Genomic DNA, 144,179 nt, shown 5'->3' with positions numbered 1-144,179 from the left:
GAATTATACACTTAATGGTAAGGTCCTAGGGAGTGTTGCTGAACAAAGAGACCTCGGAGTGCAGGTCCTTGCACCTTGGACGTAGAGTTGCAGGTAGGATATGATAGTGAAGAAGGCGTTTGGTATGCGTTCCTTTATTAGTCACAGTATTGAACACAGGAGTTAGTTGCAGCTGTACAGGACATTGGTTAGGCCACTTTTGGAATATTGTGTGCAGTTCTGCTCTCCTTCCTTTTAAAAGGATGTTGTGAGACTTGAAAGGGTTCAGAAAAGATTCACAAGAATGTTGCCAGGGTTGGAGGATTTGAGCTGCAGGAGAGGTTGAACAGGCTGCGGCTATTTTCCCTGGAGCGTCGGAGGCTGAGGGGTGACTGTATAGAGGTTTATAAAGTCATGAGGGGCATGGATAGGATAAACAGACAAATGGGGTGGGGGAGTCCAGAATTAGACGCCATAGGTTTAGGGTAAGAGGGGAAAGATATAAAAGAGACCTAAGGGGCAATGTTTTCACACAGAGGGTGGTACGTATATGCAATGAGCTGCCAGAGGATGTGGTGGAGGCTGGTACAATTGCAACATTTGAAAAGGCATCTGAATGGGTATATGAATAGGAATGGTTTGGAGGAAGATGGGCCAAGTGCTGGCAGGTGGGGCTAGATTGGGTTGGGATATCTGGATGAGTTGGACCGAAGGGTCTGTTTCTGTGCTGTACATCTCTATGACCCGATGACTCTAAATGGGCGGAGTGGACAAGCTCGATCTCAGGTGTCCTGTTTCACCTCCATCTTGGAATTGTCGCTATTTTAAAATCACTATTTTAACTGCAGTGTAAGAATAAAGTGCGTGTTGCTTCAAGCCTATCAATTTGTCCAATTGAATTGCCTCTGGAACACAATGACTGACACTTGCCTTTAGAAAATAAGAAATAACTATTCTTTCGCGAGTTATTCTTACTCCTTTTTACTTAAAGAACCTCTTTGGACGCATCCTAACCTTCTCAGCCAAGGCCATCCCATGCCCCCTTTTTGCTTTCCCGATTTCTTCTTCAGTAAAACCCTGCATCCCCTGTATACATCCAGGGATTCCCTTGGTCCCAGCTGCCGGTACCTCAGCCATACCTCATTCATTTTCTGGTCAAAGCCTCAATATCTCTTGTCATTCAGGGTTCCCTATTCCTGTCAACCTTGCCTTTCACCTTCATAGGAACATATAGACCTTGAACTCCAGCGATTTCACTTTTAAAGGCCTCCCACTTGCTGGAGGTCCCTTTGCCTGCAAACAAATTACTCCAATTAACCCCTGCAAGCTCCTGTCTAATTCCATCAAAATTCACCTTTCTCCAATTTAGAACTTGAACCTGTGGACCAGTTCCTCTCCATAACTACTTTAAAATTAATAGGACTGGTCCCAAAGTGCTCCCCCACTATCACCTCCATCACCTGTCCTGCCCTATTTCCCATGAGTAGGTCGAGTTTTGTCCCTTCCTGAGTAGGATCCTCGATATACTGCTTGAGGGAACTTTCATGAATGCATTTAACAAATTCATTTGCTCGCTTGAACCTATTCCACTCTTTCATAAGTTTATGGCTGATAAGTCTATGTTTTGAGTTCCCATCTACGCAGTGTAATCTTAGATTCTTGTTATGCAAGGGAATAAATCTACCTGTGACTTTAAAATATCCACTGTCCTCACCTCTCCCACTTTCTGGGACAGACAATTCCAAAGTTACACACCCGAACAAAGAATTCTCTTCATCTCTGTCCAAAACGTGTAACCCCTACTAATTTTATAAACATGGTCCCCAATTCTGAACTCACTCACAAGAAGAAACATCCATTCCAAGATCATTAAGAGCCTTTATACAGTTTGATCAGATCACTCTTAACTCGTCTAAACTCCAGCAGAAACAAACCCAGTCTGAGCACTTAACCCGATTGCACAAGCCACTCATTCAAAGTATTCATCGAGTAAACCTCCTCTGAACTGTCTTTAATGCATTTACATCCTCTTTCAAAATAAGGGACTGTTGAAGTGAATTATACGGTCAGGGTTAAATAGACATTATTATACTGTAGTAATAGAAAAACAGCAGGTTTCAATTAATGAACCTTGTACCAAGTGAACCTTATGCATCCTCGAGGTTAGTGTCAGCAAGAGTCTCCAAACAGCAGTTAGTGCCATCAAGTCATTCCAGACAGGCCTTGGGGCCAGAAGAGGTTTAGAGGCCGGGAGGTGATGGTCACTGACAAGGGATGGGGCAAAACATTGACAGACTAAATGATCTCTGACTGAGTTAAGTCTAATGAATCTTGGGAAATTCAAAGAATTTGCATTAATGCATCTACAACCAAATTAACAACCTCTTTTAAGACTCTGGGATGAAGACAGAAGGTGATGAGACCTATTATCAGTTTGACTGAGTCCAGCCTCCTTAGTGACTGTAATTACATTGTGGTCATCCCTCCCTCCTACTTCCTGACTTACAGTTGGGTTGACACTGAGGAGTACATGCAGTATTCTCCAGGGAGATGCTTGCTCATGCATGGGTGAATGCGATTGGTTGAAGTGTTTCAATCATGCATCTTCTTTCCATGTCTGCTCAGTTTCACTGGATGTTGAGATTTGGAGGGATAGAGTGGGGGTGGGAGAGAAAGTCTGAGGGTGAAAGAGAGAGATTGATGTCCAGTCTGATGGTGGTTGGGGCTGGTGGAGATGGTGCGGAGAATGGTGGTGATGTTCAGATTCAGAGAGGAGGGGAGAGGGTGAGGGAGATTGGGATGATGATGCAGACAATCTGGAACTGTGCATGTGCTCAGTTCTGAGTCAGCATGCAGACACAGTTGGCCTGAAGTTTCAATGTCAGCAAAACAGTGTCTTCCCACTGTTACTGAAATGCTTTTTGTATCTTCTATAGTGAAGATAGAAGCAAAGTACTTATTCATTTAATTTGCCATTTCCTTAACATCTATGGATGAAGGGTTTATGCCAGAAACATCGATTCTCCTGCTCCTTGGATGCTGTCTGACCTGATGTGCTTTTCCAGCTCTGCACTTTTTGCCCCCAAACATCTACCAATAACTCCCATATTCTCACTCCCTAGAGGATTAGATTAGATTAGATTACTTAGAGTGGAAGCAGGCCCTACGGCCCAACAAGTCCACACCGACCCGCCGAAGCGCACCCACCCAGACCCATTCCCCTACATTTACCCCTGCACCTAACACTACGGGCAATTTTAGCGTGGCCAATTCACCTAACTTGCACATTTTTGGACTGTGGGAGGAAACCGGAGCACCCGGAGGAACCCACGTAGACACGGGGAGAATGTGCAAACTCCACACAGTCAGTCTGAGGTGGGAAATGAACCTGGGTCTCTGGCACTGTGAGGCAGCAGTGCTAACCACTGTGCCACCGAGCCGCCCAAACATGGCACTCACATTGCATACATGTTTTGTTTTTAAATACCCATGGAAACTCTTGCTTTGTTGTTTTTAACATTTTGAGTTGGGTTCTGAGATTCCAATTTCCTCCTAATTAACCTTTTTCTCTGCCATACTTTATTTTCTAATCAATCATCTGACCTGCCACCCATGTTTGCAATATCCTCAAGTTGGACGGTTTCTTCAACTTTTCAGTCAACCACAGAAAGCAAGTCCTCCCTTTAAAGTCTCTTGTTTCAGTCAGAATATACTTCTTCTGAGGTATTCTCTTAAATCTCTGCCATCACTGTCTCTACTGATCTCTCTCCGAGCCAGTTACGCCATTCACTTCAGCTGGTTTAATTTACATGCCTGCAGAGTGGATCTTGTTTAAGTTTGAAATACTTACCTCAGAGTCAATCTTCTTTTCCATTCAAATTGGATGTAAAATTGAATTATATTGTGATGGCTGCTACGTAGGAGAGCCTTTACACTGAGATTGCTTCATAAATCCTGTCACATTACACAGTATCAATAAGATGATAATAACATAACCTTCTGTCTGGTTGCTTCAGAACACGCAGCTCTAAGATACTTTCTCGAAGGTCATCAATAACCTCTTATCCACGTTACTGCTGCCAACCTGATTTACACAGTCTTTGTGTAGATTCAAGTCAGCAATGCTGATTGCCATCTCACTATCACAAGGAGCCAATATCTCTTCATGTCTAACATCAGGGGGCCTATCAATCAGCCCCCTGAGTGGCTGCTTTCCCCGAACTTTCCCCTCATGCTGTACTTATTTACATCAATGTGTGCTATGGATTTATTTAAGTTGACACAAAAGCTGCCCACGTTCAGATACAGAGCTATTATTTTGATTTGTTTAAATACAAACATATTGGACAGGCTCATATGAACAGAAACCATTTATATTTGTATCTTGGGAAAACGGTCTGTCTTTATGTTGCCCATCAAAAGAAGCCAAAGCCTTTTTAACAGGGCAAATGAGAGGGATTTAAATTGCATGCACATTTCCAAAACACAAACTTTCATGTCTGGAAACTGAGCTGTCTGAGTTGATGTTACTCAGCAAATGAAGATTAAAATATCTGCTCCAAAATGGGGGTGGCAGAGCTGCTTATTGAAGCCAGTGGAGGGAAAGTAGAGTTAACATTTCAAGTCCAATTCTGCAAAAGGGTCAAAATGTTAACTCCATGGGTCTGGCAGCATCGGTAGAGAGAATGCAGAGAGAAATATCCAGCAATTTCTATTTGTGTTTCAGATTTCCAACATCCACAGTTCTTTCTTTATATTATTGAAAATAGTGACTGTCCATTTGATTATCTCCTGTTTGCAATATCTAATTTATCCAGACTGCATCATAATCCAAACTTTTAGCACCAAATGCCAATGAGCATTCAATGGGTATTCAATACTGTCTCACATGCCACCTGACTTACTGTCTGTCTGGCCTGTTGCATTAGCCCTTGAGTAAGTCAGTTACGCAGCACAGCAACAAAGAGAGTCAGTATTTCACAAGTTTACAGGTGGGCAACAGACTTATTAACTGTTAGTCTCTGTCTCGTAGTGATTGGCTATTTGAACATTTTATATTGGACAAATGCTGAGCATTCAGGCCCTTGATAATCAAATAAAATGGAAGGAACTGCAGATACTGTAAATCAGAAACAAAAACAGAAATTGCTGGAAAAGCTCAGCAGGTCTGGCAGCATCTGTGAAGAGAAATCAGAGTTAACGTTTTGAATCCAGTGACCAGAAACCAAACTTTGGTCTTAAGAATTCTGTTTGGAAATCCATCGAATGTGACAATTTTGTCCCCAACCCGGAGTTCTGATCTCTGAAACTCTCCAGAGCAACTTGATGGAATGTGACTGTGACAGATTCATCGCACATAATCATGGAATTCTGTCGCTCAGCTGATACAGAGCTGCAATCTTCACAGAAGATTGTTGTCAAATCTATGTGTTTCCTGAGTCTCATCCTTCCTTCACATTTCAGACGATGACTTTGAAATGGTTAAATAAACAAAGATTGGATAATGCAGATTGCTGAGCTGGTACAAGGATGAGCTGGTCATTCTGCCTTGAGTGTATCCAGATCGTTGGGAAAAGGGGCTGTATATTCAGGCCTGACTCTATTGTGTCAATGCATTTCAATGGGGGTAATTGTGTCTGTTTGGGGGCAAAAGCTGGATGGTTGAGGTTGAATTGCAGAGTCCAGTTGGTGGGAGTAATTAGAATCTGTGGGTAGTGGTGTTTTCTGGTCAGTTCTGGTTTGGAGGATGGTTCTAACAGTCAAGGTGTTTGACAGGTCAGATAAGGGGAGGGTAAGGGGTGGGGCTGAAATCGGATGATCCATGATGTATGTTTGTAGTTTCAGCTGACAGGGTTCAGAGGGTCTGGAGGTTTGTGGGACTGGATCTGGAGGTTAGCTTACTCACTCGGTCACTGAGTATTCAGAAGGTAATGTGTGGGTTTGGATAGTAATCAGATGGACAAAGGAACAGATTGATAGATGGGAAAGGGGACTCTGTGTGTGATGATGCTATCAGGAGTTTAGTTACCCAAGAGGTGGTTGAAGCCTAGATTTAGCAACAGCTACCAGGAAACGAACAAGGACTTTGCAATATCTGTGACTGAAACTCACTGCAGAAGGCAGAGGATTTCTTTGAAATGTCTAAATAAACCAAGGTAAGATATCACAGGCTGGGGAGCTGGTACACAGGGGAGCTGGGAGTTAAGCCTTGGATGTCCTTGATGGTCAGGGAGAGGGGTCAACAGAGGGTCATGGCAATTTGAAACGTGCAAGTCATATCATCAGGATTTCCATATGTATCTTACTCACATATCTAATGTTTAGTGATCCAGGGACCATGATAGTTCCAAAATATCCCATATCACTTCCATCTGTGTTTCAAATGTCAGCACAGAGAAAATATTCACTGTCCTGTGTCCTCAGCAAGATTTTATTGCTCACTGTACAAAGTATTTATTGTTGAAATAAAACAAACTCTAGAAACAGGTGCATTGTTCATTGCAGTTTTATTATGTTCAGAGGGAAGGGCAGACTAAACTCAATGATCAAACATTCTTGCAATTAATTTATTTTGTTTGTTTGCCTTGTTCTGAGCCAAAGGAAATGCATTATTTTCAATTGTAGCTTGATTTGGCTTGGTATCTGGGCTTTAACCCTTGACCTTGTCCAACAGGTATGGGATTCTTGCACCCTGTACGGATGAGGAAAAGGGCTCTGGACAGGATGAGCCAGCTGACCACAGCACCATGGTGTAGAAGGCCATTCAAGAGGGGGGAGCAAAAAGACAAGTAGTTGTTATAGGGGATTCTATAATTAGGGGGACAGATAGTATCCTATGCAAGCTGGATCAGGAGTCTCGCATGGTGTGTTGCCTACCCGGTGCCAGGGCTCGGGACATCTCTGACAGGCTTGAAAGGATATTGGAGCGGGAGGGGGAGGATCCAGTTGTTGTGGTCCACGTTGGGACCAACAACATAGGCAAAGCTAGGGTGGAGGACCTGTTTGGGGATTATCGAGCACTAGGAAGGAAATTGAAATACAGGTCTTCAAGGGTCATGATCTCCGGATTACTGCCCGAGCCACGTGCCAATTGGCATAGGGATAAGAAAATTAGGGAAGTAAACACGTGGCTGAGGGATTGGTGTGGGAAAGAGGGATTCCACTTCATGGGGCCTTGGCATCAGTTTTAGAACAGGGGGGATCTGTACCGTTGGGACGGTCTCCACCTGAACCGATCAGGTACCAATGTTCTAGTGAGGAGGATAAATAGGGTGGTCAGTAGGACTTTAAACTTCTGAGTTAGGGGGGGAGGGAAAGTGAAAGCGACAGGGAGTATGAAGTTAAATGGAAAGATAAGCAGCAGGATAGCATATGTGCAGGCAGATTTAAACTTGAGACAAACTGCGAATGCAGCAAAAAGGAAGGATAACTTAGGACATCTTATGACTTCCAATATCTCTGATGATAAGAAAGTTAACACTAAGGCACTTTACCTGAATGCTCGTAGCATTCATAACAAAGCAGACGAACTAATGGCACAGATCATCGTGAATGATTATGATGTGATAGGCATCACAGAGACGTGGTTACAGGGGGGTCAGGACTGGCAGTTAAACATCCAAGGGTTTTCAACTTATCGAAAAGACAGGGAGGTGGGCAGAGGGGGCGGGGTTGCCTTGTTAGTTAAGAACAAAATTAAATCTATGGTGCTGAATGACATAGTGTCGGATGATGTGGAGTCTGTGTGAGTGGAATTGAGGAACCACAAAGGCAAAAAAACCATAATGGGAGTTATGTACAGACCTCCTAACAGTGGTCAGGACCAGGGGCGCAACATGTACCGGGAAATAGAGAAGCCATGTCAGAAAGGCAAGGTCACAGTGATCATGGGAGACTTCAATATGCAGGTGGACTGGGTAAATAATGTTGCAAGTGGATCCAAAGAAAGGGAATTCATGGAATGCTTACAGGATGGCTTTTTGGAACAGCTTGTCATGGAGCCCATAAGGGAGCAGGCTATTCTGGACCTAGTGCTATGTAATGAACCAGACTTTATAAAAAATGTTAAAGTAAGGGAACACTTAGGAAGCAGCGATCATAATATGGTAGAGTTCAGTCTGCAGTTTGAAAGAGAGAAGGCAAAATTGGATGTAATGGTGTTACAGTTAAATAAAGGTAATTATGAGGGCATGAGAGAGGAACTGACTAAAATAGACTGGAAGCAGAGCCTAGCAGTGAAGACAGTAGAGCAAAAATGGCAGGAGTTTGTGGGTAAAATTGAGGACACTGTACAGAGGTTCATCCCCAAGAAGAGAAAGATTATTCGGGGAGGGATTAGACAGCCATGGCTGACAAAGGAAGTCAGGAAATCTATCAAAGAAAAAGAGAGAGCCTATAAAGTGGCCAAAAGCACTGGGAAATCAGAAGATTGGGAAGGCTACAAAAACAAACAGAGGAATGAACTTCCTGAGAAAAGGGAGGATGTGGGTACAATTATAAGGTTTAAAAGACATTTGGATAAGTACATGAGTGGGAAAGGGTTGGAGGGCTATAGGCCAGGAGCAGGCAGGTGGAACTAGTTTAGTTTGGGATAATGTTCGGCAAGGCTTTGTTGGAACGGACGGTCTGTTTCCATGTTGTATGACTCTATGTGGTCTCACCAGTACCTTTGTCAGTTGCAGTAAGTCTTCCCTACTCTTACACTCCAATCTCCTTGAAATAAGGGTCTATGAATGTTATCAAGGTGCTAGTGCTGAGGCAACGGGAAAATGAAGATACAACACTGCCCATGCTTCCACCAGGGCCATAGTTGAACAATCATAACTCAACCACTTCAAGATGAGTTGGAAGCTCCAGTGGGGCATTGCAGTATAGATCAGAAATGGTGCACTATGCCTTTCTCAAGTGCAGTTGACAAACAGGGTGTGGACTGTCGGCAGAGGAAATAGGGGATCAGCAGTAATCTTCTGAGAGTGAAGATGAAGATAAATATAAGGACATTGAACAGGGTCAACATACATGAGAGCAGACATACCTACATTATAGGGTAATGCACTGTCAAAGACAAGAAAACAGAAAGCACTGAATTGCAACACAGGTCTAGGATGAATAAACTGGGTTTAGACTTCCTCATGTATAATTGTTTTTGGTTATATGGTAGCAACCATGGTTCAGGCAAAATATATGTGGACCAAGTTATTTTTGTAATCATCCAACATTCCTGTTGCTGAGTAAATGTTTTCTTAATCATATTAATGTATGTTTGGTGAAGGTAAAGGTAAAGTCCACATAGTCTGAGTAGACCATGGTTGTTCTCATTTCAGAGAGATGTGTATGCTCATTTTGTACTGTCTAGTATCTACACATCATAGACCCTTCAAACTGTTGAGGAGATAGCAGCAGTCAGTGAGAAAGGGGCACTAACATAGCTTGCTGCTAAAGTTCGGTGGTTTTATAGCCTGCAGTCAAAATATGTAATTCAGTGTAATGTCATCTCTCACAATAGTAAGTTAAGAGCATTCCTGAGGCATTTTAGAAGAATGATCCCAGGAATGAAAGATTTGTCACATGAGGAATGGCTGAGGATCTGGGTCTGGACTCAATGGAGTTCAGAAGAGTGAGGGAGATCTGATTGAAACTTACAGAATACTGAGGCCCCGTGGTAGGCTGGATATGGAAAGGTGTTTCCACGAGTAGGAGAGACTAGAACCAGAGGACATAGCCTCAGAATGAAAAGGTGATGCTTTAAAGCTGAGAGAAGCTATAGACCAGTAAGCCTGACATTGGTGGCGGGTAAAGTGTTAGGGGGAATCCTGACGGACAGGATTTATATGTATTTGGAAAGGCAAGGTCTGATTAGGAATAGTCAACATGGCTTTGTGTGTGGGAAATCATGTCTCACTAACTTGACTGAGTTTGTTCAGAGAAGTAACAGAGGATTGATGAGGGCAGAGCGGTAGACGCAATCTATGTGGACTTCAGTAAGGCGCTCGACAAGGATTCCCATGGTAGACTGGTTAGCAAGGTTAGATCTCATGGAGTACAAGCAGAACTAGCCATTTGGATACAGAACTGACTTTGAGGTAAAAGACAGGGCGGTGGCGGAGAGTTGCTTTTCAGACTCAAGGCCTGTGACAGTGGTGTGCCACAAGGATCGGTGCTGGGTCCACTGCTTTTCATCATTTATATAATGATTTGGATGTGAACATAGGGGATACAGTTAGTAAGTTTGCAGATGACACCAAAACTAGAGGTGTAGTGGATGGCAAAGAAGGTTACCTCAGAGTACAACAGGATCTTGATGAGATGGGCCAATGGGCTGAGGAGTGGTGCATGTATGGAATGAGCTGCCAGAGGAAGTGGTGGAGGCTGGTACAATTACAGCATTTAAAGGGCATCTGGATTGGTATATGACGAGGAAAGGTGCAGAGGGATATGGGCCAAGTGCGGGCAATTGAGTCAAGATTAGGTTAGGAGAACTGGTAGGCATGGACAAGTTGGATTGATGGGACTGTTTCTGCATTGTACATCTCTATAACCCCCTCCACCCAGTACACTCCTCCCTATCTCTGTAACCTCATTCAGCCCTGACACCTTCTCTATCTCTAGAACCTCCTCCACCCCCTACACCCCACCCTATCTCTGAAACCTCCTCCAGTCCCAATAACCCTCTCTTAGCTGTAACATCAATGCTCATTATCACTCCATGATGTCAGCCCTCCTGCGATTCCAGCCTCTTGACCATTCCCTAATTCCATCACTCCACGGGCTTCAGCTGCTTGGGCCCTCCATGTTATCATCTCATAAGACTTTGAGCAATTTGCATTTCCTTTCTCTGATGAAGCCTGTCCATTTTTTCCTGGAAACAATGTTATACCTGTTGTGGATTTACTAGAGTAATTCAGGAAGGGTCCCTCAACCACACCTTGTAATCCCAACATCAATATCACCTTGAAGACAAGGCCAGCAATATGACGCAACACTACTCCTTCTGCAGTTACTCTCCACTTCACCCTTAATCCCAACTTTGAAATTAACCATCCTTCCTTCAGTTTTTCTGGGACAGAATCCTGGAACTCTCTCCCATGTGACTTTACATTTGTGGTCAGGGTTCTTAAAACACAAGGACAGTGGAGTTAAAGAGGAGAGTTCCTTATCATTTATGCCGTAGAGATTAGGGGGATGGGTAACAAGGCTGTCCCAGTCAGTGATGCCCACTTCATGTGAATCCACAAACAAGTATGTCATCGTGATGTTGCCATGGGAATGCATATTACATTCCTGTTCTGAGGGATACACAGGAACAGTAGGAAATGAGACTTGGTCGAATCAGTCAAAGAGCCAAGTTGTTTCACATCAGTGTCCCAGCGAGATGTGGACAGTTCCAAGGGGAGTCAGGGTGAAACAATGCCTGCTGGAGAGTGATGACCTTCATTGTTCAGCTCTCTGAATATTGGAGTTGGGATGGTGTGCTGAGGTTGGACAGGAAGTTGGTAAGACCAGTTCTGGAAGACTGTGTCCTGTTCTGCTCACGCTGCTGTAGGAAGGATATTATTAAACTGGAGACGGTTCAGAAAAGATTTACCAGGATGTTGCCAGGAGTGCAGGGTTTGAGATATAAAAATAGACTGGAGAGGCTGGGGACATTTTACAAAGAACATTACAGCACAGGAACAGGCCCTTCAACCATCCAAGCCTGCACTGACACATTTTGCCTTCCATATTAAAATTGTCTTCACTTACAGGATCCGTATTCCCTTGTTCCCTTCCTATTCATGCCTGCTGCTGGATGCTTCTTGAAAGCTACAATTGTGTCTGCTTCCATTGTTTGTTCTGGCAGTGTGTTCCATGAACTCACCACCCTTTCCATGATAAACATGCCTCACATATCTCTTTTAAACACCCCCCTGACCCCTCCACCTTGAACCTGTGTCCCCGAGTAACTGACTCTTCCACCCTGAGAAAAGGCCTCATACTTTCCACGGTATCCATGCCATTCACAATCTTATAAACTTCTATAAGGTCGCCCCCTCAACCTCCTGCATTCTAGTGGAAACAAACCCAATCTATCCAATCTTTCTTCACAGGTAAAATCCCCCATTCCAGGCAACGTCCTGGTAAACATTTTCTGTCCCCTCTCTAAAGGATCCACATCCTTCTGGTTGGGTGGTGATCAGAACTGTACGTGTTTTTCACTGCAGCATAGGAAATTGAGGGGTGACCTTGTTGAGGTTTATAAAATCATGACAGTGATTGATAAGGTGAATGACAAGGGTCTTTTCCCTAGTGTGGGGGAGTTCAGACTCAGGGCCATGTTTGTAAGGTCAGAGGAAAAAGATTTAAAGATTGAGGAGCAACTCTTTTTTCCCCAGAGTGGTTTGTGATGGAATAAACTTCCAGACGAAGTAATGTATGTGGGCACAGTTACAGTGTTTAAAAGATGCCAGCTCTTGAGCCAGTCATTTGTTTGTTTTTCTCCATTCTGTGCTACTGAATGCCCAAATTTCTGTGACATGCATTTCCGGAGGACTAACATGGCAAGGGAATACATGTTAAATAGGAGGACCCTGGCAAGCACAGAAGATTAGACAGATCCTGGTTTGTGTGTCCAGCCAACCATGAAGGCAGTAGGATAGGCAGGTAAGGGAATTAAGAAGGGTCAAAGCCACTGAATACATGAGCAGGGAGGTGTCATGTTGGAGCTTTACAGGATTTTGGTGAGACCACAGCTGGAATACTGTGTGCAGTTCTGGGCACCGCATTATAGGAAGGATGTGATTGTACTGGAGGGGGGGCAAAGGAGATCTACCAGGATGTTGCATTAGATTGAGGTGTGCGTGTGTGCGTGTGTGCGTGTGCGTGCGTGTGCTAACCCACACTGCCCGCACATCCCTGGACATTATGGGCAATTCAGCATGGCCAATCCACCTTACTAGAACATCTTTGACATCAGAGCACCCGAAGGGTACCCAAGCAGACAACATGCAAAACTCCACACAGCCACCCAAGGCTGGAATCAAACTCTGGTCCCCTGGCACTGTGCTCCAGCAATGCTAACCTCTGAGCCACTCTCGGCCGGGGATTTTTTTTTTTGATTCATATCAACTTGCTGTGCTCAGATTCACAGCTTTATTATGAACGGTCAAATCACCATAATTCCAATTTCGCATCAGAGAGAGAGAGAGATGACGAGTGGTGAAGTTTGATTTAATTTGACTTACTATTGTCACTTTTTTTTCAAATAAATTCATGGGATGGGGGCACTGTTGGCCAGGCCAGTGTTTATTGGCCATCCCTAATAGCCCAGAGGGCAGTTAAGAGTCACAATACAAACAGGTAACCACCTTCCCGTCTCCTGGTCCTCTCTTCATCCAAGGGTTACCCCACCCACATTGTTGAAAGAGCATCTCACCTCAGGCTGGGGCGTGGGTTATTGGGCTTGGCTGGCTCTGTGTTCTCTCTGGTAATAGGTTCTCTGATCCAGACTGCACACCATCGCGATCCTCTCATTTACTTCACCCGGCAACATCGGTCCAGGAACGGCCGGAGAGAAGCAGAGACCGGTGAAGGAAACGGCTGTAACCAGGCAGGCAGACAGGAGCGAGAGGAGCCCGGACTCCGAGAGAGAAACAACGGAACATTGGCTGGGTTTCATCCAGAGGAGGGCGGGAGGAGTTACTGTGAGAGACAGAGAGAGGGAGAGGAGTTACCGAGAGAGAGAATTACCGAGAGAGGGAGGAGAGGAGTTACTGAGGGACAGAGAAAGAGAGAGAGACGTCAGTGTGTGTGAGTGTGAGTGTGAGTGAGAGAGAGAGAGAGAGAGAGAAGAGAGGAGTTACTGAGGGACAGAGAAAGAGAGAGAGGAGTTAATGTGTGTGTGTGTGTGTGTGTGAGTGTGAGAGAGAGAAGTTACAGAGAGAGGAACGAGAGAGTGAAGTTACAGAGGGAGAGAGGAGTTACTGAGGGAGAGGGATGAGTTAGTGGAGGAGAGGGATTACAAAGGGATAGGGGTTATTAGAGGGAGAGGGGTTACAAAGGGGTCACAGAGAGAGGGAGAGGTGTTAAAGTGGGAGAGGAATTCCAGAGGGAGAGCAGTTCCGGGGGGAGAGGGAGTGAAAGTCGAGTCATTCGTTGAATCTTGGGGGAAAAGGAAGACAAGAGTCTAACAAGGAGGGGACTGACTGCTGCGACCTCTCCAGCAAATTGCAGTCACCCCTTCCCCACAGCCTGGTGGAGGCAGTGCTGCCCAGCACAGAGAGCATCCATTCTGCATTTGCCTATCGCCTATAGGCTGGGGACACTGCCCCCTGGAAAGTGCTATGCCCAAGCTGAGCCAGCGTTGGACCCGCTGGTCGTGCCTCAGATCAGCGCTGTGTGCGCTCAGTGTGGTCTTGTTGTGCCAATGGCTGCTGGTCCAGAGAGGAGGGAGCCGGCTGACCCTCAGGCTGGTGAAACCAGGCGCCAGTCCAATGCAGGAACACCTTCTGCTGGTCGAGGAGAACTCCATCTGCTGGCAGATCATCCAGGGGGACAGGCAGGAGGTGGAAAGGACCCTCCTCAACTCCATTACTGTCTCCCTCAAGCACCAAGCCGTCACTGAGGGAGATTATCTGAACATGACCCGAAATTGCAGATCGTTTGTGAGGGCCCGCAAGTATATCACTGTCCCCCTGAGCCCTGAGGAGGAACACTTCCCCTTGGCTTACTCCATGGTCATCCACCAGAGCATTGAGATGTTCGAGAGGCTTCTGCGGAGCATTTTCGCCCCACAGAATGTCTACTGTATCCACGTGGACCGCAAATCCCCGAGTCAATTTCATGCGGCCGTTCGGGCCATCGCTTCGTGTTTCCACAATGTGTTTGTCGCAGCCAAGCTGGAGTGGGTCACCTATGCTGGCTGGAGCAGAGTTCAGACGGATCTCAACTGCATGAAGGAGCTGCTGGAGAGCCCTGTCCCCTGGAGGTACTTCATCAATGTGTGTGGCCAAGACTTCCCCCTGAAGACCAACCGGGAGATAGTCCGCAGCCTCAGAGCTCTGAACGGCTCCAACGTGATTGAGTCGGATCCTGCACCAGGGTTCAAAAAGGTAACCGCCTTCCTGTCTGCTGGGCCTCTCTTCATCCAAGTGTTTTCCATCCTCCCTCCCTCCATCATCTCTCTCTCTCTCTCTCCCCTCCAGTCCTTCACTCCTGCCTGTACAAAGAGAGACAGGGTTGTTAAAACAGTTCAATTGCATGGAGGGAGGTTCAGAATGTACAAAGGAAAAAAGAGGAGTTGGAGAGCTGAGCTGCAAACAGAATAGAAGAGCAATTGACATTTCAGGTCGGAAACATTCATCAGAACCCGGGGAGAGGAAGGGGCTGCAGAATAAATGGGGGTGTGGGGCTGGGGAAAGGTGGGTGGGATGGCGATTGGTGGATGCAGGGAGGAGGTGGCTGTGATTGGTCAGTGGGTGGGGTGGAGCAGATGGGCGAAAGGGAAGATGGTCAGGTGAAAGGGATGGGGTAGAAAGAGAGGGCTGGACCTGGGATAAGGAGGGATATAAACTGATTACGAGAGTATACAGGAATGTCGGTAGGTTAAGAGTGTAGGAGAAAGTGAGGACTACAGATGCTGGAGATCAGAGACAAGAGTGTGGCACTGGAAAAGCACAGCGGGTCAGGCAGCATCTGAAGAATCAATGTTTCGGACATAAGCCCTTCATCAGGAATGAGGCTTGTGGACCAGGGGGCTGAGAGATAAGTGGGATGGGTGTGGGGCTGGGGGTGGAAGGGAGCTGGGAATGTGATAGATGAAGGTATTTGGGGGTGGGGGGTGTGGAAGGTCGAGTGGACAGGTGGAAAGGAAGATGGACCAGTCAGGAGGGTGATGATGAGTTGGAGGCTGGGCACTGCGATAAGTTGGGGTGGGGAAATGATGAAACTAGTGAAATTGACATTGATCCGCCTGGTTGCAGGGTTCCAAGGTGGAATATCCAGGCATCAGCTGGTAAGGGTTTGGTGATGGAGGAGGCCCTGGACCTGCATTCCCTTGGTGGGAGGGGGAGTTAAAGTGTTCAGCCACGGGGTGGTGAGGTTGGTTGGTGTTCTCTGAAACAATCTGCAAGTAAGAGTTCTGTCTCCCCGATGTAGAGGACACCACCTTGGGTGCAATGGATGCAGTAGATGACATTGGTGGAGGTACAAGTATATTTGTCAGATGTGGAAGGATCCTTTGGAGCCTTGGACGGAGGTGTGGGTGCAAGTTTTGCACTTTTCAGAGGCCAGGGAAGGTGCCAGGAGGGGAGGGTGGGTTGGTGGGGTGTGTGGATCTGACAAGGGAGTTGCAGAGGGAATGGTCTCTGAAATGCAGATGGAGTGCAGAGGGAAATATGTCCCTCATGGTGCGGTCTGTTTGTAAGTGGCAGAGGATAATGCAATGTATCCGGATGTTGGTGGGGTAGAAGGTGAGGACCAAGGGGTTCTGTCCCTGTTGCATTGGGAGGGGTGTGGTTCAAGGGTGAAGGTCCAGGAAATGGAGCAGATGCACTGGAGGGCATTGTCAACCATGTGGGAGAAGAAATTGTAGTTTTTATGCTAGGACACCATCTGGGATGTTCTGTGGTGGAATTGGTCCTCCTGGGAACAGTTGCAGCAGAGGCAGAGAAATTGGGAATAAGGGATAGTGTTTTGACAGGGGCAGGGTGGGAGGAGGTGTATTCCAGGTAGCTGTGGGAGTTGGTGGGTTTGTAGTAGATGTCCACGATTAGTCGGTTTGGATGCGAGCAAAAGAGGTACAGGTAGTAAGTTGACAGCTGACACCAAAATTAAAGTGGACAGCGAAGAGGGTTACCTCAGATTACAACAAGATCTGGACCAGATGGGCCAATGGGCTGCAAAGTGGCAGATGGAGTTTAATTCAGATAAATGCGAGGTGCTGCATTTTGGGAAAGCAAATCGTAGCAGGACTTATACACTTAATGGTAAGGTCCTCGGGAGTGTTGCTGAACAAAGAGACCTTGGAGTGCAGGTTCATACATCCTTGAAAGCGGAGTCGCAGGTAAATAGGATAGTGAAGGCAGTGTTTGGTATATGCTCCTTTATTGATCAGACTATGGAGTACAGGAGTTGGGAGGTCATGTTGCGACTGTACAGGACATTGGTTAGGCCACTGTTGTAATATTGCGTGCAATTCTGGTCTCCTTCCTATTGGAAAGATGTTGTGAAACTTGAAAGGATTCCAAAATGATTTACAAGGATGTTGCCAGGGTTGGAGGATTTGAGCTATAGGGAGAGGCTGAACAGGCTGAGGCTGTTTTCCCTGGAGTGTCGGAGGCTGAGGGGTGACCTTATACTGGTTTACAAAATTATGAGGGGTATGGATAGGATAAATTGACAAAGTCTTTTCCCTGGGGTCAGGGAGTCCAGAACTAGAGGGCATAGGTTTCGGATGAGAGGGAAAAGATATAAAAGAGACCTGAGGAGCAACATTTTCATGGAGAGTATGGTACGTGTATGGAATAAGCTGCCAGAGGATGTGGTGGAGGCTGGTACAATTGCAACATTTAAGAGGCATTTGGATGGGTATATGAATAGGAAGGGTTTGGAGGGATATGGGCCGGGTATTGGCAGGTGGAACTGGATTGGGTCGGGATATCTGGTCAGACCGAAGGATCTGTTTCCATGCTGAACATCTCTATGACTATAAGTGGGTACTGCAGATGCTGGAGATTACAGTCAAAATTAGAACAGTGTTGGAAGAGCATAGCAGGACAGGCAGCATTCGAGGAGCAGGAAACCCCAACATCAGGAATAACTTCACAGAGGCCATTATCCAGTCACCAACTCACCCTTTTGTTTACACATGGAGTCCTTGACACAGATCCAGCTTCCTCAGAGCCAGCTCAGAGTGAACAGAACATCTGATCGTCCTGTTTATTTTTTTTTCAGAAGCAGCCTCAGGAGTAGCAATCGAAGTCGTCCCCAGGTGTAGGTAGGCCCAGGCAGCAGCAGCAGGTGTGCAGGCGAGGCCTAGGCTTCAGTAGCAGGAGCAGGCCCAGACTGTAGCAGCAGTGGTGGTAGTAGCTGCCTGTGCAGCTGAGCACACCTTCAAATTAACAGAAATAAGCAGAAAGAAACCCCAGAAAGCAAATCACAACAAACTATGAAAAAAAAATTAAAAATAAACTCCTCAGTAGGAAGACACCAACAGCAGCACATAAGACACACTGAGGCTGTTTTGAAGTCAGTCTCCTCTCCTCAAGAGGATTGAAGAGTCCTTCATATGCTGATCCAGCTTCCCCAGAGCCAGCTCTCAGTGAGCAGATCCCTTGACATGCCTGTTTATTTTTCTTCCACTACCACCCGACAGCAGTCATGCTTATTTTTCCCCGAGTACCCATGTCATGTGTGTAGGTGTCAGATGCAGTGAAAAACAAGTGTGTAAATCTTAATTTAATAACAAGTGTGGGAAATAGAACCTACTCACTTCAATAATTTCAGTCCAAGACAAGATCTGCAGCAGCAGTATCATCTGATGTCCTCTTGCAAGAGTGGTGTCTACAAGGTAGGTGCACAGTACAAAACCTTGATACAATTACATTTCTCTTTCCCTCCTCCCACTACTCTAAACCCAGTGCCCATTCCTCTTGTTTATCTCTTGCCTTATCTGGCCTTGTGCGTAACAGTACAGGTTTTGCTTGGCCATTTCACCATATCCCTCTGTGGTCTATTGTTAGCATATATCCTCCTTCACTGCCATCTGCTTCCTTGCTTGCTAAAGCAACATTTCCTCTCATTCTTCGTCCACACTGAGCCTTATGACCTCTTGATTGTGGTTTTTCTTTTTGCAGAAGCGGGAAACAGATGTTTATAACTGTTTGTACAAGCATATCTAGCTTAACCTACACTCCCCTTCCTCTTTCATGATTCAGCTTTGTGATTTTCGCAGACAACATTTATAATTGCTCCTCACAATTTATATTCCATCACCAGGAAGAAAGGAAACAGACAGTCCTGTTTATTTATATTTTATTAAACAATTCACAGTTTATACAAACGATTACATTTATAGCTGTATACAGAGAAACAGCAATTTTACAAGGGAGGGGAATGACAAAGCCAAGCCCCAAACCCTGACATTCAACCGGGGTTTTCAGGGAAATGAGGACAAAGCTCAAATCCCAGTTTCAATCATTACAAACAGTAACAATGACATTCATACATATGAGACAGTCCACTTATGTAAGAAACAGCGCATACAATACAGACCCTCAAAAAGCCAGCAAGTCTCCCCCCCCACCCCCACCCCAATCCCTCCCGCCTTCCAGCCGCTCTAAGGCAGCCCGCCCCTGCGTACCTTCTGGCTCTCGGTCCGCCCCTACTTACCACTGGGCTCTCATCACCCCAATGCACCGTCCGGCCAGTGGACTATCCCGACACACCTTCCGGCACCTCTAGGACAGCCCGTCCCCTTCCCAGGGACAACAGCGTGCAGGGTAGCCCACAAGCCTTCCGGATCTCAGCCCGCCCCTATGCGCCTTCTGGCTCTTGGCTGCTCTGAGACACCTTCCGACCACCTCTAGGACAGCCCATCCAGATTACCCCTTCTCAGGACGACAGCGCTCAGAATGTCCTACCCACTTACTGGCTCTAGGGGCAACTGGCATCAGGGTGGCGTACCCTCCCTCTGGTTCTCGGGGTGACAGCTTTCAGGACGACCCATGAATGTCCCAGCTCACAGTAAGGCCTGCCAGACCCAGGAACACACAAGACAGTGCAGGTGATAAGCTCAACACGAAACACAATAGAGTTAATTGTGAACAAACAGAGTCCACTGTTTGTCAGAAATAGAGTCCACTGCTAAAAACAGGGTCTACAACCAAGGGCAGAGTCCACTCCCAAAGACAGCAAATGCACACCCCACAGCACACAGGTGTTCAGTCCCCAAGGAGTCCTGGCACATCCTTGGAGAGCCAGGCCCACTCACAGGAACACAGTACATTGTAAAGGTGGTTAACTCACAGGGGTTTTGGTCCACTCCTGAAGGGAAGGTCTTCTCCCAAACTCCAGGATACAGCAAGTGCTCACCTCCCAGCACACACACAGATGGTCAATCTTCAGAGGCCCAGTCTCAGGGCTAGGCCTCCCCACAGTAACAGCTCCTCTGGTAAAATGTATGTCTTCCACAAGGGCTCAGTCCAAACACCAAAAACAGTGAGGGCACATACAAAAAACAAAGAAAACTAGAGTCCAAGGGCTAAGCCCTACCACAATATTAACATTGTCCTTTTCTCAAAAGTGAAGAAAAGAATAACACACAGACTGTAACCAGTCAGTGAAACAACAATCACCTAATGAGAACTGAGTTACACCTGAAACACATTATGTACATCAGGAGTTTAACAATCAGTCCTCCCTAAAGGAATGCCAGTTAACAAACTGGCTAAATAATTCAGCCAGTTCATGAATCAGGTTTCCCCCACACAAAAAACAAGCAGAAACCAACAGTAACACACTGACTGTGACCCAGCCAGCACAGAGTCAGTCCCCAAAATTGAGAAGACCGCTGAATCTCCTGTTTATAAATTTTATTAAACAGTTACAAAATAGTTTACAAAAACAGTTAACATTTACAACTGTATACAAGAGATAGCAATTTTACAAGGGAGAGGAGCATTCCCCTGTTTTTTTTAATTTTATTAAACAAGTACAAAAAAGAGGTTACAGCACAACAGTTAACATTTACAGCTGTATACAACAGCAATTTTACAAGGGAGAGGAGCAGCAAAGCTAGGCCTCAAGCCCTACTGTTCAACCAGTTTACAGGGAATTGAGGACAAACCACAAATCCCAGTTTCAAATATGAAAAGACAGCAACAATGATATTTATGCTTAAGACAATCCAGTTACATTAAAAAGTGCAGACAATACAGACCCAGCAAGCCCCCGTCCCTCCCACCTTCCGACCACTCTAAGGCAGCCCGCCCCTACGCGCCTTCCGGCTCTCGGTCCGCCCTGACACACCTTTCAACCACCTCTATGACTGTCCGCCCCAGTACCCACCTGGGGTGACAGCGCTGAGGATGGCTGCACACCTTCTAGCTCTCGGTCTGCCCCTACGTACCATTGGGCTCTCACCCACCCCGATCTGGCCAGTGGCCTATCCTGGCACACCTTTCGACCACCTCTAGGACAGCCTGTCCCCTTCCCTGGGATGACAGCGTGCAGGGCAGCCCACAAGCCTTCTGGATCTTAGCCCGCCCCTACGCGCTTTCTGGCTCTCGGCTGCTCTGACACAGCTTTCGACCACCTCTAGGACAGCCCGTCCCGATTACCCCTTTTCAGGATGACAGTGCTCAGAACGGTCTACCCACCATCTAGCTCTCGGGGAAACTGTCATCAGGGTGGCCTACCCACTATCCGGCTTTCGGGACAGCCTACCAACCTTCAGGTTCACAGGATGGCCTACCCACTCGCCGGCTCTCGGGGTGACAGCTTTCAGGAGGACCCATGAGCCTCCCAGCTCACAGTAAGACCTGCCGGACCCAGGGACATGCAAGACAGTGCAGGTGATAAGCCCAACAAACTATATGACAGTTAATTACCAACAAACAGAGTCCTTTCTAGTCCAGAGTCCATTAGTACAGACATTTTTCTTCAAAATGTAGAGCCCATTTCCAGGCCTGAGGGGTGGAGAGAGTGCCATACAAGGCCTTGATGAGACCACATCAGAATCAGTCTGTACATTTTTCTCTCATTTAAAACATAAAATAATTACATTGACAGGAAGTTTCAACTGCCTTTTTCCTGGGATGAAGGGTTTATCTTATGAAGGAAGGTTGATCAAATTGGCTTTTACACATTTAAGTTTGCAAATCTGAGAGATCTTTTTGAAATGTATAAATTTCTCTGAGGGGACATGATAAGGTGGTTGATGGGACATTGCTTTCTCTTGTAGGTTTGACAAGATGTTCTGTAGAATAACATATCGTCAGAGTCCTACAGCACCGAAACATACCCTTTCGTCCAATTCATCCATGCCAACCAGGTATCCTAATTGGAACTAGTCTCATTATCCTGTATTTGTTCCATATCCCTCTAAACTTGTCCTATTTATGTCATCTGTTAAATCTTGTAATTGTACCCACTACAACAATTGTTTTTGGCAACTTGCTCCGTATTTGCACCACCCTCAGGTCTCACCTTAAACCTATGCCCTCTGGGTTTGGCCTCCCCCATCCTGGGGCTATTCACTTTTATTGATTTCCCCCACAATTTTATAAACCTCTATATGGTCACCCTTCACCCTCCAATACTCCGGTGAGAAAAGTCTTACCTATCTAGCCTCTCCTTATAACTAAAACCCTGCAGTCCTGGCAACATCTTTGTAAATCTATTCTGCATCCTTTGCAGTTTAACAACACCCTTCCAACAGCAGGGCGATCACTCCAAAAGTGACCTCACCAATGCCTTGCAGAATTATTTTCCCCTGAGAGGGTTGTTGCACTGTGTAAATCTCTTCTGTACGAAGTTGTGAAGGCTGAGTTGATGAAGTTATGAAAGGGTGAGCAAGGTGACCTTTTTTTAAAAAAAGATAAGGACCCCGGGGCAACCGATAGAAATGTGGAATTGAAATTGCAACCAGAAGAGCAGTGACCTTGAATGGTGGAGCAGACTTGAAGGGACGAATGGCTGACTTTTGCTATGATATTGGTGGAGACAGGTTATGCCTTAGTTCATGTAAAGAGTAGAGAGTTTTCTGACCTCTCAGCTAAGGAAAGGGCTTTGGTGTCCCTCCTGATAACATGAACCTTGAAGTTAATCTCCCTCTGCGCCAGTCACAGAATTAAAGAATTCTTGCGGAAGGATGCCCTTAAGCCCATCATGTCTGTAATTATTCCACATCGAGTACCAATTTCCTGCATTTCCACACTCAACTCTGGCAACATCCTTGTAAATCTTTTCTGAACCTTTTCAAGTTTCACAACATCCTTCCTATAGCAGGATGACCAGAATTGCATGCTGTATTCCAGAAATTGCCAAACCAATGTCCTGTTCAGCCACAGCATGACCTCCCAACTCCTACACACAATGCACTGACCAATAATGACAAGCGTGGCAAACACCTTCTTCACTACTCTGTCTATCTGCGACTCCATTTTCAAGAAACTATGAATCTGCATTCCAAGATCTCTTGTTTCATCATCACTCCCCAGACTTTACCATGAAGTGTATTATTCCTGCCCTGATTTGCCAAACCAAAATGGAGCACCTCACATTTATCGACATTAAACTCCATCTGACACTTCTCGGCCTATTAGCCCATCTGATCAAGATCCCGTTGTACTCTGAGGTTGAGTTGAAATATTACTCTGGATGGAGGTTTGCTCGTTGAGCTGGAAGGTTCATTTTCAGATGTTTTGTCACCATACCAGGCAACATCTTCAGTGAACCTTCCGGCTCAGCGAGCAAAGCTACATCTAGAACCCCAACCTGAGCTACAAACCTTCTCAAACCTTGCTGATATATTACTGTCATGTATAATCGAGTTACAGTAAAAAATGTTGTCTTATGTGCTTTACAGACAGATATTGATAGGTTAAGTTGGCAAAAATGTTGGCAAATGGAGTGCAATGTGGGAAAATGTGAAGTTGTTCATTTGGAAGGGAAATCAAAAGAATAGAATATTCTTTAAATGGAGAAAGCTTCAGAAAGCTGCAACACAAAGGGACTTGGGGCAACTAGTGAATGAAACATGGAAAGATTGCACACAGGGGCAGCAGGTAATTGGGAAGACTAATGGAATATTCGATGAAAACAGAAATTTCTGGAGAGACTCAGCAGGTCGGGTAGCATTCATGGAGAGAAAACAGAGTCAATGTTTTGAGTCTGGTGACCTTTCTTCAGAACTGAAGTGGAATGTTTGCCCTTATTTGAAGGGGGGTTGGAGTATAAAAGTCAGGAGGTCTTACTGCAACTGTGCAAGGTGCTTGTGAGAGCACATCCGGAGTACTGTGAGCACTTCTGGTCACCTTATTTAAGAATACATGTTGTTTCATTGGAGGAAGTTAAGAGAAAATGTTCAGTGGGATTGCCCCCATTATGGAGGGATTGTCTTAAAAACAAAGGGCTAAACAGGATTCTACTCACTGGAGTTTAGAAGAATGAGAGGTAACCTCATTGAAATGGACAGGATTAAGGGGCTTGACTGGATAAATGCTGAAAGGATGTTTCTCCTCATGGGAGAGTCCAGGACCAGGGGGGTATTGTCTCAGAATAAAGGGGCACCAGTTTAGGACTGAGATGAGGTGGAATTTCTTCTCTCAGAAGGTTGTGAATCTTTGGAATTCCTTGCCACAGAGAGCTGTCCTTGTATATATTTAAGGCTCAGATGGATAGATTCTTGTTCAGTTGGGGAATTAAGCGTTACAGGGATAGGGCAAGAACATGGACTTGAGGAATGTTGAATCAGCCACGATCCTAGTGAAGCTGGCTTGAGGGACCAAATGGCCGACTCCTGTCCCGACTTGTTAATGGTCTTACATTTACTGATGAACCTGTTCAAAGACATTATCGCACAACTCTGGAGCAGAAGCGACTTGAACCTGTGTCTCCAAGGCTCACACCGCATAGATCCTAGTTTACTTTATATCATGCACTTGTCATTCATGCTGGTATTATGGCTGCAATTCGCACCAACCTGCCTTAGATCAAAGTAATGAAGCGAAGCCAGTGCAGGTTTTCAAAAAGTAAGTCTCCAACCTCGTATCATGCATTGATGTGAGAATTTGAATGCAGAGAATGTTGTCTGAACTGGATTCAATGAAGTGTTTCACTAGGCACTAGATAAAAACGGCTGGACAACAAAATTGACAATACAAGCCCTGATTCATGGATCTTGTTTTGAACGAGAGGTTGGTAGGTTGGTAGATGGGAATGATCCACACAGCTGGGACATATAAACATCAAGACCCGGAGCAGGAGAAGATTATTTGGCCCTCCATGAGGCCCACCATACTATATGATCCTGTCTAACCCTCTATCTCAATGCCATACTACCACTTTCTCCCTATGCCTTTGATGCTTTTGAAACCTAAATATTTGTTAATCGCATTCTTGGATATATTCAATGACTCAAATTCCACAGCTTTCTGTGGTACAGAATTCCATAACTTCACTATCCTGTAAGTTAAATGTTTCCGCATCTCAGCCCTAAATAGACGACTGCTTTTATTCAATATGTCAGTGATATCAATCTTGGAGTATGTGGCAAAATGCCCATATTCGGGGCAATGATAAACCTGGAGGATTGGCAAATGGTGAGGATGATGTGAATTGTCCAGAGTCACCACAATGAACAGACAGCATCCAGTCAGAGGGGAATACAGAAGAGTGTAAGGTGATATGTTTTGGGAGAAGGATGTGGAGAGGTAATAGAAATGTAATGGCACAATCGTAAAGAGTGCGAAGGATTAGAGGGATCTGGCGATAAACATTCATCAACATTAGAAGATGGGGGAGGCCATAAGAGGGTAGAAAAGCAGAAGGCTTCATAAATAGAGGCATTGATGCCAATAAATGGTTGAGTTATGCTGCATGTCGAATTGTTTAGCCACAGTTGGATTGTTGTGGTCATTTCCGGTGACTAAAACGATGTGAGGGCCCTCAGGACAGGGAGGAGATTTCGCAGAATGGTGCCAGGGTTTAAGTTGGATGGCTCAGTTGGAAAGGTCAACGATGCTCCCATTGGAACAAAGGAGATTGGGGTAAGGTTTATTCAATGGGTACAGGGTGAGCACTCGCTAATAAAGACAAGGAAATATACTTCACTGTTCACCGATTGTACAAGTGCAATGGAATGCAGATGAAAGATTTTGGGTTAAAGGCCTGGTAGGGAGATCTGAGGAATTGAAACGCAAATGAAGCCTAAACTACATTTGTATGAGATGATGGCAAGTTCCGATGTAAGTTGAATGAAAAAAAAAGATCTGCTCCCATACATACAAGGAACAAGAGTAGACCATTGGCCCGTTTGATCCTGTTCCACCATCCACATTCCTGCATACCATCGATAATCTATCCTTTCCTTGGTAACCAAGGATCCATATCTGAAAATGTGTTGCTGGAAAAGCGCAGCAGGTCAGGCAGCATCCAAGAACAGGAGAATCGATGTTTCGATGTTCCTGAAGAAGGGCTCATGCCCGAAACGTCGATTCTCCTGTTCCTTGGATGCTGCCTGACCTGCTGCGCTTTTCCAGCAACACATTTTCAGCTCTGATCTCCAGCATCTGCAGTCCTCACTTTCTCCTCAAGGAACCATATCTCCCATGCATGATACCACAAGGACCGAGGATAAAAGATATCTTTTGACACAATGTAAATAAAGTGTCTTGTGTCTTGTGGAAGGGGTGGCACAGTGGCTCAGTGGTTAGCACTGTTGCCTCACAGCACCAAAGACCTGGGTTCGATTCCAGACTTGGGCGACTGTCTGTGTGGAGTTTGCACATTCTCCCCATGTCTGCGTGGGTTTCCTCCGGGTGCTCTGTTTTCCTGCCACAATCCACAAAGATGTGCAGGCCAGGTAGATTTGTCGTACTAAATTGCCCATAGTGTTCGGGTGCATTAGTCAGGGGTAAATATCGGGTAGGGTAATGGGTGTGGATGGGTTGCTCTTCAGAGGATTGGTGTGGACTTGTTGGGCCAAATGGCCTGTTTCCATACTGTAGAGAATCTAATGTGTGGTGTCCTTCACTCTGAGGGAGGAGCTTTGGATTCAAGTCCTACTCCAGGAGCTGATGACCATAGGAAGGTGTCTTCATTGCTATTGTGAGACACTCAAGAGTATGGGCCAAGTGCTGCAAAATAGGATGAGAATAGCTCGGAGCTTGTCTTTTTGACCAGTGCAGACACGATGGGCTGAAGGGCAACTTATTATTTTGGTGCTCTAAACCTCAATAACCAGAGAGCATGGAGTCATAACATCATACAGTATGGAACAGACCCTTCAGTTCAACCTGTCTGCACTGACCAGTCATCCCAATCTGACCAAGTCCCATTTGCCAGCCTTTGGCACATATCTCTCTCACCTATTCCTATTAATGTTCACATCTAGACGCCCTTTAAATATTGTCATTGTACCAGCCGCCTCCACCACCTCTTGGTAGCTCATTCCAGGCACACATCACCCACTGCGTGAAAACGTAACCCCTCAGGTCTTTCCCCTCTCACCTTAAACCTATGCTTCTAGTTTTGGACTCCCCTATCCTTGGGAAAAGACCTTTGGCTATACAGCCGACGTGGAAGGAATCAAAATGGGGCAAGAACAGAAAAGGAGGTCAGCTAAACAATTCTGAGCAGCAACAGAAAAGTGCAGCCAAGCATGTATGCAAGCGAGCTAGCTTACTGAAACTGGCTCCAGTTAAGTGAGAAGGCAGGAAGACCGAAACAACACTCAACAGGTGTTGTAGAAGTCTAAGGTCAATGATCTAATGCTGAACGTCATATACCTAGATCAGGATCTGATTGATCAGTTGTGTTGCTAAGGCTTGGGAATCAAAATGTAATTCGTGAAAGGGGAACGCCGATTTGTGTGTAAAAGTATGATTGCAACTGCCTGTTTCAGACTCTCCAGGCAAGGGTGGGCTTTGACCCGGCTGGTTGAGTCTTCTTGCATGTATGTGATAAAGGAAGCTGTGTGAAGTGTACTATCATCCGGCTGATCATTTCAACATCTATCCATGCTCCTCCAGATTTTATGAACTTCTGTAAGGATACCCCTCAGCATCCGACACTCCAGGGAAAATAGCCCCAGCCTATTCAACCTCTTACTGTAGCTCAAACCCTCCAATCTCGGCAACATCCTGGTAAATCTTTTCTGCACCCTCTCAAGTTTAACAACATCCTTTCTTTCGAAGGGTGACCAGAAGTGTATGCAGTATTTTAAAAGTGGCCTCACCAATGTCCTCGACAGACAATAGATCACACTTGGTAATGGCAAAGGCATATCAGAGATAGTCAAAGATACTCCTACTTATAGACAATAGGTGCAGGAGTAGGCCATTCGGCCCTTCGAGCCAGCACCACCATTCATTATGATCATGGCTAATCATCCACAATCAGTATCCTGTTCCTGCCTTATCCCCATAACCCTTGATTCCACTATCTTTCAGAGCTCTATCCATCTCTGTTACAGCTGCAACATTACATCCCAACTCCTATACTCAATGCACTGACCAATGAAGGTAAAGGTATCAAATACCTACTTCACCATCCTGTCTATCTGCAATGCAACTTTCAAAGAACTATATCCCTGCACACCATGTTCTTCTCTCTAAGGCAAAAGCTCTGTGTTCAAGTCCCATTCCAGGAGTTGATGACCACAGGAAAGTGTCTCCATTGCACTGGTGAGGCATGAAAGACAATGTTCCCAGTGCTGGAAAATGAGACTAGAGTAGCAAGGAGCCTGTTTTGCCAGTGCAGACATGATGGGCTGAAGGATTTATTTTTCTGGTGCTCTCAACCTTTATGACCAGAGGGCACAGCTTGAAGTATATTTTTGGAGCCAGATGCACTGGGAGTGTTTGAGGATGAGTTTTATGTTTGCTCAGCGAATGAGCATTGGGAGATGGTTTAGGAGGCAGGGATATGGGGAAATAGGCAGGTGACTGGCAATAGGCAATAGGAGTGAGAAAGGCCTGAGGGGCTGAATGGCCTTGTTCTCCACTGTAAGGTGAGTAACTGAGAGAAGGAGTGTGCATGGATCTTGCTGGAGCTGGGGGCGAGGAGAGTGCAGAGGAGTTGGGGAGGGAAAAAGCCATAGGCGAAGTTGAAAAGCTATCATTTCTACTTTCTCGTCTCTCTCACTCTCTCTTGTGCTTGCCTTTTAGAAACGTTGGCAATACCACCATGATACCCTCGACCAAGTCGTCTTGACGGCGCAACTGAAAGATCAGCCGAACATCAGCACCTCCATCTTCATGGGCAGCGCCTACTTCATGGCCTCCAGAGAGTTTGTCGGCCATGTGTTTGACAGTGCCGAGATCCAGGCCTTCCTCAAGTGGTCAGAGGACACCTACAGCCCGGACGAGCATGTGTGGGCTACCCTGCACAGAATACCCAATGTACCCGGCTCCATCCCATACACCCAAGGAGCCACCAGGACACTTGGCCGGGCAGAAAGTGGTCCTTTGAGGCTGGTGATGTTGAGAGGGGTGCCCTATACCCTCCCTGCACGGGAAGGTATCGCCACTTGGTTTGTGTGTATGGGGCAGGAGATCTACAGTGGGTGGTCCGTCAGAGATATTTTTTTGCAAATAAGTTTGACCCCAACATGGACAACACTGCAGTACAGTGCATGGAGGAATATCTCCGAAACAGGACACTTGGTAAAACTGGGGCTGGGTTGGAGGTTGGGACAGATTAAACCTCAGTGATGGTGGTAGGGGTGGTGGGTGAGACATCGGAAACACTGAGAGACTGGGCACTGTCAAACTGGGCACTGTGAGACTGTATACTATAACACTGGCTGCTGTGGAGGCCAGGCACAGTGAGACTGCATGCTGTAACATGGCCACTGTAACACTAGACAGTGTGAGGCTGGGCACTATCGTGTTGGGCACTGTGGAGATTGGATACCTTAATACTATCCACTGTAACACTGGGCACTGTGAGACTTAGCACTGTAACATTAGTTACTGTGAGAGTCAAATGTGTGGTGCTGGAAAATCACGGCAGGTCAGGCAGCATCCGAGGAGCAGGAGAACCGATGTTTCAGGTATAAGCCCTTCATCAGGAACGTGGAGGACGAAGGGGGTTGAGAGATAAATAGAGTGAGGGTGGGGCTTTTGGGGAAGGTAGCTGAAAAGGTGCTCGTTAAATCCAGCTGGGGGGGTGATTGTGATTGGTCGGTGGGGAAGGTCGAACATATAGTTAGGCAGGAAGATGGTCAGGTCAAGAGGGGAGAGCCGACTTGGAGGGTTGGATCTGGGATGAGGTGGGGGGAAGAGGAGAGATTTGGAAACTAGTAATGTCAATGTTGATGCCATGTGGTTGAGGGTCCCAAGGCAGAAGATGAGGTGTTCTTCCTCCAGTCATCAGATAGCTTGGATTTGGTGGTGCAGGAAGTGTCATTGTGGAGTGGGAGGGGGAGTTGAAGTGGTTGGCCACAGGTCGATGGGGTTATTTGTGCCCAGTCTCACAGGGACACATCCACCAATAATACTCAACACTGCACAAGTGGACACTGCATTACTGGAACACTGCACGAGTGGGCACTGCATTCCTGGAACACTGCACTAGTGGGCACTGCATTTCTGGAACACTGCACGAGTGAGCACTGCATGACTGGAACACTGCACGAGTGGACACTGCATTACTGGAACACTGCACGAGTGGGCACTGTACAGCTGGACACTGTAAGATCAGTGTTGTGACCATCACTATTTTTTTATTTTTCTCATTTTGGTTAGGAACTGTGAGTCCAAATTGAGAATTGAAGTTTGAACAGTGGCTAGTTCTTCTTTAAAAAAAAAACTAGAGAGACAAAAGACTGATGTTTGCTGTTAGGATCTGGCCAGGAAAGATAATGCAGGTGAATTACTGCTCTCTGAACACAGCAGACTTTTCAGCACCGAGATGTAGTTCTGCTCAGGTACTGACAGCTGGATGGATATTGAATGGGTCAGTCAGTAAGAGGAATGCTGCCGGGCAGGTAACCACAGAGAATGGTGAGAAAGAAAGCAAAAACCATGAGTGACCTCGCTCTGACTGGATTTTGGGCTTGGAGGAAGTGCTTCTTTGGAAGTTGCTGGACTGGTCTGGTCTTCTTTTTGGTTTGACTTTGTCTAGTTATTTCCCCAGTTGTTAACTTGTTAAAAGGTCTGAGATAAGAATGTGAGTCTTTGGGAATGAGTATTAGTCTCCACAGGTCTGCAGAATTTGTTCGCATTGACTGGTGACTTTAAGTTCAAACATGCCTGTAATACAACCCAGCATCAAAGGATTTCATGATGGCCTACTATTTATCATTGAAACTGTTATCAACTGGCAAATTAAAATTTTAAACAAGTTTATCTCTTAATTGTCTGCTGGTGTGCGAATTGGAGGGGTGCGTGGGTTCATGATCATCTGTGTTCTGCTAAAGTGACATAATCAGAAATTAACAATTTATTAAGTTATAAACTTGATATCCAAGATCTGTTATTTGTAAATTCTGGTAAGGAACAATTGAACGATTTTGAGGGTCATTGAATGGTTGAATGTCACTGTGTTGCAAATCCAGTGATCGGGAGGTTGGTTTTGGTTCAGCTTCATTTTCCTGTGTCACTCCGGACACTGTACCTCCAGGCACAATAACTCTGGACATTATCACTCCCTGTATGACACTGTCACTCCGGACACCATACCTCCGAGCACAATAACACTGGACATTGTCATACAGGGAGTGGCAGTCAGTCCGGACACTCCAACGCTTGACACGGTCACCCTGGTTACAACACTGTCACTCTGGACACTGTCACCAGATACTGTGAGATCAGACTGTGACACTGGACAGTGTAATGCTGGACATTGCGATGTCAGATGTTTTAACTATAGACACTAACACCTGAAATAGTGACATTGGATATCATTTGGATGCAGATAGAAATGAAAACAGTCAAAAAGAAAACAAATGAGATAGTTCCCATTTCTACAAGTAGATTCTAAATGGGACTGAGTGAGAATGATTATGGCTGTTTAATGAACAGAAATCAGAACACTGCAATAATGTCCACATCTAAGTGATGGTCTCGGGGTGGTTTGTATAAAGAATACCAGATATGCTGGAGTGAGTTTCAGACTGGAATCTAATCGAGGGGTTCAGGGTGGTTTCTGTACAAATGACGGAAGCTGACCTATGTGTGTGAATGTCCCGTGTTAGTCTAACATCCAGGGATTGTTTAATGGAGCTTGCTTCATACTTCAAGGACTCAGACATCTCCATTTTATCCATCTCCCACCAAAATTGACAGGGCAATGACAGCAGAAGCTATACAAAGAGAAATGTTGCCTCTGTAATGCCACATGTAATGCCAACTGTATACATCCAGGGCAGGAACAATCCTGGGATTGATAAGAGTAAATCTCCCTCCACTCCATCCTCATCAAACACTCCCAGGACAGGGACAGAATGGTGTTAGGTACAGAGGAAGTACTCACCTTGACATTGTTCCCATCATTGTTCCTTTGGCCATGGGTTTGAAATGCCATCCCCACACTGTCATTGACCAGAGATCTGTCTCTGAATTTTGTTTCATCATTTAGGGATGTATTCAGCCCAGTGAGCCCTCACAGCTCTCTCTCCCTCATAGGCATAGACAGTGTGTCTGTCTCTCCTCTTCTGTCTCCCTATTTCTCTCCCTGTGTGTGTCTCTCTCTCTCTCTCTTTGCCCCTCACTTCTCTGCCTTCATCCCTCATCTCTGCTTTCTGTGGGTTTTCTGTGGGTTCGTGACACCATTGCGATGTTAAGAGAGACTGTACCATGAATCTCACAGTGTTTGCTGTGCCATGGAGGGTGGAGGACTAGCTGGTGGGCAGTAAACAAGGTCATTTCCAGCTTGATGAGCTAGTACCACCCCAGCCTCAAATTTACCTGGACCGTCTCAGACTCCTCCCTCCCCTTCCTAGACCTCTCCATTTCTATCTCGGGCGACCGACTCAACACAGACATTTACTACAAACCGACCGACTCCCACAGCTACCTAGATTACACCTCCTCCCACCATGCCCCCTGTAAAAACGCCTCCCATATTCCCAATTCCTTCGCCTCCGCCGCATCTGCTCCCAGGAGGACCAATTCCACTACCGAACAGCCCAAATGGCCTCCTTCTTCAAAGACCGCAATTTCCCCTCCGACGTGGTCGATGATGCTCTCCACCGCATCTCCTCCACTTCCTGCACCTCCGCCCTTGAACCCTGCCCCTCCAATCACCACCAGGACAGAACCCCACTGGTCCTCACCTTCCACCCCACCAACCTCCAGATACATGTACCATCCTCCGTCATTTCCGCTACCTCCAAACAGACCCCACCACCAGGGATATATTTCCCTCTCCACCCCTATCAGCGTTCCGGAGAGACCACTCTCTCCGCAACTCCCTCGTCAGGTCCACACCCTCCACGAGCCCAATCGCCACTCCTGGCACCTTCCCCTGCAACCACAAAAAGTGCAAAACTTGTGCCCACACCTCCCCCCTCACCTCCCTCCAAGGCCCCAATGGATCCTTCCATATCCATTGCAAATTCACCTGCACCTCCACACACATCATTTACTGTATCCGCTGCATCCGATGTGGTCTCCTCTACATTGGGGAGACAGGCCGCCTACTGGCGGAAGGTTTCAGGGAACACCTCTGGGACACCCGCACCGAACAACCCAACCACCCCGTGACTGAATACTTTAACTCCCCCTCCTACTCCACGAAGGACATGCAGGTCCTTGGCCTCCTCCATTGCCAGACCTTGGCCACATGACGCCTGGAGGAAGAGCGCCTCATCTTCCGCCTAGGAACCCTCCAACCACACGGGATGAATGTAGATTTCTCCAGCTTCCTCATTTCCCTCCCTGCACCTTATCTCAGTCCCAACCCCAGATTCAGCACCGCCCTCTTGACCTGCAATCTTCTTCCCGACCTCTCCGCCCCCACCCCTTCTCCGGCCTATCATCCTCAACCTCACCTCCTTCCACCTATCGTATTCCCAGCGCCCCTCCCCCAAACTCCCCCCCCACCTTTTATCTCAGCCCACTTGGCAAATTAGCCTCATTCCTGAAGAAGGGCTTATGCCCGAAACGTCGATTCTTCTGCTCCACAGATGCTGCCTGGCCTGCTGCGCTTTATCAGCACCACACTTTTCAATTCTGGTCTCCAGCATCTGCAGTCCTCACTTTCTTCGAGTTAGTACCCAGTGGGGCTGCCTGAAGGGTCACTGCTAAAGACACAGGCACTTACAATTGATAGCAATGAGTAGCTGAAGGGAACAAATGAAATGTTTCAAGGTTCACTGAAAAGATCTACAGTGAGTGGGAGAGAAGGCTGTGGACCAAAGATATGGGCAACTTCATTGAGTGAGGAAGGAATTAGTAGATGGAATATAATGTGCAGCAGATATTTCCAAGCTAACTTAGTGACTGATTAAAATTCCCATTCCTTGCCCAGTCCATCCTTCTACACCCAAAGGTGATTTGTCGCTGTGGGACAGCTGTGCAGGTCAAACTGTGGGATATGAAGATGGGAACTGTGAAGTGTTCCCAGTCTGAGCCACAACATGAGGAGCACAAGGATTGAGATGATTATTCTGTCGTGAAAGTTGAATGAGTTTTGGAAACAGGGTCCCTGTGATTGACAACACTATAAACCTGGCAGCATCCAGAACCAAAGTAAGTCATCAGAGGAATTACAGATGGAAGTGGGAAGGGACTGGGCAAGGGCAGAAAAAATCGAGTCAATATTCTGGGGACATGAGTTTGAATCCTATTGTGGCAGATGGTGGGAATTGAATTCAATTTCAGTGGAAAAGGAAGGAGTCTTCCCCATTAAAACATTGTTGTAAAAACCCGTCTGATACACTCATGTGCTTTAGGTAAGGAAATTTGCCATTTGACCTGGTCTGGCTTACATGTGACTCCAGACCCACAGCAATGTGCTTGACCTTTAACTACCCTCTAGGCAATTTGGGAAGGAAAATAATGCCGGCCCAACCAATGATGTTCCCATTTGTGAACAAATTTACATAAAGTTCTCCAGCTCTGGTACCGTCCTGGTAATCTTCATGTGCCATCTCTCCAAGATTGATGATTCTTTGGCAATGCAGTTCAGTTCAGTTCCCAGTTCAACGTTTAGCTCAATTAACAGGGTTTGTGTAGCTCTAACTTTTAATGTTTGCTTTAATGATTAATTGCATTAGGTACTTATCTGTGATCATCACTCAACTTGTCAAAGATCATAGAATCCCTACACTGCAGAAAGAGACCATTTGGCCCATTAAGTTTGTATCGACCCTCCACAACCCAGGCCCTGGTCATGACACGGGCTGCTTCAGGCACAGCCAACTCCATTTTCACCTGTAGCTCCATGATCAGCTTGTCTTTCTCCCTGCCTCACAATTATTCATCCCTTTGTCTGCCAGACTGCTCTTCTCTCTCTCTTTCTAGGCTCCATCTATTGGAGGAGTGGGACACAAGTAAGTTGTTCACTCTTACTGGTTCCCTTCATGCGAGTTTCAGGTCTAGTCTGGTTGACCATCTCCTCACAAATTGACGAATTTGGTCCCTAGTATTGCTACTGCGAATCTGATGCTCCCTAGTCAGAATCTGTTCTCCGTCTTTGCCATTTGAAGCACGTCTTTGAGGTGGTGTTTAAAGGGCAATCAACATTTAGGAGTGAAGTGATGTAATAATCAGCAAAAACAACCGAGACCATGTCTGTCTTGCTACCAGTTTTTAGGAAGAAGTACTTTACTGTGTTCATTGTGTGTGTTGCCAATTTCAATGTTGAAGCTGAAACCGAATAGCATTCCTGTTTTCATTGCTCACTCATGTCTGAAACATACATCTTTAACCATGCATTATACATCAGTCAGAACTATTTAATGTCTTCTGAAAACACTTCTGGGCCAGACCAGGTAAGATTCCCAGATTCCCTTTGGTGAAGGACATGAGTGAAGCAGATGTGTATTTATAGGAATTGGTGTTTGGTTCTGCAATGGAACTATGAAACTAACTTTCAATTCCAGATCGATTAATTATTTGAGATTAAATTCTGCCAATTACTGGTATTTGTATCCTGGTTCACTGCATTACAAGTCCAGTGAGGTTCCCCCAGTCCAACTACATCACAATTTACATTATTCCCCAAATATCAACACCTTAGTTTCCTACAGAACTGTCTGTGTGTGCAGCAGCTCATTTGATTCTCTCTCCCCCACCACTTACACCCATTTGTTACAGTGAAGCTGCTACAGTTTGATCTCAAAATGTGTGCATTTCAGTTGGAAAAATACAAATGATTCTGTAATTTTAACTTTATTGGTTGGTTATTAATCATTTATTTCATTCTTAGATTATGGAGTAATCAGTTCATTTCAGATGGAAAGAGGTAGCTCTGAGCACTGAGAGAATGCAGGGCTGGTGTCTGAGTATTTGTGTGATCAAAGGATCAAGAAGTTGCCAACTATTTGGACTCGATATTACAGTGTGGTGTATTTCTCTCACCTCTATAAAGGATAAAGCAAAACACATGAGACATTACATTGACTCAAGAAAAGCAATTCCTGGAATTCCTGAAATAAAATGGGAGTGATGTGGAGTCTTCCTTGTTTCAACAAGATTCAGTGGAAAATTTCAGTAGCAGCTGGTGAGCGTTGGGGTGTGGGTATAGTCACTGTCAAGCAGAGGGAAATGGAGCTGTGATTGTGAAGGTTTTATGGAATCCTAGAGGTCTACAGCATGGAAACAGGCTTTTCGGCCCAATTGGACGATGCCACTCAGTTTTCACTGTTAAATAGTTCCATTTGCCTGTGTTTGGCCCATATACCCCCCCAGTTGTCCCTCACTCCCAGAAAATATGGATAAAGAGGACTCAGTAATAGCAGTGCCACTGAATTTCATGTTAAAATGGTGAAACTTAACAATAAATCTCTAAACAGAAAGTAATCCTTCATGTCGAGGAAACAGCAGTCCTGAGGTGAGGTGATGTAATGCACATGGGCAGGACAAACAAGACAAGGAAATACACAATGAACAATAGGACCCTGGGAAGCATTGACAATTAGAGAGATTTGGGGTGCATGTACACCAGTCTCTGAAGTTAGATAAAGAATGGAGATAATATACTTGCTTTTATTAGCCTGACATCTTGTTTCTGTCCTTGGGATTTTCACTTGCGATCTCTTCCTCCCTTGAACTCTCTTTCTCTCCTTCCCTCCCTCTGACTGTCACTATCTCATTCTCTGTCTGTTGGTTCTTCTCTTTTTCTCTCAATGCATTTTCTCTCCCTCTTTCTCCCTGGGCCCTCTGCTCTGTCCCAGTGGCGGGGAAGGGGGATTGGGAAGATTTGGACTTAGTGCCACAAGTTGCTATACAGTTAATGCAGTAGGATACACATTTCCCCTGTCTCTCCCAGGTTTTACCCTCACTGTTGTCCAAACCGGGCCAGGGGGTGGAGGGATGAGTGGAAGGGGCATAAAGTACCTTTCTCATTGAGTGTGTGATTGGTTGGCTGCAGACTGGAATCTTGCTGTGCATTACAGCAGTCAAAAGACCAGTTAGTCTCTGAACATACTCACCATGTCCTTCAGCCCAGGGGTTGAGAGTCTGTGAGGGGAGGCGGAGTAGCCATGCCCCTGAGTTCTTGAGCGGAGGAATGGGAAGCAAGGAGGTGGTGAGAGAGAGCCAGGGAGAGGGGGAGTGTTTGATGGGGCTTGAGGGGGGGGGAAGGGGCTGTTGTCGGAGAGAGAGAGATGGAGGAGTGAGAGGACAAAGAGGCAGAGTATGAGACAGGGCGGAAGAGCTGTCTCCCCAGGTAGGGGAGTAATAATGCCATTCAGGGCAAGGCCTGAGTAGCTGGACAGCACCAGGATTATTTAATGGGGGGTGTGGTGGGAGGATGGGGGGTTTGTTGGTGGTTGTGGTGGTAGGGAGGCATGATGGGCTGAAAGGATTATCTATGTGATGTGAAGCTTCCATAATTCTGGGACTGGGATCTTGCTGTGCACAAAAGCAGTCAGTTACAGGCCAGTTAGTCCAGAAAAACTCATTAATCTCTGCGCTAAGGAGTGGGGCTCAGCATGATATGGGGGACAGCAAAATATTTGTGAGGGTACACATTTGGTGAGGAGTATATTTGGGAGGGCAAAATAATTGGGGAAGGACAAACATTTGGGAGCGGAGTACAATGGGAACAGAACAGGAGGATGCAATATTGTGTGGGCACTTTCAGATCTAAGAAAAAAAGACAGGGTGAGAGAGAATGAGAGAGAAAGAGACAGAGGGAATAAGTGACAGAGAGAAGAGAGGAAGAGTGGGGATGAAGAAACAAGAACAGAGAGAATAGAGAGAGATCGAGGAGGAGGAGAGCAAGCAAAGAACAGAGACAGAAAGTGCTAGAGAATCTCAGAGAGGGAGAGAGAGAGAGAAGGGCAGAGGGAGAGATAGGGAAGAGAGAGAGAGAGAAAGAGAAAGATGGAGACAGAGAGAAAGAGAAGGACAGTGAGAGGAAGATAGAAAGACGGAGGCAGACAAAAGGACACAGAGAGAGAGAGAGAAGAGGAAAAGTCAGACAGGGACAAACAGTAGTTAAGACATGGACAGACTGAAGTGGTGATACTCATATTCCAGTTAGTCCCAGCTCTCTTGATGGTGTCTCATATTCCCTCTCTCCCAGCCTGGGAATGTATCAGTGTGTTGTATATTTGTGAGTAATCTCTGTGTCTGTGTCTCTGTCCAATGGAGTGTCTTTTGTTTTGGGGATTAATTCCCTCTTTCTCTCTCTCTTGTGTTTACAATGATACCGGCTGCTGAACACCCCATGCCATTGCACAAGCATCAACAGCATTTTCTTCGAGTGAACTTTTTTGGAATTGAAGTAACAGGTTGTTATTCCATCAAAAAGTCTGATCCACTGCATTATTCCCTTGATGTAAAACATGCTGTGCCAGCAGCTGCCGTGACATATACAATGTACTGGGGGAATGTTCAGCTCAGTGTTGTTGTTACTGCAAACATTTATAAACTTTCAATTGTTAGCTGGCAACAACAAGTCCCTTCAATACTACCTTACTGCCACCCTGATATACTTTCCAACCATCAATAACCACAAAGCAGTCTGGAGTTATTCAGCACCTAAGTGTGATCTTCAATAAATCACCTCACTTTCACACAGTGATTCAAACAACATGAAAAATGACAAATAAAAACTGAAAGAACTGCAGATGTTGTAAATCAAAAACAAAAGTTGCTGGAAAAGCTCAGCAGGTCTGGCAGCATTGGTGGAGAGAAATCAGAGGTGATATTTCAATTTAAGTGGCCCTACCTCAGAACTGTCATCCAAACAGGAGCTGAACATACTAAACTGCCCTATGTGAGGTCAGTTCCCTGAATAGCCATCCCCAACCAGCAAAGGGTCTAGTCATGAACAACTACCCATAAAGTGAACACAGGCGAGCAGTCATTCCCACTCACCTCCTTTTCAACCACCCAGAATGCAAGGAAGATGCAATAAAAATTCTAAGAAGTAGATTGGCTAAAATTGCCCAGCAAGATCTTGAACTGACTTGTACTACAGCAATTATAACGGGTGGAATTTATATATCTATATAAATCTGCCTCTGTGGTGTGAATCACCATCACTGCTTGGACAGACATCCCATGTGACAATCGGTGCAATGATGTCCCACACCATGATGCAAAGAGCATCTTGTAAATCACGGTTGACAGATGATTCATATTCTTTTAGCAGTGTGCTACTGATGAACTATGAATCAACTGGTGATCCATTTACAGCTTCCAACTCATGAGTCTCTCAATGTTGTATTTCAGTTCAACTGGAGGGCACAACAGAGAGAAAGCACTGCAGATGCTGGAGATTAAAACAAAGTGTGGTGCTGGAAAAGCACAGCAGGTCAGGCAGCATCCGAGGAGCAGAAGAATCAACATTTTGAGCATTAGCTCTTCATCAGGAATACACACTAGCAGCACCAACTTTCATTCTGTCAGGCCAAATGTTCTTGATCCTAATTGAAGCCTTGGAGCAGCACAAAAATATCAAATATCCTAAATCACACGTCAGTCACCATAAACCAACTTGGCTTTCATCTGTGAAAAATCCTTTTGGACCAACCAATTTCCACAGTGGTGAGGCCTCTGGACCAGGTCCAATAACAGAGATTTCACAAAATTGATGGAGTATTGCATCAAGGTGTAACACTATGGCCTCACAGTGAATTGGTCTAAAAATATATCCAGGCATTTATCTGTAAAATGTCAGTGCCAACAAAATAATAATAGCAATAATAAATACTTATGCAAATTAATAGCCTAAAATGAAATAACAATCCCAAGCAAATGTACATGTGTGTATCTTCACATAGACCATTATCGTTTGGGGAACATCAAAGGATAACAGCAACAAAGTTGTTTGATCCTCTGTGGGACAGCTGCTACCACAACACTCCAGATCTCAGTGTTTGTCCTGTTAAACTGTGCACCACAGCACTATGCCTCTTTCTACAAATAGCATAACTCACACGTCTTTTTGACAAACAAATAATTCAACAATACACATCATAAATGGAACCCTGTGCTTAACACCGCTCCCAGTGAGCTGTCCTCACAAATACTGTGTCTCCACACATCCACTAAATGATGAAATCACGCAGATAGTCAATGCCATCTGTGCTCACCATCAGTTATCACTACATAATGACTTGTTAAACTCACCTTTTGCTAATATTGTACCTGGGCTCCCATTTGGAGCAAGCTGCCTGAGCAAGATCCACTAACAACATCTCTTTCCATCAAGGAATGGGAAACACCAGGTGTCACTGAGAAGTGGGTCATTACAAAACCCATCTGAGAAATAGCAGGCTTTAAACTACTACAGGGAAAGACTGTCTTGCTGAACACTTTCTTGACCAGATAGGGTCAGTGCTCAGCTAAATTCCATCAATGTGGCCTCAGTGTATACACATTCTGTACAGCATAGAGAAACCCACAATACTGCATATTACTGAGGAGCCTCCAATCTGACAAACTATTCACTTTAAACTCAGTTAGTGAGCAGACTGTCATCTGGCATATCAAGCGTACAGTGGAAATGTAGAGATTTATATAACTTAAGTTGTTACAAGATTTACCAGGCACACTAACAATGTGAAGGAAGACGTAGCATACTTTCAAGATAATTAGCCTTGGAAAGTACATGTTGTTGTTTGTGAAATAACCTCTCCCTTCCTGCTGCTGGCAATGTCTCAGAATTGGAGAATTATCTCAAAATTGAAGAAGAGACTGTTTCAGAGACTATTTTATCTTGTGTGGTATCTCTTTATTTTTAAAATCATTGAATGACAGCAGGTTTATTTTAATGATGTGATATCATTGAGATTTATGTTTGTACTTCAATACTCCAAAGACTGGATTAATCTGACCTATTAGGTCTCAAATGCTAATTCCAACTTGTATTCAAACAACAAGACTTGCATAATTTCACCCACTATCAGTCCCAGCAATATTGAAATATCTTTCAATATTCCTTTCAGTGATGACCTTCATTTTGCTGAGGCTAGTCAGCCAATCAATACCTCACATTGTAGAACACCTTGAAAGCTGTTTTAATAAATACTGTTATCCCACTGCTTTTCTTGTTAATTCAGTTTTGCAACCCATTTAGGAAATTCTATCTGTGAATGAGCACTCTGGTACAGAACCAAAAGCTGATGCTGACTACAACAACTGCTCGAACTCACACTAGGTAATACTTTCTTAAAACAAATACAAAGAAAAACAGAAACAAATTCAGATCCTTATCATCAGAATTCTCAAATGACAGAATAACATCGAATAGAAGAGGCCCTTTGGATCATCATGTTTGTCTCACCAAAATTACACTAAATCTACATCAGTCCCATTTTCCAGCACTTGGCCCATAGCCTTGAATGTTATGACATTTCAAGTGCTCTTCCAAGTACTTTTCTGAGGTTTCCGATTTCAATTTCAGGCCCCTTACCAACTTCTAGGTCCCCTCTAAACGTCCTGCCTTTCAGCTTAAAATTATACCACCCTGTTATAGGCCCTTTGAGTAAGGGGAACAACTGCTTTCTATTCACCCTGTCTATGGTCTTCATAGATACTCCGATCTCTGTTCTTCGTGAAGCAACCAGAGCTTATCCAGCCTCCCTGTTCACAGCTAAATTGCTACACCGAAGCAACATTCTGCTGAACCTACTTTGCACTCCCTCCAATGCAAACACATCCTTCCCATGCTGCGGTGACCAGAACAACACACAATCGTCCAACTATGGCCTAAACAAAGTCCAACAGCACTTCCCTGCTCTTATAATCTACATCTTGACTGGTATAGGCACATATCCTGTACGCCTTCTTAACTACCCTAGTAGTCAGTCCTGCCACTTTCAGAGATCTGTTAACAAGCACCTTAAGATCTTTTGGTTGCTTTATGCAGCCTGGTGTCCTCCCATTCATTGAGTACTGCCTTGTTTTGCAACTTCTGGCAAAATGTATCACTTCAGGGTTTCATCAGGATTAAATTTTATCTGCCGTTGATCTGCCTGTTTGACCAATCTACCTATTTTTGTTTGTCGCGTAAGAATATTTTCCTCACTGCCAACCACTCAGTCAATATTTGTGTCATCACAAACTTACTTAGTATCCCCAACCACCGCCACCCCCCAACAACACATTCACCCATATACATGAACACACACACATGCAGACATACACACACACACACTCTTTATTATCATTTACGAATATCACAAACAATGAAAGATCCAAAATTGATCCCACTGGATACCAGTCTCCAATTACACTAACAGCCTTCTTTCAGCTTTGCCTCTGCTTCCTCTGACTGAGTCAATTTGCTAATTTATTCTGAATTTCATGTGTTTTTACTTTAGTTGTCAATCTCCTATGTGTGGCTTTGGGACAGTTCAGTGACTCAGTGCTTGGGTGACTGTCTGTGTGGAGTTTACACATTCTTCCTGTGTCTGTGCAGGTTTCCTCTGGGTGCTTGATTTCCTCCCACAGTCCAAAGGTGTGCAGGTTAGGTGAATTGGCCATGCTAAATTGCCTATAGAGATAGGTGCATTAGGCAGGGGTAAAGGTAGGGGAATGGGTCTGGGTGGGTTAACCTTTGGAGGGTGAGTGTGGACTTGTTGGCCTGCATGGCCTGTTTCTGTACTGTAGGGAATTGAATATAATCTTGTCAAAGGTTTTGCTAAGATCCATACAAACTACATCAATTGCCCTACTCTCATCCAAAGACCTGGTCACTTCCTCGAAAAATTTCACCACACTTGTGATGCATTTTGTCCCTCTGACAAAACCACACTAACAAAAAAGAACAAAGAAAATTACAGCACATGAACAGGCCTTTCACCCCTCCAAGCCTCTGCTGATCCGGATCCTCAATTAAAGTCCGTCGCCTATTTTCCAATGATCTGTATCCCTCTGTCCCCTGGCCATTCATGTAGCTGTCTAGATACATCTTAAACGATGCCATCATGTCCATCTCTACCTCCTCCCTGCGTCAAGAACTTTCCACTAATATTTCCCTTAACCCTTTCGCATCTCACCTTGAACTTGTGACCCCTAGTAATTAAGTCCCCCACCCTGGTAAAAAAAAGCTTCTTGCTATCCACCCTGTCTATACCTCTCATGGTTTGTCGACCTCAGTCAGGATCCCCCCCAAACTCCACCTTTTTAATGAAAATAATCTTATTCTACTCAACCTCTCTTAATAGCTAGCATCCTCCATATCAGGCAACATCCTGGTGAATCTCCTCTGCACCCTCTCCAAAGCATCCACATCCTTCTGGTAATATAGCAACCAAAACTGTATGCTGTATTCCAAATGTGGCCAAACCAAAGTCCTATACAACTGTAACATGACCTGACAAATCTTGTACTCAATACCCCGTCCGATGTAGGAAAGCATGCCGTACGCCTTCTTGACCACTCTATTGACCTGCATTGCCACCTTCAGGGAAATATGGGCCTGACCACGCAGATCTCTCCGTATGTCAATTTCCCCAGGGCTTAAGTCCAAAGATGTGCAGGTTAGGTGAACTGACCTTGCTAAATTACCCATCGTATTCGGGGATATGTAAGCAAGGTGCATTAGATAGGGGAAGTCTAGACTAATTGGTGTAGGGGACTGGGTTGGTGTGGACTTCTTGGGCCAAATGGCTTGTTTCCACACTGTAGGGATTCTAATTTACTGTATAGTTTGCTTGAGAACTGGGTCTTCCAAAATGCATCACCTCGCATTTGCCTAGACTGAACTCCATCTGCCATTTCTCTGCCCAACTCTCCAATCTATCCATATTCTGCTGCATTCTCTGACAGTCCCCTTCACTAACTGCTACTCCACCACTGGTCACAGTTCTTCATTTTGAGAAACTCCCTTCCACTATTACTCACAGTCTCCTGTTGTCCAGCCAATTCCCTATCCATCTAGCTAGTACATCCTGGATCCCATGCAACTTCACTTTCTCCATCAGCCTGCCTTGGGGACCCTTATCAAACGCCTTATTGAAGTCCACGTATATGACATCTACAGCCCTTCTCTCATCAATCAACTTTGTCACTTCCTCAAATAATTCTGTTAAGTTGGTATTATCTCAGAGAATAGATAAGGGAGATCTAGTGGACGTGGGTACTTGGATTTTCAGAAATCTTTTGACAAAGCCCCACATAAAAGGTTAGTTTGCAACATCAAAGCAAATGGGATCAGGATAATATACTGACTTGAATTGAGAATTCATAGCAAACAGAACGTGTATTGTTTGGAGTGGAAGGTAATGACATTGGGTCGTATAAAGATCAATGCTTGGGTTCCAGTTATTCGCAATAGCCTTCGTGAGATTTTTTTCATTCATGCGATGTATATACTGGGTTCTCTAGACTACTCTCAGATATGTTGTTTATTTATTAATTGGATAATTAATATGACAGGATACTTCATCATTTCTTTGACTTGCAATCTGAATTTGAACTGAGTGTTTATGCAGCAATTTAAATTCACCAGTGAAACGCCAACCATTGCAAATATAAATTCTGAACTGTTGTAATGTCTCAGGTATGTTCCCCGAATGTTATAATAAAAGAATTCTATCATTCTTGCACCGACCACAGAATGATGAAAGTGTCGGATAACGACAAAAGTAAAATCACAGACTTTCTTCTGCTTTCCACCTCAGGGTCACTGGGATTCTCTCCTTTGCTATGGCCCTTCAGTCTCTGATGGGCCCAACTTGTCACAAAAATATGTCTCACTGTCAGTACTGAGTGACAGAATGAAAGTGTATGGAACCAAGGGCATTAAAACCCAATCAAAACAGTCAAATCCCACCCAACCGGCACAGAAAAATAATTCTGCTTTGGATAACAGAAACAAATCGCAATTACCTCTGTCGGTTCATGTCTGTAGTAGAAGGGGATGTTTTTTAAAAATACACCAGAATGCATGTTATTCAGAGGACGACATCTGCATTTTTCTTGGCGCAATACTGTGTCTCCACGTTCTGGAAACAGATGACAATTACATCGATCAAAGGAGGTGGTAACTGTCAACCAGACAGAACAGTTTTTGGGTGAATGAATCAGAACATTGTGTACACTACACATAGTGGTGAGATCCAGGAAAGACAGGGGAAATTAATACATTTAATCTGCCACAGAATAACCTCTGTGATTATCATAAATAGATCTGCCGTCACCACAGCCATGAGGTAACGGCTGGTGCAGGTTGAGAGGCTCCATTTTCCTTTGGCCAGTATCATAATTCCGAGTAAACAGGTCCTTCTCCTGTTTAAGATACCCCTTAAAATTCATGTCTTTGAATAAGTTATTGTCATCTAACATAATATAGACAATAGGTGCAGGAGTACGCCATTCTGCCCTTTGAGCCAGCACCACCATTCATTATGATCATGGCTGGTTATCCTCAATCAGTATCCTGTTCCTGCCTTATCCCTAAAACCTTTGATTCCACTATCCTTAAGAGCTCTATCCAACTGTTTCTTGAAAGTATCCAGAGACTTGGCTTCCACAGCCTTCTGGGCAGAGCATTCCACACACCCACCACTCTCTGGGTGAAGATGTTTCTCTTCAACTCTTTTCTAAATGGCCTACCCATTATTTTTAAACTGTGTCCTCTGGTTCGGGACTCACCCATTCAGCGGAAACATGCTTCCTGCCTCCAGAGTGTCCAATCCTTTAATAATCTTATACGTCTCAATCAGATCCCCTCTCAGCCTTCTAAACTCAAGGGTATACAAGCCCAGTCGCTCCAACCTTTCAAGTAAGATAGTCCCACCATTCCGGGAATTGACCTCGTGAATCCAAGCTGCACTCCCTCAATAGCCAGAATGTCTTTCCTCAAATTTGGAGACCAAAACTGCACACAATATTCCAGGTACAGTCTCACCAGGGCCCTGTACAGCTGCAGAAGAACCTCTTTACTTCTATACTCAATTCCTTGTTATGAAGGCCAGCAAGCTATTAGCTTTCTTCACTGCCTGCTGTACCTGCATGCTTGATGAGTCAAAATTAACTTCATTTAATTTGTCATGATAAAAGTGGGTACATCAGCATCAGGCCAGGATGGACTGAATGGAAACAGACCAAGTAAAGTATTGCTGAAAATATGTTTGCAATCAAAAGACACAGATTTTAAAAAAGTATGTGATTTAATCTTTATAATGGAGCATGTTGTCCTCTAAATTCTTGAATTTACATTCTCACCTGTTTACCTGTATTCAAAATCTTCCATGTTCATCATTAATTTATTTGCTTTCTTGGACAGGTGTGAATCACATTTTGTAAAATCTCTATGGAAGTGTCAGCGATTCTGTTGTGATGTAAATGTTACGAGCTGGTGTGACCATGAAAGAAATGACCGATTTCATAGAATTAAGTGAAATGAAATGCAGGTAAGAATGCCAGAAACAACAGTAAGTTTGACAATTGGGAACAATCCTGTGTCACTGCGCTGTCCAAACTTCTCGATTCCTTCTCTAAGTCCTTCTGATTATCCAACTCCGTCTCCTAAACCTATACCCTCTAGTTTTGCACTCCTCTCCCCTGGGAAAAAGACCTTGGTGATTCAGCCTATCCATGCCCCTCATGATTTTAATAACCTCTATAAAGGTCACCCCTCAGCCTCCAATACTCCAGGAAAAATAGCCTCATCCTATTCAACTTCCCCCTACAGCTCAAACCTTCCAACCCTGGCAACATCCTCGTAAATCTTTCCTGAAACTTTTCGAGTTTAACAACATCTTTCCTACTACAGGGAGACCAGAATTGCGCACAGCATTCCAGAAGGTCTAACCAATGTCCTGTATAGCCGCAACATGACTTTCTAACTCTCATACTCAACACACTGAACAATAAAGGCAAGCACACCAAAAGCCTACTTCACTACCCTGTCGATCTGCGACTTCACTTTCAAGGAACAATGAACCTGCACCCCAAGGTCTCTTCATTTGACATCACTTCCCATTAAGTGTATTGGTCCTTTCCTGATTTGCCATACCAAAATGCAAAACCACATACTTATCTGAATTAAACTCCATTTGCCACTCCTTGGCACATTGGCCCATATGATGACTATTCCATTGTACTCGGACATAACCATCTGTACTGTCCACTACACCACCAATTTTGGTGTGATTTGATTTTGATTATTATTTTATTGGCATGTGCATTTTACATAAAAAATACAATTAAAAAGTGAAAACATTTCATTTGTCACAATGACACAGCACTATTTTGAATAATTTAAGAATAAGAAAAAATGGAAAGATATGGCTGAAGATGAGCCGGCTAAACACGGTAATCAATGCCTATGCCATCATCCTCCAGTTCTTCCTCTTATGTAATGTGAACTGTTTTTAAAATATCAATATTTATTTCCCGGAAATCTCAAGCCCTCATTTCTTTTCAACAGTAAAAATTGATGTGAAATATTCAGTTACCATCTCTCCCACCTCCTGAGGTTCAACACAAAGACAACATTGTTGATCTTTAAAGGGTCCTACTCTCTCTCTCTCTCTCTCTCTCTCATTGCTCTCCTGCTCTTGAAGTGTTTGTAGAATCTTTTTTGGGTTATCTTAAATCTTACTTGCCAAAGCTATCTCATTTTCCATTTTTGCCTTTTTAAGCATGTTTCTACCCTCTTTATACCCTTCCAGCAACAGGACCATATGCTTCTGAATTCTCATTATCACACTTTTAAAGACTCCCACTTGTCAGTTATACTTTTACCTGTAAACGGTCTGCTCTAATCAACTTTTGAAAGTTATTGCATCATTCCCTTAAAATTTGCCTTATTCCAATTAAGAGCTTTAACTTTTTTGGAAGATTTATCCTTTTCCATAGCTATTTTAAAACTAACAGCATTACAATCACTAGTTCCAGTCACTTGCTCTGCCTTATTTTGCAAAAGATATTCAAGGTTTGCTCATTCTCTACAGGAACATTTATATATTGATAAAGAAAATTTTCTTGAACACATTTAACAAATTCTTCACCAACCAAAACTTTAACACTATGACAGTCCCTCAGAAATATCTATTCTAATTGCAGTAGTAATGTATTCCTTAATTAAATATGCCATTCCCTCTCCTCTCTTACTATCCCTCCTATAACACCTAAAGCCTAGAATGTTGAGCTGCCTCTCTTATCAATTCCTCAGCCAAGCTCCTGTAGTAGCTTTGACATCCCAAACCCACATTCCCATACATGCGCTGAGCTTATCAGCCTTACCTGAAAGTTAAATCATTCTCTGACCGCTCATGTCTGTCTTTTCGAATTAACTTGCTCTTTTCTGATTCAGAACCATCCTCATATTTCTGTCTATGCACTTTACTTAGAAGCTCCCACCTCACCACTCTAAAAATGTTGGCAGGATCCGAAAGTAGAACTAGCAAATCTCTCCAGTCGGATATTGGTCCCTTTCCAGTTCAGGTGAAACCCATCCTTTTTGAACAGATCTTTTATGTCCCAGAAGAGATCCCAACGATCCAAGAGACTGAATCCCTGCACATTGCACCATCTTTTCAGCCATTGATTTATCAATCCTCTCCTTCCCTCAAGAGAAACCCCCAAAACGCAGAAATGATGTGCTGTCCACATTTCGGAAATAAGCCCTTCATCAGGAATGTGACTTGTTTTCAATAGATTCCAGTATCTGCAGTAATCTGCTCCTACATTTTCTCCTGTATCAGCTTTTATTTCTCCCTGCCTCACAATTATCCATCCCCTTTATCTGTGTCTCTTCTCTCTCTTTCTGGGCTCCATCTCCACCTATTGCAGGGTTGAGAGCCACTAACTGCACTTTTTCCCGAGCTACTTTCAGTACTGATGAAGGGTCACTGAATCTGAAACGTTACCTTTGTTTTAACTCCACAGAAGCTGCCAAACCTGCCGAGTTTCTCCAGCGATTTCTCTTTTCATCCACATTCACTTCCAGATGACGTTCCCAACGTGGGACCGCACTTCTATTGGCTATAAGCACGAGATTGACAGATGTTCTGATCAATCAGAGCTGGAAGAGAGTTAAGGCCCGCCCTGAGGGCTCACGCGGGGTCTCGAGGCGCGGCCGTTTAACCGACTCTGCGCGAGCTCGCGGTTAGGAATTTGGAGAGTTTATTTTCAAATGTTTCCAGTGAAGGTGAGAAAACATCTATGATACTAATCAGTAAACTGTTAATGTGCGGATACACTGAGGAGGAAAGTTTTTCTATCCAATTACCTGTCCAAATGATGTTGGCGCTCGGGGTTAACAGGACACCAGATCAGGATGAGATACATCCAAGGATTCTGATTGAAGTGAGAGGGGCACTGGCCACAACATTACAGTCTCCTCTGGACTGAGAGGAGGTGTCAGGAGACTGGAGGGTTATCAACATTATGACCTTGTTCTGTGAAGACTTGTAAGTTAATCCTGGAATTGACAGCCTTGTCAGTTTAACACTGGTGTTGGGAGAGCTTCTGGAAACAACTATTGTGATAAAACTGATAATCACGTGTGTGGGATATTGGTAAAGTAGTGTTGCTTCTGCAAGCTTAATTGCTTATGCAAGGTGAATGAATTAATCTACACCAGTGTATAATGGTTTCAGCAAAGAGCTGAGTAAGCTAAAATGTGCATACAAGAATGGAACATGCCTGCAAACACTGGAAGAGGTTCCAGACAAATAGATAAGTTGAAAAAGAACATCAAGATACTCTAAGCTCAGCAAACTTCCCTCATGTCAGCACTGAGGCAAGCCAAGTCACTGATAGTGGGGGAGGGTCACCCGGCTTGGAGTAGGGGAGTAAACAAGGGCAGAGCACAGCTGGGCAGGGGCAGAACACAATAAGGAATACTGATAGGTTTGAAGGCCAATGAGGTAAACGGGGAAGTACTGAGAATTAAACTGTATAAATTGTGGAGTAATTTTTGGATGGGGGTGGCTATCTGCTAGTCACCCCTTCTTGCAAGAATGTTTCAATAAAATTTGCTGCTTCAGAATTTGACTCAGACTGAAATTTATTATATTGTGAGCTCTGTTTCTCACATCAAAAAAGGTGGGTTGGTTAAAAAATGTCAAGGGGAAATTGTGTAAAACTATCTTGCTGAAGTTTTCTGATGACTTAACAGAAAGGGTCAATGAGGGCAATGTCACTGATGTGATTAACATGGATTTCCAGAAGATAGCGTACAACAAATTGTGCGGAAGATTATAAGTCATGGTACAAGAGGCACGGGCAACATGGATACAACATTAACTGAGTGAAAGGAAAGAGAGAGTCAATGGTCAGTGGATATTTTTCTGGCTGGAGGAAGATTTGGAGTGGAGTTCCCAACGGGTCAATATTGGGACCGGCATGTTCCAGTAAGGAGAAAGGATAAGGATAGCAAGGTAAGGGAACCTTGGATAAAGAAGGAGGTTGTGAATTAACTCAAAAAGAAAAAAAGCAAATGGAAGGTTTAGGAAGCTAAGATTGGACAAGGACTGTAAAGAATATAAAGAAAGCAGGAAAGAATTCAAGCAGGGAATTAGTAGAGCAAGAAGGGACCACGAAATTGACAAATAGGTTTAAAGAGAATTCCAAGGTATTCTAGGCATACATTAAAAATAAAAACAAGAGGATAATGAGGGAGAAGGTAGGACCATTTGAGAATAAAGGAGGAACTTGTGCTTGGAAGCTTGCAAAATCCTAAATGAGTACTTTGTGTCAGTATTGACCCAGAAGAAGGATTGAGAGGATAATGAGATTAGTGTGGAGCATGCTAATATGCAAGGCCATTTTGAGATCAAGAAAGTAGTGGTATTGGGTTTTTTGAAGAGCATTAAGGTTGATAAGTCGCAAGGGCTTGATGCTACCTACGCCAGGTTTTTGAGTGAGGCAAGAGAGGAGATTACTGGGACTTTGACCAAGACATTTGTATCTTCACTAGCCACTGGAGAGGTACCGGAGGACTGGCAAGCTGCTAATGTTGTTCCTCTGTTCAAGACTGCAATTAGGGATAATCCAAGAAATTATAAACTGGTGAGTCTTTCGTCAGTCATTGGGAAGCTATTGACAGAATTCTCCAGGATCTAAGCACATTTGGAAAAGCACTGCCTAATTAGGGGCAGTGAGCATGGCTTTGTGTAGGGCAGGTTGAGTCGTACTAACTTGGTTGAATTTTTTGAGGAGGTGATCGATGAGGATAGAGCGGGTGGATATTGTCTCCATGGATTTTAGTAAGATTTTTGACTAGGTCCCTCATGGTAGGCTCATCCAGAAGAGTATAATGCATGGGATCCACAGTAACTTGGCCGCATGGATTCAGAATTGGTTTGCCCATAGAAGGCAGAGAGTAGTTGTGGAAGGGTGTTTTTCTGGCTGGAGAATGGTGACTAGTGGTGTTCCGCAGGGAATCATACTGGGACCTCTGCTTTTTAACAGATATAAATGACTTGGATGGAGTTGTAGATGGGTGGGTTAGTAAGTTTGTAGATGATGCAAAGATCAGTAGAGTTGTGGATATTGTAGAAGGTTGTGAGAGGATGCAGCGGCATATAGATCAGTTGCAGAAATGGGCGGAGAAATGGCAGATGGCGTTTAATCTGTCTAAGTGTGAGGTGCTACTTTTTAGGAGATCAAATGTTAAGGAAAAGTATATAGTTAAGGGCAGAACCCTGAACATATCGATGTACAGTGGGATATTAGGGTTCAAGTTTGTAGCTCCCTGAAAGTGGCCACGCATGTAGATAGGGTGTTAAGAAGGTGTGTGTCGTACTTCCAGTATTGGTCAGGACATTGAGTCCAAGAGTCAGGATGTCATGTTGCAGCTTTATATTATGTTGGTTAAGCATACTTAGACTATTGCATTCTGTTCGAAGTTAAAAATCACACAACACCAGGTTATAATCCAACAGGTTTATTTAGAAGCACTCGCCTTCGCAGCGCTTTCGATGGTCGTGGAATATAAGATTGTAAGACACAGAATTTATAGCAAAAGTTTACAGTGCGATGTAACTGAAATGATATATTGAAAAAGACCTGTGACTTATAATCTTATACTCCACAACCACCTGATGAAGGAGCAGCACTCCAAAAGCTAGTGCTTCCAAATAAACCTGTTCGACTATAACCTGGTGTTGTCTGATTTTTAACTTTCTCTTCCATCATTGTATAATTTGCTCTAGAAATAGACTTGCCTCACCTATGAGATAGTATGCTTTCTCGCATGACTAATGAACTGCCTTATCTGGAGACTGTTTTCAAATGCTGATTAGCGACAGAGTATTGACCCAAGTCGTGAGAACAATGCACCATTAATACCCATTCTTGGCAAGGTCTCAACTCTGCTGCATGCAAGTGTAAGTCGGCCATCTAGTGGCTAATTGTGGTACTGAGTCTAGTTAAGCAAATTGTCGTTGGGCCATTTATAAATCCCCGCTGAACTGGAGCTTTTCGATGCAGTCGCGATCCATTTGTTTTATGGACTGGCTGCTACCCATGACATATTTTGAGATGTAATAAGCTTGGTCAATTCAAGGTCTGCATCTGAGATTTTCTTCAACACCGTCCGATGAAGGAAAGCATGCCGTATGCCTTCTTGATCACTCGATCGACCTGCATTGCCACTTTCAGGGCCTGAACACTGTACGTCAATTTTCCCAAGGGCATTTCCATTTACCGTGTAGTTCGCTCTCGAATTGGATCTTCCAAAATGCATCATCTCACATTTGCCTGGATTGAACTACATCTGTCATTTCTCTGCCCAACTCTCCAATCTATTTATATTCTGCTGCATTCTCTGACCGTCCCCTTCATCATCTGCTAACCCGCCAATCTCCGTGTCATCTGCAAATCAGACCACCTGTACATCACTCCAGATCATTGATGTATATGATAAACAACAGTGGTCTCAACACAGATCCCTGTGGAACACCACTGGTCACAGTTCTCCATTTTGAGGAACTCCCTTCATTGCTACTCTCTGTGTCCTGTTGCCCAGCCAGATCTCCATCCATCTAGCTAATACACCCTGGAGCCCCACCAAATGGGAAAAAGTGAGGACTGCAGATGCTGGAGATCAGAGCTGAAAATGTGTTGCTGGAAAAGCGCAGCAGGTCAGGCAGCATCCAAAGAGTGGGAGAATCGACGTTTCGGGCATGAGCCCGAAGAATATCCGAAGAATGAGCCCGAAGATCCCTGAAGAAGGGCTCATGCCCGAAACGTCAATTCTCCTGCTCCTTGAATGCTGCGCTTTTCCAGCAACACATTTTCAGCATTTTTACATCATCCTCAGCTGCAAAATGCAGTCCAATTACTGAGCATGGGGAGAAAGCAGAAAGGTTTCATATTTAGTATGATTTTTATTGTTTTTGTAGGATGTTTCAGACAAGCTGACCAACCAATTTAGTTTTAAAACCTGTTGTGTCTTATGAAAAGTTGTTGGAGTTGTAAGATGTTTACCTGTTTTAAGGACATTCCCAGAACAGCTCCAATTATCATGCTCTGCTCCCAAGGCAAAACATTTATTTCCCTCTACAGGAACTAAATAGTGCATCTACAGACCGAGTTATAACATAGATGAGACAATCAATCCAAAATTGCACCTCATAAATCCATAATTTGAAGGTCTCTTATGGTAAAATCCGTGTGTCTTGTCAAGGAGGCCTGGGATCAAATCCCACCTGCTCCAGAGCTGTGCAATAACTTTGAACATAGAACATATCTACAAACAATGCACCTGAAATGGAGCTCCATTTGTGTTGAGAGGTTATGGATACGTGATTTTCCAGCAATCTTGTTTTTAACTTACAGTTTAGCAACAGGGCCAACACTAGCAAGGCTTGTCATTCACTTCCATTGAGACAGTGCTGGTGAGTTGCCGACTTGAACAACTGGTTATCTGGTGAATGTGCATCTATACTGATGTTAGGCAGGGACTTCCATGACTTTGATATTCCTGCATTGTCACTGAATCAATCTAGTTCCAAATTAAGGTAGGACACGAATGTGAAGGCACCTGTCAACTTTGTCTTTTTCAATGATGGAGATTCCAGAATTGGAAGCAACAGCTTGACAAGTGGCTCCAGGATACAGTAAGGACAGGAGCTGCACATGGTGCTTAACATTGGACGGTCATCAGTAAATATTCTCACCTCTGACATTATGAAGGAGCAAATAGATGCAAAGATTACAATAAAGCAAAAGATTTTCTCCCGATTTTGAAAAATCATTAGTTAAGTCCCAGTCAGAGAACTCTGCTCAACACTGGGTAACATAATATAGGACGAATGGCAACGCACAAAAAGGGGATTCTCTGAAATGGTATTGAAGATAAAGGATGATAGCAAGAATAGTTGGAACCAAGAGAAGCTAGGAATATTCTTCTTACAGCAGAGTAGGTGAAGGGAAGATTTGATAGAAGCTATTTATAGAAAAAGAAACAGGCTCCACTGACAGCAGGATGAATGGCCAGTGGATGTATTTGATGGAGGAATGATAGTTGATCAAGGGTGGTTTGGTTCCACATGGGACTTCCCTCCAAGTGTCCCTCTTCTCCATCTCCATTTACCTTTTCCCCAGGCAGAATTCAGCCCCGTTCCCTATTCTCCCCCCATTCACCAATCCTTCCATTTCCCCTGCTTCCTATAGTTCCTTGACCTCCACATCTCCCCCCAGTCTCCCTCAAGCCCTCCAACTTCCCTTTTGCTCCACCCTCAGTGAATGGAAGTTGGTTTCTCTTGCTCTGTGACTGCATGGATAGAGCGTGCTAAAGCAGATAAGTTAGGAATACCATGCAAGCAACAAGAGGAATTGCTTACCTCTGCAGGGGCTATCACCAATCCGGCCAACCAAGGTGTTGGTTAGGCCTCCAGTGGAGGTGGCACAGGCCACATTCCCAAAACTATCTAATGCAATAGCACATGGTCACTATGTTAGCTAAAAACGAAGCTTAAGAAATTGGAAATCAAAATTAAAGTATCAGTGCACAGCCCTTCAGTATTAAACTACCTTAACCAATTAAGCACAGCAACTAGGTTAAAATGACCTCTACTTGTCCACTTGAACTGAAGCAAGTGTTAATGCTCCAATAATGACATAATATTGTTCGCAAATAGTCAAACTTCAGGACATGAAGTTAGTGCATGGTGTACTGAAGTTATGCTCACGTTTCTGCACAGCCTTAGTCACAAAGATAAAATCTTTTATGAGTGACGGCAGAAATTGAACTCCCCCTCCCACTCTGACAAGGTCATGCAGGTCCTGGGCCTCCTCCACCGCCACTCCCTCACCCCCCAACGCCTGGAGGAAGAATGCCTCATCTTACGTCTCGGAACACTTCAATCCCCGGGCGTCAATGTGGGCTTCACCATTTCCTCATTTCCCCTCCCCCCCAACTTACCCCAGTTCCAACCTTCCAGCTCAGCACCTTCCTCATGATCTGTCCCACCTGCCAATCTTCCTTTCCGCCTATCCACTCCACCCTCCTCTCTGACCTATTGTACACTTTGCTACCTTCTCCCCATCCCCACACCCCTCCCATTTATCTCTCCACCTCAGAGGCTCCCAGCCTCATTCCTGATGAAGGGCTCCTACCCGAAACATCGATTTTCCTGCTCTTCGGATGCTGCCTGACTTGCTGTGCTTTTCCAGCACCACTCTAATCTTGACTCTGATCTCCAGCATCTGCAGTCCTCACTTTCACCTAAAACTTTAACATAGCAGAAGGAAACTGCTGGTTACTGCAAGTATAAGTGATTAACTCTGATATCACATGCCTGGTGATCGTGTTCCGAGGATCTGTGTCCAATGTGATAAACACTATTGCGAATGTGACTATTTTAGGCAAATGGAGGGTGAATGAATAACATCCAAGTGTAAAAGTAGCTCTGGCCATAACCCAGGCTCGTGCTTCTTTCTACATTTTGGCTCAGATTCTGCAGATATGGGAATTCAGAAAATCATGCTCAACTCCAGCTCCACATCTAACACTATAGTAAAACAGGGAAGGTAACAGGCAACTTGATTCAAACAAGTACCATATTGTAAGAAATGCTAATTATATTAAATGAGCCCACACTAAAACCCCATAACCATAATGATACTGAGGTCAATAAAAATCATTGTACAGGATTCTGTACAAGGTATAGTTTAATGAACAAGATAAGATAGAATTAAATACACTTCCATTTGCGAATCCAGTGGGGTGGAAGCTGCTTGGAGGTTTCGCTGCCATCAATCCCCTAAACGTTCTGTAATCAAAGCCTCCATTGGGACTTCGGGAAACCCCAGTGTTTCAGCAAATCGCGATGCCCCTCGGTCACTCAGCATCACATGATTGGTCTAGAACAGCAGCAGCTTCCAATCAGCATTTAATTAAACAAATCACAACATATCACCAACAAAAACAGAATTTGCTGGAAGACTTTAGCAAGTCTGGGTGGCACGGTGGCACAGTGGTTAGTACTATTGCCTCGCAGCGCCAGAGACCCAGGTTCAATTCCTGCCTCAGGCGACTCTCTGTGTGGAGTTTGCACATTCTCCCCGTGTCTGCGTGGGTTTCCTCCGGGTGCTTCGGTTTCCTCCCATAGTCCAAAATGTGCAGGTTAGGTGAATTGGCCATGTTAAATTGCCCGTAGTGTTAGGTGAAGTGGGGGGGGGGAATGGGTCCGGGTGGGTTGCGCTTTGGTGGGTCGGTGTGGACTTGTTGGGCTGAAGGGCCCGTTTCCACACTGTAAGTAATCTAATCTAATATCACCAACAAAAACAGAATTTGCTGGAAGACTTTAGCAAGTCTAACAGTGGCTGTGGAGAGAAATCAAGATTTAACATTTTGGGTCCAATGACTCTTCCACAGAGCTGCTAGTCACTAGGAAAGCGTTTTCTTATGCAGAAGATAAAATGGGTTGGGGGTGGGGGAGGGAAGGAGTAAAGTGGAGATGGAGCCCAGAGAGAGAGATAAACAGAGAAGTGGAGCAGCCTGGGAAATCAAATAGCTATTAGGGGGATAAATTAGTGGCTAATAATGGGTTGTATGTAATAGCAGGCCATGCAAGGACAAGGCTTGGGGTTGGGGCAAGGAATGGGAGGTGTTTTAAGTTCTAACATTGTTGAACTCAGAGTCTAGAAGGCTCTAGAGCTCTCAAATAGAAAATGAGGCACTGTTCTGGAACAATGCAGCAAGCCTGACACAGTGATGTAGGCCAGAGAGCAAGATGGGATGCTGAAGTTTCAAGCAACTGGAAGCTCAGGGACATTTTTTTGCACACAGAACATGGATGTTCTGCAAAGCAGTCACCCAGTCTATGCTGTTTCCCCAGTTTAGTAGAGACCACATTTTGAGCAGGGATTGCAGTAAACTAAATCGAGTGAAGTACAGATTAAGCATGACTTCATCTAGAAGGTGTGTTTAGCCGCTGAGATATTGATGATGGAGGAAGTAAATGGGCAGATATTCCACCTTCTGGGGTTGCAGAATGAAGGAGGAGTGCACCAGAGTCTCCCAGAGAGAATGGTCCTTGCAGAAGGCTGACACGGGAGGAGAGGAGAGGAGATGGGAGGACATATTTGTTGATGACATTTGGAGGTGGCAGAAATGGGGCTTAATGAGTGTAGAGAGACCTAACTCAGTTCTGCTTTTCTTCCCTTGTCCACATACCCCACAAAGAGACAACATAACTGGGCTCTACGTGGGTATTCATGGCCACCTCTCTGACCTGAAGAAGGTGAGTGCCATTAAGAGAAGCTGTTCAGGTGAGGATAAGCTCAGCCAGGTGGAGGAGGGTGGTGGTGGGTAGGGCCCATCAGGCTATTTTTCCAGGAAGACGCAGAGAGCCCTGAGACCACCCTGATGGGGATGGATGGGGAAAGGATTGCTTGTCCACAGTAAAGGGGAGGTGGCTAGAGCCTGCAAACTGAAAATTCTGAAACTGACGTAAAGTATCAGAGAAATTATAGATGTAAGTGGAAAGGGATTGGTCAATGGAAGAAAACCAGATGTCAGTTAGGTATCTCTACACTGCATAAGACCCATTTCTGCCACCTCCAAACACCATCAACAAACTGGTAACTGTTTGTGTGGAGTTTGCACGTTCTCCTTGTGTCTGTGTGGGTTTCTTCAGGATGCTCCAGTTTCCTCCCACATTCCAAAGATGTGCAGGTTCGGTGAACTGGCCAAGCCTCCCATGAGAGGAAACATCCTCCCTGCATTTTCCGTGTCAAAGCCTATGTTTCAATGAGATCACGGCTCATTCTTCTGAATCCCAGTGAGTACAGTCCCAAACTGTTTAATGTTTGTTCATAAGACAATCCATCCATTCTTGGGACCATCCGAGTGAATCTTCACTGAACTGCCTGCAATGGAATGATGCCTTTCCTTAAATAAAGGGACTGAAACTGTTCACAGTCCTCCAGATGTAGTCTCACCAACCCCCTGTACAGTTACAGGAAGACTTCCCTACTCTTATACTCCAACCTCCTTGAAATAAGGGCCAACAATCACAATTGCCTTTTTTTTCCAGAATCCCTACAATGTGGAAACAGACCCTTCGGCCCAACAAGTCCACGCTGAGCCTCTGAAGAGTAACCCATCCAGACCCATTCCCCTACCCTACTACTCTACATTTACCCCAGTCTAGTGCACCTAACTTGCACAGCCCTGAACACTATGAGCCATTGGTTTAGCTCAGTTGGCAGGGCAGCTGGCTTGTAATACTAATAGCAGAAGTTCAAATGGCATCCTGGCTGAGGTTACCAAGAAGGACTCTCCTTCTCAACCTTTTCCTTTGTCTGAGATCTCGTGATCTTCAGGTTAAACCACCATCAGTGACCTCTGTCTAATGAGAAATCAGGACTATGGTCACTTTGCCTTTTCTGTTCTGTGTGATTTGAAATGGGCTTTAATGGAGTGTATTGCACATATTATTTCATAAAATGCTGCATACTTTTGCAACAAAAAAAATCATTGATTCACATAAATTATCCAATTGTATTACTTAACAATTCAGTATCATCATATTCTACCTCATCAGTGTTCTGACGTGGATAGCTGCCAGAATTTGTTTACCCAAACTGTACACAAAATCTTTGAAAATGCTGCAATCTGAATGTCCCTGTGGAGATTTCCAGAGAATGTAGATAATTGGCTTCATTGACTCCAAGTTTAATTCAGTCGGGTTGTTCGAGGCAGAGTAATGCAGTCAGAAAATGCACGGAATTATTCGCAACGTCAACAAAATATATGACATGATCCTGGCCATCATTGGTATTCCGGGTAAGTGGGTTTGTACAGAAACTGTGTAAATATGCTGGTTTTACTGTGGGACTGATACTGCTGACCGTCTTTCTGCAGATACCAGGTCACTTTTTATCATATATTTTCAAACTGGTCGGTTGGTCTCAATTAACTCTGGAGTTTTGATTTACTGCCTCGGATACAAGTGAGGTTCTGATTGTAGTTGGCATGACTGTTTAGTACAGTGATATCTAAACCAGCGATGCCTGCAAAAGAAAAATTGATATTATCAAATCAGAAACAGAAATTGCTGGAGAAACTCTGCAGGTCTGGCAGCATCTGTGGAGAGAAAGCAAAGTCAACGTTTTGAGCCTGGTGACCCTTCTACAGAATTGAATCTGTTCCAAAAGCTTTGGCTTTGTTTCTATTTGCTTCATCGTCCCAGCTCATCTTGCTCTCCTGCTCCCACCCCTACCCAAATGGGGAATCCAGAGCAAACTGAGGTCCAGCTGCATTTGGTCCACTTTGGTGACTGAGGTCACTGCTCATGATATGGTTCTTTGGCAACGTGTTTAAACTTTGGTCAGAAGACAACTCTTCCATACAGGGCTTCATCCTCGTATTTGGACCTTCTGTTACTCATCTGCAAGAGGCCACTCAAGTCATCATCCAGAGGTGTGATGGGAAATGGGGTAACATGGTGGAATCTGGAGTGGAATTCTGGTCCAGGTAATGTCTAAAATTAGGAATGTCTAAAATTCCAGTACGATCTGACGATACAACCGGAATGGGATGCATTTATTTGTGGGGCAACATAGTCCAAATTCAGGTACCAGATCAAGAAAGCAGTGAAATGTTCTTTTACATAAAACATAAATCAGCATTGTAATGAACAAATAGAACAGCATAGTGTCCAAATACAGATCCTAGTGTTTCCAAAGCAATGAAGATTTATTAATATCTTAACTTGACATTTGCATATTTCTAGTGGCTGATTTTGTGGGTGGATGAATGAGATGCTGCTGGGGAACGGTGTGTAGGGGGATGCAGGTAGTGTTGTAGATGGTACAATAATTGTGATTCTACACAGAGCTGGTATCCCATTATCAGGTCACCTTTTATCTACATGTGCACAGTACACCGACTGTGGGTAGCCAGCTCAGAATCAGTCCCTGAAGTGAGGAGACTGAATTTCCTCTATTTTTTTTTCTTTTCTCTTAAACTATTTCAGATGGTGGTAATTCTGTGTGAAATTGTGCTCTGTTATTATCCTTATGCAGCCTGTTTCAGAAGTCAATTGCTCATTCATTCTCTTTGCCCAATCTGTCTAAATCATAGAATCCCTACAATGCAGAAGGTGGACCGTTGGGTCTGTCCTAACCCTTCAAACAGCATCCCACCTAAACTCAGTGCATCACCTTAACACTGTAACCCCAATTTACCATGGTCAGTTCACCTAGCATTGTACACCCCTGGACACTACTGCACAGTGAATCCACCTAACCTCTACACCTTTGGACTGAAGGAGGAAACCCATATGGACACAGGGAGAACATGCAAACTCTACACAGACAGGGGGTGGAATTGAACCCAGGTCCCTGACACTGTGAAGCAGTGATGCTAATCACTGAGCCACCATGCCAACTTTCCCACAGATGGAAGAAACTGGAACCAAATCAATGAAAACAGAGGAGTAGTTATGGCTATATCTTCACCCCAATATTGTATAATGTTGCAGTACCATTGGCATTACCTCAGTGTCCCTTAGCTTGTTGTCAAGGAAGAGCTGAATCTCATGGTCATTTGTACAATTAACAGACTTGTATAACAGATCTGTGTAATCACTGGATGGCCATCTGTGAAAAGGATTGATGTTTACCCTCAGAACCTCAATCAAAAAGTAAAACTTGCTGACTTTACAGGTTCATGTCAGTCTCATTCATACCTTGTATTGATCCCGTGGGAATTGTGTGAAATAATTGCTGGAATAGGGAAGGGTCCAGCAATTCCTTTCCCTCCAGCTCAGTCTGAACAGCATCAAGAAGATGTGACTCTGGGACTGGAACAGATCTGCAGCAATCTCGACTGGTTCTAACAAGTCAGTCTGACAGAGAGAGAGAGGTTTGTGTGTGGATGTGGGGATGGCACGGGCTGGGTCCTGGTCACTGGATATCCCACACTTAGTCTTGGTTCAACCCTCCCTGTTCCACTAAGCTGCCATCACCGGACTGGTCGCACTGTATACTGCAAAGGTTGTGCATCCTGACAACATCAGTCTCTAAAAATTGTGACATGCCTAATAAAGGTGTGCCAGTACAGCTACAGTGCTGGCGTGGAATACAATGTCTACAGTATGAGATAACTGATGTATGGACAGTCCACAGTGTGCAACGTATTTACTGTCTACAGTAATACAATATCTACAGTAATGCAACATCTATAATATTTGATAACTAATATACGGACACTCTGTCGTGTGCAAAGTGTGAACTTCCAACAGTGATTGCTGTCTACAGTGTGTGACAATGACATGTGGACAGTTAGCAGAGTGCACGTTTGTATTGTCTACAGTAATACATAGTCAACAGTGTGGGAGACTGATATTTGAATATTTAGCTGAGTGCAGCCTGAATTGAACACACGGGTGCTGGGTCCTTTCCAGTCTTTACCATTGGACGATGCACCATTTGTTGAACTCTAAGACTGAATGGAGCCTTGTGGAGATCTGTGTTAGAGGCAAACATTTAACAGACAAATCGACAAAATTGCCGTTGGACACTGACAAGTTGACCCGACCCTGCAACCCGACATGAGATAGGGACCAGAGATGGTCAAAGTGAAATTACAGTGAATGTAGTGGGAGCATCAAAAAATGGCCTTTTAGGGACTGGGAGGGAGATTAATTAAGTAATCTTCCCTTACAAATGTGATTTCTTTCAGAGTTTTGTTAGCGGGATCTCTGCAAGTGTCGGGGTCTCCAGTGTATTTGATGAGAGTGGGACAGGCACACGTTGTGCAGATGGTCACTGGTTCCAAACTACGACCTGATCCTGACTGATTTTACACACACTGTTGATGCAGACCCTGTCATTCCCACAGGGGAACAGTTACAGCGCTGACCAATCTCTGACCCAGTATTTACACACACTGTTGATGCAGACCCTATCATTCCCACAGGGGAACAGCTACAGCGCTGACCAATCTCTGACCCAGTATCAAACACAGACTGTCACTAAAGTCTAACGCTGGGAAGAATTACACACTTGAACATATGTTTATTATACAAACAACAATATGTTTATGACAAATTGAATATAGCTTTATGTACAACTGAAGACAGATAATAATAAGAAATAATTAATAACTAACAGGTTTATTGTACAATCGAACAAATTGCAGAGCATGGAGTACAGGAATTGGAATGCCTTGTTGCAGGTGTACAAGAGTTCTTTGAAGAAGTAACAAAGAGGATTGATGAGGACAGAGCAGTAGATGTGATCTATATGGACTTCAGTAAGGCTTTGACAAGGTTCCCCATGGGAGACTGATTAGCAAGGTTAGATCTCATGGAATACAGGAAGAACTAGCCATTTGGATACAGAACTGGCTCAAAGGTAGAAGAAAGAGAGTGGTGGTGGAGAGTTGTTTTTCAGACTGGAGGCCTGTGACCAGTCGAGTGCCACAAGGATCCTCTACTTTTTGTCATTTACATAAATGATTTGGATGTGAGCATAAGAGGTACAGTTAGTAAGCTTGCAAATGACACCAAAATTGAAGGTGCAGTGGACAGCGAAGAGGGTTACCTCAGATTACAACAGGATCTGGACCAGATGGGCTAATGGGCTGAGAAGTGGCAGATGGAATTTAATTCAGACAAATGCGAGATGCTACATTTTGGGAAAGCAAATCTTAGCAGGACTTATATACTTAATGGTAAGGTCCCAGGGAGTGTTGCTGAACAAGGAGACCTTGGAGTGCAGGTTCATAGCTCCTTGAAAGTGGAGTCGCAGGTAGATAGCATAGTGAAGGCAGCGTTTGGTATGCTTTCCTTTATTGGTCAGAGTATTGAGTATAGGAGTTGGGAGGTCATGTTGCAGCTGTGCAGGACATTGATTAGGCCACTGTTGGAATATTGCATGCAATTCTAGTCTCCTTCCTATTGGAAAGATGTTGTGAAACTTGAAAGGATTAAGAAAAGATTTACAAGCATGTTGCCTGGGTTGGAGGATTTGAGCTATAGGGAGAGACTGAACAGGCTCCGGCTGTTTTCCTTGGAGCGTCGGAGGCTGAGGGGTGACCTTATAGAGGTTTACAAAATTATGAGGGCCATGGATAGGGTAAATAGGCAAAGTCTTTTCCCTGGGGTCGGGGAGTCCAGAACTAGAGGGCATAGATTTAGGATGAGAGGGGAAAGATATAAAAGAGACCTAAGGGGCAACTATTTCACGCAGAGGGTGGTACGTGTATGGAATGAGCTGCCAGAGGAAGTGATGGAGGATAGTACAATTGCAACGTTTAAGAGGCATTTGGATAGGTATATGAATAGGAAGGGTTTGGAGGGATATGGGCCGGGTGCTGGCAGGTGGGACTAGATTGGGTTGGGATATCTGCTCGGCATGGACGGGTTGGACTGAAGGGTCTGTTTCCATGCTGTACAACTCTATGACTCTATGACATGAGTGAGGTCACATTTGGAATACTGTACACAGTTCTAGTCGCTCTACTATAGAAAGTAACTATTAAACTAGAAAGAGGGCAGAAAGGATTTACTAGGATGTTACCTGGACTGGAAGGTTTGAGCTACAAGAAGAGATGAGATAGGATGGGACATTTTTCCCTGGAGTTTAGGAGATTCAGGGGTGACCTTATACAGAACTATAAAATCATGAGAGGCGTAGATAAGGTAGGTAGCCAGCAGCTTTTCCCCAAGGGAGTCTAAAACTCTGGGGCATATGTTTAAGGTGAGAGGAGAGAGATACAAAAGGGCATAGAAAGGCAGTTTTCTTCACACTGAGGATGGTGAGTGTCTGGAATGGGCTGCCAGAGGTGGTGGAAGTGAGTACAATTTTATCATTTAAGAAACATCTAGACAGTTGTATGGATGGGTTAGATATGGGGGTACATGGACCAAACACAGGCAAAAGGGACTAGTTTAACGGTGAAAACTGGAAAGCATAGGCACGCTGGCCGAAAGGCCTGTTTCTATGCTGGCGATCTCTCGGACTCTTTTATAAAAGCTTCACAATCACAGCTCCATCTCCCTGTGCTCGACGGTGAATATCACCCACATACCAACACACACCAGCTGCTACTGAAAGTTTCTACTGAATACTCCACATCGTTCCCATTCTACTTCGGAATTCCAGGAATTGTTTTTCTTGAGCCAATATAATATCTCATGTGTTTCACTTGATGGAGGTGAGAGATTTACACCTCTCAGTAATATCAAGTCCAAATAGTTGGCAATTTCTTGATCCTTTGATCACACAAATACTCGGACACCAGCCCTGCATTCTCTCAGTGATCGGAGCTGCTTCTTTCCATCTGAACTGAACTGATTCCTCCATAATCTAAGAAAGAAATTAATGATTAATAACCAACCAATTAATAAAGTTAAAATGACAGAATCATTCATAATTTTCCAATTGAAACACACATTTTGAAATCAAACTGTGAGCAGCTACACAGTAACAAATGGGTGTAAGTGGTGGGGGAAAGAGAATCTAATGAGCTGCTGCACACACAGACAGTGCTGTAAGAAACTAAGGTGTTGATATTTGGGGAATGATGTAAATTGAGGATGTAGTTGGAGGGGGAAATCGCATTGGACTTGTAATGCAGTGACCTAGAGTACAAATGCCAGCACCTGGCTGAATTTTATCTCAAATAATTAAACCATCCGGAATTGAAAGTTAGTTTCATAGTCACCATTTTCATAGAACCGAATCAGTGATTGCTGTAAATACATATCTGCTTCACTCATGTCCATCACCAAAGGGAATCTGGGAATCTTACCTGGTCTGGCCCAGAGGTATTTTCAGAAGACATTAAATCGTTCCGACTGATATACAATGTGTGGTTAAAGATGTATGTTTCAGATATGAATATGAAATGAAAATGGGATGGATATCTGGTTTCAACTTTGGCACTGAAGCTTACAACACACGTAATTAACACGGTAATGACTCCTTCCTAATGACTGGTATCAAGACAGATATGGGCAAGGATTTTTATTTTGCTGATTTTACATCACTTCACACTGAAATGTTGATTGCACTTTGAACACCATCTCAAAGAAGTGCTTCAAATGGCAAGGACGGAGAATAGATTCCGACTGGGGAGCATCAGATTCTCAGTAGCAACACAAGGGACCAAATTCGTTAATTCGTGAGGACATTGTCAACCAGACTAGACCTGAAACTCGCGTAAAGGGAACCAATAAGAGATAACAACTTGTTTCAACTTAATGAGATGGGAATCGTGGAGGCCATGGGACTCAGCAGGAGAAAGAGCATCCACCAGAGGGTGGTAGTGAGAAGTGACTGAGGAAAATTCTGGAAGTTGAATCACTAGAACAGGGAAGGAGATTGCTGAGTATTCAGTGTCAAAGAACAGCTGGATTAACTCCTGGAAAGGGAGGGTGAACAGCAGTGTGTGTGATTCAGATGGGAACTAACAATCAACAACTTTAAGGCAGAGCAAAGAGTGTCTTTCAGCAAGGTGACGGTCCTCCAGGAGCAGTTGATGTTTGTCTCGTTGTGCGTCCCAGGGAACAGACTGTAGAGCACAGAGTCTTGCGTCATGGAGCTGCTCAGGATGAACCTTGACAAAGGCCACTGCATCTTTCTCCAGACTTCCTTTGCAAAGACAAATTCCAGAAGAAGATGTGTGACAGTCTCTCTCCCCCCTACAACCCCTTAGAGAATAGCATGCTGAGGCAAAGAGAGTCTGGGTTCGAGAGAGAGAGAGACAGACAGACAGACAGAGAGACAGAAAAAGAGAAAAAAAAAGAGAGAAGAGGATTCAACGACAGGAGCAGGGCTGTCTAGTTGCCTACATGCAGTGCCTTGGTGAGACCACACCTGAAGTCATGTGTATAGTTTTTGTCCCTTATCTAAGGAAGAACATTCATGCATAGAAGGAATACGACAAAGGTTTTCCAGACTGACTCGTGGGATAGCAGGACTGATGAATGAAGAGAGACTGGATCAGTTAGGACTATTTTCACTGTAGGTTAGAATAATATGGGGCACCTTTTAGAAACCTACAAAATTCTAACAGGAAAGGTCAGGGTAAACACAGGAAGGATGTTCCCAAGGTCCAGAACCAAGGGTCAATGTCTCAGGATCTGGGGTAGGCTATTTCGAGCTGAGCTGAGGATAAATTTCTTCACTCAGGTTGAGGTGAGTCTGTGAAATTCCCTGTCAGAGAGAGTGTTTGTTGGCTAAAACACTGAATGGTTGGAAAGAAAAAGTTAAATATTGTTCTCAAAAAGAACAGAAATTTCTGGTGAAACTCAGCAGGTTTACAGAGAGAGAAAAACGGAGTCAGCTGTGAAGAAGGATCACTGGACTCGAAACATTAACTTTACTTTCTCTCCACAGATGCTGTCAGGCTTGTTGAGTTTCTTCAGCAATTTTGGCTTTTGTTTCGGGTTTCTACTATCTGTATTTCTTTGCTTTAGTATGTCATGTTGTGGCTGTGCAGGCCATTGCTTTGGCCACTTTTGAAATGCTGCATGCAGTTCTGGGCTTCTTGCTATAGGAATGATGTTGTGAAAGTTGAAATGGTTCAGAAAGGATTTACAAGGATGTTGCTGGGGTTGGAGGGTTTGATCTAGAGGGAGAGGCTGAATAGGCTGGGGCTGTTACCCTTGAAGCGTGGGAGGCTGAGGGGTGACCTTATTGAGGTTTATAAAACAATGAGGGGCATGGGTAGGGCAAATAGACAAGATGTTTTCCCCAGGGTTAGGGGATACCAAAACTAGGGGGCAGAGGGTTAAGTTGAGGGGGCAAGATTTAAAAGGGTTCTAAGGGGCAACTTTTTCACACAGAGGGATGGTATGAGATTGGAGTGAGCTGCCAGAGGAAGTGGTGGAGGCTGGTACAATTACAGCATATAAAAGGCATCTGGATGGGTTTATGAATGCGAAGAGTTGAGGGGGATTAGGGCCAAATGTTGTCAAATAGAGTCTGTGATGATGCTGCTCCTTTAACAAGGTTTTATTTTTAAAAGAATTTGTGCAATGAAAGGGGAATGGTCACTTCCGCCAGCTCAGCTTTTCTCTGGTTTGATTTGGTTTTTGGACGTCTGGCTATTCACTGAAAGCAGGCAGGTAGTGTTTTGAGGCTGCTGATCCAAGAAGCAGGTTCGTGCTGATCCTCTCTGTCTGACATCTCTCTCCTGTAAGGCCCTGTGTTTGATGCTACCTTTTGCGCCACGAGGTGTTTATGGGGCTTGTTGCAAGTATAGGGAACAGGTAAAGTCTGTTTGGTTTTTGGATAGGTGAGGTTATTTAGTGGGCAGCACGGTGGCACAGTGGTTAGCACTGCTGCCTCACAGCGCCTGAGACCCGGGTTCAATTCCGGCCTCAGGCGACTGACTGTGTGGAGTTTGCACATTCTCCCCTTGTCTGCATGGGTTTCCTCCGGGCGCTCCGGCTTCCTCCCACAATCCAAAAGACGTGCAGGTCAGGTGAATTGGCCATGCTAAATTGCCCGTAGTATTAGGTAAGGGGTAAATGTAGGGGTATGGGTGGGTTGTGCTTCGGCGGGTTGGTGTGGACTTGTTGGGCCGAAGGGCCTGTTTCCACACTGTAATCTAATCTGTAATCTAATCTAACTCTGTATTCGGTTCTCTTTTGCTTCTATTTCATTGACTAATCTTGTAAATAAATTTGGTTTTGTTTAAAACGAAGTGATTTGACCAATGGCACCTCTCCTGGAATATCCACTTTACACCTTCTTAAAACAACGAGCAATGTCAGGGTCTGGGCTACTTTCTTGAAATGTTTTGAGGGGGTCTGGCCTGGTCCATAACAAGTCAGAGACATGTACAGCACAGAAACAGATCCTTCGGTCCAACTCGTCCATGCTGACCAGATATCCGAACCTAATCCAAAAATCATTCAACACCAGGTTATAGTCCAACAGGTTTAATTGGAAGCACTAGCTTTCGGAGCACTGCTCCTACATCAGGTGGTTGTCCGGAACAGTGCTCCGAAAACTAGTGCTCCCAATTAAACCTGTTGGACTACAACGTAGTGTTGAGTGATTTTTAACTCTGTATACCCCAGTCCAACACTGGCAGCTCCACATCCTAACCTAATCTAGTTCCATTTGCCAGCGCTTGTCCCATTTCCTTCCTATTCTTGTGCCCACACAGATGCCTTTTAAACATCATAATTGTACCAGCCTCCACCATTTCTCTGGCAGCTCATTCCATACACGCACCACCCTCTGCATGAAGAGGTTGCCCCTTAGGTCCCTTTTCAATGTTTCCCCTCTCACCCTAAACCTATGCCCTCTAGTTCTGGACTCCCCCATCCCAGAGAAAGACCTTGTCTATTTACCCTAACCATGGGACTCATTATTTTATAAACCTTTATAAGGTCACCCCTCAACCTCCGACGCTCCAGAGAAAACAGAGTTTATTCAGCCTCTCTGTACAGCTCAAAGCCTCCAACACTGACAATAACTTTGTAAATCTTTTCTGAACCCTTCCAAGTTTCACAACATCCTTCCTCTAGGAGAGAGACCAGAATTGCACAGAATATTCCAAAAGTGACCTAACCAATGTCATGTACAGCTTCAACATGACCTCCCAACTCCTAGACTCAGTCCTCTGACCAATAAAGGAAAGCATACCAAATGCCTTCTTCACTATCCTATCTACCTATGACTCCACTTGCAAGGAACTATGAACCTGCACTTCAAGGTCTCTTTGTTCAGCACAGTCCCCAGGACCTTCCCATTAAGTGTATAAGTCATGCCCTGATTTGCTTTTCCAAAATGTAGCACCTCACATTTATCTAAATTAAACTCCATCTGAACTAGATTAATTTGGGGTATCTGTTCAGCATGGACAGTTAGACAAAATAACCTGTTTCTGTGCTGAACATCTCTATAACGCCAGGCAGATAAAGTTCTTAAGGGTTAAAGGGGTCAAGGATATCAGGGAGAAAACAGGAACAGGGTTCAAAGTTGGATAATCATCCATGGCATATATATATATATAAAACGATAGATCAGGGTCTATGGGCTGAATGGCCTGCTGCTGTTCTGATTTTCTATGTTCCGGTGAATTAATATGTTAAGCACCCCTGAAGAACTTGCTGTGGACATGACTTAAGGAAATTATTGTTTACAATACAATGGAAATGTTTAATGTTTTAACATATGCACTCACTGAATCAGCTCCAAATTCTTGCAGTTGATGATGAAGTTTCTCATTTTCGGAATGCAATCATCTGTGAATTTATTTCCATCCAGGTATAGCATTGACAATGATTCGCTCTGACTAAATGCCATCCTCAGGTCTTCAATGCAAGCAAATGTCAGATTGTTATCCTGCAAACTAAAGATTGATAATTACAAATCAGTTTTCAATACAGCTCGAAAAGATAAAAGAAATTCCACTGAGAAGGAAGAGCAATAATTGGATCAGCATAACAAAGTGAGAAAGCTTTTGAATCATCAGCCTCCTTTTCATTTTATTTGACTCAGTAATGACGAACTAATAATCAATTAACTTTAATGCTTTTAGTCTTTAACACTATTATTCCTTAATTGAAAGACCTTACTCTTAATTTTGAAAAGAATATGCGTTCCTACAGCCTCACAGAATCAAACAGGGTACAGTGCAGGAGGAGGTGATTCGAGGCTCCGAATGAGCAATTCACTTCCTGCCACTCTGTATCCCGTATCCCTGTGCACTGGGCCTTTCCAGACCAAAGTTTAATTCCTTTTTGAACACTTCAGTTGAACCGGCCTCTGCCATGATGTCAGTCAGGCACAACATTCCAACCTTAACCAGTCACTGTGCAGAAAAGATTATCTCACATTGTTCTTGCTTCTTTTGGCAATTTCTTGAATTTTTGTGCTGATATACTTGATCATTTCATGGCAGTGAACAGTTTATTGTTACCGACTCTTTCCACTGTCATTATCATTTTTAATACTTCATTCAAATTACATCACAGCTTCCTTTCCTTAATGGAGACGGATCCAATGTTTTCAATCTATCTTCAGACCTTATGTTCAGGATCCATGAAATCCTTTTCATGAGTCATTTCTTCCTTTCTCCGATGCCCTGCATCTCTCCTCAAGCATTGTAACAACGTGGGATGTAAACACATCAGCTTAGGCCAAATTGTATTAATTGAACAAAAAAATTAACTTAACTTTTTTACTTTTGTCTCTGAATCTTAACAACACTTTTTGTTGAGAATCTGAAAATTGTGCTTCTCTAGTTGGAAGAAGTGTGGTTTGAACTGGCTCCTGAATGAATGGCTTAACTGTAACTTTAAAATAATGCTCTTTCCTTGATCTTTTAGCTAACGATCCTGTCCCATCATTCAGCATTTTAAACATCTCCATTGGTTACCATGTGACCATAATTTCCACAAAAAGATTCTGATTCAATTTCTCCCTAATGTGGGCGGCACGGTAGCACAGTGGTTAGCACTGCTGCTTCACAGCGCCAGAGACCCGGGTTCAATTCCCGCCTCAGGCGACTCTCTGTGTGGAGTTTGCACATTCTCCCCGTGTCTGCGTGGGTTTCCTCCGGGTGCTCCGGTTTCCTCCCACAATCCAAAAAATGTGCAGGTTAGGTGAATTGGCCATGCTAAATTGCCCGTAGTGTTAGGTGAAGGGGAAAATGTAAGAGAATGGGTCTGTGTGGGTTACGCTTCGGCGGGTCGGTGTGGACTTGCTGGGCCGAAGGGCCTGTTTCCACACTGTAAGTAATCTAATATCTTCCTGTTGAAATTTGATTGCAGTCTAATATATACTTATTGTGCAGAACAGAACCGAATACTCCAGATGCAGTCTAGCAAGATCGAAGAATGTGGTGCTGGCAAAGCATAGCCGGTCAGGCAGCATCCGAGGAGCAGGAAAATTGACATTTCGAACATAAACCCTTCATCAGGAGTCCTAATGAAGGGTTTATGTTCAAAGCATCGCTTCTCCTGCTCTTCGGATGCTGCCTGACTGGCTGTACTTTTCCAGCACCACATTCTTGACTCTAATCTCCAGCATCTGCAGTCCTCACCTTCCCCTATATATTCAACAGTGGTCATGCCAAAGATACAGCAAATTCCCGACTTGCCACAAATCATTGCACATAAAATTTGGGGTTAATGTTGGGAAGATTACCTACTCCAATCGCTTTGTTTTGCATTCCGAATACGCCAATGATGCAGACAAAATGTTGACTCCTGTATCTCCAATGTTATTGTCATTCAGCCTAACAGCCAAGAAAAAAAAACAATCAAGGAATGGGAAATCTCTCCGATTAACATAACATAAACTTCACCTTACAGAAACTCCATTCAATTGTTTCTCATTGACACACTGAGGCATGGGTAGATAGAACAGTGTTGTGCAGTATTAGAAAACAGATTGAAATCTTGCATAACTATTCTCACTGAATTAGTTGGTGACCAGTGAACACATATTTCAAACAGTAGATTAATTGCTTGAATGATGAAAAATGAGAGGTGTACAGTTCTTATCATATATTTTACTCAGTAAATTGCTGTTACTCGTTCACTGACTGAAAGGCTATTGACAGTACAACCCAGTACAACTCTGAAAAGAGGAATTTGATATATACCTGAAGAGAAAACATGTGATAGCTTTGAGGGAAGAGGAGGGGAATAGGATGAAGTGTGTAGGCCATTTAAGGAGCCAGTGCAGACATAATTGGCCAGATGGCCTTATTATGTATTACCCATTTTATGACCTGGAAATAGAATATATATTTTAACCCAAAACTGGACACATGGGATTCAGGGAGAGCTTGCCAATTGGCTTAACAGCAGGAGACAAAGAGGAGGGTTGTTTTTCACACTTGGAGGCCTGTCACCACCAATGTTCCATGGGGATCGGTTCTGGCTTGTCTTTTGTTTGTCACTTATAGAAACGATTTGGATGAAGGCATGGTTAGTAAGTTTGCAAATGATATCAAAATTGGTGGCATAGTAAAGAAGAGGATTTTCTAAGGGATTTTGACAAAATGGGTCAATGGGTTGAGAAATGGCAGATGGAGTTCAATCTAGATAAATGCATTTTGATACAACAAACTTGGGGAGAGGTTAATCAGTTAATGGGAGGGCTTTGGGCAGTGTTGTACAACAGAGGGAGCTAAGGATTCAGGTACATAATTCTTTGAAGTTTGCTTTGGTGAGGCCTCTTCTGGAATACTGTGTCCAGTTATAATCACTGAGGTAAAAGAAGAATATTGTTAAGGTGGAGAAGGTTCAGAAAAGGTTTACCAGGAAGCTTTGATATGGAAGGTTTGAGTTATAAGGAGAGGCTGGATAGACTGGGATTTTTTTCCACTGGAGCATAAGAGGTTGAGAGGTGACCTCAGAGGGTTATAAAATCATCAGCGGCATAAAAAGGCTTAATGGTAGGTGTCTTTTCCCGAGGATGGAGGATTTCAAGACTAGGGGCACATTTTTAAGGTGAGAGGAGACAGAGTTAAAAAAGTCACAAGAAGAAATTGTTTTAAACTCAGAGGGTAGTTCCTGAGGAAGTGGTGGATATGGGTGCAATTAGTGGCAGATGGAGTTTAATTCAGATAAATGCGATTTGCTGCATTTTGGGAAAGCAAATCTTAGCAGGACTTATATACTTAATGGTAAGGTCCTAGGGAATGTTGCTGAACAAAGAGACCTTGGAGTGCAGGTTCATAGCTTCTTGAAAGTGGAGTCGCAGGTAGATAGGATAGTGAAGAAGGCGTTTGGTATGCTTTCCTTTATTGGTCAGAGTATTGAGTACAGGAGTTGGGAGGTCATGTTGCGGCTGTACCAGACATTGGTTAGGCCACTGTTGGAATATTGCATGCAATTCTTGTCTCCATCCTATTGGAAAGATGTTGTGAAACTTGAAAGGGTTCAGAAAAGATTTACAAAGATGTTGCCAGGGCTGGAGGATTTGAGCTATAGGGAAAGGCTGAACAGGCTGGGGCTGTTTTCCCTGGAGCATCGGAGGCTGTGGGGTGACCTTATAGAGGTTTACAAAATTATGAGGGGCATGGATAGGCTAAATAGACAAAGTCTTTTCCCTGGGGTCGGGAAGTCCAGAACTAGAGGGCATAGGTTTAGGGTGAGAGGGGAAAGATATAAAAGAGACCTAAGGAGCAACCTTTTCACACAGAGGGTGGTATGTGTATGGAATGAGCTGCCAGAGGATGTGGTGGAGGCTGGTACAATTGCAACATTTAAGAGGCATTTGGATGGGTATATGAATAGGAAGGGTTTGGAGGGATATGAGCTAGGTGCTGGCAGGTGGGACTAGGTTGGGTTGGGATATCTGGTCGGCGTGGACAGGTTGGAGTGAAGGGTTTGTTTCCATGCTGTACATCTCTATGACTGTAAAAGATATTTCGATAAATACATGAGAAGGAAAGGTTCGGAGGGATATGGGCCTGGAGCAGGCAGGTGGGACTAGTTTAGTTGGGATTACGTTCAGCATGGACTGGTTGGACCAAAGGGTCTGTTTCCATGTTATTTGACTCTATGACAAGTTGAACGCAAGACAGAAAATTGATTGTCTTGTATCCATTTTTTTTTAAACATTTGTGCAATTATATCCCATTGAACTCATCCATATGTAATCCAGCAAAGAGTAAAAGTAATGGTTAATTGTGAGGCATTATTGCCCTGCTTGGATAACACAACAAAGAAAAAGACTTATAGACATCAATCAATCAATAAATTCCTGCTTCTCTGATGCATTTAACAATCACATGCCATGTTTTCAGTTCCAAGCAGAATGGATAATAGTTCATCCCAACAGTCAGGTAAAATATGTGGTGATGAGCTGCCCAATCTCCCTGCTGCTGAGGTGAATGGTGAATTTTGTGCTACCACAAAGGGCAGATCATGCCTCCTGTAAATCACAGACTGTTGAACCTCTATTTCAAACCCACCCTGACCCTCACCCGTAACAGTTTCAGATACATGAATGGCAGCCTTGCTGTGTTAGCAACGTATTCTGCATTGAACTAGGTACAGCATTCACTTACTATTTATCTAGTGAATGGTTGGGTCAAATACAATATCAGATTAGCTTTGGTTTGTAAAAGTAAACTACAAAGGATGATATTCATCTCTGCAATAGCACACAATTGGTGACAGAGGTTGGGTTCAACAGTTTGATTTGCCACCTGATCTCCATTGCTATTCTCTGTCAGTGAACTGTGTTCAGTCACACACCAGGTCTGTTCATTTAATTGAGGGCCTCTTAGGATTAGTGTTCAAACCTTCGCCAACTTTTCGTTTAATTTATTATTTTATCGATTTTGATTTGTAGCTGTGAACTGCAATGAGCTGGAAATGATCTTTGGATTGTGAACAGCAACTTGTGTTTCAACAAAACAAACAAACAAGCTGCTGTTTGTTCGCGAGGTGGGGCCTCACAGTTAATGGCAGGTTAGCTCTTGATCAATAGGATCCTGTAGATGTTTCAGCACAGTGGGAGAGCAGCACATTGAACTAGATAAGAAATGTTTGGGAATTGATCAGGCCAGTACCTGGGAATTGTTGTGTACAAGCCTGGGATAGAACATAAAATCAAAAGAACTGTGGATACTGGACATAAGAAACAAAAACAAAAATTGAGGGAAAAGCGCAGCAGGTCTGGCAGCATCTGTGGATAGATATATTTCGGTCCAATGAGCTTTCCTCAGAACAGCAATTTCCATTTGTTTTTGGGAGAGAACGAGATGGTCAAACATAGGCATAGATCACAGTTTAAGTTGGTTTTTGGAACTGTGCTTTTGAGAGAATGAACTTCGCTATTGACGTTACAGCATGAAGATTTAAATGCTCCCTGCCTAACCTTCCACTTTATTTCAGAATTTCAGTTGTCAGAGTGAATTCAAAGGTGGCACAGATCGATATCTTCAGAAAATTAACAAAGAAACCATTAAATATACATTGAGAGTAAGATATGAAAACCACTTAATCTGGCCAGTTTTGTTACTTTATTTTAATTATCCCTTCACTGTGTTTACTTGTCTGTCTGTCTGTCTTTTGTGTGAATTGCCCTGAAAACAAGGTTATTGGTTTCAAACTTTGTTGTTTAAGTTTGCTGTGCTAAAGTTCCTATATTGGTAATAAATTGCTTTTTTTTTTGTTGTTTCAGTTATTAACCTACCGTCTAGGTTTCATTATCAACAGAGTCTGCGATTGGTTATAAAGTCTGGTTAGGAATTGCTGAGGTTAAAATCTTTGAAGGTTTTAATTTTACTCTGTTGTGAACACAGAGGTACGATGATTTGGCTCGGTTCTTTGTTTCCTTGTCATAGTACTAGTTAAAGACTCTGCCAGACTCCTTGTGGCTTTGAATGTCTCACAGTGTAAGACCAACCAAGTTCGCCTGGTGCTTTTTTTTTGTTATAGTTAGAGCACTCAGTATCAAGGTCAATGCGGTAGTAGCGTTAAAAATAAATAAAAAGCATGGAAAACTCCTTGACTCTCAGAAAAAAAACGAATAGTAATTGTGATTCAGCGACTATAGTGACAAGTGGCTCAACAGTTAGCATTGTTTCCTCACAGCACCAGGGATCTGGGTTTGATTCCACCCCTGGGTGACTGTCTGTGTGGAGTTTGCACATTCGCCCAGTGTCTGCGGGGGTTGCCTCTGGGTACTCCGATTTCCTCCCACAGTCAACTATGTGCAGGTTAGATGGACTGATCATGCTAAATTGCCCATAGTTTCCAGGGATGTGCAGACCAGATGGGTTATAGAGTCATAGAGATGTTCAACAAGGAAACAGACTCTTTGGTCCAACTCGTCCATGCCGACCAGATATCCTTAATTAATCTAATCACATTTGCCAGCATTTGGCCCATATCCCTCTAAATGATTCCTATTCATAAACCCTCCAGATGCCTTTTAAATGTTGTAATTGCACCAGCCTCTACCACTTCCTCTGGCAGCTCATTCCATACCCACACATCCTTTGTGTGAAGAAGTTGCCCCTTAAGTACCTTTTAAATCTTTCCCCTCTCACTCCCAGATCCCAAGGAAAAGACCTTGCCTATTTACCCTAAACATGTTCCTCATGACTTTATAAACTCGATATATAAGGTCATCCTCAGCCTTCAATGCTCCAGGGAAAACAGTCCCAGTCCATTCAGCCTCTCCCTATAGGTCAAACGCTCCAATCCTGGCTTCATCCTTCTAAATCTTTTCTGTAGCCTTTCATGTCCCTTGGGAAATGCAGGGATAGGGGAGGGGTCTGGATGGGATGCACTTCAGAGGGTTGTTGCAGACTAGATGGTCCAAATGACCGTTTTCTGCTCTGTAGAGATTCTAAGTTCCTATGAAATTCATATCAGGTGGAATTTATAAGAGAAAATCAGTGGGTCATTGCTGACATGTTATCTAATTTCACCCGGATCAATACATACCTTAGAACTTTGCACTTGTGGATTGCAGGGGCCAATCGTTTGATCCCCTCCTCCTGAATATAACATTTCTCCAAATTCAACTCCATCACTGACTCACAAAGTTGTACAACATGAGACATTACAAAACAGTCCATTGGGTTTAATCTCAGTGCATTTTTTGGATTGGAGTCCCCAAAGTTCAAACGCTCCACAGATCCAATGGTCTTCTGAACTAAAGCTCTATTCTGAGACTCCGACAAATAATGGAATATGTTCAGCAGTTTCCTCTTTCCAGTGGCTCTGTCCATGTTTTTGATTTCTGCCTGAACATTGGCCTGCAGCCAGTCTATCACCTGACAGGTCGTGTGATGAGACAGCGGACCCAGGAATGGTTCCAGATTTCGGGATGAAGTGGGTGTTGAAAGACCAACTAAAAATCGAATAAAAATCTCAAACCGACCATCATCCTTCTTAAAAGCACAGTGAAGCATTTCCACCATGTTCTGATGCTTTGGACTCAAATACTGAGCCAGGGCGGCCAAGAATTCCTGGATGGTAAGGTGGAGAAATGTGTACACAATGTTTTTAGCTGTGTCATCCCTTTCCAAGATCTCCATCATGAATCCTGAAATGAATTTGCTGGACTCCAGCTGATGCTGAATGAAGTGATTCTCATTAAAAACAATTCTCCTTTTCGAAACTCCCTGGTAAGCCAACTCCCCGAGTCGCTGTAAAACCATCCGCTGGTCCTCAACATCTCGCTTGTGGTTGTCCAAGAGATTGGAAAGGTAGATGGAGAAAAGTTGAGTGATAGTTTTGGGAAGAGGTTGCTTGCACTTCATCTGTGTAAAGAGTGGGCCTAAGGTTGAGCAAATGATCCAGCAATATGAAGGGTCGTAGCACATGGTGTACAGGATCTCATTCTCCTCGATGTATTTGAAGACATTGGTAGCGAGTTGCTCACTGCCAAAAAAACTTTCTGAAAAATTCTTTTCTTTCATCAGCAAGAAAGCCCAGGATCTCAGCCCAAAGGTTGACATTGGCCTTTTCCAATGAGTCAAGGGCAGTCGGCCGGCTGGTAACCAGCACAGAACAACCTCTGAGCAGCTGTTGCTGTACCAGGGAGTACACCATTTCAAAAACTTCACATCTGCAGTCAGGCGCAACACAGTGATTCGCAGAGACATCACCAGCCACGCGGCCAGTGAAATCAATCTGGTATTTGTACTCATCTAATCCATCAAAAACCAAGAGAAGATATTCAGGTTTCATCCAGATATCTTCAATTATCTTTTCTAAATAAGGGTACTGATCCAATACGATTTCAGTCAGAGAAACGGCTCTGTTGATGGCATTAAGATTTCGAAATGTGAAATGTAGAACAAATTGGAACTGAGGATAGATGTTTCCTGCTGCCCATTCATGGACCATCCTCTGCACCATTGTTGTCTTACCAATGCCAGCCACTCCGCTAACCACCGTGGTGCCAGACAGGCTGGAGTGGCCAAAACTGCTCCTGAATAATTGATCAATCCGGATTTTTTCAAGTTCGCTGGTGAGGTACTTCCGCTGCCATTCTTCATGTTCCCTGCCTCTGGAAAGGAGCTCGTGTTCCACTAGTCTCTGTTCACGCAGAGTGGAAATAATGATAAGCTCTGTATATCGATCAGTGAGGGAAATGGTCATTATTTTGCTGTCTCCTTTGATGGTGTGTTTGACCACATGCTCGGTTTGGTGGAGGAGGTGTTGCTTGTGTTGATCTTGTATACCTTTCATGACAATGATCACAATTATGTTGGCATTGTTCTTATTTGTTAATTAACTACATTAAAACAATTAACGAGAAGCAAGGAGGAGTTTGAGTTGGGTAGCAATACAAAATATGTGAGTCGAATCCAAATTTTACTACGCTGTGCTAGAAATTAATCTTATCGAATAAATATTGAATTAAATTAAATATAAATCAGGGAGAATCAGATGGATTATAGTAGACTTTACATTATAACAGACAAGCCCCTCCACTCTATCGTCATCTCCATTTGAGGAGAATTTACCATTGGAACACGTGAGAAGCCAAATATTATCACATTGTTCACTTATTATTATTTACTGTAATCATTTTTGTTTTGTCTGTTGTCCCCAGTGGAGATAGTATCAGAGTGTTTATAAGATTGATGTCTGCTTCAATCTCAGACAATTTATACCTAATGTAAACATATGGCCCACTGGCTGAATAGGGACTGTGCATAATACTCACTTTTTCAATGCTTAATGTTGGGAACAGGATGACAAACCAGTGATACAATTAAATGTGCTATGTGAACCATAATTATAAAATAACACTGTCGATGTATAAGGATAACATTGGGATCTTCCACCAATTTTATCAACTCATTGTCCATTTCAGTGCGAAAGCTGAAGCCTCTCATTGGACAGTCTAAGATTGTATGTGAATGGACTCCCTTTCTATTCTGAATCTTCATGTTAATCTACCTATACCCAGCTTGACCCCATATTTGATTTCATGTTTTAACAAGTCCGCGACATAGACGAAGCAAATCTTACCTCGATATGAGCCTAAATATGTTTCCAAGCCAACTAATTGCCTGGCCAGACAATTGAGTACAGTATTTGACACAGCTACTCTATGTCAGTAAGATTTCAGCAAATATGGGCTCTTCACAAATCCAATGTTTCAGCACTGTGTGTAGAAATGTGTTTCTGGGATATGTGACTTATTGAAAAACAATTCCTTATCTAGTCCTGGTTGATCAATTAGGTCAAGCTAATATCATTATAGCCCTATTTGTGCCTTCATTCAATGCCCAAACAACATGTGTGCAATCTGATACATGTTGAACTCTAGTACATATGCAGTTGGTAGAAATATGACACTTGGATGTTTAAAGATTCTGTTTCTATACGTGACCCATATCCACACTTTCTTTAGGTCACTGTGCGTTTCAAGTCATTGCCCAGGGTGGAGCCGACATATGAATCAAGACCTTCTTCAACCAGTACATACATATCAGTTCAGTCTGTCCACACTATGGGACCACACTCTAACTTCTGTATTCATCAGATCTGACTTCATCAGTAACTAGTCTGGAACCAATTGTGATCCTATAAATGACATCATCTTTACTCAGTCTGTAATGTATATGATTTAAGCTTTAACTGGGTCTGGAGCTTTATGTGACTCCAGCCCAATACAGACTTTGTAGACTCCGAGACTCTGGCGATATTGAGGTTTACATTTGCATAAAGGCACCCGACGGCCTTGTATTGACAGTAAAAGCAAGACTTCTTTTCAGACCCTGATGTGACTGAAGGGAAAAGAAATAATGGCCTGACAAAGTACCAGGGAAGATCTTGAAACCAACTGACTTGCAAAACTGAATGTGACTTTGTGGTTCAGCATCTAAAACTGGAAGGTTGGGCTCAGTCTGCTCCAGAGCAGCTGGGAAAATCAAAATGAGCATTCAGCAATTTCCAACAAAGCTCAATATCACACATGTGGCATATAATCTGTGGCAGTTGGAACACTGTCCATGCCCAAGTTCCAGTTCATTTGCTTCGTGTTGTAACTTGGATTGCATTTTATAGAAACAGTTCATGGTAATAATTTGGAGGGTTTGTTTCCTTTCAGTGATGAAATGTGAGACACAAATAAAATGTTAGAACTTAATTAATGCGGTACGTTTTTATGATTAACGATTACTTTTATTTTGACTTACCTTTGAGGTGATCTGATAGCTCTCCTTCCATCTCTCCGATGCGTGCATTATAAAGCAAGTCAAAACCTGGGAAAGATGTTTCATTTCATTAGTAGTGTGTGGCAGCCTCACCCATTAAAGAGGCAACCATGTTTGATTGCTAGAAATACTTGGACTGTACAATACCTCTGCTCTGAATTTCTTTCAGAATGAGTTTCAGTTTTGGCTTTGATTCTTGCATTTTCACCAATGTTTCCCAAAATATTCGTTCTCTGCAGCCATTGGTTTTGGTCACTTTGTTCAGAAGATGTTTTGTTGCTTCCTTTCTCTGTTGATGCTCTGACAGATTACAGATATACTGGAATAAAAGAGAAGAACAGGTAAAATAGAAAGGGAAACAGGAAAAGGGAAACAATAGATGAAGGAACGGAATGGAAGAATGAATTGAAGATGGAAATGAGGGAAAAAGAAAGATGGGAAAGAAAGAAACAAAGGAAGAACAATGGAATAAACCAGAAAGAAACAAGAAAAAGAAGAAATAGAAAGGAAAACAATGAAAGAGAGAAAATGATAAACAGCAGTGTCGTAATTATGAAAAGCTGTTACATTAAGGATGTTCGATTGGTGAAGAATATTCATCTCAGCACACTGATGAGACCTTGCCTCCACTTGTGAAGAAGAACTATGAGGGAGACATTAGTTGTAGGAAAAAACAAGGGTTGCAGATGCTGGAAACCAGATTCTAGATTACAGTGGTGCTGGAAAAGCACAGCAGTTCAGGCAGCATCCGAGAAGCAGGATAATCGATGTTTTGGGCAAAAGCCCTTCATCAGGAATAGAGGAATCTATTGGATATGACATGAAACTTGCAGTTAACAAGTCATGTGATAAACAAAACTGGATTCTACAATATTGAAAGTGGAAGTTTTGGGGTTTGGGTTTGAATCCATAACACTTGAACTATGATGCGAACATGAGATCCATGTTGTCACTTTAATAGCTTGTTGTGCATTGCCTTTGATGCTAGAACCACAACACCTTCAATGAATTCCTACATTAAAAGTGGACTAGTTTCACTGCTATATCCAAAGAAACAAAAAGGAAATCCAATTCAATAGATTAGAAATTTTGTAGGAAACATTGAAAAGTTTGTAATTGCCAGGATTTTATTGCAGCAAGAATTGAAAGGATATCAACGGTCATTATGGTATTTGGGGCAATTTGGGTAACTAGTTCTGATAACATCATGAAACTCCAATAATTGAAGTCATAAATATCCTTCAGCTCACCAACAGACACAATATTAACATCACTACAACTGCATGAAGTGTTGCCTTTTCCAACATGTGTGCTTACAAAGAACAAAGAGAATTTACAGTCCAGGAATAGGCCCTTTGGCCCTCCAAGCCTAAGCCGATCCAAATGTACTGTCTAAACCTGTCGCCCAATTCCTAAGCACCTGTATCCCTCTGCTCCCCACCTACTCATGCATCTGTCCAGATGCATCTTAAATAAATCTACTGTGCCTGCCTCTACCACCTCTGCTGGCAACGCGCTCCAGACACCCACCACCCTCTGTGTGAAGTACTTGCCGCGTGAATCCCCCTTAACCCTTCCATCTCTCACCTTGAAAGCGTGACCTCTTGTTATTGAATCCTTCACCCTGGTTAAAAGCTTATCTCTATCCACCCTGTCTATATCCTTTATGATTTTGTAAACCTCAATCAGGCCCCCCCCTCAATCTCCTTTTTTTCTAATGAAAATAAACCTAACCTACTCAACCTCCCTTCATAGCTAGCACCTTTCAGACCAGACAACACCCTCGTAAACCTTCTCTGCAACCTCTCCAAAGTGTCCACATCCTTTTGCTAATGTGGCGCCCAGAACTGTACACAGTATTCTAAATGTGGCCGAACCAATGTCTTGTACAATTTTAACGTGACTTGCCAGCTCTTATATTCAATACCCCGTCCAATGAAGGCAAGCATACTGTATGTCTTCTTGACCAGTCTATCCACCTGTGCAGAAACCTTCAGGATACAAAGGACCTGCACTCCCAGATCTCTCTGCTCATCAACTTTTCCCAAGGCTCTTCCATTCATTGTATAATTCACTCTTGAATTAGTCTCGCCTAAATGCATCATCTCACATTTGACTGGATTGAAAACCATCTGCCACTTTTCCGCCCAACTCTGCAGTCTATCTATACCCTCCTGTATTCTCTGACAGTCCCTTATGCTTTCTGCTACTCCACCAATCTTCATGTCATCTGCAAACTTACTGATCATACCAACAGTGCCCTCTTCCAGATCATTTATGTATATCTCAAACAACAGTGGCCCCAACACTGACCCCTGTGGACCACCACTGGTCACCTTTCTCCATTTCGAGAAACTCCCTTCAACTACTACTGTCTGTCTCCTGTTGCTCAACCAGTTCTTTATCCACCTAGCTAGAACACCCTGCACACCATGTGACTTCACTTTCTCCATAAGTCTACAATGGGGAACCTTATCAACTGCCTTACTAAAGTCCATGCATACGACATCAACAGCCCTTCCTTCATCTATCAACTTGGTCACTTCCTCAAAGAACTCTAATAAGTTGGTAAGGCACGATCTCCTCCGCACAAAACCATGTTGTCTAACACTGATAAGCCCATTATTTTCCAAATATAAATAGATCCTATCCCTCAGTACCTTCTCCAGCAACTTTCCCACCACCGACGCCAGGCTCACTGGTCTGTAGTTACCCACAATATTCCTACTACCCTTCTTGTAAAGGGGGACAACATGAGCAACCTTCCAGTCCGGCACCTCACCTGTATTTAAGGATGCTACAAAGATATCTGTCAGGCCCCAGCTATTTCCTCTCTCGCCTCCCTCAGCAACCTGGGATAGATCCCATCTGGTCCTGGGGATTTGTCCACCTTAATAACCTCTAGCCTGCCCAACACATCCTCCCTACTTGTGTCAGAGTGATCCACTCCACCAAGGATATGCAAGTCCTGGGCCTCCTCCACCACCAAATCCGAACCACCTGATATCTGGAGGAAGAATGTCTCATCTTCTGCCTTGGGACCCCCCAACCACCCAGAATCAGTATGGGTTTCACCATTTTCCTCATTTCCCCCTCCCCCACCTTCTCCTAGATCCAACCTTCCAACTCAGCACTGCCCTCTTGAACTGTCCTACCTGTCCATTTACCTCCTACCAATCTGCTCCACCCTCCTCTCCAACCTATTACCTTCACCTTTATCTACGTATTGCATTCCCAGCTACCTTCACCCCCCCCCCCCCCCCCCCCCCCCCCCGCCAGCCCAACCCTATCTCTCAGTCCCCTTGGGCCACCACCCCCCATTCCTGATGAAGAGCTTGTGCCCGAAACGTCGACTCTCCTGCTCCTCGGATGCTACCTGACCTGCTGTGCTTTTCCAGCACCAGAGATTCTGATCTCCAGCATCTGCAGTCTCACTTTCTCATCCTTAAAATTAAATTGGGCGATTTTTCTTTTTCAATTTCTTTCTGGTTAGTGCAGACATGCTGCACTGAATTGCTTTATTCTGTATCTTTATATTCCTATCGTACCAAACCCACAACCCTGATATTCAATCTACAAACAATCTGGACTTGGAAATATTCTACCTTTCATTCACTGCAGCTGTTGAATAATCCTGGATCCCAATCCTATCGAGAATTCAGCTAGATTACATCAAATCGAGTGCAATGCTTCATGAAAGCATGTCATTCCCAACTTGGCAAGAACAATTAATGACGCAATGCAAATACTCAAGGAGAAAGTGAGGTCTGCAGATGCTGGAGATCAAAGTTGAAACTTTATTGCTGGAACAGCACAGCAGGTCAGGCAGCATCCAGGGAACAGGAGATTCGACGTTTCGGGCACAGGCCCTTCTTCAGGAATGAGCAGAGAGTGTTCAGCAGGAGAAGATAAAAGGTAGGGAGGAGGGACTTGGAGGAGGGGAGTTGGAAATGTGATAGGTGGAAAGAGGTCAAGGTGAGGGTGATAGGTCGGAGTAGGATGGCGGCGGAGAGGTCAAGAAGAAGACTGCAGGTCAGGAAGGCGGTGCCGGGCTGGAGGGATCCGGCTGAGACAAGGTGGGGGGAGGGGGGATGAAGAAACTGGTGAAGTCCAAGTTCATCCCCTGCGGTTGGAGGGTTCCCAGTCGGAAGATAAGACGCTCCTCCTCCGACCGTCGGGTTGTTGTGGTTTGGCGGTGGATGAGTCCAATGACCTGCATATCCTCGGTGGAGTGGGAGGGGGAGTTGAAATGCTGTGCCACAGGTTGGTTGGGTTGGTTCGTCCGGGTGGCCCAGAGGTGCTCTCTGAATCGCTCCGCAAGTAGGCGGCCTGTCTCCCCAATATAGAGGAGGCCACACCGGCTGCAGCGGATGCAGTAGATGATGTGGGTGGAGGTGCAGGTGAATCTGTGGCGGATATGGAAGTTTCCCTTGGGGCCTTGGAGAGAAGTGAGGGGGGAGGTGTGGGCGCAAGTGTTGCACCTCCTGCGGTTGCAAGGGAAGGTGCCGGGAGTGGTGGTTGGGTCGGTGGGGGGTGTGGATCTGACAAGGGAGTCGCGGAGGGAGTGGTCTCTACGGAAAGCTGATAGGGGAGGGGAGGGAAATATATCCTTGGTGCTGGGGTCTGTTTGGAGGTGGCGGAAGTGACGGCGGATGATGCGCTGTACATGGAGATTGGTGGGGTGGTAAGTGAGGACCAGTGGGTTTCTGTCCTGGTGGCGGTTGGAGGGGCGGGGCTCAAGGGCGGAGGAGCGGGAAGTGGAGGAGATGCGGTGGAGGGCACCGTCGACCACGTCGGGGGGGAAATTGCGGTCCTTGAAGAAGGAGGCCATCTGTGTTGTACGTATTTTGAACTGGTCCTCCTGGGAGCAGATGCGGCGGAGACGAAGGAATTGGGAGAATGGGATGGCGTTTTTACAGGGGGCAGGATGGGAGGAGGTGTAGTCCAGGTAGCTGTGGGAGTCGGTTGGTTTGTAGTAGATGGCTGTGGGAGTCGGTTGGTTTGTAGTAGATGGCTGTGGGAGTCGGTTGGTTTGTAGTAGATGGCTGTGGGAGTCGGTTGGTTTGTAGTAGATGGCTGTGGGAGTCGGTTGGTTTGTAGTAGATGGCTGTGGGAGTCGGTTGGTTTGTAGTAGATGTTGTGGGAGTCGGTTGGTTTGTAGTAGATGGCTGTGGGAGTCGGCTACAAACCAACCGACTCCCACAGCTACCTGGACTACACCTCCTCCCATCCTGCCCCCTGTAAAAACACCATCCCATTCTCCCAATTCCTTCGTCTCCGCCGCATCTGCTCCCAGGAGGACCAGTTCAAAATACGTACAACACAGATGGCCTCCTTCTTCAAGGACCGCAATTTCCCCCCCGACGTGGTCGACGGTGCCCTCCACCGCATCTCCTCCACTTCCCGCTCCTCCGCCCTTGAGCCCCGCCCCTCCAACCGCCACCAGGACAGAACCCCACTGGTCCTCACCTACCACCCCACCAATCTCCATGTACAGCGCATCATCCGCCGTCACTTCCGCCACCTCCAAACAGACCCCAGCACCAAGGATATATTTCCCTCCCCTCCCCTATCAGCTTTCCGTAGAGACCACTCCCTCCGTGACTCCCTTGTCAGATCCACACCCCCCACCGACCCAACCACCACTCCCGGCACCTTCCCTTGCAACCGCAGGAGGTGCAACACTTGCGCCCACACCTCCCCCCTCACTTCTCTCCAAGGCCCCAAGGGAAACTTCCATATCCGCCACAGATTCACCTGCACCTCCACCCACATCATCCGCTGCAGCCGGTGTGGCCTCCTCTATATTGGGGAGACAGGCCGCCTACTTGCGGAGCGATTCAGAGAGCACCTCTGGGCCACCCGGACGAACCAACCCAACCAACCTGTGGCACAGCATTTCAACTCCCCCTCCCACTCCACCGAGGATATGCAGGTCATTGGACTCATCCACCGCCAAACCACAACAACCCGACGGTCGGAGGAGGAGCGTCTTATCTTCCGACTGGGAACCCTCCAACCGCAGGGGATGAACTTGGACTTCACCAGTTTCTTCATCCCCCCTCCCCCCACCTTGTCTCAGCCGGATCCCTCCAGCCCGGCACCGCCTTCCTGACCTGCAGTCTTCTTCTTGACCTCTCCGCCTCCATCCTACTCCGACCTATCACCCTCACCTTGACCTCTTTCCACCTATCACATTTCCAACTCCCCTCCTCCAAGTCCCTCCTCCCTACCTTTTATCTTCTCCTGCTGAACACTCTCTGCTCATTCCTGAAGAAGGGCCTGTGCCCGAAACGTCGAATCTCCTGTTCCCTGGATGCTGCCTGACCTGCTGTGCTGTTCCAGCAATAAAGTTTCAACAATGCAAATACTCACCGAGCCACTGGGGAGGAAACTTAATGAAATGATAAATTTGCATGTTATTATATTTCACTTCGATGTCATAATCATTATCTGACTTAGCTTGATGGTTCATGTTTCTCAGGAAGCCTTTCTTCCACCAAGGAATAATTTGTTTTTGGAATCATGAAATGTTTCCCTCACAGCTCTGGTCTTAATTTGTAAACATTTTCCCGAAGGTTTTTTTTTACTGTGGAATAGCTGGCATGATATACTTTTATAAATGTATGTCATCTGCCCCAGCATGAAAGGCTCTTCCCTTTAATATGAATTGATAAATTTTCAATTCTTGGTGACAGGCATATTCACTATGGCAAAACTGTATTCATTACATGTAACTTGTTTTTGTTTTGTTTAAAAATATTTTGTAGTTGTAAGAAATCATTTTGAATGAACTCTGCGTGTTAATTTCAAGTCACATTTACCAGTTTGTTTTGTACTTTTTACAATGTGACACATGAGCACGTGGAAAATCTACATTATGATTTGACTAGAGACCAATTATTTCACCTAAAAAGTAGACACAGTGAGTTCAAGGAACTTAGTCAGTGAAAAAAGCTGAATAATTCTCCAGCAACAAACAGCAACAGATTTTACTTAATTATATTTATGACAGTGGGCCAAAATGTATGCACCGTTTATATTCAACATCCAGAATTAACAAGAGGCAAATATGGGAACAGACTTTGATAGAGCACACTACGGAGCATATTGATTAGCAAAAGTAATTAGAACAGTGTCCAGAGATTTCTCAGCTAAACTCACCGAACATGAATAACATGGAACACTACCAAGTGAAGAAAACTTCACAAGGGGTTGTAATTCCTCACTTTCAATGATCTGGACAGGACACTTCTTCAAGAGTCCCTCAACATTACCTGCCTCAGTGACATGAGTGGCACCTTACTGGTACTTGAACTTGAACTTCATAAGGTGACCTGTTTAAAACTTGACAACATATTTCTTATTTTTTTTAGATTCCCTACAGTGTGGAAACAGGCCCTTCGAAGAGTAACCTACCCAGACCCATGTCCCTCTGACTAACGCACCTAACCTATGGGCAATTTAACATGGCCAACTCACCTGACCTGCACATCTTTGGACTGTGGGAGGAAACCGGAGCACCCGGAGGAAACCAACGCAGACACGGGGAGAAATGTGCAAACTCCACACAGACAGTTGCCGGAGGCTGGAATCGAACCTGGGATCTTGGTGCTGTGAGGCAGCAATGCTAACCACTGAACCATCGTGCCATCCCGTGACAATGTTTCACTTATTTCTAGGTCGAGCCAAACTTAGCTCTTTCAGTTCTGAATGACACAATGACCATAGTGTTAGGGCTTAAACCAAAAGCTGCATACAACATAAACTGAAGAATTCCATCATAATTGATTTGGAACTCACTGGGTATTCCAGCGTCTCCCTTAAAACTGCTGACACCAATCCCTCCCCACCATGGTATTTTTATTTGTGCTCTCTGCTAGGATCTTGTTGCTTGCAGAGCACACACAAGCTATTCTTCCCAGTGAAATATTCATCATGGCATTTCTTCCAGCTCGCTAAAACTGATCTGGGGTATCCTGATATTCTCTGATATGTGGTTTTCATCATCACATGAGTTCATCCACTAACCACTAAGCCATGGGGTCCCACCTCACTAATTTCTATTTTGCTCTCAGTTCGTTATCGGTCCTTCAAGTAAACAACTTTTCATTATTGTTTTTTCTTTGAAAAAAATATTGTTTCAGTATTTTCTATTTTCTGGTGCATTTTTATTTTTGTACCCCTGACCCTTACTTTTATTGTTTTTCATATCATTAATGAGATGCACAACCTTGTTACTTTTCCTTAAATTTCCAAAGGTTCCTTCAATTACATGCCCACTTCAATCATTTTACTGATTAATAATAGAATAATCGAAAAATTCTATCATATAACTTACAGCGTAATTTCCATTGCTCAATGAACCAGTTGCTGTTAATGTCAGGGCAATGCTCTCCACCAAGTCTAATATTGCATCCTCCAAACTCTCATAGTAGAATCGGGTAATCAGGTTGAACTCCCTGTCGCTGTAACTATTCAGCAATTGACTAATTCCTTTTCCATCATCGTCTGTCCGAAGAAAGTGAACAAAACATGCAATTAAAAAATTGAATGTAAAAAGTTAAAGAAATATCACACCGAAAATCTTATACTTTCAACCATTGATACAAAATATTAATTTGCAATAAATAATTGTGCGATTTTACTCGCAGACTCTTCCTGTCTCTGTGTAGCAATTTCACAAGGATTAATGGTCTCTTTCTCCTCCTACATGACAGAGTCAAAAACCTAAATTGTTTCAGTTCTCATTAGTTATTTCTAATCACTCTGCCCATAGATATTACACATTTAGGGTAGCAGGCTGAACTTGAACACACTTAAGAATTCTAACCCTGCACCATAGGAGCCCTTCATTGCTGTGTTTTATTAGTATATGTTTCTACCCAAAAGTGTTATCACATAAAAATGAGTTCTTTCCCACTGCAACTTCTTTTGTTGTTTTTTTTTGTATAACGAGCAGCCACCACCAGTAAAAACTCATGTGTATCCAATTGATGATTTACAAGCGCAGCCTTTTTTGGGCAATGCAATACCAAATATAAACATGGCAGGGGACGTGGTGGGAAGAGAGGGAAGGGATAAAATTGAAATGGAGTTGGACGGGAAATAAAGCACTGTATGCCTCTGTGGTGTTCCATCCCTCTAAAGGCATTGAGATGGACATTCTGCGCCCCATCCCCAAGGACACCTGGGCTTGAATGGAACCACAGAAGGACAGATAGTTACCTCCCTCCACAGCCACACTGCCAAGACCTGTTTACAACCAGCCTGACCATCCAATTGATGTTACGAGCTGGTTCAGTAAACTGAATTTTGTGTTTCCATTTAGCAGGATTGTGAGCCCAGATGATCTCTCCTGCTGCCACAGATCATGTATGAGGGGATAAAACAACTGTTTTTGTTCATAGGTGGTCTGCCCAGTGGCCAAGCACGAAATACCATTCATCTGCAAGTTGTGCTCAGGCTATCCAGTCTCCTGAGATGCCTGCCATGCTGTTTACCATTCTGATAGCCACAGTTACTTCTCAGCCTTTCCTGAAATTGTAACATTCTATCCTGGAGTGTCTGATACTCATCAGGGAATATTGCCAGTAACACAGCTGATCTTTGAACTTTACCTTTTCCATTTCTTCCTTTCATTGAAGTACATTGTATTTGTCCCACATTTACTCCGTCCGTCATAATTTTGCATTTGTTCACAAGCTAAACAAAAGAATATGTACCGTTGTTAGACTGATCAAAATGCTGGCGGAATTTTGTTGCTGCTGCTATTCAACAAATGTAAGCAAACTACATTCTAATAACAGCAAAATGATCGTGTTGATATCAAAATGCAATGACACTAAAAATATTTAACTGTATTGATTAAGATGAAGAGTCATCTAGACTCGGAACGTTAGCTTGTTCTCCCTCTGTGAATGCTATCTGACCCGCTGTGATCTCCAGCATTTGTTGTTTTCAGTTCCGATTCCAGCATCTGCAGTCATTTGTTCCCGCACCTTGATTAAGATCTCAGTGTGTTACCTTCTGGTTATATGATTGCCGTAGAGATCGACAGCACAGAAGAAGGTGATTCTGATTTATCCCCTTATTCACACCTCTCTCAGTGACAGGTTGAGCAGATTAATATTTAACTGACACTACCAACACCCAGCACAGTCAAGGCTTCCTGTGACCCGGCATGAAACGGTCTCACTCAGTGGGAGCTTCCACATCAATCCCGAAGGAGCGGACTCGGGTTTGAGGACACACCTTGAGGGGCTGAGGCAGCGGAAGGAGCTTCCGGGGCCAGACCTGGAGGGGAGTGACGTCACAATGCCAGAGTAACGTTTTGGACAGAAGGCCTGCTGATTGGTCAGTAACGGTCAGATGACTCACTCTGTTCTTACCTGAAACCTCCATTCACCTTTCCCTCCCCATCAGGTTTAAGGGCAATGGGAGTCAGGCTGGTGGGCGAGCAGTACAGTCCTGGGATTTAGAGTGGGATCTAGACTGCTATTTCTAGAATTAATTGAATATTTAATGTTCTTTAATGAGATTCTAACTCTAGGGCCATCTAGTTTGCTGTAAGTTAATTTTAGTAGACATTAATTTTCAATGAAGTAGTTGTGAGAAGATTAAAATGGCAGTACACTGGGTAGTTTGCTTATCATATCGAATGTGGGAAATAAGAGACAGTTCGAACAGTCATGCCAACCAAACCTGTGGGAACTGTCCAATTGTAGCTTCTATCAGATTACATGGGTCAGAGTGGGGACACACTTTGGGGCATTCAGGAAAGTGGGTGGAAAGCGCCATAGGCAGGAGTTTTAGAGTCGTGGACACTACCAAGGTTCAGGCAGGTAGCTGGAAGGGACAGGCAGTTGGAGACTGGATAAACCATCTCCAACAAGTATACCGTTTTGGATTTTGAGAGGAGAGGAGTGGAGTGGTGGGTAGGGCTCGATCAGGGGATAACAACAGTAGCTGCCAGAACAGTGCTACCACAGCTGGCACTGTTGTTCAACAGGCAGGATCAAAGTGCAGAAAACCAGTACTAATAGCGGTCTCCATAGGCATTTCTGTGGCTGCAAAAAGGACCAGGATGATGCATGGCCTCCCTTGTTCCAGGGTCAAGGATGTCTGTGAGTGGGCATAGAACATTGTCAAAAGGAACAATGAGTTGAAGCTGTACAGGACATTGGTTAGGCCACTTTTGGAATATTGTGTGTAATTCTGGTCTCCCTCCTGTAGGAAGGATTTGTGAAACTTGAAACATTTCAGAAATGAATTGCAGAAATGTTGCCAGGGTTGGAGGATTTGAGCTATAGGGAGAGGCTGAACAGGCTGGAGCTGTTTTCACTGGAGTGTCGGAGGCTGAGGGGTGATCTTATAGAAGTTTATAAAATCATGAAGGGGCATGGATGGGATCAATCGACAAAGTATTTTCCCTGGGGTGGGGGAGTCTGGAATTAGAGGGCATAGGTTTAGGTGAGAGGGGAAAGATAAAAAAAAGGACCTAAGGGGCAGCGTTTTCACACAGAGGGTGGTGCTTGTATGGAATGAGCTACCAGAGGAAGTGGTGGAGTCTGGTACAACTACAGCATTTAAAATGCATCTGGAATGGGTACATGACTAAGAAGGGTTCAGAGGGATATGGACCAAGGTGCTGGCAAGTGGGACTAGATTAGGTTAGGATATCTGGTTGGCATAGATGAGTTGGACCAAAGGGTCTGTTTCCATGTTGTACATCTCTATGACTCTGAGCAGCCAAAGAGTGTGGTACAGGTTGGTATGAATAACATAGGCAACCCCTCTGGGGTTCACATCTCGGGATTACTCCATGTGCCAGTGAGGCGAGGAATAGGAAGACAGTGCAGTGAAAAACATTGCTAAAAGGCTGTTGGATGGAGGGCTTCCAATATGTGGATCGTTGGAATGTCCTCCAGGGCGTTTGGGACCTCAACAAGAAGGAAGGATTTAACGCAAATTGGAGAAGCACCAATATCTTGGCAGGGAGGTTTGCTGGTGTCACTCGGTAGGTGTTTAAAGCAGGTGGGAGAAAGGGAGGACTGCAGATGCTGGAGATCAGAGTCGACTGTGGTGCTGGAAAAGCACAGCAGGTCAGGTAGCATCTGAGGAGTAAGAGAGTCAACGTTTCAGTCATAAGCTCTTTATCAGGAATGGGGCTTGTGGGCCAGGGGTTTGAGAGATCAATGGGAGAAGGCTGGGGCTTGGGGAAAATGTAACTGGAAATTTGTTAGGTAGGTGAAAGTGGCAGGGAAAGGTGATAGGGTGGAGTGGACAGGTGGGAAGGAAAATGGACAGGTCAAGAGGGTGGTACTGATTTCGAGGCATGGGACTGAGATAAGGTGGAGGGAGAGGAAATGAGGAAACTGGTGAAATCCATATTGCTCCTGTGTGGTTGCAGGGTCCCAAAGTGGAAGATGAGGTGTTCTTTCTCCAGGTGTCGGGTGGTTTGGGTTTGGTGATGGAGGAGGCCCAGGACCTGCTTGTCCTTGGTGGAGTGAGAGGGGGAGTTAAAGTGTTCGGGGGGATGGGGTTGGTTGGCGCTGGTGTCCCAGAGATATTCTCTGAAACAATCAGCAAGTTGGCGTCCTGTCTCCCCAATGTCAAGGAGACCACTTCAGGTGCAACGGATACAGTCGATGACGTGTGTGGAAGTACAGGTAAATCTCTGTCAGATGTGGAAGAATCCTTTGGGGCCTTGGATAGAGGTGGGGGGGGAGGTGTACGTGGGATCAATGTGGACTTCACCAGTTTCCTCATTTCCCCTCCCCTGCACATTATCACAGTCTCAACCCTCCAACTCGGCACCACCCTCCTGATCTGTCCATCTTCCTTTTCACCTATCCGCTCCATCCTCCTCTCAGACTATCACCTTCCCCCACCCCCCCACGTTCACCTACTTATCATATTCTCCCACTCTCTCCAGCCCCACACCCCTCCCATTTATCTCTCAGCCCCCCTGAACTACAAGCCTGATTCTTGATGGAGGGCTTTTGCCTGAAACATCGAGTCTCCTGCTCTTCGGATGCTGCCTGAGCTGCTGTTCTTTTCCAGCAGCGCCCTCTCAATGAAGTAGAAGAACAAACAGGAAGAGGTTACTGAACACTGCAGGACTGGCGATCTGAAGTGAATTTGTTCTAATGCAAGGATTATGACACATTAAACAGATGAACTTAGGGCTTGGATTCATGCATATAACTATGACATTGTAGCTATTACTTGGTTCAAAGAAGGAAAAGAATGGTAGCTTAATGTTCTATATTTTATCATGCAAAATAGAGAGGGATGTAAAAGATGTTGAGGATTATTGATTAGGGAGAATATCACAGGTTTACTGAGGGAGGATATCTTGGAGGGCTTATCCAGTGAGGTCATATGGGTAGAGCTCAGGAATAAGAGGGCTGCAAACCTTTCAATGGGTTTGTATTACAGGCTTCCCAACAGCCAGTGGGAGACAGAGGAACATATCCATGGAGAGTCAATGGAAAAATGTGAAAACACCAGGTTTGTGGTGATGTGTGATTTTAACATTCTAGAAATTGACAAGGACTCTCTTAAGGAAAGGGGCTTTTGTGTGGGTGGGGGTAGAATGTGTTAGTTGAGTCCAAGAGGATTTCTTGAAGCAATATGTCTCTAGTCCAATTGAGGAAGGGAAATACTTGATCCGGTATTAAGGAATGAGCCCAGTCACGTGATCAAAGTTTCAGTGAAAGAACATTTTGGGAACACTGACCATAATTCTGCAAGTTATACATTATTTATGATGAGGATAAAAGTGGTTCCTGGCGAAATTGGGAGAAGCTAGCGATGGCGATATTAGTCACAAACTGGAGCATATAGATGGGAGGAGTTGTTTGCGGATAATATGAGACTCTTTTAAAGGCTAGTGAATTCCAGGCCAGCGTTTCCTGTGAAAGTGAAGGATAATGATGGCTAGATTCAAGTGCTTTGGATGACAATTGGTTAAGCTACTTTTGGAATACTGTGTGCAATTCTGGTCTCTCTCAATATGTTGTGAAACTTCAAAGGGTGCAGTAAAGATTTACAAGGATGTTGTTAGGGTTGGAGGCTTTGAGCTACAGGAAGAAGCTGAATAAACGGAAGCTATTTTCCCTCTAGCATTGGAGGCTGAGGGGTGGCTTTTTAGAGTTTTATGAAATCATAAGGTACATGTATAGGGTGAATAGTCAATGTCTTTTTCCCAGGGTATGAGAGTCCAATGTCAGAAGGCATAGGTTTAAGATGAGAGAGGAAAGGTATAAAAGGGACCTAAGGGGCAACGCTTTCACACAGAGGGTGGTGCATGTCTGGAATGAACTGCCATTGGAAGGGATGGAGGCTGGGACAATTACAACATTTAAAAGGCATCTGGATAGGTACGTGTATAAGAAGGGTTTAGAGGGATATTGGCCAAAGCTGAAAAATGTGTTGCTGGAAAAGCGCAGCAAGTCAGGCAGCAACCAAGGAGCAGGAGAATCGACGTTTCGAGCATAAGCCCTTCTTCAGGAATGAGGTGGGTGTGCCAAGCAGGCTAAGATAAAAGATAGGGAGGAGGGACTTGGGGGAGGGAGGAGGGAAAGCGATAGGTGGAAGGAGGTTAAGGTGAGGGTGATATGCCGGAGAGGGAGTGGGGGCGGAGAGGTCGGGAAGAAGATTGCAGGTCAAGAAGGTGGTGCTGAGTCCGAGGGTTGGGACTGAGATAAGGTGGGGGGAGGGGAAATGAGAAAGCTGGAGAAATCTGCATTCATCCCTTGTGGTTGGAGGGTTCCTAGGTGAAAGATGAGGCGCTCTTCCTCCAGGCATCGTGTTGCCATGGTCTGGCGATGGAGGAGGCCAAGGACCTGCATGTCCTTGGCGGAATGGGAGTGGGAGAGGGAGTTAAGGTGTTCAGCCACGGGGCGGTTGGGTTGGTTGGTTGGTGCGGGTGAGGGAAAAGCCAGGTCCAGTTGAGGACAAAGAAGGAAATTTCTGCATGAAGCCAGAGGATGTGGGTGAGGACCTTAGTGAATAATTTGCATGTGTATTCAAAAGAAATGGACATGGTGAATCTAGACAAGGGTATGTTGATATTTCTAGGGCATGTCTATATAAAAAAAGAAGGAAGTGTTGGGCTTTTCAAAAATCCATGAGGTTATAAGTTCCCAGGAGCTGATGGTAGCTATTCTAGGGAGGACATTTCTGGGTCCTTGTGCAAAATCTTTAAATCCTCTTTAGTTACAGGAGAGATCCAAGAGGACTGGACAATAGCCAGTGTTGTTCCCTTGTTTCAGAAGGGCAACACGGATAATATAGGAAATGCAGTGAACCTTATGTCAGTGGTAATTTAACATACCTGGTCAGTATGGATGGGTTGGACCGAAGGGCCTGTTTCCTTGCTGTACAACTCCATGACTCTATACCGCCAAACCAAGAGATCTTGGAGAAGAGTCTTAGGGCCAGGATTTACTCACATTTGGGAAAAAAAAGGACTAATTAGTGACAGGCAGCAAGGCTTTGTGTGGAGAAGGTCATGTCTCACAAACTTGATTGAGATTTTTGAGGAAGTGGCAAAGATCCCTGAAGAGAGCAGAGTGGCAGATATTGTCTCACTGGATTTTAGCAAGGCCTTTGTCAAGATCTGTCATGGTAAGCAGATACTGGGGGTGAAATCATATGGCCATATGACCAGTATTGTTGCACAGGGATCAGTATTGAGACCCCTCATTTGTTTATAAATAATTTGGACGAGAATGTCCATCGTCTGATCAGTAAGTTTGCCGATAACACAAACATTGAGGGAGCTATGGATAATGTGGAGGATTGCCAGAGGATACAGCAGGATTATAGATAATCTGGAGATTTGGGTGAAGAAATGGCAGATGGACTTTAATCTGGAAAAATATGAGCTGATACATTTGGAAGGTCCAATGAATAAGGGAAGTTACACAGTAATTGGCAGAACCCTTAGAAGCATTAAAGTACAGGGGCTTGAAGCATACAGGTCCACAGTTCCCAGAAAGGGACAATGTCAGTGGATGAGGTAATCTAGAAGGCATATGGCATGCTTGCCTTTATTGTTTAGGGCACAGAGTATAAAAATTGGCAAGCCATGTTGCAGAGCATTAGCAAGGTCGCATTTGGAATATTGTGTACAGTTCTGGGTCATTGCATCATGACCAGAAACACGTGAGAGCATTGGAGAGGGTACAGAAAATGTTCTCCAGGATTTTGTCTGGTTTGGGAGGTATTATCTGTGAAGGAGATTGGACAAGATTGGTTTTTACTTGAACACCAGAGGCTGAAAGACGGCCTGATAGAGATTTACAAAATTATGAAAGGCATGGATAGAATGCAGTTTTTTTTCCCCAGGATAGATATCTCAATTACTAGCGGACATCGATTTAAGGGTAAAGGGGGAATGATTAAAGGAGGTGGGAGGGGCAATTTCTTTTTCCACAGAGGGAACTTCCTGACGAAGTGGTGGATGTGGGTGTAATTACAATGTTTAGAAAGAGATGAGAGAAGTACATGAATAGGAAAGGTTTGGAGAGTTGTCGGCCAGGAGCAGGCAGGTGGCACTAGTTTAGTTTGGGATTATGCTTGGCATGGACGGCTTGGACTGAAGGGTCTGTTTCCGTGCTGTATGACAATATGACTGACTCAATGTGCCTGGAATGCGCTTTCAGAGGAAGTGGTCGAAGCAGACATTATAGCAATGTCTATTGGCATTTTGACAGACATGATTGACAGGAAATAAAAGGATACAGACAATACAATATACAATACTGTTCACCTCCATCAACATCGACCTGGCAAAGGAAACACTTACCACACTTTTAGAAGAGACCATCTCACACACCCCAACCACCATCCAATCACATTACCAACGAAAACATCATGAAGCTAGTGGACGTGTGCCTCACCACCCACTTCACCTTCAACAACATAATCTCCCAACAAACCAACGGCACACCCATGGGATCTCCACTATCAGGATTCATAGCGGAAGCGGTAATGCAAAGACTACAACAAACAGCCCTACCAACCATCAAACCAAAAATCTGGGTCCGCTACACAGATGACACCTTTGTCATCACAAAACGAAACAAGATAGAAGAGACATTTAACATCATCAACAACACCCTCACAGGAATAAAGTTCACCAAGGAGGAAGAAACCAACAACAAACTCGCATTCCTGGACGTCACAGTCGAAAGAAAGGACAACAGAGAACTACAAACCTGCGTATACAGAAAACCGACAAACACTGACCAAATACTTAACTACACCAGCAACCATCCCAACACACACAAACGAAACTGTATCAGAACACTATTCCAACGAGCCACCACACACTGCAGCACAGACGAACTTTGGAAAACAGAGGAGAACCACCTATACAACGTATTCAAGAAGAACAGATACTCAAAAAATACAGTCCGCAGATTCCTCAAGAACAAACCACGACAAGCAGACCAAACACAGCCAGAAACCCTAACCACCTTACCATACATCAAAGAAGTTTCAGAAATGACAGCCAGACTACTAAGACCCTTTGGAATCCTAGTAGCACACAAACCCACCAACACTCTCAAACAAAAATTAACAAAATTAAAAGACCCAGTACAACCCATGGACAAAACCAACGTCATCTACAAAATTCCATGCAAGGACTGCCACAAACACTACGTAGGACAAACAGGAAGAAAGTTAGCCACCAGGATACACAAACACCAGCTAGTCACAAAAAGACACGACCCTCTCTCCCTCGTAGCCCTACACACGGTTGAAAAAAACCACCAATTCGACTGGGACAACACATCTATCCTGGGACAGGCTAAGCAAAGACATGCCAGAGAATTCCTAGAAGCCTGGCCCTCCAACCACAACGCCATAAACAAACACATAGATCTAGATACCATCCATCAACCCCTCAGAAAAAGAACAGGAAATGACATCACCACAAATGCCAGGAACCCCATCCAGGACAAACATATAAATAGCCAGGTAATGCAACGTCTGGATATCAAACCTACAGCTCAGCGAGCAAACCTACACCCTAAACCTCAACCTGAGCTACAAACCTTCACAAACCTTGCACATACAATACTAGTCCGATTAAAACACCCCTGATTAAGATTTACAAAAAAACCCCAAAACTTCTTATCTCAAAATCAGACAGCTTTTGTTCTTCTCTGTATTTCAGTCTTCTTTCAGTCTCCTTGGGGATATTGCGTCACAGGTTACTGATCGATAAAGGGACCTTTTAAGAGAGCTATTTTGCTGGGCAGTGTGCAGATGCTGTTGCAGTTGAGAAGATGCTCCTCCCAACTGTTCAAATTTCCCTGGTCTTATACCCCGAAAGCACTGGATTGTATCATTTTAAGATTGTCAATATACCAAGTTCAAACTGGATTGGAGTTGGTATTTTTGGGGTATAATTTAAACTGATTGGCCTAATTCAATTCTGTTTTGTCGTTTCCTGGCAACCAGCTACCCTAGCTACACCAGTAGCTGGGGCACGTTACATTATCTTTTTTTTTCTGTCAGGTAGTTCTGTAGCTTTTAACTCTCTTAAAGGTATAGTACACCCCACATCTTCACAACACTCACCCAAAATTAATTTGTAGGATAAATTAATTTTGTACTTCTGGATGCTTCTTAAACTCGCATTCAGATGCGTTGTGGCACAGCTCTGAAGTAGATGGGTTTTAAACAGAGGCCTCTCGGCTAGGGGAAGCAATGGCCTAGTGGTATTGTCACTAAACTGTTAATCCAGGGATGCTGGTAATGAGCCTGGTCCCCAAGTTCAAATTCCACCGTGGCAGCTGGTGGAGTTTGCATTCTGTACAAAATCAGGAATGAAGAGTCTCACAATGACCGTGAATCTATTGTTGACTTTTGGGAAAAGCCCTCCTGGTTCACTGATGTTCTTTAGGGAAGGAAACTGCCATCCTCACCTACATGTGACTCCAGACCACCTAGCTAATGTGACTCAATCACAACTGGCCTCTGGGCAATTAGGGAGGTGAATTAAATGCTTCCTGAGCCAGCAAAGCCTTTCTCCTGTGAATGAATACAAAAACCCAGCCAAAAGAGTCTCTAAATATTTCAATCAATCTGTTCAGACCCATCTTTAGAGAAGCAGGGTCTTGAACCCAGGGCTCCTGGGCCAGAGGTAGAAGTATAGGTGAGCACTTTGGGGATAGTGACCATAATTCGGTGATTTTTACTCTCGTGATGGAGAGGGATAAGTGTGTACTACAGGGCAAGAGTTATAGCTGGGGTCAGGGAAATTATGATGCGGTGAGGCATGACTTAGGATGTGTGGCTTGGAAAAGTAGACTCCAAGGCAAGAGTGTAAATGATATGTGGAGCTTGTTCAAGGAGCAACTATTGAGTGTCCTTGATAATTATGTACCTGTCAGGCAGGGCGGAAAGGGTCGTGCGAGGGAGCCGTGGTTTAATAAGGAATTGGAATCCCTTGTTAAATGGAAGAGGGCGGCCTATCTCAAGATGAGACGTGAAGGTTCAATTGGGGCGATTGAGAGTTATAGGGTAGCCAGGAAGGACCTGAAGAGAGAGCTAAGAGCAGCAAGGAGGGGACATGAAAGGTCCTTAGTCGGTAGGATTAGGGAAAACCCTAAGGCTTTCTATAGGTATGTTAGGAATAAAAGAATGACTAGGGTAGGAATAGGTCCAGTCAAGGATAGTAGTGGGAAGTTGCGTGTGGAGGCGGAAGAGATTGGGGAGACACTGAATGAATACTTTTCTTCAGTATTTACTCAAGAACAGGGCATTGTCGTCGATGTGAATACTGAGTCACAAATAAGTAGAATGGATGGCTTTGAGGTATGTAGAGAAGAGGTGTTGGAAATCCTGGAAAAGGTGAAAATAGATAAGTCCCCTGGGCCTGATGGCATTTATCCTAGGATTCTCTGGGAAGCAAGGGAGGAGATTGCAGAGCCATTGGCCTTGATTTTTATGTCCTCTTTGTCTACAGGAGTAGTGCCAGAAGACTGGAGGATAGCAAATGTGGTTCCCTTGTTCAAAAAGGGGAGTAGGGATAACCCTAGTAACTACAGGCTGGTGAGTCTCACTTCTGTTGTGGGCAAAGTCTTAGAGAGAATTGTAAGGGATAGGATTTATGCACATCTGGATAGGAATAATGTGATCAAGGATAGTCAGCATGGTTTTGTGAAGGGCAGGTCGTGCCTCACAAACCTTATTGAATTCTTTGAAAAGGTGACGAAGGAGGTTGATGAGGGGAAAGCGGTAGATGTGGTATATATGGATTTTAGTAAGGCGTTTGATAAGGTTCCCCATGGTAGGCTACTGCAGAAAATACGGAGATATGGCATTGAGGGTGAGTTGGAGGTTTGGATTAGGAATTGGCTGGATGGAAGAAGACAGAGGGTAGTAGTTGATGGCAAAGTTTCTTCATGGAGTGCCGTCACTAGCGGTGTTCCGCAAGGATCTGTTTTGGGACCATTGCTGTTTGTCATTTTTATAAATGACCTGGAAGAGGGGTTAGAAGGTTGGGTGAGCAAGTTTGCGGATGATACGAAAGTCGGAGGAGTTGTTGACAGTGAGGAAGGATGTGGCAGGTTACAGCAGGGTATAGAGAAGCTGCAGAGCTGGGCAGAAAGGTGGCAAATGGAATTCAATGTAGCTAAGTGTGAGGTGATTCACTTTGGGAAGAATAACAAAAAGATGGGGTACTGGGCTAATGGTCGGATACTTGGTAGTGTGGATGAGCAGAGGGATCTTGGTGTCCATGTACACAGATCTCTGAAAGTTGCCACCCAGGTAAATAGTGCGGTGAGGAAGGCATATGGCGTACTGGCTTTTATTGGTAGAGGAATTGAGTTCCGGAGTCCTGAGGTCATGATGCAGTTGTATAAGACTCTGGTGCGGCCGCATCTGGAATATTGTGTGCAGTTTTGGTCGCCATTCTATAGGAAGGATGTGGAGGCACTGGAACGGGTGCAGAGGAGGTTTACCAGGATGTTGCCTGGTATGGAAGGAAGATCGTATGAGGAAAGACTGAGACACTTGGGGCTGTTTTCATTAGAGAAAAGAAGGTTTAGGGGTGACTTGATTGAGGTGTACAAGATGATTAGGGGGTTAGATAGGGTTGACAGTGTGAACCTTTTCCCGCGTATGGAGTCGGGTATTACAAGGGGGCATAGCTTTAAATTAAGGGGGGGTAGATATAGGACTGAAGTTAGGGGTAGGTTCTTCACTCAGCGAGTCGTAAGTTCATGGAATGCCCTGCCAGTAGCAGTGGTGGACTCTCCCTCTTTATGGGCATTTAAGCGGGCATTGGATAGGCATATGGAGGATAGTGGGTTAGTATAGGTTAGGTGGGCTTGGATCGGCGCAACATCGAGGGCCAAAGGGCCTGTACTGCGCTGTATTCTTCTATGTTCTATGTTCTATGTATCGCAAGAGCCCAATTTTGCTCCCGTGTTGAATATTGGGAGTAGCAATCTAAATTTTTCACAAGTACTTAAAGGGTGAGGTGCAATGTTACTAAGCGTAATGTGCCTTCAGAGGCATATTGTGCAGTGGTAATGTCCCCATCTCTGAGTCAGGTGGCCAGAGTCTGAGTCTTGCCTGCTCCAGAGGTACGCAATAATATTTCTGAAAAGTTGCTTTGCGGAACGTAAAATGAACAGAATGGTTAGTTTTCAACCATCATTTATTGGTGCCTTGTTGCTCAGAATTTGAAATGCCCATTTTTAGGATGGTGCTTTTGCCTCCAAGGCAGAAACATATGGGATCCTGCTCCCAAGACCTGCTCCAGGTCGATGCTTGTTGCATAATAATAATGGAAAGTCAGTCATCATCTGCGACATTCTCTGGTGGAAATTTAAAACTCCATTACAGGAGCCAGAAAACATCACACCACTGCTAGTTCAGTTTGGGAAAGCTGGGCGGCATGGACAAGTTGAACCCAAAGGTCTGTTTCTATGCTGTATAATTCTATGACTGCAAGATTAGAAGAATTTTGAGCTGTGTTCTGTTCCTCAACTAACAACCCAGAGGTCACAGACATTTCATGTGATGTCTCTTTATAAATTTAGAAGTTTAAGCGATAATCTGATCAAACTCTTTGGGATATGAACAGGAAAAGACAGGGTAGGTAGGGATCAACTCTTTTCACTGATTCGAGAACTAGGTGATATAGTCTGTGTATAGGACAAAAGGTGTTAGGAAGCACATCTATGCATAAGGCAGGTAGATATTTAACATCCTCTTCCACAAATAGCTGTGGATGCTGTATCAGTTCTAATTTCAAATCTGAGGTTGATAACTTTTTGTTAAGCAGAGATATTAAGGGATCTGCGTCAAAAGCAAGTAAATGGGGTTAGGCCACAGATCAGCCGTGATCGCATTGAATGGCAGAAGAGTCTTGAGGGGTTGATTGGCCTATTCCTGTTCCTATGTTTCCTTTCATTTTAGTGTTTATTGGGTTGTCAGTGAAACTGTTGTCAATTTGCCCACCTCTTGACCTCAGCAGGCTTGCGAAGCATGGCAGAGAGTATTTACCAGTCAACACACCGTGGGTCTGCAAAAAAAAAATGGGATGGCAGATTTTCTTCCCAAATGTAAGTTGCTGAAAAAATAATCAGCTTTGATGAAAATAGCTGTTACATTCACTGCCACTGTATTCCACGTGATTTCATAGATTTCAAATTGAATCAGCCAACACAGCAGAATTGGTCCACTGTCTGGAGCTTTCATCCTATTAATTCAAGAACCACAATACAACAATACTGCCTCTGTGCAAAATAAATGTTCTTTACTTCTATTCGTTACAATAATGTGAAAGGATTTCAAAGTCTGTGAGAAGATTTATAGCTCGGATGCTCGTTGTTGTGGTTGTGTTCGTCGAGCTGGGAATTTGTGTTGCAGATGTTTCGTCCCATGTCTAGGTGACATCCTCAGTGCTTGGGAGCCTCCTGTGAAGCGCTTCTGTGGTGTTTCCTCCGGTGTTTGTAGTGGTTTGAATCTGCCGCTTCCGGTTGTCAGTTCCAGCTGTCCACTGCAGTGGTCAGTATATTGGGTCCAGGTCGATGTGCTTATTGATTGAATCTGTGGATGAGTGCCATGCCTCTAGGAATTCCCTGGCTGTTCTCTGTTTGGCTTGTCCTATAATAGTAGTGTTGTCCCAGTCGAACTCATGTTGCTTATCATCTGCGTGTGTGGCTACTAAGGATAGCTGGTTGTGTCGTTTCGTGGCTAGTTGGTGTTCATGGATGCGGATCGTTAGCTGTCTTCCTGTTTGTCCTATGTAGTGTTTTGTGCAGTCCTTGCATGGGATTTTGTACACTACATAGACAGCTAATGATCCGCATCCATGAACACCAACTAGCCACGAAACGACACGACCAGCTATCCTTAGTAGCCAAACGCAGATGACAAGCAACATGAATTCAACTCGGACAACACTACTATTATAGGACAAGCCAAACAGAGAACAGCCAGGGAATTCCTCGAGACATGGCACTCATCCACAGATTCAATCAATATGCACATTGACCTGGACCCAATATACCGACCACTGCAGTGGACAGCTGGAACTGACAATCGGAAGCGGCAGATTCAAACCACTACAAATGCCGGAGGAAAGATCACAGAAGCGCTTCACAGGAGGCTCCCAAGCACTGAGGATGTCACCTAGACAGGGGACGAAACGTCTGCAACACAAATTCCCAGCTCGGCGAACAGAACCACAAGAATGTGAAAGGATACTCATACAGGATCGTGTTTAGGGATGACAAAAGATTAGGTATAGCAGCTTAGGAATTGGGTTTTGTTTGGCTTAATGGCAAACAAAAGTGCCGTGGCAATGTATGCTCCAAGTGCAGTCATGTTTATAGTTGTATGAAGTCGTCACTATCAAATAAAAATTGAAAGAACTAGGGATGCTGGAAATCAGAAACAAAAACAGAAATTGCTGGAAAAGCTCAGCAGGCCTGGTCACATCTGTGGAGCGAAATCAGACAATGTTTGGGATTCAGTGACCTGTCCTCAGAACTATTCTCTACTTTTCTTTGTTACAATAATTTCAAAAGGATCCCTTATACAGTGTGCAACATTCTGAGGGAGGATCACTAGACCCGAACCGTTAACTCTGATTTCTCTGCACAGTTGTGTCCAGACCTGCTGAGCTTTTCTAGCAATTTCTGTTTGTTTCAGTCACTATCAAATATCCTTCCATTTAACACTGAGACTCTGGTAATAGCTGCAGATTCAACCACATCAATATCTGGCTTGGGAAATTAATGTGATCAATTTTCCATCTTCTCTGCTGAGCTTTTTCTGACAACTTGCTTAGGAAGGAGGCTGCAAAGAGCAGAGGACAAGTCTGACCGTCTGTGAAAACACCCGAAATAGATAACACTCACATTTATTCTTATTTCGAAACAAAGTGACGCAGTAATCAGACTGATGCCTCAGGCTGTTGTTTTTTACTCCAATTAGTGGGACAAGTAGAGTTTTACTGGAATGGTGGTGTTTAGAGCCATGCTTCATTGATTTTGTTCCTACCTCATAACGAGCACGGTGCAAAGTGACACAATTGGATGTATACAGTATCATGTTAACCACACAGCCGAACCAAAGGCCACTGATTGAGAGTCTTCTTCCCGTCCTTACAGTCAATGTGTCCCACTCTCTGGTCAAAGTTGAGATTCCGATTACAATTACCAAGGGTGACTCAATCTGATAAGCACTAGTTTTTATTGATTTGTAATTATACTTGTTGATAGGAAGCCATCAGTTGACGATCTATCATTGCAAGTCCCGAACAAAGGTTACACAAACGGGCTTCAATCTTTCAACTTTGAGGGCAGGTTACATGCAAAGGAAAAAGTTTAATGATTGATCAGGTCACGTGAGAAGGCTGTGGTGACAACTATTTTTCCTCAGTCAAGAATTATTTCTAGATGCCTGTAACGGTTACAGACAGTTAAAAACAAATGTTTCTGTGGCAGCAATCGAGACACCAAAGTGGTGTGTTGCCTTCCTGGTGCCAGGGTCAGGGACATCCCTGAGTGGTTGCATGAAATTCTTGAGGGGAGTGTGAGCAGTCATTGTACATATTGGTACCAACTGAATGGGTAGGAAAAGGGATTAGGTCCTGAACAGTGATAGTAGGGAGTCAGGCAGAAGGTTAAAATGTGGGACCTCGAGGGCAGTAATTTCTGGACTACTTCCGGTGCCATGTGGAAGCGGGAGGAGGAATAGGAGGATGTGGCTGATGAGTGCGTGGCTTGAGAGATGGGGCAGGTATTCAGGTACTTGGATCATTGGGATCTCTCCTGGTGTAGAGATGATCGGAACTGGAGGTTGGGAGACCTGCTAGAGCCACAAGAGATGGATGAGATCCTAAATGAATATGTCTTGTCAGTATTTACTGTTGAGAAAGGCATGGATGCGAGGGAATTTGGTGAAATAAATTGTGATGTCTTTAAGACAGTCCAAAGTACAGAAGAGTAGGTGCTTGAAGTCTTAACGTGAATTAAGGTTCAATCCCCAGGACCTGATGAAATGTCTTCCTGGACTGTGAGAGGCTAGGGAGGATACTGAGAGGTCCCTGGTGGAGATATTTGTATCATCGACTGCCAGGAATGGAATGCCCGAAGATTGAAGAGTTACTAATGTTGTACTATTATTTAAGAAAGGCTGCAGGGAAATGCGTGGGAACTTTCCACCATTGAGCTTACCATCTGTGTAAGTTCCTACAGGGGATTCTGAGAGACAGGATTGAAGGTATTTGGAAAGGCAACGATAGTCTGGGATAGTCAGCATAGCTTTTTGCATAGGAAATCGTGTCTCATGAATTTGACTGAGTTTTCGAAGAGGTGATCAAGAAAGTAGATGAGGGCAATGTAGGAGATGTTGTCTATGTGGACTTTAGTGAGGCTTTTGACAAGGTACCACCTGGTAGATTGTTGAGTAAGGTTAAAGCTCCTGCGATTCAGGGAGAGCTAGCCAACTGGATCCAAAATTGGTTTGACAGAGGGTGGTGGAGGTTGTGTGTCCACTGTTATTCATCATTTATTTAAATGATTTGGATGTGAATTTAGTAGGAATGGTTAACCAATTTGTGAATAAGACCAATATCGATGGTTTAGTGAATGGTAAAGAATGTTATCTGGGAATACAGCGAGATCTTGATGAACTGATCCACTGGGCCGAGGAATGGCAGATGGAGTTTAATTTAGACAGGTGCAAGATATTGCATCCTGGTAGGGCAAACCGGGGCAGGAGTTACAGTCATGGGCCTCTGGGGAGCGTTATACAACAACGAGATCTGGGGATACAGGTTCATAGTTCCTTGAAAGTGGAGTCACAGGTAGACAGGGTGGTAAAGAAGGCTTTCGACATGCTAGCTTTCATTGGTCAGAACACTGAATACAGGGATTGGGGCGTTTTGTTGCAGCTGTACAAGACATTGGTGAGGCCACATTTGGAGTACTCCATGCCGTTCTGGTCACCCTGCTATAGAAAGGATATTATTAAACTAGAAAGCGTGCAGAAAAGATTTACGAGGATGCGACCTGGACTGGAAAGTCTTTGAGTTATACAGAAAGACTGGATGAGCTCGAACTTTTCCTTGGGGTGTCGGAGAAGGAGGGGTCCCCTTATAGAGGTCTATAAAATGAGAGGCACAGATAAGGTAGATAGCCAACTGCTTTTCCTCACGGTTGGGGAGTCTAAAACTAGACAGCATAAGTATAAGGTGAGAGAGGGAGAGATACTAAAGGATCCAGCGGGGCAATTTTTTTTCACACCGAGGGTGGTGTCAGGAAGGAGCTGGCAGAGGTCGTGGTGGAAGTGAGGGCAATTTCATTATTTGAGAAACATTTGGGGGTACATGAATGGGATAGGTATGGAGGGATATGGACTAAACGGCCTGTTTCTATGCTGTAAAACTCAGTAACTAGGAATGGCAGATGTGCACAATTTCCTCATGACTTTTCCTAACCATCCCATATTTTTTCCATATTACTTTATTCCAAATAATTGTTCCCCTTAGTTAAACTGACAAGGTTGTAATCGCCAGGATTAGCCTTAGGTTTTCAACCCTTTTTAAAACAAAGCTGTAATGCTGGCAACCCTCCAGTCTCCTGACACTTCCTCCCAGTCCAGGGGAGACTGTAATGTTATAATGTTTATGGGCAGCACGGTGGCACAGTGGTTAGCACTGCTGCCTCACAGTGCCAGAGACCCGGGTTCAATTCCCGCCTCAGGTAACTGAATGTGTGAAGTTTTCACATTCTCCCCGTGTCTGCGTGGGTTTCCTCCGGGTGCTCCGGTTTCCTCCCACAGTCCAAAAATGTGCAGGTTAGGTGAATTGGCCATGCTAAATTGCCCGTAGTGTTAGGGGCAGGGGTAAATGTAGGGGAATGGGTCTGGGTGGATTGCACTTCAGCGGGTCAGTGTGGACTTGTTGGGCCGAAGGGCCTGTTTCCACACTGTCAGTAATCTAATCTAACCATAAGAAGTAGGAGTGGAAGTAAGGCCATTCGGCTCATCGAGGCCACTCCACCATTCAATCATGGCTGATGGGCATTTCAACGCCACTTACCCGCACACTCCCTGTATCCCTAATTCCCTGCAAAATTAACAATTTATCAGTCTCTGTCTTAAATACATTTAACGTCCCCGCCTCCACTGTGCTCTGTGGCAATGAATTCCACTGGCCCATCACTCTCTGGCTGAAGAAATGTCTCCTCATTTCCGTTCTAAATTGACCCTCTCTAATTTTAAGGCGGTGCCCATGAATCCTAGTATCCCTGCCTGACAGAAACAATTTCCCAGCATCCACCCTTTCTAAGCCATGCATTATTTTGTAAGTTTCCATTAGATCTCCCTTCAACCTTCTAAATGCTAATGAATACAATACCAGAATCCTCACCCATTCATCGTACATTAGGCCTACCATTCCAGGGATTATCTGTGTGAATCTCCACTGGACACGCTGCAGTGTCAGTATGTCCTTCCTGAGGTGTGGGGCCCAAACCTGGACACAGTATTCTAAATTGGGCCTAACCAGAGCTTTATAAAGTCTCAATAGCACATCACTGCTTTTACATTCCAACCCTCTTGAGATAAATGACAACACTACATACTTTCTTAACCACGGACTCAACCTGCAAGTCAACCTTTAGAGAATCCTGCACTAGCATTTTCAGATCCCTTTTTACTTTGGCTTTATGAATTTTCTCACTGTTTAGAAAATAGTCCATGCCTGTGTTCTTCATTTAATCAGATTGAATTTCATCAGCCATTTCTTGGACCATTCACCTAAACTGTCTAAATCTTTCTGTAGCCTCCCCACCTCCTCAGAACTACCTGCCTGTCCACCTAACTTCATATCATCGGCAAACTTCACCCGAATGCCCCCAATCTCTTTGTCCGGATCATTTGTGTAGGAAGTGAACAGCTCCAGACCCAACACTGAACCCCGCAGGACACCACTTGTCACCAATTGCCATTCTGAAAAAGAACCTTTTATCCCAACTCTCTGCCTTCTATCAGACAGTCAATCCTCAATCCATGCCACTAGCTCACCTTGAACACCATGGGCCCTCACCTTACTCAGCAGCCTCCTGTGAGGTACCTTATTAAAGGTCTTTTGGAAGTCTAGGCAGATAACATCCACTAGGTTTCCCTGGTCTAACCTGCTTGTTACCTCTTCAAAGAATTCTAACAGGTTTGTCAGGCATGACCTCCCCTTACTAAATCCATGCTGACTTGTTCTAATCGATACTACACTTTCAAGAATTTAGAAATCTCATCCTTAACGATGGATTCTAGAATTTTACCTACAACCATGGCTAGGCTAATCATCTATAATTTTCCATCTTTTGTCTTGATCCTTTCTTGAACAAGGGGGTTACAACAGCGATTTTCCATTCACCTGGGACGTTCTCTGACTCCAGTGATTTTTGAAAGATTATAACCAATGCCTCCACTATTTCTTCAGCCACCTCCCTCAGAACTCTAGGATGTAGCCCATCCTGGCCAGGAGATTTATCAGTTTTTAGACCTTTTAGCTTTTCAAGTATTTTCTCTTTTGTAATGGCTACCATACTCAACTCTGCCCCTTGACTATTGTTGGGATATTACTCATGTCTTCCACTGTGAAGACTGACACAAAGTATTTATTAGGTTGTTCAGCTATTTCCTTATCTCCCAGCACTCGCCTTCCTGCATCAATTTGGAGCAGCCCGATCTCTAATTTTGCCTCTCATTTGTTTCTTATGTATTGAAAGAAACTTTCATTCACATTTCTAATATTACTGGCTAGCTTACCTTCATATTTGATCCTCTCCTTCCTTATTTTTCTCTTTGTTATCCTGTTTGTTTTTGTAGTCTTCCCAATCTTCTGATTTCCCCGTGCTCTCGGCCACTTTATAGGCTCTCTCTTTTTCTGAGTTCCTTCATCAGCCATGGATGTCTAATGTTGAGGGCAGAGGTGCAGGACGTGGCTGAAACACATTGGAGGGCATTTTCAACCACGCGGGAGGGGACATTACGGTCTTTAAAGAAGGAGGCCATCTGGTTCTTCTCTGGTGGAACTGGTTTCTATTTCCCCTCCCCCTACTTTACCCCAGTTCAACCTTTCAGTCAGCACTGTCCCCATGAACTGTCCCACCTGTCAATCTTCCTTCCCACCTACCTGCTCCACCCTTCTCTCTGACATATCACCTTTATCCTCACCTCCATCCACCGATTGCACTCTCAGCTACCCACTCCTCTTCCATTTATCTCTCCACCCCCGAGGCTCCCAGCCTCATTCCTGACGAAGGGCTCCTGCTCGAAAGGTCGATTTTCCTGCTCCTCGGATGCTGCCTGACCTGCTGTGCTTTTCCAACACCACTCTAATCTTGACACCGTGAGAGTCCTCAGGGCGGTCCTTGGTTCTCCATCCTGCTCTGGTTGGTTAGAAAGTATGACCATCTCGAGCTTATAGCCAATAGGAAGTGCAGTTCCACCTTGGAAATGTCGTCTGGATGTGAATGTGAATGAAAAGAGAAATCGCTTGAGAAACGCAGCAGGTTTGGCAGATTCTGATTAGTTAAAGCAGAGTTAACGTTTCAGATCCAGTAATCCTTCATGGTAACTGATAGGAGCTAGGAAAAGGTGCAGATGGGGGGGTTGGGGGGTGAGGCATCTCACTGCTGCAATAGGTGGAGATGGAGCCCAGAAAGAGACAGAAGAGCAGTCAGACAGATAAAGGGGACCAATAATTGTGAGGCAGGGAGAAAGGAAAAGCTGATCATGGGGCGACAGATGAAAATGGGGTTGGCTGTGCCTCCATTTTGACAGAGCGGCGAGGAGAGAAGGTGGAGTGAAGCGAGGGCTGCTGGGAAGGTAAGGGCTTAATTTATATTTGGGCAGTGGCTAAACCCGAGATACTACACGTGTAGTATCTCCCTCCTGCACACCCCCCCACCCCCCACCTCGAACCGGAAGAAAAAGATTCTGTAAGATAAAGCTTTTATTTTTTTCTTTATCTTTCTTTTTCATATATTTAAGGGCATTGTTAGGTTTTCGTTAGTTGATATAAAGCTAAGCCTACAATGGCAGGGGACCTCAGACCCATGTCCTGTGCCTCTTGCTTGATGTGGAAGCTCAGGGATGTGTCTGACTTTTCTGACCCTTACACTGACAAGAAGTATGTCCAGCTGCAGCTCTTGTTTGACCGTATAATGGCTCTGGAGCTGTGGATAGACTCGCTGTGGATAGACTCACTGTGGAGCATCCACGATGCTGGGGAGGTCGTGGATAGCACGTTTAGTGAACTGGTCACATGCAGGTTAGGATTGCTGAGGGAGACAGTGAATGGGTGACCAAAAGGCAGAGAAAGAGTAGGAAGGCAGTGGAGGTGTCCCCTGAGCTCATCTCCCTCCAAAACAGGTATACCATTTTGGATACTGTTGGGGGAGATGGCCGACCAGGGTAAGGCAGCAGTTGCCAGGATCACGGCACCGTGGTGGGCACTGCTGTTCAGAATGGCGGGAAAAAGACTCATAGGGCCATAGTCATAGGGGATTCGATTGTGAGGGGAGTAGATCTGCGGTTCTGTGGCCGAAAACGGGACTCCTGGATGGTATGTTGCCTCCCAGGTGCTCGGGTCAGGGAAGTTACCGATCGGCTGCAGAGCATTCTAAAAGGGGAGGGTGAACAGCCAGTTGTCTTGGTGCATACAAGCACCAATGATATAAGTAAAAAACAAGATGAGGTCCTGAAAGCAGAATTCAGGGAGCTAGGAGAGAAGTTAAAGAGGAGGACCTCAAAGGTAGTGATCTCGGGATTACTACTAGTGCCACGTGCTCGCCAGCGTAGAAATGAAAAAATAGGCAGGATGAACACGTGGCTTGAGAGATGGTGTAGGAGGGAGGGGTTCAGATTTGTTGGACATTGGGACGGGTTCTGGGGAAGGTAGGACTATTACAAAATGGACGGTCTACGTCTGAACCAGACTGGAACTAATGTCCTTGGGGGAGTTTTGCTACGGTATTGGGGAGGTTTTAAACTAATGTGGCAGGGGACTGGGAACCAGAAGAGAAAACAAGTAGGCAGTGAGGTGGAGACTGGAGATGGTAAGAATAATGAAGATAACATTAGGTGCATTAGTCAGAGGGAAATGAGACTGGGTGGGTTACTCTCCGGAGGGTTGGTGTGGACTTATTGGGCCAAAGGGCCTGTTTCCACACTGTAGGGAATCTAATCTAATATCTAAAAAAAAACTTTCAAACTTCCCCATCTTCTGCCTGATCAGATTGCTGATGGTGTTTTCAGAGCTTTGTTTTCTCTTTGTAAAGTCCAGCTGTTTTGATGATCTCTCTGATCACATTCACTCTCAGACAGATCAGCCCGAGACACGGTCAGTGCAGTGACCTAGCCTTCCCTGTGTTTCCTGACACAGCCTCGTGTCTCAGTTGAAGCCTGTTTACACACCAGTTGTGATGTCAGAACTCTCTCTGTGATGTACACGGTGAGGTCACACTTGTTCTGTGAGGTCACACTTTGACCTGTCCAGTTCAAGTGGCCTCACTGCGATCAAACAGGGAGTAAGCCGGGGAGGACCGAAACCCTCACCTTTCTCAGGTTACAATGTGTTCATATTCCAGAATATACAAAGCAGTTCTAGACATAGACATTAGGGTGTACGGGTGGAGATCAATGACACGGAGTCAGAGACACACAGATACAGATTGAGACTGCCCAGGAGATGTCTCAGAGCTGACTCTGAGACACACACGATCTGCTCGACAGCAGCTGGGGATGAATCATTCTTTGTTCCCTGCAGTGTACTGGGCATGCTCAGTGTAGAAACCCAAACCAGCTTACTGATGATGGAGCAGTTTGAAGGGGGATGGAGGGGTGAGGCCAGGGAGGGTATGGGTCTGGGCCCACTATACAGAGGGATGTGGGTTTCACTCCTTGTCTGTCATATCCTCTTGCCTTCACTGTGTACATCAGTCTGCAGCCTTGTCCACTGTGGCATTTCAAAATATCATCCATATAATTCCGAATTGTCTTCAGGGTTCACACCTCTACCACTCATTTAGGCTGCGCTTTCCAGCTCCTTCTCTTATCCTCCAGCCATTTAGTTGTTGACACGCTACTCCTCCCTTAACTAAAGGGTTCAATTTCCTTCACTTAAATCTATGCCCCGGTCCTTAATCCCTCCATCCATGGGAAATGTTCTCTTCCTGTATACCCTACGCCCATCATAGTTTTATACATCTCAGTCATGTCTCCTCTCCATCGCCTCTGCTTTAATGAAAACAATCCCAGTCTGTCCAAACTCTCTTTAGAACTAAAACTCTCCAAGCCCAGGGAACGTCCTGGTCAATCTCCTCTGCACCCTCTCCAATGCACTCACATCCCTTCCAGAATGTGCAGAACTCTGTTGGCCAATACTTCAAGTGAGTTTGAGAACGGTCATGTCGAACCTTAGACTTCGCTGGTAGCATCATGGACAGTTCTAGAGTGTTCTGTTCTGGATGGAATTCGATTGGTCAGAATGTTGAGCTTTACACAAAACACACTTAATTCTTACACCACAATTAAAATGCAAACAATGAAAAAAAACACAACTTGAACCTGTCGGAATACAGAACAAAATAATATATTATTTAATTCTACCCATCAACTGTTCCAATACAGCCACATCCTATAAACAGACCCTTAGTGAAGGCAAATTCAGCAAAACAGATTTCCCTCACTTACTATCTCCTCCAATCCAAAAGATGGGAACACCAAAACAAACAATCTCACAGCAGGGAGAGAGTTCAAGCTTTTTTCCTACAGCAGAGAGAGGTGACAGCTGTAACTAATAGCTTCAACACCAAATAATGCAACTTCAGTAACTGAAAGCAGCACTGAGCCCCTGGATCGGTGAGAGCCAGACTCCACTTCCTCATGCTGCTTTGGTCGTAATTTAAGAAAACCCAAAGTTATTTACTCTGCTTTCCATGGAACATACACCTTGGTACCAGGTTGATAACATCCCTCATCAATAACAGAACACATCCTCCGTAAAGGGACAAGGGATCAGTCTGCTCTCCTTGGAGTCAGTGACACCGACACAGTGGGGTCAGCCTTCCCTCCCTGGGGTCAGTGATACAGACACAGTGGGGGTCAGCCTTCCCTCCCTGGGGTCAGTGATACAGACACAGTGGGGTCAGCCTTCCCTCCCTGGGGTCAGTGATACAGACACAGTGGGGTCAGCCTTCCCTCCCTGGGGTCAGTGATACAGACACAGTGGGGTCAGCCTTCCCTCCCAGGGGTCAGTGACAGAGACACAGTGGGGTCAGCCTTTCCTCCCTGGGGTCAGTGACACAGACACAGTGGGGTCAGCCTTCCTTCCCTGGGGTCAGTGATACAGACACAGTGGGGTCAGCCTTCCCTGCCTGGGGTCAGTGACACAGACACAGTGGGGTCAGCCTTCCCTCCCTGGGGTCAGTGACACAGACACAGTGGGGTCAGCCTTCCCTCCCTGGGGTCAGTGACACAGGCACAGTGGGGTCAGTCTGCTCTCCCCTGGGTCAGTGACACAGATACAATGGGGTCAGTCTCTTCTCCCCTGGGTCAGTGACACAGACACACTGGGGTCAGCCTTCCCACTCTGGGGTCAGTGACACAGACACAGTGGGGTCAGCCTTCCCTCCCTGGGGTCAGTGACACAGACACAGTGGGGTCAGCCTTCCCACTCTGGGGTCAGTGACAGAGACACAGTGGGGTCAGTCTGCTCTCCCCTGGGTCAGTGACAGAGACACAGTGAAGTCAGTCTGCTCTCCCCTGGGTCAGTGACACAGGCACAGTGGGGTCAGTCTGCTCTCCCCTGGGTCAGTGACACAGATACAATGGGGTCAGTCTCTTCTCCCCTGGGTCAGTGACACAGACACACTGGGGTCAGTCTGCTCTCCCCTGGGTCAGTGACACAGATAAAATGGGGTCAGTCTGCTCTCCCCTGGGTCAGTGACACAGACACACTGGGGTCAGTCTGCTCCCCCCTGGATCAGTGACACAGACACACTGGGGTCAGTCTGCTCCCCCCTGGATCAGTGACAGGGACACAGTGTGGTCAGTCTGCTCTCCCCTGGGTCAGTGACAGAGACACAGTGGGGTCAGTCTGCTCCCCCTGGGTTAGTGACACAGACACACTGGGGTCAGTCTGCTCTCCCCTGGGTCAGTGACAGAGACACAGTGGGGTCAGTCTGCTCTCCCCTGGGTCAGTGACAGAGACACAGTGGGGTCAGTCTGCTCTCCCCTGGGTCAGTGACAGAGACACAGTGGGGTCAGTTTGCTCCCCCTGGGTCAGTGACACAAACACACTGGGGTCAGTCTGCTGCCCCTGGGTCAGTGACAGAGACACAGTGGGGTCAGTCTGCTCTCCCCTGGGTCAGTGACAGAGACACAGTGGGTTCAGTCTGCTCTCCACTGGATCACTTCCATCTAGAAGGACAAGGGCAGCAGATACATGGGAACACCACCCCCTCTCCAAAGTTCCTCTCCAAACCACTCACAATCCTGACTTGGAAACATATCGCTGTTCCTTCAGTGTCATTGGGTCAAAGTCCTGGAATTCCCTCCCTAAGGGGCACATTGTGGGTCTACCTACATCACATGGAGTGCAGTGAGTTCAAGAAGACAGCTCACCATCACCTTCTCAAGGGGCAACAAGGGACAGACAAATAACACTGGCCCAGCCAGTGCTGCCCATATCCCACGGGTCAATGAAAAATATCATTCCACAGTCTGGGAACAATGGGACCACCCCTTTGGCTTCAATGAAGAGTTTTATTTATTCAGAAGGTAATGAATTTGTGTAGCCAGAGGTTTTACTGTGTTACTGATCTTCCCTCTGAATGTAGACAGCGTTGCTGCATAAATAAATCTGTTTGTACAACAACGTAACCTCTGCAGCATGTAACCAACAACACTGAACACTAACAGAAACGGTGGGCAATCATCAGGATTGATGCCTCGAATGACATAATCTCAGAAATCTACAACATTGATGAACCATGGGAGGGTGAAGCTCCCAGAGATGGTGAAGAGCAGAATCACAGCCTTCCTTCTGCGCTCCATCTCTGGGTCTCTGCAGGTCTCTCCTTTGCTCTCACCCTTCAGCCTTTTAGTGATCAACTGGTCACTAAAATAGAACATCACACATTACAGCACAGTACAGGCCCTTTGGCCCTCGATGTTGCACCGACCTGTGGAACAATCTGAAGCCCATCGATCCGACACTATTCCATTTTCATCCATATGTTTATCCAATCACCATTCAAATGCCCTTAAAGTTGACTAGTCTTTAACTGTTGTAGACAGGGCGTTCCATACCCCAACTACTCTGACATCTGTCCTGTATCTATCACCCCTCAATTTAAAGCTATGTCCCCTCGTGCAAGCCATCACCATCCGAGGAAAAAGGCTCTCACTGTCCACCCTATCGAACCCCCTGATTATCTTGTATGTCTCAATTAAGTCACCTCTCAGCCTTCTCTCTAGGATTGTGACAGAGGGATACCGAAGGAATTGCACAATTCAAAAGGCTGTTCTGTCTTGGAGAGAGGGAGAGAGACAACTGATGGTGAGTTTAACCAAAGTACCACCTCACCTCTCTATATCTCACACCAGCCATCCAGCCAACTGTGCTAACTGAGCCCCTGCAGCACTGGGGGCTGGATGGCTGGTTTGTGATTTGGAGTGACACCAACATCCAATCTTGGATTTGGTGCTTGGCAACGAACCTGGCCAGGTGTCAGATCTCTCAGTAGGAAAGCATTTTGGTGATAATGATCATAACTCCATGACCTTCACTGTACTCATGGAGAGGGATAGGAGCAGATGGTCTGGGAAAGTATTTAATTGGGGGAGGGGGAATTACAATGCTATCAGGCAGGAACTGGGGCATCTAAATTGGGAACAGATGTTCTCAGGGAAATGCTGAAAAGAAATGTGGAGGTTGTTTAGGAAGCACTTGCTGATAGTCCTGGACAGGTTTGTCCCACTGAGGCAAGGAAGGGATGGGAGGTTGAAAGAACCTTGGGTGACAAGGGATGTGGAACATCTAGTCAAGAGGAAGAAGGAAGCTTACTTAAGGTTGAGGAGGCAAGCATCAGACAGGGCTCTAGAGGGTTACAAGGTAGCCAGGAAGGAACTGAAGAATAGACTTAGGAGATCTAGGAGGGTGCATGTAAAGGCTTTAGGAGGCAGGATGAAGGAAAACCCTAAGGCGTTCTACACTGATGTGAGGAACAAGAGGATGGTCAGAGTGAGGGTAGGGCCAATCAGGGACAGTGAAGGGAACTTGTGCCTGGAGTCGGAGGAGGAGGTGGTGTTGGTCCTCAATGAATACCTTGCTTCATTATTCACTACTGAGAGGGAACTTGATGTTTGTGAAGACAGAATGAAACAGGCTGACACGCTCAAACAGGTTGGTGTTAAAAAGGAGGGTGTGCTGAAAGTTTTAAGGATAGCTAACTCCCCTGGCAGGAAGGAATATACGCAAGGTTACTACAGGAAGTGAGGGAAGAGATTGCTGTGCCTTTGATGATGATCTTTGTGTCCTCATTGTCCACTGGAGTAGTGCCAAATAATTGGAGGGTGGCAAATATTATTCCCTTATTCATGATAGGGAATAGGGTAATCTTAGGAATTACAGACCAGTCAGTTTTACTTCTGTGTTGGGCAAATTATTGGAGAGGATTCTGAGACACAGGATTTATGATTAATTGGAAAACCATAGCTTGGTTAGAGATAGTCAGCATGGCTTTGTGAGGGGCAGGTCATGCCTCACAAACCTTATTGAATCCTTTGAAGATGTGACAAAATGCACTGAGGAAGGTAGAGCAGTGGATGTGGTGCACATGGATTTTAGCAAGGCATTTGATAAGGTTCCCCATGGGATGGTCATTCAGAAAGTAAGGAGGCGTGGGATACTGGGAAATTTGGCTGTCTGGACACAGAGTAGGCTCATCCATAGAAGACAGAGGCTGGTAGTAGATGGGAAGTATTCAGCCTGGAGCTTGGTGACCAGTGATGTTCTGCAGGGATGGTTCTGGGACCTCTGCTCTCTGTGTATTTTTATAAATGACCTACATGAGGAAGTGGAAGGTTGGGTTAGTAAGATTGCCAATGACATGAAGGTTGGTGGAGTGGTGGATAGTGTGGAGGACTGCTCTAGGTTTCAACGGAACATTGACAGGATGCAGAACTGGGCTGATAAGTGTCAGACGGAGTTCAACCTCGAAAAGCATGAAGTGATTCATTTTGGAAGGTCAAACTGAAATGCAGAGTGCAGGGTTGAAGGCAGCATTCTTGGCAGTGTGGAGGAACAGAGGGATCTTGGGGTCCATGCCTATTGATCCCTCAAAGTCACCCAGCGCCCCCCAAATTTGTTGAGGCAATGTATAGCGTGTTTGCTTTCATTAGCAGAGGGATGGAGTCTCAGAGCCGCGAGGTTATGCTGCAGCTCTGTAGAGCCCTGCTTAGACCACACTTGGAATATTGTGTTCAGTTCTGGTTGCCTCATTTTAGAAAGGATGTGGGAGCTTTAGAGAGGGTGCTGTCTGGACTGGAGGGCATGTCTTATGAAGAAAGGTTGAGGGAACGAGGGTATTTCTCACTGGAGTGAAGAAGGATGAGAGCTGACATGATGGAGGTGTACAAGGTGATGAGAGACACAGACAGATGGAATAGACAGATACTTTTTCCCTGGGTGGAAATGGTCATCATGGGGGGGGGGGGGCGGGTATCATTTTAAAGTGATGAGAGGAACTTTTAGGGGAGATGTCAGATGTAGGTTCTTAACACAGACAGTGGTGGGTGTGTGGAATACACTACCAGCAGTGGTAGCAGAGTCAGATAGATTAGGAACAATTAGAACATAGAACATAAACATGACAGCGCAGTACTGCCTTCGGCCCTTATTGTTGTGCCGACCTGTGTAATTAGTCTGAAGCCCATTTATCCTACACTATTCCATTTTTATCCATATGATTATCCAATGACCATTTAAATGCCCTGAAAGTCGGTGTCTACTACAGTTGCAGGCAGTGCGTTCCATGCCCCGACTACACTCTGTGTAAAGAAACTACCTCTGACATCTGTCCTATATCTATCATCCCTCAAATTAAAGCTATGTCCCCTCATGCTAGCCATCACCATCCGAGAAAAAAGCTCTCACTGTCCACCCCATCCAACTCAGTGATTATCTGTATCTCACAATTACGTTATCTTCTTCTCTCGAATGAAAAGAGCCTCAACCTTATCAAACTGGGTGGCAACTTTCAGGGATCTATGGACCTGGATGCTGAGATCTCTCTGCTTATCTACACTACCAAGAATCTTACCATTAGCCCAGTACTCTGTATTCTTGTTCCTCCTTCCAAAGTGAATCACCTCACACTTTTCCACATTAAGTTCCATTTGCCGCCTCTCAGCCCAGCTCTGCAGCTTATCTATGTCCCTCTGTAGACTGCAACATCCTACAACACTATCCACAACTCCACCGACCTTATTGTTATCCACAAATGTACTAACCCATCCTTCCACACCCTCATCTAGGTCATTTATAAAAATGACAAACAGCAGTGGACCCAAAACAAATCCTTGTGATACACCACTAGTAACAAACTCCAGGGTGAATATTTCCCAACAGCCACCACTCTCTGTCTTCTTTCAGCGAGCCAACTTGTGATCCAAACTGCTGAAACACCCTCAATCCCATGCCTCCGTATTTTGTGCAATTTAAGCGACTCTTGGATAGGCACATAGAGGAGAGAACAATAGAGTTAGATAAATGGTTGGCACAACACCGAGGGCTGAAGGGCCTGTACTGTGCTGTATTATAGTATGTTCTATGTTAACATCACAGGTTCAATCCCCACACTGGCTGAGATCATCATGAAGGTCCTACCTTCCCAACTTCACCGTTCCCCTTAGGCACGGTGACCCTCAGGTTAAACTCATGGCCAGTTGTTTCTCACTAATGAGAGAGCAGTCCTATGGTCCATTGGGACTTCAGAGACTTTACTGAAGGAATATACATCCAAGTCAGGAAGGTGAGTGGCTTGGAAGGAAACATGCAGGTCATGGTGTTCTCAAACATCTACTGCCTTTGTCTTTAGGAAGGTAGTGGTCATAGATGTTGAAGGAGATGTCTACGGAGCATTGGTGAGTATCTGCAGTGTGTATTGTCAATGATACTCAGTGCTGCTACTGAACACCGGTGGTGGACAGACTGAAGGTTTGTAGATGTGGTGCCGATCAAACTGGTTACTTCATCATAAAAGAGAAAATGTTGGAGAAACTCAGCAGGCCTAGTGTAACTATGAAGAGAGAAAGAGAATGAATGTTTCTAGTCCGAAATGACACCCTGTCAGCACTGTTCTAAAGGAGGGTGATATTGGACTCAAAAGTTTAACTTTATGTATCTCTCCACAGGTGTTACCAGATTTGCTGAATTTCTCCAGCACTTTCTGATTTCATGTCGGATTTTGAGTGTCTGCAACATTGTGCTTTTATATGGCTGCTTGGTCATGCTGGGATCCCATTTCTTGAGGGATCTTGGAGATATTTCCATCCAGGCAAGTGGGGAGTATTCCATCACACTCCTGACCTGTGCCTTGGAGATGGTGGAGAGGCTTTTGGAGCCATGAGGTACATCCCTCACTGCAGTGTTCCTGCCCCCTGAGCTGCTCTTGTAGCCACAGTACTTACATTGTAAACCCATTTCATTTTCAGCTCAATGGGAACTCCCAGCTTGTTGATTGTGGGGGATTCAGCAACAGCAAAGCCTTGAATGTCACACGGCATTATCGATGTGATCTCTTCTTGGAGGTGATAATTGTTTTACATTTGTGTGGCACGGATGTTAATTGTCATTTGTCAGCCCAGGCTTGGAACATAGAACATTGAACGTTACAGCACAGTACAGGCCCTTCGGCCCTCGATGTTGTGCCGACCTGCGAAACCAATCTCAAGCCCATCTAACCTACACCATTCCATTATCATCCATATGTTTATCCAATGACCATTTAAATGTTCTTAAAGTTGGCAAGTCTGCTACAGTTGCAGGCAGTGTGTTCCATGCCCCGACTACTCTCTGAGTAAGGAAGCTACCTCTGACAGTAAAGCTCTGTCCCTTCGTACCAGCCATCTCCATCCAAGGAAAAAGGCTCTGACTGTCCACTCTATCTAATCCTCTGATCATCTTGTATGTCTCTTTGAAGTCACTTCTCAACCTTCTTCCCTCTAACAAAAACAGCCTCAAGTCCCTGAGCCTTCCCTCATAGGACCATCTCTCCGTACCAGGCAGCATCCTGATAAATCTTCTCTGCATCCTTTCCAATGTTTCCACATCCTACTTTTAATACAGTGACCAGAACTGTACACAATACGACAAGTGCGGCCACACCAGAGTTTTGTACAGCTGCAACATGACCTCATGGCTCTGAAACTCAATCCCTCTATTAATAAAAGCTAATACACTATGCGCTTTCTTAACAACCCTATCAACCTGGGTGGCAACTTTCAGGGATCTATGTCCATGGACACCGAGATCTCTATGCTCACCACACCACCAAGAATCTTGCTTCTAACCCAGTATTCTGTATTCCTGTTCCTCCTCCCAAAGTGAATCACCTCACACTTTTCTGCATTAAACTCCATTTGCCACTTCTCAGCCCAGCTCTGCAGCTTATCTTTGTCCCTTTGTAACCTGCAGCATCTTTCTGCATTGTCCACAACTCCACTGACCTGGTGTCATCTGCAAATTTAATGAACCCATCCTTCTACATCCTCATCCAAGTCATTTATAAAAATGACAAACACCAGTGAACGAAAAACAGATCCTTGCGGTACACCACTAATAACTGAACTCCAGGATAAACATTTCCCATCAACCACCACCCTTACAGCTCACCAATTTCTGAAGCAAAAAGCTAAATCACCCTCAATCCCATGTTTCTGTGCCTCCGTATTTTGTGCAATAGCCTATCATGGAGACCCTTATCAAAAGCCTGACTGAAATCAATATACACCACATTGACCACCTAATCTGCTGCTTGGTCATCTTCTCAAAGAACTGAATAAAGTTTGTGAGGCACGATCTACCCTTCACAAAACCATGTTGACTAGCCCTAATCAACTTCATCCTTTCTGGATGATTGAAGGATGATTATAAATCTGAACTCTTATAACTTTCTCCAACACTTTATCCACAATCAAAGTAAGGCTCACTGGTCTATAATTACCAGGGTTGTCCCTACTCTCCTTCTTGAACAAGGGGACAACATTTACTGTCCTCCAGTCTTCTGGCACTATTCCTGTAGACAATGACGATATAAAGATCAAAACCAAAGTCTCTGCAATCTCCTCCCTGGCTTCCCAGAGAATCCTAGGATAAATCCCATTCAACCAAGGGGACTTATCTATTTTCACACTTTCCAGAATTGCTAACACTTCCTCTTATGAACCTCAATCCCGTCTTGTCTAATAATCTGGATGTCAGTATTCTCCTCGACAACATTGTCTTTTTCCAGTGTGAATACGAATGAGAAATATTCTTTTAGCACCTCTCCTATCTCCTCAGACTTCACACACAACTTCCCATTGTTGTCCTTGACTGGTCCTAATCTTATTTTAGTCATTTTTTTATTCCTGATATACTGATAGAAAGCTTTAAGGTTTTCCTTGATGTGACCTGCCAAAGACTTGATGAGATGAGATGAGATTCCCTACAGTGTGGAAACAGGCCCTTCAGTCCAGCAAGTTCACACAAACCCTCTGAAGAGCAAGCCATCCAGACCCATTCTGTTACATTTACCCCTGACTAATGCACCTAACACTACGAGCAATTTAGCATGGCCAATTCACCTAACCTGTGCATCTTTGGACTGTGGGAGGAAACCGGAGATGTGAGGCAGCAGTGCTAACCACTGAGCCACCGTGCCACCCAATTTGATACATTTGATTTGATAGAATTTGATACATTTCAATCTGATCCCCTCTCATCCTTTTCAACTCCCTTGAATACAGGCTCAGTCTCTCCTCATGGGATGGTTCTACTATCAGCCCGAAACGTCGAATCTCCTTTTCCCTAGATGCTGTCTGACCTGCTGAGCTGTTCCAGCAATAAAGTTTCAGCTATCATCAAGATCAACCTAGTGGCCCTGTGCTACGTTCACTCTATGGCAACTATATTTTTTCTTCGATAGGGAGACCAAAGCCATTTGCAGATACAATGCCTTGAATAACTGCAGTAAAAACTTTCCTACTTCTGAACTCAAATCCTCTGCCCCTCCTGGCCCTTCTTTGCTTTCTCTTTTGGTCCTTCCTGGCTAATTTATAACTCTCAAGCACCTAACTGAACCTTCATGTCTCATCTTTACATAAGCCTCCTTCTTCCTCTTAACAACAGATACAACTTCATTACTAAACCATGGTTCCCTTGTTCCACCACCTCCTCGCTGCCTGACAGGTACATACTTATCAAGGACATGCAGTAGCTGATCCTTGAAAAAGCTCCACATTTCAATTATGTCCATCCTCTGCAGTTTCCTTCCCATCCTATGCATCCTAAATCTTGCCAAATCACAGCATAATTGCCTTTCCCCCAACTATATCACTTGACCTGCGATATATTCCTGTCCCTTTCCATCACTAAAGTAAATGTAACCTAATTGTGGTCACTATCACCAAAGTGCTCACCTACCTCCAAATCAAACATCTGCCTGGGTTCATGACCCAGTACCAAATCCAATGTGGCCTCGCCCCTTGTTGGCCTGTCTATATACTGTGTCAGGAAATGCTCCTGCACACATTGGACAATAACTGACCCATCTAAAGTACTCAAACTACAGTGTTTCCAGTCAATATTTGGAAAGTTAAAGGCCTCCAGAACAACGACCCTGTTACTTTCTCTCCTATCAAGAATCATCTTTGCAATCCTTTCCTCTATATCTCTGGAAGGCTACAGAAAACTCCCAACAGCATGACCTCTGCTTTCCTGTTTCTAACCTCAGCCCATTCTACCTCAGTGGACCAGTCCTCATCAAATGTCCTTTCTGCCACCATAATACTGTCCTTGACTAACATAGTTCCACCTCCCCCTCTTTTACCACCTTCTCTGTTCTTACTGAAACATCTAAACCCCGGAACTTGTAATAACCATTCCTGTCCCTGCTCGATCCAGGTCTCTGAAATGGCCACAACATCGAACTCCCAGCCCATGCTGCAAGGTCACCCACCTTATTCTGGATGCTCCTGGCGTTGAAGTAGACACACTTGAAACCAACTTGCTGCCTGCCGCTGCATTCCTGCAACATTGAAACCCTATTCAGGACCTCATTGCTCTCAACCTCCTGTGCACTGATGCTACAATTCAGGTTCCCATCTCCTGCTGAATTAGTTTAAACCCTCCCAAAGAACATTACCAAACCTGCCCCCAGGTTAGTGTACCTCTCTGGTTCAGGTGTAGACCATCCTGTTTGTAGAAGACCCACCTACACCAGAATAAGCCCCATTTATCCAGGCATCTAAATCCCTCCCTCGTGCATCATCCATGTAGCCACATGTTCAACTCTTCTCTCTCCCCATTCCTTGCTAGCATGTGGCATAGATAACAAACCAGAGTTGATATCTCTGTTTGTTCCAACTCTAAACTTCCACCCTAACTCCCTGAATATCTGCTTTAAAACCCCATCCCTTTTCCTACCCATGTTATTTGTGCCTATGTGGACCATGAGTTGGGGCTGTTCCCCCTCCACCTCAAGGATCCCGAAAATACGACCTGAGACGTCATGAAACCTGGCACTTGGTAGGCAGCACATCAACCCTGATTCTCTCTCGTTCCTACAGAATCTCCTATCTGTCCCCTGCATGTGTAGTCCCTAATGACGAATACTCTGCTCCTCTTTCACTTCAAACAGCAAAGAGCCAAGAAAATTTACAGCCCAAGAACAGGCCCTTCAGCCCTCCAAGCCTGAGCCAACTCAAATCTACTGTCTAAACCTGTCCCCCAATTCCTAAGCATCTGTATCTCTCTGCTCCCCACCTACTCGTGCATCTGTCCAGTTGCATCTTAAATGAATCTAACATACCTGCCTGTACTACCTCTGCTGGCAATGCATTCCAGACACCTACCCTCTTCCGTGTAAAGTACTTGCCGTGTGTATCCCCCCTTAAACTTTTCACCTTTCCCCTTGAAAGCGTGACCTCTCATTACTGAATCCTTCACCCTGGGCCCTGTCTATACCCTTTATACCCTCAATCAAGTCCCCCCTCAATCTCCTTTTTTCTAATGCATCCTTTCTGAACCACAGGGACAGACTCTGTGCCAGAGACCTGTGCCCCATGGCTTACCCCTGGTATGTTGTCCCTCCCCAACAGTAACCAAAGCAGTATGCTTGTTATTGAGGGGAACGGCCACAGGGGGTCCCTGCACTGTCTGCCTGTTCCTTTCTGTCTCCTGACTGTCTCAATTCCTTCGTCTCCGCCGCAAAAACGCCATCCCATATTCCCAATTCCTCCGTCTCCGCCGCATCTGTTCCCAGGAGGACCAGTTCCAAAACCATACAACCCAGATGGCCTCCTTCTTCAAGGACCGCAATTTCCCCCCAGACGTGGTCGACGATGCCCACCACCGCATTTCCTCCACTTCCCGCTCCTCCGCCCTTGAGCCCCGCCCCTCCAACCGGCCCAGGACAGAACCCCACTGGTCCTCACCTACCACCCCACCAACCTCCATATACAGCATATCATCCGCCGTCATTTCCGCCACCTCCAAACGGACCCCACCACCAGGGATATATTTCCCTCCCCTCCCCTATCAGCATTCCGAAAAGACCAGTCCCTCCGTGACTCCCTCGTCAGGTCCACAACCCCCACCAACCCAACCTCCACTTCCGGCACCTTCCCCTGCAACCGCAAGAAATGCAAAACTTGCACCCACACCTCCCCCCTTACTTCCCTCCAAGGCCCCATGGGATACTTCCATATCCGCCACAAATTCACCTGCACCTCCACACACATCATTTATTCCATCCGCTGCACCTGATGTGGCCTCCTCTATATGGGGGAGACAGGCCGCCTACTTGCGGAACATTTCAGAGAACACCTCTGGGACACCCGGACCAACCAACCCAACCACCCCGTGGCTCAACACTTCAACTCCCTCTCCCACTCCACCAAGGACATCCAGGTCCTTGGACTCCTCCATCGCCAGACCATAGCAACACGACGGTTGGAGGAAGAGCGCCTCATCTTCTGCCTAGGAACCCTCCAACCACAAGGGATGAACTCAGACTTCTCCAGTTTCCTCATTTCCCCTCCCCCCACCTTGTATCAGTCAAATCCCTCGAACTCAGCACCGCCTTCCTAAACTGCAATCTTCTTCCTGACCTCTCCGCCCCCACCCCACTCCGGCCTATCACCCTCACCTTAAACTCCTTCCACCTATCGCATTTCCAACACCCCTCCCCCAAGTCCCTCCTCCCTACCTTTTATCTTAGCCTGCTGGGCACACTTTCCTCATTCCTGAAGAAGGGCTTATGCCCGAAATGTCAATTCTCCTGTTCCTTGGATGCTGCCTGACCTGCTGCGCTTTTCCAGCATCACATTTTGAGCTCTGTCTCCTGACTATAATCTACCTTTCCCCTGTACCTGAGGTGTCACTACCTCCCTGTACCTCCTCTCAATTACTCCCTCAGCCTCCCGAATGATCTGAAGTTCATCCAGCTCCGGCTCCAGTTCCCTAACACCGTTTCCGAGGAGCTGAAGTTGCCAGGATCTTGCTGCAGAGCCACATGGAGTGCTTCAGTATCTGAGGAGGGAAGAATGCTGCTGAACATTGTGTGGGTATTAGCGAACCCTCGGACCCATGACATTCTGCCTGAGGGAAGGTCAGTTATACAGTCACTAAAGATAGTTAGGCCTAGGACACAGTCTTGAGGACCTCCTGCTGTGAGGGCCTGGAGCTTAGATGGCTGACCTCCACCAACCGCACCAATTGTTGTGGGTCTGGAGTCACATGTAGCCCAGACAAGACAAGGACAGCCCTAACCCCTAAAGGGCATTAGAGAACCAGATTGACAGGGGTTTTCTGGAGAGATAAGTGAGTGGAGGGTGAGGGTGGGGAGAAAGTAGCATAGAGTACAATAGGTGTTTGGGGGAGGGGATGAAGGTGATAGGTCGGGAGCCGGAGGAGGGTGGAGTGGATAGGTGGAAAAGAAGATAGGCAGGTAGGACAAGTCATTGGGACAGTGCTGAGCTGGAAGTTCGGAACTAGGGTGAGGTGGGGGAAGGGCAAATGAGGAAACTGTTGATGTCCACATTGATGCCCTGGGGTTGAAGTGTTCCGAGGCGGAAGATGAGACATTCTTCCTCCAGGCGTCTGGTGGTGAGGGAGCGGCGGTGAAGGAGGCCCAGGACCTCCATGTCCTCGGCAGAGTGGGAGGGGGAGTTGAAATGTTGGGCCACAGGGCGGTGTGGTTGATTGGTGCAGGTGTCCCGGAGATGTTCCCGAAAGTGCTCTGCTAGGAGGTGTCCAGTCTCCTCAATGTAGAGGAGACCACATCGGGAGCAACGGATACAATAAATGATATTGGTGGATGTGCAGGTAAAACTTTGATGGATGTGGAAGGCTCCTTTCGGGCCTTGGATGGAGGTTCAGCAACAAACTCATTAGTGTATAACTCCTGCTCTGATTTGTCTTTTCAAAATATAGCACCTCACATTTATATAAATTAAACTCCATCTGCCACTCCTTGGCCTATTGAGTAACAAGATCCTGTGTACTCTGAGGTAACGTCCAATTTTGGTGTCATCTGCAAACTTACGAATGATACCTGCTATTTTCACATCCAAATTATTTAAGAAAATGATGAAAAGCAATGGACCCAGCACTGATCCTTGTGGCACACCATGGATCACAGGCCTCCAGTCTGAAAAGCAACCCTCCATCACCAACCTCAGTCTTCTACCTTTGAGCCACTTCTGCATCCAAATGGCTAGTTCTTCCTGCATTCCATGAGATCTAACCTTGCTAACCAGTCCACCGTGAAGACCCTTGTTGAATGCCTTACTGAAGTTCATGTAGATCATGGCCACTGCTCTGCCCTCATCAATCCTCATCACACGCACAGAGTCATGCCGACTATCCCTAAACAGTCCTTGCCTTTCCAAATATATGTAAACCCTATACCTTAGGATTGTCTCCATCAACTTTTCCACCATCAATCAGGCTCACTGGTCTATAGATCCCTGGCTTTTCCTTACCACCTTTCTTAAACAGTGGCACCCTGTTAGCCAACATTCAGCCTTCCAGCGCCTCACCTGTGACTATCGATCATACAAATATCTCAGCAAGGGGCCCAGCAATCACTTTACTTGCTTCTCACTGATTTCTAGGGTACACCTGATCAAGTCCTGGGATTTATCTATCTTTATGCATTTTGAGATGTCCACTGTAACATGAACATTTTTTCAGATGTCACCATCTCTTTCCCCACATTCTATATCTTACATGACCTTCGCCACAGTAAACACTGATGCAAAATATTTGTTTAGTATCTTCCCATCTCCTGTGGTTCCACACATAGGCTGCCTTGCTGATCTTTGAGGGGCTCTGTTCTCTCCCTAGTTAATCTTTTATCCTGAATGTATTTATTGAATCTGTTTGGATTCTCCTTAACCCGATTTGCCAGCGCTATCTCATGTTCCGTTTTTGCCTTCCTGATTTCCCTCTTAAGTATATTCCTACTGCATTTATACTCCAATCAGGATTCACTTGTTCTCTGCTGCCTATACCTGACATATGCTTCCTTCTTTTTCTCAAATAAAACCTCAATTTCTCAAGTCATCCAGTATTCCCTGCACCTACCAGCCTTGCCTTTCACCCGAACAGGAACATACTGTCTCTGGACTCTCATTATCTCATGTTTGAAGGCTTCCCATTGTCCAGCCCTGAGTAGCTTTGAGTGTGAGGTTAGAGATACAGACTCGATGGAGCGAAGGACCATCTCTGTCCTGCATGATGTCATCATTCTCTGATTTTGAACTGAAGGGTCTGATTATTTTTGTGTTTGTTTTGAGAAAATGTGACTGAGTGGAAGTTCCAGCTGTTGGTGTGGTCAGTATCAGCTTCATGTTCTGTATTAGAGTGCTCATTCACAGAGAGAATTTCCCAAATCAGTTGTATTAACAAGGAAAGCAGTGGGATAACAGTGGGCAGGAGAACAGCTCTCAAAAACGTCAACAGCATGAGGCATTCAACGAGTGAATAACCTCAGCAGAGCGAAGAATATGAAAAGGTATTTAGATATCGATAGGATTGATAGTGAGTGAAATATTGCAAGTATTGTTACTTGAAAACATGAATGTTTGAGACTGAACAGGATCAGATCAATCCAGCCTTTGGGGTATTCAAATATAGCTGTAAATTTCAATGCTATCACATCATTAAAATAAACCTGCTGTCGTAACTTGTTTGTTCAAAATGCGTTAAAAAATTTGAAGATGTAATCACAGTTCCCCAGGGGAGATACCACACAATATAAAATAAAGTCTCTGGAATTGTGTCAGCTCCATCTCCAAGAGAATTCTCCAATTTCAAAAGATTCCCAGCAGCAGGAAGGGAAAGGTTGTGTCACAAACAACGAAATGCATCTTCTCAGGGAAAGGATCGGTAGAGTGTATGAGACCATTCTGGCTGTCGTTGGTGTTCCTGGTAAGTGTTGGAACAACTTATATAAACCACTGCATTGAATCATCCTTATTTCTACAGATAACTGATAAATTATTATATTTCCACTTAGCAAGGCAAATCCTGATGTCTGACAATAATGTCCTCACTTATTTAGTTTAAATTGAATAGTTTGTCAGTTCGGAGGTTCCTCAGTAATGTACAGCATTGTGTGTTTCCCTATACTGTGCAGAATGGGTTTACACCGAGGCCACATTGATGGAGTTTGGCTGAGTACTGGCCCTGGCCACATTGATGGAGTTTGGCTGAGCACTGGCCCTGGCCACATTGATGGAGTTTGGCTGAGCACTGGCCCTGGCCACATTGATGGAGTTTGGCTGAGCACAGGCCCTGGCCACATTGATGGAGTTTGGCTGAGCACTGGCCCTGGCCACATTGATGGAGTTTGGCTGAGCACAGACCCTGGCCACATTGATGGAGTTTGGCTGAGCACTGGCCCTGGCCACATTGATGGAGTTTGGCTGAGCACTGGCCCTGGCCACATTGATGGAGTTTGGCTGAGCACTGGCCCTGGCCACATTGATGGAGTTTGGCTGAGCACTGGCCCTGGCCACATTGATGGAGTTTGGCTGAGCACTGGCCCTGGCCACATTGATGGAGTTTGGCTGAGCACTGGCCCTGGCCACATTGATGGAGTTTGGCTGAGCACTGGCCCTGGCCACATTGATGGAGTTTGGCTGAGCACTGGCCCTGGCCACATTGATGGAGTTTGGCTGAGCACTGGCCCTGGCCACATTGATGGAGTTTGGCTGAGCACTGGCCCTGGCCACATTGATGGAGTTTGGCTGAGCACAGGCCCTGGCCACATTGATGGAGTTTGGCTGAGCACTGGCCCTGGCCACATTGATGGAGTTTGGCTGAGCACTGGCCCTGGCCGCATTGATGGAGTTTGGCTGAGCACTGGCCCTGGCCACATTGATGGAGTTTGGCTGAGCACTGGCCCTGGCCACATTGATGGAGTTTGGCTGAGCACTGGCCCTGGCCACATTGATGGAGTTTGGCTGAGCACAGGCCCTGGCCACATTGATGGAGTTTGGCTGAGCACAGGCCCTGGCCACATTGATGGAGTTTGGCTGAGCACTGGCCCTGGCCACATTGATGGAGTTTGGTTGAGCACTTCCGGGTTTCGGAAGAGCACCCTCCCTCTGTGGTAGTTCACAGCCTGCTATCAGTCAGATGGGTTTTGTAACAACCCACCTCTCAGTGACACCTGGTGTTTCCCATTCCTTGATGGAAAGGGATTGTGTTGGTGGGTCTTGCTCAGGCAGCTTGCTCCAAATGGGAGCCCAGAAACAACATGGTAATGGGTGGGTTCAGCAGGTCATTAGGAAATAATGGGGACTGCTGATAAGGCGATGTGGTGGAAAAGGCACAGCAGGCAAGGTTGCATCTGAGGAGCAGGCGAAATCGACTGCTGCTGACCCAAAAACATCCTGAGTATATGACCGTGTTTCTGTGAGTAATCTGCTGCTCATGTTCTTCCCTATGTCCTTTAAAAGAGCAAATGATTCATTGAGTGAGATTCTTTAAACTTCATATAACATGGAACAACAATTATCTTTGTGTCATTACTTACAGTCTGGGCTCACGCACAGAGAATGTTTCATTAATAACTTCAAATCTATTTTTTCCTTTCTCTTACAGTTAGTCTCGTGGTGATTTTAATCTTAGCTCGGGGTAAATGTGGTCTTTCTGTGTGCAGCACTCGCTACCTGGTGGTCATGACAATGTCAGATCGACTGTTCATTGTTTTTTATATCATCCTTCACCGATTTCGACAGTATTATTCTCCACTGTGTTTCCTGCAAATCACGCCTGTTTGTGGTGTTATCTATGCCCTCAACCGCTTGAGCATTGATTGTTCTGCGTGGTTCACCATTGCTTTTTCCTTTGATCGATTTGTTGCCATTTGTTTACATGAGATGAAAACTAAGTATTGCACAGGGAAAACTGCAACCAGGGTTCTAGCAGCAATCTGCATCTTCTTTTGTTTAAAGAACATTCCCAACTCCTTTGTGTATTACCCTGGAAAGATTATCAATAATGTTCCATGGTACTGTTATATCAGGCCTGGTTATTATAATGACCCTCGGTGGACAGGTTTTAAATATTTTGAGACCTTTTTAACACCACTGTTCCCATTCACTTTTATTGTCTTTATCAACATTCTGACTGTCAGACATATCTTCGAGGCCATTAAGGTGCGGAAGGAACTGAGAGGTCAGAGAAAAACAGAGAATGATCCAGAGGTAGAGAGCAGGAAGAATTCTATGATTTTACTCTTTGCCATATCTGCCAGCTTCATACTTCTCTGGTTGTTGCATATTTTACATTTCTTTAATGCTGGTTATTCCTTGGATTCTGTTTCTTTTTGTCTCTTTGCTCAGATTGGATACATGCTGAGGAACTTAAGTTGCTGCACAAATGCCCTTATTTATGTGGTGACACAGAAACATTTCAGAGACCAGTTAAAGTACGCCATGACATATCCAGTTAGAACAATAATTCAATTGATGAATCAATCATAGTAACTGAGAGCCAACATTAGGTGCAGCAGAGAACGGAACGAGGAATCCACGTGAGGAATGGACCGAAAGGAGAAGGAGGAGCAGCAACATGATAACACTCCTTTCCTCATGGGCAAGGAATGACTCCATCTGAGGAGCAAAATGACAGAGACTGGAGGTGTAAAGCCAGTGTAAAGTGCTGTTAGTAATCAGCAACAATTTGTAGGAAGTGGAGGAACAAAAGCAAATCCAAAAGAGGAATTAGATATTCATCCCAAGTAATCCGTTCTCAGTGAGTGAATTGGGTAGAAAAATAAATGATGTGGAGGAAGGTGTAATCGTTCACTGCAGGCCAGAGAGGGAAATGCAACGACAGGCTCCTGTCCACTCTTCCTCACTGAATTCTCTGAGCCACACATCTGGACAATTTTTTTAAAAAACGAGAAGTTTCCTGTTGAAAAAGGAAATAAAATATTGAAAAGATTCTGTGTCTTTTGATTGCACCTTTGTTTTCACAATAATTTACTTTGTTTCCATTCAATTCCTCGTGTTGGTTCCTGGCAATCGCACTTTTAGATTTTCTCATTGATCAGTAGGAAACCCCAAAGAGAAAAGGAATTTGATCAGTTTGTGAATACATGTGGCTTTCATTCTAAAACAATAAAATGCAAAGCAGGAGAAGACTAAGGCAGTCTGGACTAAACTATTTCTCTGATATCATTCCGTTGCTTTATTTGTTCCTTTCTACGAACCAGCTGATGCGTTGCCGGGGAATCCAAGCCCAACCAGAGGGATTTCTGGACTCCCTCCCTGCACCTGCCCAATGAGCCAGCTCCCTCCCCGATTTCAGATGCTCCTTCAAATCTACCTCTTCATATAAGCTATCGTCACCTGACCGAATATCACTTTCAGTGAATCAAATTAAACACTGTTTAATTTGTCAAGATAAAGGTCTTTTTAATTATGTTTGGGGACTGTGTTGTGGTAAAGTGCACAGTGATGGTGCTATCGTGGTTAGTGTAGCTGTCCTCCAAACAGGTGACCTGGGTTAGATTCCTGACAATTGCAAATTGAGATTTGTCACATTGATCAATAGGAAACCCCAAAGACAAAAGGAATTTGATCAGTTTGAAAGTACATTTGTTTTTTGTTCCAAGACAATAAAATGCAAAGTAGGAGTAGACAAAGGCAGACTGGATGAAACTGTTTACCTGCTGCATTCTCTCACACCTCCTCACTCCCTCCCCCTTCTAATCCCACTAAGGTGACTCTGGCTGTGCTCCATCCCTGGGGGAGGTATGCCCTGGGTAGAGAGAGCTGGGAGCTGACTGGATGAGCTGGGACTTGGGCAGAGAGGGGAGTTTCAGTGAGAGACTTGGGGATATTTCAAACAGGTTCTGGCAGCCATTTTCCCTTCAAAGAACAAAAGCATTTACAGCCCAGGAACAGGTCCTTTGGCCCTCCAAGCCTGAGCCGATCCAAAGCCTCTGTCTAAACCTATCGCCCATTTACTAAACATCTGTATCCCTCTGCTCCCCACCTACTCATGCATCTGTCCAGACGTATCTTCAATGAAATTACTGTGCCTGCCTCTACTACCTCTGCTGGCAACGTGTTCCAGACACCCACCACTCTCTGTGTGAAGTCCTTGCCGCGTGTATCCCCGTTTAACTTTTCACTTCTCACCTTGAAAGTGTGACTTCTCATCATTGAATCCTTCACTCTGGGAAAAAAGCTTATCTCTGTCTACTCTGTCTATACCCTTCATAATTTTGTAGACCTCAATCAGGTCCCCCCTCAATCTCCTTTTTTCTAATGAAAACTATCCTCACCTACTCAACTTTCACCGTGTGCACTGAGCAGGGGGTGAGTAACTGAGGCTTTCTGTCTGTCGCTGTGTGTGAGAGTGTGGGGAATGGTTGAATCTCAAAAGCAAGCCCCTGGAGCAGAGTCTGTCCTGAATGGGAGAGAAAGAGTGTGAGAGACCATCACGAGAGCTTAGACCAACCAGAATGGTGAATATCAATTGTTAAATCTCACTATATCTTTCCTTAGCACGTGCTTATGTCTGTCTGGTTTTTCCTCTTTTCTCTCTCTGTCCCTCTCTTTGCCTCTGTCTCTCACCCTCTGTCTGTATCACTCTACATCTCTCTCTCTCCCTCTCAACCTTTCTCTCTCTCTCTCTCTCTTACTGACAGCCTTTTCTTTTGCATTTTTCTCTCCTGTCTCTTCTTCCCACCTTTACTGTGTTCTTTCCCACTCTCTTGCTCTTTCTTCTTCTCTCATTTTTCTCTCCCCTTCTCTTCCTTTCCTTACCTGTTTCGCTTGTTCAATCTTGAGATTGAATCTGCATTCCCCCCTTCAATATTGGACAACCTCCCACTCACTGCAAATTTAGCCCTCGTTCCCCTCCATGGCTCCTGTCCCCCTCCATTACCTCTGTCCCCTCCATGGCTCCTGTCCCCCTCTATTACCCCTGTCCCCCTCCATGGCTCCTGTCCGCCTCCATTACCCCTGTCCCCTCCATGGCTCCTGTCCCCCTCCATTACCCCTGTCCCCTCCATGGCTCCTGTCCCCCTCCATTACCCCTGTCCCCTCCATGGCTCCTGTCCCCCTCCATTATCCCTGTCCCCTCCATGGCCCCTGTCCCCCTCTATTACCCCTGTCCCCCTCCATGGCCCCTGTCCCCCTCCATTATCCCTGTCCCCTCCATGGCCCCTGTCCCCCTCCATTACCCTTGTCCCCTCCATGGCTCCTGTCCCCCTCCATTACCCCTGTCCCCTCCATGGCCCCTGTCCCCCTCCATTACCCCTGTTCCCTCCATGGCCCCTGTCCCCCTCCATTACCCCTGTCCCCCTCCATGGCCCCTGTCCCCCTCCATTACCCCTGTCCCCCTCCATTGCCCCAGTCCCCCTCCATGGCTTCTGTCCCCCTCCATTACCCCTGTCCCCTCCATGGCCCCTGTCCCCCTCCATTACCCCTGTCCCCCTCCATGGCCCCTGTCCCCCTCCATGGCCCCTGTCCCCCTCCATTACCCCTGTCCCCTCCATGGCCCCTGTCCCCCTCCATTACCCCTGTCCCCCTCCATGGCCCCTGTCCCCCTCCATGGCCCCTGTCCCCCTCCATGGCCCCTGTCCCCCTCTATTACTCCGTCCCCCTCCATTACCCCTGTCCCCTCCATGGCTCCTGTCTAATTGCCTCCCTTGTGCAACTTCATCAATCCTAATCTGTCTCTCTGTAGTTCCTCCATTAAGCACTCCCTGCATATAAAAGCCCCTCGGTATCTCCATCCATCAACAATACCCTTCCCCGTGCTGTGTCCCAGCCCCTGGGCTGGAGGTCAAAGGGCAGAGACTAACGTGTCTTTTGACTGCGTACCATAATGTCATGGAGTCATAGAGTCATGCAGCACGGAGACAGACCCTTCGGACCAACCCGGCCACACCGACCATGTTCCAAAACTAAACTATTCCCACCTGCCTGCGCTGGGCGCGTATCCCTCCAAACCTTTCCTATTCATGAACTTGTCCAAATGTATTTTAAACATTGTAACTGTACCTGCATCCACCATTTCCTCTGATAGTTCATTCCACATCCAACATTCTAAAACCATTGCCCCTCGTCCTTTTTCAATCTTTCTCCTCTCACCTTAAAAATATACCCCCAGGTGTGAACTCCCCATCCAAGGGAAAAGACCTTGATCATTCATCTTATCTGTGCCCCACATGATTGTTTAAACATCAATAAGGTCACCCCCTCACCCTCCAGTGCAACAGCCCATGTCTATATCTCAAACACTCCATTCCTGGCAACATCTCGGTAAATCTTTACTGAACCCTCTCCAGTTTAATAATATCCTTCCTATAACAGGGCAATGAGAATTGCACACATTAATCCAGAAGAGGCCTCATCACTGTCCTGTACAAGTTCTATATAATGTCAGAACTCCTATACGCAAAGGTCTGAGCAATGAAGGCAAGCATGCTAAACACCTTCTTAACTACCCTGTCTAACTGGGATGCAAATTTCAAAGGACTATGCACCTGAACCCTGAGGTATCTCTCTGCTCTCCCACACTACCCAGGGCCCGACCATTAAGTCCTGACCTTGTTTGTATTACCACAATGCAATACCTCACGTTTATCCAAATTAAACTCCATCTGCCGCTCCTCAGCCCTTTGACCCAATTGATCAAGATCTCTTTGTAATCTTGGGTCACATTCTTCACTGTCTATTTTACCATTTTGGTGTCATCCACAAACTTACTAACCATTGCCTCCTACATTCCCATCCAAATCTTTTGTATAAATGACTAACAGAAGTGGAGCCAGTACCGCTCCCTGTGGGACACCGCTGGTCACAGGCCTCCATCTGAAAAACAATGTTCCACCATCTTCTGCCAAAAGCCAATTATGTATTCAGTTGGCAAGCCCACCCTGAATCCTATGTGATCTAACTTTACCAATTAGTCGATCATGCAGAGCCTCATCAAAGGCTTTACTAAAGGCCAAGCAAACACCATCTAACACTCTGTCCTCATCAATCATTTTGGTTACTTCCAAAAACAAACCCAATCAAATGGGAGACATGATTTTGCTCACACTAAATCAGACTGACCATCTCTAATCAATCCTTTCCTCTCTAACCTCTGTAAATCCTATTTTTCAGGATCATCTCTAAAAATCTACCCACCACCGAGGACAGACTCACAGGTCGATCGTTCCTAGACTTCTCCTCACATCCCTTCTTAAACAATGACACATTAGCCACACCCCAGTCCTCCAGTTCATCACCTGTGTTTATTGATGATACAAATATTTCTGCTCGGGGCCCTGCAATCTTCTCTCTAACTTCCCACAACATCCTGGGACACACTTGATCAGGTTTATCTATCTTTATGTTTTTTAAGATCTCCGGCACTTCCTCTTCTGTTTTCTGTGAACTGTTTCCAAAACATTTATTTATCAATATTTATATCCCTGATTTCTCCAGCTTCCATTTCTTTCCCAACAATAAAAATGGATGCAAAATATTTTTTATATCCCTCCCATCTCTTGAGGTTCAACACAAAGACAACCTTGTTGGTCTTTAAGGGGTCCTACTCTCTCTCCAGTTGCTCCCCCACTCAATGTACTTATGGAACCTCTTTGGATAATTTTTACCCTATCTGCCAAGGCTGTCTCCTGTCCCCTCTTTGCCTTCCTCATTTCCTTCTAAAGAATGTCCCTACACTCTTTACACGCTTCAAGACATTCAGTTGATCCCAATTGTCTCTCTAATAGATGTTTTTTTTTATTCTTGACTTGAACGTCAACATCTTTATTCATCCATTGCACCCTAACCTTACCAGCCTTGCCTTTCACTCTAACAGGAACAGAATGTTTCTGAATTCTTGTTCTCACACATTGGAAGGCTTCCCACTTGTCAGTCATCCTTTTCCCTGCGATCATTCTGCTCCAGAAAGTTCTTGTTTCATACCCATGTGCCTCACTCCAATTAAGAACTTTAACTTTTATCCTTTTACACAACTATTTTAAAGTTACTGGCATTATGATCACTGGTCCAAAAGTGTTCCCTGATCACACTTCAGTCACTTGCCCTGCCTTATTTCCCAAGAGAAGGTCAAGTTTTGGTCCATCTCTCGTAGGAAGATTTATATATCTATTGCAAAACGTTTCTTGCAATTGAACAAGTTCTTCACCATCAAAAACTTTCACACCATGGCAGTCTGAGTCAATGTTTGGAAAATTAAAATCCCCTACTATTACAAACTTATTAATCTTATTTGAGATCTCTCGACATATTTGCTTCTCAATTGCCCTCTGACTATTGGGGAGCTGATATAAAACCCCACCAAGGTGATCATCCCTTTCTTATTTCTAACTTGAACCCATATATTTTCACTAAATGATCCCTCAGAAATACCTTCTCTAATTACAGGAGTAATATTTTCCTTAATCAAAAATGCCAGCCCTCCCCCTGCCTTGCCTCTTTCTATCCCTTCTGCACCATCTCAAACCCAGAACACTGAGCTGCCAGTCTTTTCCATTCGGCAGAAATGGGTACTGCAGATGCTGGAGATCAGAGTGGTGCTAGAAAAGAACAGCAGGTTAGGCACAACCAAGGAGCAGGAAAATCAATTTCGGATGAGGGAGAGAGAGAGTGGGAGCGGGCAGTGTGAGGGAGAGAGAATGGGAGCGAGCAGTGTGAGGGAGAGAGAGTGGGAGCGAGCAGTGTGAGGGAGAGAGAGTGGGAGCGGGCAATATGAGGGAGAGAGAGAGTGGGAGTGGGCAGTGTGAGGGAGAGAGAGTGGGAACTGGCAGTGTGAGGGAGAGAGAGTGGGAGCCGGCAGTGTGAGGAAGAGAGAGAGTGGGAGCCGGCAGTGTGAGGGAGAGAGAGTGGGAGCCGGCAGTGTGAGGAAGAGAGAGAGTGGGAGCGGCAGTGTGAGGGAGAGAGAGTGGGAGCGGGACGTGTGAGGGAGAGTGGGAGCGAGCAGTGTGAAGGAGAGAGAGTGGGAATGGGCAGTGTGGGGGAGAGAGAGTGGGAATGGGCAGTGTGAGGGAGAGAGAGTGGGAGCGGGACGTGTGAGGGAGAGTGGGAGCGAGCAGTGTGAAGGAGAGAGAGTGGGAATGGGCAGTGTGGGGGAGAGAGAGTGGGAGCGGGCAATATGAGGGAGAGAGAGAGTGGGAGTGGGCAGTGTGAGGGAGAGAGAGTGGGAACTGGCAGTGTGAGGGAGAGAGAGTGGGAACGGGCAATGTGAGGAAGAAAGAGAGTCTGAGCGGGCAGTGTGAGGAAGAGAGAGAGTGGGAGCCGGCAGTGTGAGGGAGAGAGAGTGGGAGCCGGCAGTGTGAGGGAGAGAGAGTGGGAGCCGGCAGTGTGGGGGAGAGAGAGTGGGAGCGGGCAGTGTGAGGGAGAGAGAGTGGGAGCGAGCAGTGTGAGGGAGAGAGAGTGGGAGCGGGCAGTGTGAGGGAGAGAGAGTGGGAGCGGGCAATATGAGGGAGAGAGAGAGAGTGGGAGTGGGCAGTGTGAGGGAGAGAGAGTGGGAGCGGCAGTGTGAGGGAGAGAGAGTGGGAGTGGGCAGTGTGAGGGAGAGAGAGTGGGAGCAAGCAGTGTGAGGGAGAGAGAGTGGGAGCGGGCAATATGAGGGAGAGAGAGAGTGGGAGTGGGCAGTGTGAGGGAGAGAGAGTGGGAGCGGGCAGTGTGAGGGAGAGAGAGTGGGAGCGGGCAATGTGAGGAAGAAAGAGAGTCTGAGCGGGCAGTGTGAGGGAGAGAGAGAGTGGGAGCCGGCAGTGTGAGGGAGAGAGAGTGGGAGCGGGCAGTGTGAGGGAGAGAGAGTGGGAGCCGGCAGTGTGAGGGAGAGAGAGTGGGAGCGGGCAGTGTGAGGGAGAGATAGAGTGGGAGCGGGCAGTGTGAGGGAGAGATAGAGTGGGAGCGGGCAGTGTGAGGGAGAGATAGAGTGGGAGCGGGCAGTGTGAGGGAGTGAGAGTGGGAGCGGGCAGTGTGAGGGAGAGAGAGTGGGAGCGGGCAGTGTGAGGGAGAGATAGAGTGGGAGCGGGCAGTGTGAGGGAGTGAGAGTGGGAGCGGGCAGTGTGAGGGAGAGATAGAGTGGGAGCGGGCAGTGTGAGGGAGAGAGAGTGGGAGCGGGCAATGTGAGGAAGAAAGAGAGTCTGAGCGGGCAGTGTGAGGGAGAGAGAGTGGGAGCCGGCAGTGTGAGGGAGAGAGAGAGTGGGAGCGGGCAGTGTGAGGGAGAGAGAGTGGGAGCCGGCAGTGTGAGGGAGAGAGAGTGGGAGCCGGCAGTGTGAGGGAGAGAGAGAGTGGGAGCGGGCAGTGTGAGGGAGAGACAGTGGGAGTTGGCAGTGTGAGGGAGAGAGAGAGTGGGAGCCGGCAGTGTGAGGGAGAGAGAGTGGGAGCGGCAGTGTGAGGGAGAGAGAGTGGGAGCCGGCAGTGTGAGGGAGAGAGAGTGGGAGCGGCAGTGTGAGGGAGAGAGAGTGGGAGCGGGACGTGTGAGGGAGAGAGAGTGGGAGCGAGCAGTGTGAAGGAGAGAGAGTGGGAATGGGCAGTGTGGGGGAGAGAGAGTGGGAATGGGCAGTGTGAGGGAGAGAGAGTGGGAGCGGGCAGTGTGAGGAAGAGAGAGTGGGAGCGGGCAGTTTGAGGGAGAGAGAGTGGGAGCGGGCAGTGTGGGGGAGAGAGAGTGAGAGCGGGCAGTGTGAGGGAGAGAGTGGGAGCGGGCAGTGTGGGGGAGAGAGAGTGGGAGCGGGCAGTGTGGGGGAGAGAGAGTGGGAGCCGGCAGTGTGAGGGAGAGAGAGTGGGAGCGGGCAGTGTGAGGAAGAGAGAGTGGGAGCGGGCAGTGTGAGGGAGAGAGAGTGGGAGCGGGCAGTGTGGGGGAGAGAGAGTGGGAGCGAGCAGTGTGAGGGAGAGAGAGAGTGGGAGCGGGCAGTGTGGGGGAGAGAGAGTGGGAGCGGGCAGTGTGGGGGAGAGAGAGTGGGAGCCGGCAGTGTGATGGAGAGAGAGAGTGGGAGCCGGCAGTGTGAGGGAGAGAGAGTGGGAGCGGGCCGAGTGAGGGAGAGAGTGGGAGCGAGCAGTGTGAAGGAGAGAGAGTGGGAATGGGCAGTGTGAGGGAGAGAGAGAGTGGGAGCGTGCAGTGTGAGAGAGAGAGAGTGGGAGCGGGCCGAGTGAGGGAGAGAGAGAGAGTGGGAACGGGCAATGTGAGGGAGAGAGAGTGGGAATGGGCAGTGTGAGGGAGAGAGAGTGGGAACGGGCAGTGTGAGGGAGAGAGAGAGTGGGAGTGGGCCGAATGAGAGAGAGAGTGGGAGCGGGAAGTGTGAGGGAGTGAGAGTGGGAGCGGGCAGTGTGAGGGAGAGAGAGAGAGTGGGAGCGGGCAGTGTGAGGGAGAGAGAGTGGGAGCCGGCAGTGTGAGGGAGAGAGAGTGGGAATGGGCAGTGTGAGGGAGAGAGAGAGTGGGAGCGTGCAGTGTGAGAGAGAGAGAGAGTGGGAGCGGGCCGAGTGAGGGAGAGAGAGAGAGTGGGAACGGGCAGTGTGAGGGAGAGAGAGTGGGAATGGGCAGTGTGAGGGAGAGAGAGTGGGAATGGGCAGTGTGAGGGAGAGAGAGAGTGGGAGCGGGAAGTGGGAGGGAGTGAGAGTGGGAGCGGGCAGTGTGAGGGAGAGAGAGAGTGTGGGAGCGGGCAGTGTGAGTGGGAGATTGAGCAAGTTATCCAAGATTGTAGAACAGGCACATTCGGTCCATCTGCTCCAGGCTGGCTATATTCCTTTCCCTCTCTCGCCTTCTAATATATATTTTCCTTCATTTCTGGAGTTCTGTTGAGAGGCAGCACTGGTGATGCATTGTGGGAAGTGTGCCAGCAACCGTGGGTCCTGAGTGCTGTCGGATGGCCATCTGGGGTGTGACCACAAGACATAGGACATAGGAGAGGAAATAAGGCCATTCGGTCCATTGAGTCATGGATGTGGCTGTGGGCCCGAGCCTAACATGGTCAGAGCAAGCCCGAAGTGTCAATGAGGGAGATACATAAATGATGAAAAGCGGTGGACCCAGCACCAATCAATGTGTCACACCGCTGGTCACTGGTCTCACAGGTTTCCATCGCCACCCTCTGTCTCCTACCTTCTGTATCCAAATGGCTAGTATTCCACGTGACCTCATGTTTCTAAACATTTGACCATGCAGAACTTTGTTTTACACCTTACTGAAGTCCATATAAAACACATTCACCACCCTGCCTTCATCAATCTTCTTCATTACTTCTTTAAAAAACTCAATTCAGTTAATGAAACATGATTTCCCAGCATGTTGACTAACTCTAATCTGTCCTTGTCTTTCCAAATTTATGTAAATCCTCAGGATCCCTCAGGATCCCGTTCAACATATTGCCCACCACCGATGTCAGGCTCATCGATCTCCTTCCCACATTTCTTGAACAATGACACCACGTTCGCCAACCCCCAGCCTTCTGGCACCTTATCAGTTACTATTGATGATATAAATATCTCAGCAAGGGCCCCAGTAATCATTTCCCGAGCTTCTCACAGAGCTCTCGGGTACACCTGGACAGGTCCTGAGGATATATAAACTTTTATGTGTTTAAAGATGTCCAGCACCTCTTCCTCTGTTATATGGGCATTTTGAAGATGTCCTTATTACAGATATTTACTCCCCAAGTTCTCATGCTTCCATCTCCTTCTTCACAATAAACACTGATGCAAGATGGGCTTGTTGATCCACAGGTGGGCTTGTTGATCTTTCAGGGACCCTATTCTCTCCATAATCACCCTTTTGTCTTTAATGTATTTATAAAATCCTTTTGGATTCTCCTTAACCCTATTTGCCAAAGCTATCTCATGTCCCATTTTTACCTTCCTGGTTTCCCCCTTATGTATACTTCTCCTGCCTTTACACACTTCTTGAGATTCTCCCAATCCCTGCTGTCTATACCTGACATATGCTTCCTTCTTATTCTTGAACAAAACCTCATTTTCTCTGGTCATCCTGCATTCCCTACACCTACCAGCCTTGCCCTTCACCCTAATAGGAACGTACTGTCTCTGGACTCTCATTATCTCATTGTTGAACGCTTCCAACTTTCCAGCCGTCCTTTACCTGTGAATACCCACCTCCAATCAACTTTTGTAAGTTCTTGCCGAATATCATCAAAATTGGCCTTCCTCTAAATTAATATCTTTAACTTTTAGACCTGCTCTGTCTTTTTCCATCACTATTTTAAATCTAATAGGATTAGGGTCACTGGCCCTGAAGCGCTCCCTGACTGATAGCTCAGTCACCTGTCCTGCTTTATTTCCCAAGAGTAGGTCAAGTTTTGCTTCTTCTTTCCTAAGTACATCCAAATACTGAATCAGAACATTTGCTTGTGCACACTTCACAAATTCCTCTCGATCCAAACCCTTAACGCTATGGCAGTCCCAAGTCTCTGCTTTGGAAGAGATTCCAATGATTCAAAAATATGAATCCTTCTCCCCAATACCAGCTCCTCAGCCGCGCATTCATCTGCTCTACCCTCCTGTTCCTACTCCCACTGGGACACGGCACTGGGAGTAATCCAGATATTACTGCTGTAGGAGTGACCGCTGTCTCTGAGGCAAGAAGACTCTGAAGGCCTGGGCAATTCAGCAGGAACAGCAGTTTATTCCAGCGGGAATCGATTACAGCCAGGAGAGGAACTCCAGACCATCACACAGGACAATCCAGCTCTCTCTGTCAAACACCCGCACAATACCATTCTTACACTTTCTGACATCAAAGTTATGTCAGTCTACAAACTAACTGTTCGTGTGCAGTTGATCATATCAAGTCCACAAGTCAACCAACTGGGCGATGATTACATCAGGTCTGTAAATCAGTTGGCCAGGCAGTTAATTCCACCAGGTCTGTAAATTAATTACATCAAATTAATAATCCAATTAACTCGGCATTTTGATGACATCAGGTCACTGTCTATTACATACCTACCGGTCAGATTCAAACACACGGTGCCTGTTCGCTGATGTGGTCACTTGTC

General features: G+C 45.2%; 1 protein-coding gene, 1 long non-coding RNA gene and 1 pseudogene across 2 annotated transcripts in view; 1 reads left to right on the top strand and 2 right to left on the bottom strand.

Annotated features, from left to right (window-relative positions):
- Positions 1–14,094: 14,094 nt before the first annotated feature.
- On the top strand, positions 14,095–29,407 carry LOC148146045 (beta-1,3-galactosyl-O-glycosyl-glycoprotein beta-1,6-N-acetylglucosaminyltransferase 3-like; annotated as a pseudogene).
- A 35,469-nt stretch (positions 29,408–64,876) lies between these two features.
- LOC148146044 (NACHT, LRR and PYD domains-containing protein 3-like) lies at positions 64,877–89,395 on the bottom strand (the record flags this gene model as incomplete). The annotated part of the gene is given in 8 exon segments (XM_087999240.1): positions 64,877–65,033; positions 69,871–70,038; positions 71,842–71,928; positions 77,108–78,060; positions 78,062–78,855; positions 80,824–80,889; positions 80,989–81,160; positions 89,183–89,395. Coding segments are annotated over 8 exon segments (2,541 nt in total), but the record flags the coding sequence as incomplete, so codon positions are not given.
- Positions 89,396–143,786: 54,391 nt separating this feature from the next.
- The window catches only part of LOC148146043 (uncharacterized), a 1,701-nt gene continuing 1,308 nt past the window's right edge, over positions 143,787–144,179 (bottom strand). Inside the window, exon 2 of the long non-coding RNA XR_015761025.1 lies at positions 143,787–144,048. This is a non-coding gene — a long non-coding RNA (uncharacterized LOC148146043). The remainder of the gene's footprint in view (positions 144,049–144,179) is intronic.

This window comes from Chiloscyllium plagiosum, unplaced genomic scaffold, assembly GCF_037043375.1.
Source record: "Chiloscyllium plagiosum isolate Xiang-an unplaced genomic scaffold, Cpla_swu_hap1 HiC_scaffold_22, whole genome shotgun sequence".
In the NCBI taxonomy this organism is placed as follows: domain Eukaryota; kingdom Metazoa; phylum Chordata; class Chondrichthyes; order Orectolobiformes; family Hemiscylliidae; genus Chiloscyllium; species Chiloscyllium plagiosum.
Note: the sequence above shows the minus strand (reverse complement) of the source record. Positions and strands in the feature narration are given on the sequence as shown.